Source organism: Saccopteryx bilineata, chromosome 2 (genome assembly GCF_036850765.1).
Source record: "Saccopteryx bilineata isolate mSacBil1 chromosome 2, mSacBil1_pri_phased_curated, whole genome shotgun sequence".
Classification (NCBI taxonomy): Eukaryota; Metazoa; Chordata; class Mammalia; order Chiroptera; family Emballonuridae; genus Saccopteryx; species Saccopteryx bilineata.
The window spans coordinates 305,232,219-305,374,841 of NC_089491.1; the positions used below are offsets into that span (position 1 = coordinate 305,232,219).

General features: G+C 42.9%; 4 protein-coding genes across 8 annotated transcripts in view; 3 read left to right on the plus strand and 1 right to left on the minus strand.

Annotated features, from left to right (window-relative positions):
* The first annotated feature begins 15,807 nt into the window (after window positions 1-15,807).
* On the plus strand, window positions 15,808-80,624 carry DSTYK (dual serine/threonine and tyrosine protein kinase). Of its 3 annotated transcripts, none has more exons than XM_066261573.1 (13): window positions 15,815-16,341; window positions 37,538-37,926; window positions 51,007-51,676; window positions 58,474-58,706; window positions 59,941-60,024; window positions 60,874-61,050; window positions 62,049-62,178; window positions 62,501-62,657; window positions 63,074-63,206; window positions 65,721-65,834; window positions 72,395-72,509; window positions 75,784-75,918; window positions 76,269-80,624. In XM_066261573.1, the coding sequence occupies exons 1-13, from the start codon at window positions 16,077-16,079 to the stop codon at window positions 76,454-76,456; spliced, it is 2,790 nt and encodes a 929-aa protein (XP_066117670.1). In that variant the 5' UTR covers window positions 15,815-16,076; the 3' UTR covers window positions 76,457-80,624. The 3 variants fall into 3 exon arrangements, with proteins under 3 accessions (XP_066117673.1, XP_066117670.1, XP_066117671.1); XM_066261574.1 differs by lacking the exon at window positions 15,815-16,341 and adding an exon at window positions 34,738-34,774; XM_066261576.1 differs by lacking the exons at window positions 72,395-72,509; window positions 75,784-75,918; window positions 76,269-80,624 and adding an exon at window positions 67,601-67,785 and having other exon boundaries at window positions 15,808-16,341.
* Window positions 80,625-98,700: 18,076 nt separating this feature from the next.
* RBBP5 (RB binding protein 5, histone lysine methyltransferase complex subunit) lies at window positions 98,701-128,447 on the plus strand. 3 transcript variants are annotated; one of them, XM_066261578.1, is made up of 14 exons: window positions 98,701-98,872; window positions 106,528-106,553; window positions 107,576-107,748; window positions 110,303-110,443; window positions 111,194-111,356; window positions 112,918-113,027; window positions 114,219-114,338; window positions 114,427-114,580; window positions 114,683-114,754; window positions 115,887-116,004; window positions 117,665-117,734; window positions 118,146-118,375; window positions 120,204-120,395; window positions 127,134-128,447. In XM_066261578.1, exons 1-14 carry the CDS (start codon window positions 98,854-98,856, stop codon window positions 127,160-127,162), a joined length of 1,617 nt encoding a protein of 538 aa, XP_066117675.1. In that variant the 5' UTR covers window positions 98,701-98,853; the 3' UTR covers window positions 127,163-128,447. The 3 variants fall into 3 exon arrangements, with proteins under 3 accessions (XP_066117675.1, XP_066117676.1, XP_066117674.1); XM_066261579.1 differs by having other exon boundaries at window positions 120,204-120,281; XM_066261577.1 differs by lacking the exon at window positions 127,134-128,447 and having other exon boundaries at window positions 120,204-120,472.
* Window positions 128,448-128,590: 143 nt separating this feature from the next.
* Window positions 128,591-132,417, plus strand: TMEM81 (transmembrane protein 81). Its single transcript, XM_066261580.1, has one exon. It carries the CDS (start codon window positions 131,182-131,184, stop codon window positions 132,019-132,021), a length of 840 nt encoding a protein of 279 aa, XP_066117677.1. The 5' UTR covers window positions 128,591-131,181; the 3' UTR covers window positions 132,022-132,417.
* A 4,194-nt stretch (window positions 132,418-136,611) lies between these two features.
* CNTN2 (contactin 2) overlaps window positions 136,612-142,623 on the minus strand; it is a 32,913-nt gene continuing 26,901 nt past the window's right edge. Inside the window, exons 20-23 of the mRNA XM_066261581.1 lie at window positions 142,113-142,299; window positions 141,701-141,813; window positions 141,049-141,217; window positions 136,612-140,630 (exon numbers count right to left, since the gene is read on the minus strand). Of these exons, the coding sequence (XP_066117678.1) occupies window positions 140,521-140,630; window positions 141,049-141,217; window positions 141,701-141,813; window positions 142,113-142,299 (579 nt within the window). The 3' untranslated portion in view covers window positions 136,612-140,520. The remainder of the gene's footprint in view (window positions 140,631-141,048; window positions 141,218-141,700; window positions 141,814-142,112; window positions 142,300-142,623) is intronic.

Below are 142,623 nucleotides of genomic sequence, written 5' to 3' on the forward strand. Positions count from 1 at the left end.
AGGGCTCAGTAGGGATGCTTTTCCCCACTGCTTTTTTCACTCTACCTTTGCACACTGTATTATGTACATCCCTTCATTAAGGAAGACCCTGATCCCCTCCAGGAAACTTGGTCTGAAACACAAACCTATAGCTACATTTAGCGCTGCCAATGAAAGGGGTGTTCTGCCCCATCATCCTTTTCCCCACTTTAACTCCATGATTCTTAGTCATTATACTCAGGAATGACCAAGTATTTCATATCTGAACACAATAATGAGTGTGACAGTTCCTTGCAAACTGTAAAGCAGCTTTTAAATAAGAAAGGATATGAATGGCAGAAGGTTGGGACTTACAGGAGAGAAAGAAAGGAATGCAATCTCTTTTTCCCATAAATCTCAGCCAAACTGTGCTGAATAACCTGAAGGCAAAAGAGAGCAAATATTGGTGTAACCAAGATATGGAGGCTAGTAAGAAGGTCCCTGCATGCCTATTGTATGCTTACTGTGGATAGGATTTTTTTGCCCATCCAGCAGCTTAGACCAATGGTTCTCAAAGTATGATTCTGGGACCAGCAGCATCGCATTACCTGAAAAATTAATAGAAATGCAAATTATTGGACACCAGCCAAACCTACTGAATCAGAAATAGTGGGCCCAGAAATCTGTTTTAACAAGTCCTCCAGGTAATTCTGATGCAAGCTAACATTTGAGAACCATTGGCCTAGGTAAGGGGATAGAGTCTGTAGGTCACAGTAATGATCTCTACTGCATTTTACAGTTTAACAATCTTTATTACACCCATCATGCTATTCTAGCCTCATTTCAGTCCTACTAGTCTATCAGTTTCTTGATTCTATTCTGTCTTCTTCCCATTCTAACCACTCATTTTAATGTTTATCCTAGAAAAGCCTAAGTTGTTAAGAATTTACTTTCTAAATTAGGCAACTCAGTTTTTAGAAGATGGGAACTTAGGATGGGCTGAGAATGTAGAACCATCCCCACATCCACCCCACAGTATCAGGCACAATGTAGAAACACAAGATACAAGCCATTAGCATTTTCAGTGGGGAGGGAGAGGCGGAATGCCATGAAGACCTAAGCAGATCTAGACAGAACTAGTGAGTGTAGATTCGGAGGGTGCATACATCCGGCAGAGAAGTCCACTGCCTGACCTCTGTCTGACTGGTCCCAGAGAAGTGCAGGGGCCCCAGATCCTGGGCCAGCTTTGGGTGGCAAGCAATGACCAGCAAATGATGAACACATGTGGACACATGTTTATGACCTGACTTAAAGCTGAAGGAAAGTGGAATGTAAAGCTTTAAGGAAGCTGACACCTTTATCATTTTGACATAGGCCTTATTTCTATACTATTGAATAGTTTGAAGTAGCCTTAAGTTTGATTTTTATACGATCATACACATAGCCAAATTTCCTATTTGTGGCCATATTTAGCAAGGTGTGATGCAGGTCAACAAAACGTCTGTAGTGTTTTTCATGAAATCAACTAATACTTTACATTTCATTTTAGAAAGGCAGGTTAACTCTTATAGTAGTTAAGAGCTCAAACTCTGTAACCAGACTGCTTAGGGACAAATCCTGGCTCTGCATTCCACTGAGCATGCAATTGGAGGCAAGCTCTCTAACTTCTTTATGCCAAGATTCCTCATAGGGAAGAAGGGATACTGACAGTACCTACCGTAGCGGATGTTGGGTAACGGGGTGGATAAAAGTAGGTTTACAGTTGTTCAAGTAGAAAAAGACATCAAGTTATGATTATTATCTCGACTGTCACTACTGTAAACCTACTTCTGCCTACCCATATATATATAAAGCACTTAGACATTGCCTGGCACAAAGTGAGGCAATATCTATAGTCAGAGATGTCATTCAGTTTCAAAAGTGTTGCACATTCCACTCCAACAGTTCTATCCTTGGAAGTTCATTTAAATGTGTCTCACCCATTTCTGAATTTCACTGAGTATCATAGTATAGAACAAATATGCTACTGCCAAGGAAGTTTGAGTGGGAAGTCTGTGTAGAGAGTTGTGTGACCTACAACTGCCAGTTTGAAGCTGGTGGCAAATTTTCATTAGCCATAGTAAATTCTTGAGTACCTAAAATAAGTAGAATCTGAAGCATTTTGATGGAAATTTTGTTTAAAGGATTGGCTCATTCTATTTTTCTAGGCTTCTTTGAGAAAATATAGGCAAATATTACGTTTTGATAATTAAGATAAGACAAAAATGTGCAGATTTACAGTGCAAGAAATTATATTTGGTATGCAGGAGTAGCACTTCCCCTTTCTACATTGGCACCACCAGTTAATTACAAATAAACAATGTGGTGTAGTGGGAAGAGCATTGGTCTTGGTGTTAGAAAATACATGTAAAAATTATGGTTCTGTTACTTCTTGTGTGTTCTTGGGCAACCAAATCACTCAACTTCTTTCACTCTTGTATTTCTCATCTATAAACAGGAGCTAATAATATCTATCCTCACATGGTTATTGTAAGGGTTAAACTAGTTAATGGATGTGAAAATGCCTGACATATAGTATAGCATGTGCTCAGTAAACCTGAGGGAAAATAATAATCACATGTCCAAGCCCCCTGTCTGCCACATAAGAGAGGCAGAATTGTCCCACAAAGCTTAATTCTTTTTGTGAAAGGAAATCTCGGTTAGGCTAATGAAAGGGTGTTCTCCTGGTGGTGTCAAATTTGTTAAACCAGTAAGTTGTATAACAAAGAGGATAAAGATCAGGGCTGTGGAACCCTGTTCCCTTGTCAACAGCCAGTTCATTTAGCTTGATAAGCTGATGAAGTTTTAATTACAGGACATAAATTGCTGAGATCAACATGTAAGCGTACATACAGTAGGGTTGTGGGTTTGTGTGTGTGTATGTGTGTGTGTGCATGTGTGTACATGTGTGTTTGTAAAATCAATTAAGTCTGAGAAATAAAAGGCTTCTTTGTGCCAATAGCAAGAGGCTTGTAGATTAACCAAGAAAATTGTTTCCTATTATGTAGGAATTATTTTTTTTTATTTTTTTTATTAAGATGATTTTATTTTTAAAAGTTGAATTTTATTAAAAAACATTTTAAACATCACATGTGTAGGTAGTTTTCAGAGAGCTATTTCAAACATACTAAGTAGAATGCTTTGCCTACAAGGTCAAAGTATTCTCTAGAGAGACTAGATATAATAATTTTAGTCGCTGTATTTTGATACAAAATTCATTACAAATATTCCTTTGTTAATGTAATTTTCTTCTCTTTCTTTTTGAGTTATCCACTTCCCCTTAATGCTCTCCTTAAAACACATTGGGTTCTGTTGGATTAGGAGGAGGAAACTATGCAAATGATCGTCAGGAAGATTGGCTAAATTGTTGATTACATCACCATCCCACCACCTAAAAACAGGCTTCTTATTGGCTATTGCAAAAGAGCAGCCAGGACCAGGAAGGCTCTGTTTCACTCCAGAGTTGGAGAAGGCTCTGGTCTAAACAAATTTTACCCAGTTTTTTTACTTAAAATGTACTCAGAAGCATTTTCCATGTTATTATTATTTTTCCTTGTTCTTTAATATGCCTTCAGACATATTTTAAGTAAACATTTTACCTGACTGCTTACCATTCATCAAGTGAATAACAGATCATGGTTTATTTAACCACTATCCGCCTTATTCTTAGAGAATTATTTCAATGTTTTGCCTTCAGAAATAAAACTGTAATTACTATTCTTATTCAAAAATTGTATATATTATTTCTCCATAACATAAAATCTCTAATACCTGTCAATGTTTAAAGACTGAACAGAGAAAACCAGTTGTCCCTCTTGTGACAATTTCCCTCCCAGCATCCCTAGACCTGCATGGGAGACCTCAGGCTCTGGCTGGTTGCTGGATCGCTGAATTTCCTATCTGTAGTACAGAAAACTGGAAGTTTCTGTTTCTCATTTCAGGTAGGATATATATTCCTTGTTCTGGGTGCTTGTTCCTCCTCAGTAATGGGAGAAAACTCACAATGATCATGGCCATGAACAGAGGAGTTTTGTGAGGCATAAACTTAAACCCCGATTGTATTGCTGTGTGTGAACGCCGGGGACTGGTAAAATGGCTGCTTTGTGTCCTTTCCCATCTCTATAGGGAAACCATACAAACTTCTGGACAATCTGTTACTTAAAGCTGAAAATGCTAAACCTTAAAAAATAAGAAAGAAAATATCAGCCTTGCTCAGAGAGAATCAATTGTTTATTGTTTTACTTCTGAAAATAAATATCTATGTCAGTTCTATCTATGATATTATGTGGTACTTTTAGATATAGTAAGAGCAAGCAGCTACCATGTATAGAGAATCACAGGTGGTTAAGCATTGGGCTAGGAACCTTGTGAACTCTCTCTTACTTAATCCCCACAAGAACTCCACAAAGGCAAGTGTTATTTCCACACTACCAAAGAGGAGGCAGGCTCAGAGAGAGGATAGCACTTTCATGGGTCTGGGATCTGCACTGGGCTCTGCCTGACCTGAACCTTAAAGCCTAATAGCTCACCCTTTCATGACTGTAATTCTGAGACACTCCTGTGGCAAAATGTATCACTAAGTATTAGTCTACAGTTAAATATTCCAACATTTATTTGAATATATTTATGAACACATATGTACAAAAGCTCTACAAGATGCCTGTGGAAGGTCGAGAACAAAAGAAGTCATTTTTACCTTTGGTCTTAAAAAAGTCCATTTGGGCCTGACCTGTGGTGGCACAGTGGATAAAGTATTAACTTGGAAAAGCTGAGATCTCCAGTTCAAAACTCTGGGCTTGCCTGGTCAAGGCACACAGGGGAGTTGATGCTTCCTGCTCCTTCTCCCTTCTCTCTAAAATGAATAAATAAAGTCTTAAAAAAAAGTCTGGTTGGGGAAATGAGTCACAAATGAAATATAAAACAACAACACGAGACTGAAATAGCAATGTCTGTCAACATTCAGAGGGGGAGATAATTAAGTACCACAGTCCAGAGGAGGAGAGAGAGTTCTCTGTGACAGATTAAGAGGACTTCAAGGAAGAAGTGTTTACAAACATCCATATCATTGGTGTCACAAGAATAGAATGTTGCTTCAGGATTATTCAGAAGCCTTTTGTAGGTAAGAACTATATAAATCATTCTTGAATATATATATACTCATTCAGTATTAGGATCTCATTAACATCTGCATGTTACAGAATTTTGATGGCATATTAGTGATGGGAAAAATATTTTTTCTTAGCCCTGGCTGGTTGGCTCAGTGGTAGAGCATCAGCCCAGCATGTGGACATCCCAGGTTTGATTCCTGTCCAGGGCACACAGGAGAAGTAACCCTCTGCTTCTCTTCTCCTCCCCCTCTCCTTTCTCTCTCTATCTCTCTCTTCTCCTCCCACAGCCATGGCTTGCTTGGAGCAAGTTGGCCCAAGTAGCTTGGTTGCTGAACAATGAAGCAACGGCACCAAATGGGCAGAGCATCACCCCATAAGGGGCTTGCTGGGTGGCTCCTGGTCGGGTTGCATGTGGGAGTCTCTCTGCCTCCCTACTTTCACTTAAGAAAATAAATAAATAAATAAAAAACCACAAATCACCTTGGAATTTATATATACACGTTGATTCCCAGACCCCACCCCAAACTGATAGAAACAGAATTCCTGGGAGTGGAATCTGAAAATTTGCACTTGAAACAAGTATCCTAGGTGATTCTTATGCACACTGAAATTTGAGAAACACTAATATAGCAGAAGACATATATTTGTAGATTTGTGAGTTAATATCTATTCATTAAGCACTTATTGTATGCCTAGCACATGCATACGTTTAGGATGTAAAATAAACTTAGTAGGTAAGTATTATAACCTCCATTTTACAGTTGAAGAAACTGAGGCTCAAAGAAAATTAACACTTGCCTGAGCTCACCTGGTTGGAAAGAGCTAGCCAAACCAGTTCCACCTCCCTTCAATGTCTATAATTTCCCCACAAGGCCTACCCACACTGTTGCTGAGGGGTTGAGTGCCTATTATGTGCCATATAATTTCAACCATAACTTTTCAATGCCCTCAAATAGTACTCTTGCCATGTAAGATAACTAAGATTTAGAGATGTTAATATATAGTCTCAAAATTACCTCCCACCAGTTAGAACAGAGCTTTCTTATTCCAGTACGGCTTTTTCTCACTTTTACTTCTTGCTGACAATTCCTAAAATCTTTTCCAGTTCTGCTGCCAGGGCATCCTTTCCTTAATACAGTTTATCCCGACCATTTTGCACCTAGTTTGCAAAGGCAAATCTTGAGCTCAAGTCTAGGTTTCCTTCTAACAGCTACCACACCTTTTCTGAACAGAAATGAAAGCTACAGTCTGAATCAAAAGGGAAATGTCAGTTGCTTGAAAAATCTTCTGTTGATCACCTGACCTGCAGTGGTGCAGTGGATAGAGCGTCGACCTGTAATGCTGAGGTCGCTAGTTCAAAATCCTGGGCTTGCCTGGCCAAGGCACATATGGGAGTTGATGCTTCCTGCTCCTCCCTCCTTCTCTCTCTCTTTCTCTCTAAAATGAATAGAGTCTTTAAAAAAAAAAAAAAAAAGCCTGACCTGTGGTGGCTCAGTGGATAAAACGTCGACCTGGTTAAGGCACATATGGGAAGCAACTACTTAGAAGTTGATGCTTCTAGCTTCTCCTCTCTCTCTCTTTCTCTCTCTCTCCCTCTGCACTCTCTCTAAAAATCAAAAAATAAAATAATAATAAAAAAAAACCTTCTGCTGATCTTGTGACTACAAAGAAAAAGACAACTTAATCAAGGAAGACTCTTCTGGGAAGGGGAATCACACTATCCCATGTGAGATCTCACTATGAAGTATGAATACTTATAAATAATTTTCAGGGAATCTTATATGGCTTGGGGCATACCCAAGTGGATAAAGAGACAAAGGGCTGTTTTCATTGATGAAGCCACCCAGGCTTGCCTTGTACTTCTCACAGGGTGCTGGCAACAGAAGAGAGTACTCTCTTTAAAGAAGCATGACAGTACGATTCAGTAATATATATAGCTAAAGCCATATAAATGTCTGTACCCTGTTCACCAAGTAACACCCTCCTGGGCATTATCCTAGGAAATAATTTAAAAGAAAACAAGCACTGGGACAACAACAGTAACAAAAATGTTATAATAATGAAAAACCTGAAACAAACTCAATGCTCAAGAATAGGGAGTGTATGAGAAAGAGGGCATAACAATACAATGGAATGTTATGTCGCTATTCAGAGAAATATATTTGGGGCCCTGGCTGGGTAGTTCAGTTGGTTAAAGCATTGTCCCCAGTATGCCAAGGTTGTGGGTTTAATCCCTAGTCAGGACACATACAATCTCCTTTCAGAGCAAGATTCATGAGAAAGGGGGTAGGCTGGAGGATGACATGAAAGAAATGCTTTCTTTCAGCAGAAATACACTATACTTTGTTTCAAGCATTATGGTCAACACATACAGATAAATACATACTAAGCCAGCTGGAATATGTTTTAGAATCTTCCAGAAAACCTCTACCAAGATAACTTTGATATAGAAAAGGATATTGGCAAGTTGTCACCTCTTCATCTCCCTCCACTTAGAATCAGCCCACGAATATAAAAATAAACACAACCTGTTGCCAGGTTTTATGCTGGGCAGGTAAAAAAAATTAACTAAAATTGAGTCCCACTAAAGTGTCAGGCAACATAGTAGAGAAAGAATCAAAATCACTTAGACTTGGAAAAGCAATATCAATATTACCGATGAGAAATGAATTGTGGCAAAACTACATTCAGGACTTCCGGAGAACTTTGGGTCAGTTACTCCAAAATATTTCTAGAGACTTTGTTCTTCTACTTGGCAATGAAACAAAAGTTATCTCTGTTTGGGGTTGCACCAAATTCCTTTTAATTGATTGGTTTTCCTTGCCATGCCAGGGATGCCACTGATGAAATATTCAGCATTGGGGATGATACTTGATGTATAATTAAATAGAATGCATTTAGCAGTTCAGTTGTATAGACCTTTAATCTCCAGGGAAGAAAACATTTATTAAGCACTCTTATGTGCCAGGCAAGGTACTAACTGCTTTATACATGATATCATTAAATCTTCACAACCCTGTGAGTTAGGTATGACTAGCTCTACTATACAGATGCGGTGGTAACTGAGGCTCCAAGAAGCTAAGTCATTTGCTTAAGTTCACAAAGTAAGTAGTAGCACACCAGCTCTGGAACTTGGTTCAGATTCTGTCTGACTTGCATACTTTTCCCTAAGTTCTACAAAATTTAATTTCCAAAGCACTTTCATTTACTATGCCTCATCCCTACAACAGATTGATACTGATCACAATCGCAGGATTCTCCCTTTTAACAGAAGTCATAGAGCCAGGATTAGAACCTAAATTTAGCCTGTCCAGGCGGTGGCGCAGTGGACAGAGCATCGGACTGGGATGTGGAAGACACGGGTTCGAGACCCGAGGTCTCCAGCTTGAGAGCAAGTTCATCTGATTTGAGCAAAGCTCACCAGCTTGGATCCAAGGTCGCTGGCTTGAGCAAGGGATTACTCGGTCTGCTGTAGCCCCACAGTCAAGGCACATATGAGAAAGCAATCAATGAACAACTTAGGTGTTGCAACAAAAAACTAATGATTGATGTTTCTCATCTCTCTCTGTTCCTGTCTGCTCCTATCTATTCCTCTCTCTGACTCTTTCTCTGTCTCTGTAAAAAAATTTAAAAAAGAACCTAAATTTACAGCAATCACCATAATCTTGTAGTTACCTTTTATTGAGTACCTTCTAATTGCTAGGCTCTGTATTGAGCGTATTTTAAAAAATACTTTTCCTGCCAGCATGTGCAAGTCCCAGGTTCGATTTTCAGCCACAGCACATAGGAGAAGTGCCCATCTGCTTCTCCACTCTTCTCTCTCTCTTCTCTCTCTGTCTCTCTCTCTTTCCTTTCAGCAGCCAAGGCTCCATTGGAGCAAAGTTGGCCCGGGCGCTGAGGATGGCTCCATGGCCTCCCCCTCAGGCACTAAAATGGCCCCAGTTGCAAATGGAGCAACAGCTCAAATGTGCAGAGCATCATCCCCTAATGAGCATACTGGGTGGATCCCTATTGGGCATATGCAGGAGTCTGTCTCTCTGCCTCCCCATTTCTCACTTTAGAAAAATACAAAAACAAGAATAACAGACTTTTCCTTTCATTTAATCCTCAATAACCTTATAAGGTGGGTACTATTATTATTCCATTTGATGAATGAGAAAACCGAGATTCAGAGGGGCCAAGAATTTTCTCAAGATAATAAAGTAGCAAGTCAGGACTTGAATTTAGGTTTGTCATAATTTTAACAGAATTGATTAAAGCAGCAGCCATTTATTGACTGCTTTTTTAAAACTTTGACATAATTTGAGATTAACAATCAGCATTGCTTTTTTAATACAGTAACCCTATAAAGAAGGTAGTAAGATTTAGAGAAAATAAGTAATGTTTCCAACGGCATACAAATGAGAAGGGATAGAGCTAGGATTTGAATGCAGGTCTCTTTGATTCTAAGACCTTTTTTTTTTTAATTTTTTATTTTTTTATTTATTCATTTTAGAAAGGAGAGGGGGAGGGAGAGAGAAGGTGGGGAGGAGCAGGAAGCATCAACTCCCATATGTGCTTTGACCAGGCAAGCCCAGGGTTTCGAACCGGCAACTTCAGCATTTCCAGGTCGACGCTTTATCCACTGCACCACCACAGGTCAGGCCTCTAAGATCTTTTTTATCAACCCTGAGGCTTTGCTGACTGCAGGCTCCATATGCCCTTGCTTCCCAAACTGTGGTCCACAGACCAGCTGCATTGACATCACCTGGGAGCTTGTTATAAATGTGGAATCCAAGTGCCACCCCAGACCTACGAAATCAGAAGTGTATTTTAACAGGATGACCACATGATTCTTGTGCACATTGAAGTTTGAGAAACACTGAATTGCAATACTGTCAGCAATATACAGACTAAGCAGAGAAGAGAGCAAGATTGTCTAACAGAGATTCTCAAACATGTTTTTCTTTATCAATTTTGAGCCAAAAGAAGGTCTGTTCTGCTACTAAACTTGATAATGGTGAACATTTTTCCTAAATGAGAGAAAGAACTGGTTAACCAATTGTTATTATCATTCCCCCCCCCCCATAAGCTATCCTCTCTTTGGAGCTGAGTTTCACATGCCTGTTAATGATAACTTAAGAAGATGACAACAATTGAACGGTAGTAAAATATCTATGGAAAACTTAGAAGTGTTTAATTGTAATTTTTTCTCTTTAAAAATTGTATTTTTTCTTTTTTGTGGATTTCTTAATTCTTGGATTTGTGATTTTGATTTTATTTTTCATAATGGAATAGTCATACTAGTAAACTTGTCTCTGATTCACACAGAATTAAATATTAATGTCTTTTGGTGTCCCACAAAAAAACACCTGAATCCCACTTACATGAACATGAGGACCAAGGCTTCAGAATCTCTCTAGAAATCATTCTAACTCAAAGAAACTTGTAGAAAAATAAAGTCAGAAAGGCTAATATATTTCTCATCTATCCCCTTTCCTCCGATGAGGACCAATATCAATAAATACAAATGTAACCTACTGATTTTTTCTGGAGAGTAGAAACATCGGTGGTCTTTATTTTCTCCCTTGTGCTTTCCTGAATATTCAAAAATGCTACACTGAACATTCATTCATTCAACAAATATATAATGAACACCTACTAAGGGACAGGTACTGTTCAGTTGCTGGAGATACAACAGTGAACAAGCCAGAAAAAAACCTCTTGTTCTGATGTCAGGATCTTTCTTTGGGCTTTTTCTCTTGGGCTGGGTAAATCTCTTGCAGAAGACACTTCAAGTTTCCTCTCTGAAGGGGAAGCATCTGGGAGCCAGAGATCTGGGAACTGAGTGGAGGAAGAGGGCTGAGGATCTTAGCATCTAATATCCATAAATTCACTTAATCTCCCTGTTTATAAAAAGAACTCCTATTTAACTGTCTCTGGAGAATAAAAACAACAGTTTTCTTTTGGGAGGAGAGGAAACAGTTAAAGAAGGACTGGGGGACAGTTAAGAAGCAGATCTAACTGCTCTTAAACAGCTTACTGAATCCTTTAATCCCTGCCCAGTGAACACCCTGCACGTGGCAGTCCTGGTGTCCTCTCCTCCACAGCAGGCAGTGGTGGGACCTGCTGCCACTAATTACTGAGATTTGAAGGATTCTGCAGTATTAACCAGGTTGGGTCTCAGCTGCTTTTTTTTAAAAAATTAATTTTCACAAGCAGAAGGAAGACACACGGGCTCTCAGCTTTTTCCTTTTATAATTTTTAAAAAATTATTTTAAGCCTGACCTGTGGTGGCGCAGTGGATAAAGCGTCGACCCGGAAATGCTGAGGTCGCAGGTTCGAAACCCTGGGCTTGCCTGGTCAAGGCACATATGAGACTTGATGCTTCCAGCTCCTCCCCACCTTCTCTCTCTGTCTCTCCTCTCTCTCTCCCTCTCTGTCTCTCTCTCTCCCTTTCTCTCTCCTCTCTAAAATGAATTAAAAAAATTTTAAAAATGGATTGTAATACATAAGAATGTTTTAAAAATATTTTAAAAAAGATTTTATTTATTCATTTTAGAGAGGGGGGGAGAGAGAGAGAGAGAAAGAGAGAGAGAGAGAGAGAGAGAGAAGGGGGAGGAGCAGGAAGCATCAACTCCCATACGTGCCTAGACCAGGCAAGCCCCGGGTTTAGAACTGCCTAACCTCAGCATTCCAGGTCAACACTTTACCCACTGCGCCACCACGGGACAGGCTCCTTTTATAATTTTTATTTTTTAATTAAAAAAAATATTGGGTTTAGAAAGAGGAAGGGAGAGAGAGGGAGAGACAGGAACATCTGTTTCTGTATGTGCCTTGCCCAGGGATCAAACTAGCAATCTCTGCGCATCTGGACAAATACTCAAAACAACTGAGCTATTGGGCTAGAGCAGCTTTCTCCTTAAAAAAAATATTTTTTAATTTATTGATTTTAAAGAGAGAGAGAAGCATCAACTTGTTTTTCCACTTATCTATGCATTCATTAGTTGATTCTTTGTGTGTGTGTGTGTGTGTGTATGTGTGTGTATTTTTCTGAAGTTGGAAACAGGGAGGCAGTCAGACAGACTCCCGCATGCGCCCGACCAATCCACTGGGCATGCCCACCAGGGGGCGATGCTCTGCCCATCTCGGGCGCTGCTCTGCTGCAACCAGAGCCATTTTAGTGCCTGAGGCAGAGGCCATAGAGCCATCCTCAGCACCCGGGCCAACTTTGCTCCAATGGAGCCTTGGCTGCAGAGCGGAAGAGAGAGACAGAGAGGAAGGAGAGGGGGAGGGGTGGAGAAGCAGATGGGCGCTTCTCCTGTGTGCCCTGGCTGGGAATAGAACCCAGACTCCTGCACACCAGGCTGATGCTCTACCACTGAGCCAACCGGCCAGGGCCCATTAGTTGATTCTTGTATCTATCCTGACTGAGGATCAAACCCAAAACCTTAGGGTATCAGGATGACACTCTAAGCAACTAAGCTACCTGGCCAGGGCTTCTCAGCTTTTTTCTACTTTGGGTTTAGGATTCAGGTTTCTCCAGGTTCATAACTTAGTTAAAACTTGTCCATTTGCTTTCTAGCTTCTACTTTAAAAAATACTTTTTAATTTATTAATTTTAGAGAGAGAGGAAGGGAGAGAGAGAGAAACATCAATCTGTTCCTGTATGTGCCCTGACTGGAGTTCGAACCCACAACCTTTGTGTATCAGGATGATGCCCTAACCAACTGAGCTATCTGGCCAGGGCCCAGCTTCTACTTTTTTTGTTTTTGTTGTAGTACTGGTTCCTCTTGTTGTTATGGGGTTATGTTTTTAAAAATCCACTTTCTGTCATTTTATTGGTGTTCTAGGAGAGAACAAAAGTAGATCATTTTCATTAATTGTTTTATGCTCATCATTTTCTGGAAACACTTTACTATAGTAACTTATTTTTATTTATTTATTTATTCATTTTAGAGAGGAGAGACAGAGAGAGAGACACACACACACACACACACATACACAGAGAGAGAGAGAGAGAGAGAGAGAGAGAATGGGGGAGGAGCAGGAAGCATCAACTCCCATATGTGGCTTGACCAGGCAAGCTCAGAGTTTTGAACCGGTGACTTTAGCATTCCAGGTCAGTGCTTTATCCACTGCGCCACCACAGGTTAGGCCCCTGTACTAACTTAAATCCTCTCTTGTTATCATTTAAAGCCCTATTCTCCCCTATTTGCCCTTACAATTGGATATCTGAATACAATATGTATTTTTACCTGTAGGTGATTTAGAAACTATTCATTGTCCTTCACATCCTTTAAGATTTTAATGGCCCTGGCCGGTTGGCTCAGTGGTAGAGTGTCAGCCTGGCGTGCAGGAGTCCCCGGTTTGATTCCCGGCCAGGGCACACAGGAGAAGCGCCCATCTGCTTCTCCACCCCTTCCCCTCTCCTTCCTCTCTGTCTCTCTCTTCCCCTCCTGCAGCCAAGGCTCCATTGGAGCAAAAGTTTGCCCTGGCGCTGAGGATGGCTCTGTGGCCTCTGCCTCAGGCACAAGAATGGCTCTGATTGTGGCAAAGTGATGCCCCAGAGGGGTAGAGCATCGCCCCCTGGTGGGCATGCTGGGTGGATCCCAGTCAGGCACATGCGAGAGTCTGTCTGACTGCCTCCCCATTTCGAACTTCAGAAAAATACCAAAAAAAAAAAAAAAAAGATTTTAAGCAACAGGAAACAAATGATCACTTTCCTCAGCAGATCAAAAATGGAGATGAGACATAGTCATACATATTAAAAATTATGTATGTAGGGTAGTTACTGCAGCATTATTTGTAACACTAAAAGGCTGCAAAAACACCTAATGGTCTATCAATAGAGGTCTTGTTAAATAAACATCCCAATTCGTATGGTAGTATATCATACAGTTAAAAAGAATAAGGCAGGCCTAACCAGGCGGTGGCACAGTGGCTAGAGCATCTGACTGGGATGCAGAGGACCCAGGTTCGAAAACTCCAAGGTCGCCAGCTTGAGCGTGGGCTCATCTGGTTTGAGCAAGGCTCACCAGCTTGAGCCCAAGGTCACTGGCTTGAGCAAGGGTTCACTCAGTCTGCTGTAGCCCCCCAGTCAAGGCACATATGAGAAAGCAATTAATGAACAACTAAGGCACTGTAATAAAGAATTGATGCTTCTCATCTCTCTCTCTTCCTGTCTGTCCCTATCTATCCCTCTCTCTGACTCCCTCTCTGTCTCTGTCAAAAAAAAAAAAAAGTAAATATAAAGTACTAATGAATAGTTTTTAAAAGGATGAGCTCTATGTCCTTTACCTGACACAATGTCCTCCCTCATTACTCCCGTCAATCCAAATTTTCTTGTGTCTTTAAGATAGATATTAATTCCTTGTTCCTTTTCTGGACAATTTCAGTCCTAGTATTCTCTCATCTGATCTCCTTTGTTAGAAATTACTGTGTGTGGCAAGTCATCACACATTGCTTTGTTACATGTTTCTTCTTCATTTAAAAAAATTGTATCAACTCCATTTGTATTAAACTTTCCACTTTGTATTTTCGTTTCTGTTTTACTGAGTCTTTTATGGGTTGCATGGGGGTCTTGCAAAGATGAGGAATGGCCAGTGAAGAATATATGAGCAAGTAAAAGAGAATACATGAGAAAGAGCCTGAGGCTCTCTCTTGACCAGGAGACTTCAAAGGCTTTTACCAAGTCGAGATTCATGTGAACCAGTGACTCCTTTTTATAACATGCTAAAGGTGAAACCCTTCACATTTTACATCGAATTAATCCAATGATCATGACAGTACTTACCTAGGAGCACTTGCACTGAAAGGATGAGATGTTGGGAGACAAAAGTGAAGGCTTTGAATCAAGATTCAAAATTGTAGAGCCCTTTAAGATCAATTATATAGTTGAAACCCTTACTTCATAGGTCCCAAGGCAAGGCATTGCGGAGTTCAGACTCAAACTCAAGTCTCCCCTTAAGTTCAGTTGAGGAACTAAATTATTTAGCCTGTTAGAGAAATATGGCTTGGGTGAATTATGGGGTTTTTCTACACCAAGAAAGACAAAGACAGGAGGGCTCTGTCGGGAGAAGAGGGGAGAGAAAGCAGGAGGCGAAAAAGAGGTGGTTATCAGGTTTTATCTCCTCCGTCATTGTGTTCAGGGTTCCTTGACAGTCTGTGTGAATGTAAGTGTTCTACTTATATACTAGAATAAGTCAAGTTAAAATCCTCAGAACCTGTTTGAAAGGCTACAAACCTCAACTTCCCCTTAACCGGCTTGGTCTGTCTACTTCAGGAAACCCAAATGAACTTCAGTTTAAAGCTCTTGAACGACCCGTTCACACCTCTCCCCCCCTTTCCCACACCTGGAGAAGGAAAGTCAGAAAAGAAGGACGCAATACAAACATGAAGGATTTCCCTAATTCCAGGGTATTTTTAGCCAGTTCCACAGTATCTACTGTATGCGGAAATTCAGAGCCATTAGGGTAGCCACGGAGATATTACTGGCCTCCGCCTTGTTTCCTTCCTCTCCTTAGCTATTAAAATCTTTTGCTCTGGTTTCTGTAATGGATCCCACTTCTGCTGGCGTCCGGGTCCATAAGCTCCTTTCTCTGCTCAGAGACACTTATGTAGGGAATAGGAACAAATTTTTAAACGAGGAGAGAGTGTAAGCACAGGAATCGTGAGGTTTATACCAACGGGTGATGAATCCAAGTCACAGTCTCCTGGTTTGGACTACAAGTCCCAGGAGACACCGCATCCACGGCGCGTTTCAGCGATCCTTCCCTCACTCTTTTGGATCTTGGAGATAAAGGTTCCGTTCGCGGCGCACTGCAGGATGGTCTGTTTTTAACTGCGGTGACGGAGTTGGGAGCCCGGGCGATTGCAGGCGGAGGCGTTAGGAGGCGGATTCCTCCTCCCTCAAGCACTAGAGGGGCGGGAGGAGGGAAGCCAGGCCAGTGGGCCGGGGACCGAGCCCCGAAAACCGAGCGGGCTGAGGAGATGGAGGGCGAGGGGGTGCGATGGGGCAGTGAGCCGGTATCGGGTCCTGGCCCGGGAGGCGGCGGAATGATCCGGGATCTGTGCCGGAGCTTCGGCCGCTACCGCCGCTACCTGGAACGGCTGCGGCAGAACCTGAGCGAAACTCAGAAGTTCTTCCGCGACATCAAGGGCTCCCACGACCACAGTTGTCCGTCCTCCCCTCCAGGCAGCGGTGGGGCCCAGCGCGCCCCTGCCGGCGATGTCGCCGAGGCCGGGCTGCAGGCGGGTAAGGAGGACAGGAGAGAGGGCCGGAGAGGCAAGCTGGAGCGTGGCCGCACCCCTGCCTGCAGAACAAGCCCGGGGAGAGCTGGAAAGGAGAGAAGGGCCGTGTGGTCGGGCCCGTGGGCCTGCGCCGGCCGAATCCGAGATGCCTTGGGAGGGCGTCCCTCTGGGTTGTGGGAGAGGCGAAGGGTGGCGGGGGCTCACTCTGGGGATCCTGGGGGCAAGGGGCGCACAGATGCGGGAGTTCCTGGAGCAGGATCCGGGGGATCGGGCTGTGCGCGGGCGGGGGCAAGGGGCCGGTGTTTGGGGAGGGCAGGGGTTAACTCGAAGAGTGGGGAAAAGTTGGGGGCTGGGCGGTTTTGGATCTGAGTCGCAGTTTAAGGATAGAGAGATGGAAGAGGGGCAGGAGGCAGAGTGCCCGAGGAGCCTGAAGAGGCCAGGGAACTGTAATGGGTTGAGCGTGTGTGTTGTGTTTGTTTATGTGTGTAAAATGCTTTTACACCAATCTTGAGGCGACTCTGAAGAAGTAGGGACTGGAGTCGCGATGGGTCTGGGGTCGCTAAAGGAAATGATAGCTGATGTGTGCAGGGAACTGCCAGAGATGTTGCTTGTGCTTATGGTGAAGAAGTTAGAGAGGGAAGGGATTGACTTCTTGATTTGATTCTCTCTGGGATGTGTAGCCCTGCAGCACTTAGAATCGTTCAGGAGGGTCTTTGATCTTTCCTAGTTTCTTGCTTCCTCTTAAACTCGTGTTATTGGTGAGAACTGGAGGGTTTGGTTTGTTAACTACTATGTCTAATTAGGTAATAACCTAGGTTGGAAGGGATCGCATATAGACAGATACCTTGGGGACAACATAGCAAAGAAGTCAGTGGGTTTCATTTAGTGATCCTCAGACTTAAGTATGGATTAAAATCAAATTAAAATAAAAAGTGTTGCAGGCTCTATTCCACACATTGATTGAGTAGTGGGTGGGTCCTAAGAATCTAAACATAAAAACATCTTGGGATTCTGATGCAAGTGGTCTGCAAACACGCTTTCAGAAACACTAATCAAGAGGCTGACAGCAAATTTAAACAGAGGCTGAGAATGGAACAAATTGTTAAACTCATCATGATTTATGTTTAGTAGCCTAAATTTGAGAGTCCATAAATATTGATAAGGTAAAATAGTAGGATTCTGATAAGGTCCTAAATGATACTCTTACAAAATTTAGTTGGCCTAGATGTAAATAAAAAAACTCATGGGATTTTACCTCATGGGATAAATATGAGGAGAATCACTAGTGTCAGAGAGAGGGAGAATCCCCCCCGCCTTCTTTAGTTCTTACGTGGTAAGATCATAAAACGAGGCTCAAAGAAATGATCAAACCAGGCACTTATTTTACTTTTTAGACAAACAAATTTGTGACAAATTAACAGAAGAAGAAAGTTATTGCTTATTAGAAAGGAATCTATGCAAGGTTTGGGTATTTGTTAGTGAGGAATTTAAGCAAAATTTGGACTTGAGTAGTAAGTAAGGTGAAGGCATTAGAAGACTTGTTTATACAAGCTTTGACTGGATTCTTTTAACTCTTGGGTTAAGGTTGTCTCAGCCCTCTGGAGCTGGGAGGCCACCTATCACATGGGAGATTTAAAAAGGGGCCAGAGATGCCTGGCCTGTGGTGGCACAGTGGATAGAGCGTCCACCTGGAATGTTGAGATCGCCATTTCGAAACCCTGGGCTTGCCGGGTCAAGGCATGCATGACAAGCAATCAATGAACAACTAACTAAAGTGAAGCAACTATGAGTTGATACTTATGATCCCCCCCTTCTGTAAAATCAATACATAAAATCTTTAAAATAAATGAATAAATAAATAAAGGGGGACAGAGAGGTCAGGGTTTTTTCCTTAGACATGCCATTTTTAAAGTAACTTTAATTCAAAATACTTAACATGCCATTGTGGAATATCTTGGGGTGGCCCATCCTGGGCCCCTGATATTAGCTATTCTGAAATTGTAGTTTTGACATCTTATGCCCAGAGATTTGCTGTTCTGAAAATGAGCTATAGAGGGGACTGATTTCTTTTTTTTTAATTTTTTTTATTTTTATTTATTTATTTTATTTTATTTATTCATTTTAGAAAGGAGAGAGAGAGATAGAGAGAGAGAGGAGAGAGAGAGAGAAGGGGGGAGGAGCAGGAAGTATCAACTCCCATATGTGCCTTGACCAGGCAAGCCCAGGGTTTCGAACCGGCAACCTCAGCATTTCCAGGTCAACACTTTATCCACTGCACCACCACAGGTCAGGCCTAGAGGGGACTGATTTCTGTGATACTGTCAGAAAACAGCCGGTGAGAAGGGCTAGTGTGTTTAGAAATGAACCCCAGAATGTGTACTTGCACCCTCCCCCTTTCGTAGTGCTTTCTGCTGGCTTTCTTTGCTCACAGGGTTTTTTTATAGCTTATCTGAAAAAAGTCAAAAACCTCCGTTGCTGCTTTTTTTTTTTTTTTTTTTTTTTTTTTTTTTACAGAGACAGAGAGAGATAGACAGACAGACAGGAATGGAGAGATGAGAAGCATCAATCATTAGTTTTTCATTGCGCATTGCAACACCTTAATTGTTTATTGATTGCTTTCTCATACGTGCCTTGACTGCGGGCCTTCAGCAGACCAAGTAACCCCTTGCTTGAGCCAGCGACCTTGGGTCCAAGCTGGTGAGCTTTGCTCAAACCAGATGAGCCCTCGCTCAAGCTGGCAACCTTGGGGTCTCGAACCTGGGTCTTCCGCATCCCATTCTGATGCTCTAGCCACTGCTCCACCGCCCGGTCAGGCTGAATTACTATTGAGAAAAAAATCAGGAGAGTAGATTCAGCTCAGAGAGGTGGTGCTTTTCAAGGTTGGACCTTGTGTTTATTCTTTAAAAGCCAACTTAAGAATACAAGTGCACCTTTGTAGTTTGCCTCATTGGCTTTTCTAGCTGACTGCATTTTAAAAATCTTAGCGTTTTTAAACTCTCTTCATCCTCTGTCCACCAGAAATAAAAACTGAGAAAGGGTCCAGATGACAGCACTGGGAGCAGTTTGATTTTCTTCCCTAAAATACTTCCATTCCTTTCAACATGGAGGGTTTTATCTTTGGAGGGAAAAATTAGTGAGGTGTCACTTATAAATGTATATTTTGGGAATGCTCTTTTCCCAGTGTAATTGCCCCCTGTGTAATTGTTTAGATAATTGTTTTAGAACGTAGAAACCACTCCTTAAAAGACAACTAGATCTTGTTTTTTCTTACAGGCCATCTTTGCAAGGTCATGTTCATTCAGAGACTGTCTCAACTTTCTTTTGTGAATGTTGGTTTCTAGTTAGTAGGAACTTGGAATGTTAAGAGAAGGGATACTCAGTTTTTAACCCAACAACCTTTAGAAGGTTTTAAGCATATCAGGATGGGCTGTGCTTCTGGTGTGAATGTAGATTTGAACAACTGAAGATCATGGATTTACTGTTTTTATTATTTTACTTTTAACCACAAATTAGATGGGAAAGACCCCCCCCAATTATGCTTTCTTCTTACTTTTGACAGTTTTGTGTTCACTGGGGACTGTGTAGAGCAGGGGTCCCCAAACTACAGCCCGCGGGCCGCATGCGGCCCCCTGAGGCCATTTATCCGGCCCCCACCGCACTTCCGGAAGGGGCACCTCTTTCATTGGTGGTCAGTGAGAGGAGCACATTGACCATATCATTAGCCAAAAGCAGGCCCATAGTTCCCATTGAAATACTGGTCAGTTTGTTGATTTAAATTTACTTGTTCTTTATTTTAAATATTGTATTTATTCCCGTGTTTGTTTGTTTTTTTTACTTTAAGATATGTGCAGTGTGCATAGGGATTTGTTCATAGTTTTTTTTATAGTCCGGCCCTCGAACGGTCTGAGGGACAGTGAACTGGCCCCCTGTGTAAAAAGTTTGGGGACCCCTGGTGTAGAGAGTGCAGGGCAGGGCAAATGTAGGTTTACAGTTGTTCGTATAGAAAATAACAATAATAATAATACAAGAATAAACTGTTTTACATACAGCTGTAAATCTACTTTTGCCACACCCTGTATATAATGCACATGATGTTTTAAAAGTTAAAAAGTAAACGGAATAGAACTCTAAAATGAGAATAGCTAGCCCTGGTGGGATCACTTGGTTGGCTAAAGTGTCATCCCAATCAGCAAAGGTTGCTGGTTTGATTCCCAGTCAGGGCACATACAGAAACAGATCAATGTTTCTTTCTCTTCCCCTTTCTCTCTAAAGTCAATAAAGAAATTAAAAAATAAATAAAATGAGAGCAGGTTGGCCTCTAACAAAGAAAACTGGATTATAAGTGAAATTTCCTTGAATGAGTTTCCTTGCTGCCTTCTTTTCAGTTAACTATGGGGCTTGAGAGCCCTCTGTCAATTTTCCTGTCAGAGGGTTCATAAATTTGAGAGCTTTTGAAGAAAGAATGGACTATTGGGTTAGTTGAAATCAGTCTTTCCCTTTTATACTTTCCTCCTAAGAAAGAAAAATATATATATTACCAATATTATGTGTATCTATTTGTTTATGTTGGATGAGGGATGAAAAGGACCTAGAAGACCTGAACTTGGTCCTCTAGAAAAGTATAATCTAATCTCAACCATGTACATAGTTAAGGCATGAAGCAGAAAAATGGCAGAAAGCTGAAGTATTGCCAGATTATAGGCATTTTATGTGAATTATACATCTTAGGTTTTAAGAGCTCTTTGCCTTTGGCTAGCCAACAGCCTGATTCTCCCACATTCTTCACCCTCTTTATGTCGCACTTAGTGTAAACAGGTTGCCAGAATGAAAAAGAAGAGGAAGAACACTAGTATCCTAATTTAAAGTAGACATTTTTCTTGGACTCCCTAGAAGTTTGTATGGATAATAAAGTTGAAGTGGCTGAGTGACATCTAGGGAAGGGACAGAAAGTTGGGAGAGAGAAATTCTTGTCAGCCTGGTGTCATAGGGCTGCCATCTTCATGGAGCCGAGGATGGGGAGCAGTTGAGGTTGTGGGATGAAACAAAAAGAGACGGGGTGGTTGTGTTTTCTAGTAGTTTGCCATGGTCTGTTTAGAGGAGCTGCCTCAGCACTTCAGTATAAGCTCAGCAGATATTTATATTACCTTAGACAAATAAAACCCCATTTCCCCAAGTACATCAAAATTTTCACTGTCTCTCAATTTTCTTCCTGCTTGGAAGCAGCAGATAGTGCTTCAAAGCAAGCACAAGCATTTGCATCAGACCTGGGTTCCGGTTTTGTTCAGCCTATTATTAACTGTGTGTGTGACTTGTGGCAAGTTACTTAGCCTGTTTGAGTCTTGGTTTCTTCATATGTAAAATGGGAGTGATACAGAATGCCACATATTTATAATTTCATCTATATGAAATGTCCAAAATAGGCAAATTGGTAAGAGAGAGAAAAGTAGATTAGTGATTGCCAGGAGATGGAGATGGAGGAAAACGAGGAGTGACTGCTAATGGGTGTGGGATTTCTTTGTGGGAAATAAAAGTGTTCTGGAATTAGATAATAGGGATGGTTGCATAATTTAGTGATGCGTGAATTATCTAAATAAAAACAATGGAAGTGATAATGTCTGCCTCACAAAGCTGTTGTGATCTTTAAAGATAATATATCATACATCATAGCACTTAATACAGTGGTAGTCAACCTGGTCCCTACCGCCCACAAGTGGGCGTTCCAGCTTTCATGGTGGGTGGTAGCAGAGCAACCAAAGTATAAATAAAAAGATTTAACTATAGTAAGTTTTATAAAGATTTATTCTGCCAAACATAGCGAAAATTCAACATAAAGTACTTGGTAAGTCATTATTATATGCTTTAACTTGCTGTAAGTCTGCTTTATAAATTATATAAAGTAAAGTTACTTCCCTACTTTATAAATCACCATTACTGTGGAACCAGTGGGCAGTTAGAAAATTTTACTACTAATAGAGATACAAAAGTGGGTGGAAGGTATAAAAAGGTTAACTACCCCTGACTTAATACAAGCATGTAGTTAGTGCTAAGCATATGTCGCTGTCTGAGCATGCACACACTGTGTGTGTGTGTGTGGTTGGTGAACTAGAAAGTTGAACCTGATGGGTTAGGGGAGAAATAAGAGAAGCAGAAAGATAGAATGTGGGACACGACAATTTTTAAAAGATACTTATTGATTTGTTGCTCCATTTACTTATGCATTCATTGGCTGATTGTGTTACATTCCAGGAGACAGACCACAGCAAACCCAAATTGAATTTTATAAGTTTTATTGCAGACCTGCACAGAGACTGCAGGCAACCCACGCAAGGGAGCACTGCAGCCCGAGCTTCTAAAATGGCTCCTTTTTATAGGGTGGCTATCTAGGCTGAGCAAGCATTATACAGAAGCAGATGTGGCAGTTAGCTATTCACTAGGGAGGTCGCGCGCAGCATAGCAACGGGGGGGGGGGGGGTATAGCTCAGTGGAGAATTTCAAACATAAACTTCTGATAAGGGTCCCTGACTCATAGAATGCAGGATGTTGGGTCTACATTTCTAACGGTTGTTTATCTTTTTTTTTTCCTCTAGCCATGTACTGGATGTACTCAGTTTTCATGGCTGATGGCCTGCACCACTTGTCCTAAGATGTCACAGGTTGCAGTTAAGTTGATGAGCAAGAAGATGAAAAGGGGCCCAGTAGTCACAAAATAGATGATCAGCTTGCATTGACTCTGCACATATATTGAGGGATAAACTTAAAAACCTTGAGACCAGACTATGTTTTTTTTTATTTTTTTTTATTTTTTTTTTATTTTATTTATTTATTTATTTTTTTACAGAGACAGAGAGTCAGAGAGAGGGATAGACAGGGACAGATAGACAGGAACAGAGAGATGAGAAGCATCAATCATTAGTTTTCTGTTGTGCATTGCAACACCTTAGTTGTTCATTGATTGCTTTCTCATATGTGCCTTGACCGCGGGCCCTCAGCAGACTGAGTAACCCCTTGCTTGAGCCAGTGACCTTGGGTCCAAGCTGGTGAGCTTTTGCTCAAACCAGATGAGCCTGCGCTCAAGCTGGTGACCTCGGGGTCTTGAACCTGGGTCCTTGGCATCTCAGTCCCACGCTCTATCCACTGCGCCACCTCCTGGTCAGGCAACTTTTTTAAATTTCTTAAAATTGATTTTAGAGAAGGGGAAGAGAGAGAGAGAGAGACATTAAATTGCTGTTCCCCGTATCCATGTGTTCATTATTGATTGTTATATGTGCCCTGACCGGGGATTGAACCCACAGCCTTGGCATATTGGGACAATGCCCCAACCAGCTGAGCTACCTAGAGCTAGGACAGAACAGTTTTGAACAGGAACCGGATTTAAGCCCAGGTCTCTAAGCTCCCAGTCTAGTTCTGTTTCTGTGACTCTTCCTTTGTTCTTTTCTGACCTATGGGAATATAAAATGTACCCCGGCAGCAAAGAGATTTTATTACAAATGCATCATAACCCAGGTTCCATAGCTTGCCATGGAACTATAATTTACTTCAGTGGGAGACTTTATCTGATTGAGTATAATGTGACACTACCTACCCAAGCCTTTTATTCTCATATCCAGTCCCTGCCGTTTAGGGTACCAGGCCCCTCTTTGCTGATCTTTGCTACCTCCATGTCCCCAGGAAGATATGGCCTCCCCAAACACAAATACTCTTCGCACCCTTTCCCTTCCTAATGTTCCTCTCCTTGGATAATCTGTTTCCCATGGCACAGAGAAGTCCAAAAAGGTTGGGATGGCCCTGGCTGGAAAGCTCAGTTGGTGAGAGCATAGTCTTGATAGGCCAAGGTTGTGAGTTTGATCTCGGGTCAGGGCACATACAAGAATCAACCAATGAATGCATAAATAAGTGGAACAACAAATAAATGTTTCTCTTCCCTTTCCTTGCTCTTTCTTTCTTTCTTTCTTTTCTTTCTTTCTCTCCCCCTCTCTCTCAAATCAATCAGTAAATTAAAAAGGTTGAGATAATTTTGTCTGCTCCTAAAAGACATTATAGCCTTAAGATTATTATTATTTGCAATGTTTAGGTTAGTCTTAAAAGTCATTACTGATTTCAGTATGGTTAATTCTTCAGACTTGAAAGTAGTTTTAATGCAAGCATGGATTTAAATAAAAATTCACTCTGGTATTTAAATTTTGTTTTGCTCTGTCCACTTCCTCAGTATCTTCTTTATTTCTTCATACTTCTGTTGCCTGTCTCACTAGGTTAAGGGAACAGTCTTTCTGCAATTAATGTACTTCACAAAAACACCTTTTGAAAATAAAATGTTGCCCTGGCCAGAGAGCTCAGTTGGTTAGAGCATCATCCTGAAGTGCAGAAGTTGCTAGTTTGATCCCTGGCCAGGGCACGTACAGGAACAACTCGATGTTCCTGTCTTTCTCTCTCTCCCCCCTTATTTTCTTGCTGAAATAATTTTAGAAAGAAAGAAAGAAGAAAGAAAGAAAAGAAAACCTCAAAAATATGTTATTGAAGTTAAGGGGAATATGAATTTTACCTTATACCTATTGCTCAAATCCTATAGGCTCTGGACATATAGATCATGCTTTTATTTAGTTACTTATGTTCATGATAGCTGTGGATGTATATATCTTATTCTGCTTACGAGATTTTGAACACGTAAGGATAAAGACTTGTACTCATCTTTGTATCTCCTTCAAATCCTGCCAGAGTACTTTGTACGTAACATGCAAGTATCTGTTCAGTTATTTCCATGGCTAGTAGATTTTGGAATGATGTCATGTCATTTCTATTTCAGAACTGCATTTTCCCCCTAAAACATAAGGCTTTTTGTAGATTTGCCCCATTTTACTCTTTCTATCCCTAAAAAAGAATAATGATGTGCATTTGATAGATGACTGATTAGGCTTGAGTTGCATTCTTTGCCAGTATCCCAGAGAATGATTTTTATGTCTCAAAGAATGAGTTGTGTGCAGATGCTCAGTACACCAGAGCTTCACCATGATATGAGAAGTAAATCCTTAATATTCATTTACCCAGCAAACCTTTATTAATGCCTGACTGTACTGGGCACGGGACACACAATGGTGAACCACTGTCCAGGTAATTGATATTTTTAATTCCAAGTTGATGTAATGAAAGAAGGAGTCATGTTTCATCATGTTCCTTTTACTGGATTTTCTACAGATTGGTTAACTGCTTAATTAACCATTGGCTATCTTGGAGGGAGAGGGGATAAGGCATATGGGAAGTTGTAAGATTAAATGGCATCGATAAAATAGGAGTTGAGATGCTTTACTAATTTTCTGAAAGAATTCCGGAAAGTTAGCCCCAAACCGTCTTTGATGGAGTAGTTATAATTGTCTTGTTTATCTGGCTCAAAAGCAGAATGCCTTCATGAAGATTATTTGACTGTTTGTCATCTTTATATCTTTCTCAGAGGTTACTCAGAAGGAAGCCAGTATGAAGAATATAAGGTTTGTAGGTAAATGTGGTTTGTGGTTTTTTCCTAACAGTTTTAAGACTTAAGGCGAAATTTGTTTCTTCTTGTAGAAAAATAGTTCACCTCTAGGAATGATGGGTTTTGCTTCCTACATGGTCCAGGGATCCAAATAGTGTCATTTATAACAAGGATGTGTCTATGGGGAAGATACAGTTTTTGTTATTGATCTTCAAAGGTCTGACTAGAGACCTTGTGGGATCTCCATCTAAGTCAGGGGTCCCCAAACTTTTTACACAGGGGGCCAGTTCACTGTCCCTCAGACCGTCAGAGGGCTGGACTATAAAAAAAAACTATGAACAAATCCCTATGTGCAGTGTGCATATCTTATTTTAAAGTAAAAAAACAAAACGGGAACAAATACAATATTTAAAATAAAGAACAAGTAAATTTAAATCAACAAACTAACCAGTATTTCAATGGGAACTATGGGCCTGCTTTTGGCTAATGAGATGGTCAATGTCCGGTTCCATATTTGTCACTGCTAGCCGTAACAAGTGATATGACGCGCTTCCGAAGCCGTGACGTGTGTGTCCCGTGTCACTGGAAGTAGTACTGTACATAAGTGCCGCCGCCACGCTTTGCGGCGCCGCCAAATCTTGTGCTCCTCTCACCGACCACCAATGAAAGAGGTGCCCCTTCTGGAAGTGCGGTGGGGGCCGGATAAATGGCCTCAGGGGGCCGCAGTTTGGGGACCTGTGATCTAAGTAATAGTCCACCTCATGCTTAAAAATTGATTCTTTGCCAAACAGGGAATCTGGTAATCTTGGGAATCCTGGAACTTGACACCTTAATAAAAGAGATGTAGCAGTGGCTGAGATATGTGTTGCTTGGTTAAAGCTGTACATCAGCCACATGTAATATTCTTCCAAAGTGCAATCCAAAATTCTGGAGAAAAGTTGATCAGCTCGTGAGGACCCATCAGTATCCCCTATGGACCCACAGTGAAATGCCTTCACATCACCGTGCAGTAGCCTTTTCCTGTCTTTTGTAGCAAGCAGTGCGAGTGGTTTGGAAGCATTCCTCAGCCTTGTGTCCTGTGGCTGTGGGAACCTTTGGACTACAATTCTCTTTGCAGTTGGACTCTATGATATGCTTCCGTTTCCTGGGGTGGTGTTTTTTGGGCAGGAAGATGAGAAGTAGGACTTGAGGGTTGTTTTTCTTTTCACTTGTCTAGCTAATCATGTATCAAAACTACCCAAAGATTTATGTTAAGTCATATAGTCATAAAGGCTTTGATTTTAAAATAAAAGCCTCACACTTAAAAAAATAAAAACTTTTATCCCTTTGACTCAGATGTAAAATAGGTCTAACTGTGGCTTCATCAGATTGAGCTTCAGTGCCTTATTTATGCCAGACAGGTTTTAGCTTCGTGTATTTACATTTCCCAGGAATTAAAAATTTTTTTTTAAAAATTTAAAAAGTGGCCTGACCTGTGGTGGCGCAGTGGATAAAGCGTCAACCTGGAAATGCTGAGGTCGCCTGTTCGAAACCCTGGGCTTGCCTGGTCAAGGCACATATGGGAGTTGATGCTTCCAGCTCCTCCCCCTTCTCTCTCACTGTCTCTCTCTCCTCTCTCTCTCTCTTTCTCCTCTCTAAAAATGAATAAATAAATAAATAATAAATAAAAAAAAATAAAGTTGAAGAAACTTTAAAAAAAAAAAATTTAAAAAGTGGTTATTTTATTGACTTGAGAGAACAGAAGGGAGAGAGCAAGAACGAGACGGAACATCTGTTCCTGTGTGTGCCCTGACCGGGATCGAACCTGTAACCTCTGCGCTTCGGACCGATGCTCTAACCCAGTGGTACCCAACCCCCGGGCCGTGGACCGGTACCGGTCCGTGGGCCATTTGGCACCGGTCCGCAGAGAAAGAATAAATAACTTACATTATTTCCGTTTTATTTATATTTAAGTCTGAATGATGTTTTATTTTTAAAAAATGACCAGATTCCCTCTGTTACATCCGTCTAAGACTCACTCTTGATGCTTGTCTCGGTCACGTGATACATTTATCCGTTTCACCCTAAAGGCCAGTCTGTGAAAATATTTTCTGACATTAAACTGTTCTGTGGCCCAAAAAAGGTTGGGGACCAACTGAGCTGTCTGCCCAAGGCGATTTTTTTTTAATCAAGACAAACTTTTCAGAGCAAAGACTAAGGCCCTGTCATAAATGTAGCTAGATTACAAAGTTATTTGAATAAAAGCTCTCTATTTAAATTAGAAGTGACTGAACTAATATGATGTTTTACTATTTAGAAATACTCTGTACAATTACTCTAGCCTTAACTGTTACTATTGTGGAGATATATAAGGATATGAAAAGAATGTGGAGGAAACAGCTAGTAGGAGTAAAGTCATTCTTACTCTTTTCTTATAGAAGAACCCCACTGGCAAAACCCATTTTGGTTTCTTCTGATTGAGCAATTGCCTGCTTTGCTGGCCCTCATTCCGTGTGGTGAAATGGAGTCATTCTACTGCTCCAGCTTGGCAGAGGGGTTTGTTAGTGTAGGCTGGAAGTAATCTGTTAGTACATGATAGACAGGAGGCCTGAGCTCCAGAAGAGGTGGAGGGAGGTCTGTTCCCTACTTCTGAGTAATTGGAATGGGCCACTGTATTTGGCGCAGGGCTTGCTGCTTCTGGTGATTTCTTGGCTGGTGAAAGGTAACTTTATCGAAGTGTCCTAATCTGGAGCATGATGTTTGTCTACACTGCTTAGCTTTCAGGAGTTGGGTACTACCTCTTATTCTGAACTACGTACTCAGATGAGTGCCTTGAACTCCCCAGACTCGGAACTGGCAGCAGTAAACTGTCACAGGAAGAGTGAGGAGGCAGAAAGAGACACACGTGGACAAAGAGCAGACTGTGAAGAAACTTATCTAAGTCTATTATTACTGTATTTAATGTATTTTTACCTGCCCCCCCCCTTTTTTTTTGCTCTGTTTTGTCAAGTAAAATTCTATCTCTTGATTTCTTTCTCCTCTGAGATCTGGAACTGGATCACTTTGCTAGGGATCTATTTGGCTCGTTTTTAAAAGATTATTTTGAAATAAGTTCAAGCTAATGTAAATGTTGCCAGATCAGTACAAAGAGCTCTCATACCTACTTCATGCAGATTCCCCAGTTGTTAACATTTTATTGCATTTGCTCCATCACCCAATATCTTTCTGTTGTGTCTGCTCACTTCTGAACAGTTTGAAAGCAAGCTCTGGATAAGTTGTCTTAACTCCTGTAAACACTCCAGGTTACATTTTCCCCATATACATGCTTCCACATACCAGCATACAACTCAGAATATTAGCATACAACATTGAGTCAACACAGTCATCCAGTCCAAAATTCCCATATATTGCCAACTGTCTCAGTAGTGCCTCTTTTTCTTTATGATCCTGGGTCCTATCCAGGAATACATGCTGCATTTAGTTGTCCTGTCTCTTCAGGCTCCCTTAATGTGCAACAGTTCCTCTGCCTTCCCCAGGCATTTACTGCATCTTTAACAGGGTTCAAGAGCAGGCTTTGCATTCTGTAGGATGACCCTCAACCAGGATCTATCTGTTGTTTCCTTGTGACTGGACTTGGCTCATAACCTTTTAGCAGGATTAGGCACAGAAATGACATGGTGTGTATCACATGAGGGTTACATGATGTCAACCCACCCCACTCATGGAGATGTTAAGCTAGATCATTGGACATGTTACTGTCCTCTAGGTTCTTCACCTTAAAGTCACCATTTTCCCTTTGCAATTGATTAGTCCTTTGTGGGGAGGTGTTCTAAGATTCCACTGATAATCCTGTTCCTGAAATACCACCAGATGTAGCATCTACTTGATCTTAGTCTTTTTTTTTCTTTTTTTAATTTTAGTGAGGGAGACAGAGGGACAGACAGGCAGGAAGGGAGAGAGATGAGAAGCATCAATTCTTCATTGCAGCATCTTAGTTGTTCATTGATTGCTTGCTTTCTCATATGTACCTTGACTGGCAGGGGGCTCCAGCAGAGCGAGTGACCCCTTGCTCTAGCCAGCAACTTTGGGCTCAAGCCAGCAACCCTGTGCTCAAGCTGGTAAACCCATGTTTAAGCCAGATGAGCCTATGCTCAAGCCAGCAACCTCGGGGTTTCAAACCTGGGTCCTCTTGCTCCCAGGCCGACACTCTATCCACTGCACCACTGCCTGGTCAGGCTACGTGATCTTAGTCTTGGTCTACTTGAAAACTCCAACCTGCCTCAGTGGTGGTTTTTATAGCTATCATTTCTTCTGTATTTCTTAGTTGGTATTCTGTGTTAAGGAAGAGCTCTTCTTTTCCTTTGTTTGTTGATCTATTTATATCAGCATGCACTTGAGAAATTTTTCAATGGATTATAATCTATTATCATTTTAAAAAAGTTTTTTTAAGCTTACATTATTCTGATTTGTATAGCGAGCCTCCACTTAGAGCTGGCTCCTGTGGCCTTTTGACACATCCCACCACTCAATCATTCTTAATGGTTACTTAGTTGTGAGAAGCTGCTTTCCAAATGACAGAAATGAAGCCCTCGGTGAAGCATGGGTTGGCTGCCCTCTAGGAACTGCTTCCATCTCTGCATCCCATAAAGCACAGCCTCAGCCGCCAGCTGCCTTTCTGTTCTCCCCGCAGCCAGCCTCAGGAGCAGTGTCACCCAGAAAGGAACTTGTCAGCAGGCTGCTGAGTGCCTTCATTTCACATGGCTTCTAAAGGGCATAAACCTGGGCAGGGCAGAGGTTATCTCTTCCCAGATGCCAGGACGATCCATTTCTTTAAAACTGTTGTAGATCTTAGGATGGCTATCAGGTAGGATAACTTTTAGGGACATTCCTGCCAGCTTGATATTTCAGCCTTCAGTAAGAGTTTTGGCTACTTGAATACATTTCATTCTCCATCTCCAAAAACCGTCCTCCTCAACCAAAATATCTTGTACTGCTTGGTCTTGAAATTTCTGAAACCCAGACTACCTGAGCATGTTTTCCTTAGATGGGGGTGCCTCGTAGAATTCAGAATCCTTTAAATTTAGCTGAAGGTCAGAGAGCTTGTTTGGCAAGGATAAATGTTTCTTAGCAGAATTATTTTTCTCTCAGCTCCTAGGATTTTTATAGCTCAATACTTTGAAGCTTATAGGAGAATTGATTGTAGTAGAAAGACTGTATGTAACATTCATTTCTCAACTTGTGATTTGTTCTTTATTCTAGGCACATGTAGTTAGTAAGAAATAAAACATCACTGCTTATTTGTGGAAATGAATATTTGTGTCACTGTTTACTTAAGTGAATTATGAAATCCTTTGTCTTTTCATTCACTTTCAGACAGGACTGTAAATTTAATGTTAAAAGTGAGGTAAAAACACTTGACCGAAGGAGGAAATCCTTGGGTACCGGGAACAATGATTGCAGTGGTAATTCTGTCGGGAACTGAATGAACTCTGAAGCCCCATGAGTTCAGTAGTATGACAAGGCAAAGAGTTCCATATCATTCATTCCATTTAGTGCCTTCCTTTCTTGGTCAAGGGCTGCACCTTACCTTGCTTGGAACTTGACTCACCTCTCAAATGTATTACTGATTGGGACGGAAACCTGGCAATTAGGTGAATGTAGTAATATAACTCCATTGACATTACAACAAACATTTTAAATTGAGTGTCTGTCCTAATGGGTCAGTAGACATATAAAAAGGTCATCAGCACCCAGGCTGGGTAGTACAGTGGTTGGAGTGTTGTCCCTGTGCACCAGGGTTGCACGTTTGATCCCCAGTTGGCACACTTACAGGAATCAACCAGTAAGTGCATGGGTAGACGGAACAATAAATTGATTTTTCTCTTTGTATCTCTCTCTCTCTCTCCTTGCCTCTCTCTCTAAATCAATAATTTTAAAAAAAATGTCATTAGCATTCCCTCTCTTCAGTTCTCCCTTTTTTTGGTAAACACCTTTTTTATTGATTTTAGAGAGGAAAGAGGGAGAGCGAGAGAGAGGATGGGGGAGGAGCAGGAAGCATCAGCTCCCATATGTGCCTTGACCAGGCAAGCCCAGGGTTTCGAACCGGCGACCTCAGTGTTCCAGGTTGATGCTGTATCCACTGTGCCACCACAGGTCAGATTTTTGGTTTTTTTATTTAACTTTTTAAAAAATATTTATTTTAGAGAGGACAGAGAGAGAGAAGGTGGACAGTTCTTCCTTTTTACAATAGTCTTAACCTTAAACCCAAAGGGTAATAATACACGTTGAACAATAAGAGGAGCATTAAATATTTTTCTGAAAAGTACCTACAGTTTCTTATAGAAAAGGGACGCTAGAGATTTTTGAATAAAAGCCTGACCAGGCTGTGGAGCAGTGGCTAGAACGTTGGCCTGGGATGCTGAGGACCCAGGTTTTAAACCCTGAGATCTCCAGCTTGAGCCCAAAGGTACCGCTTGAAGCCCAAGGTCATTGGCTTGAGTCTGAGGCCACTGGGCTGCAATTAAGAATTGATGCTTCTCAGCCCTGACCAGTTGGCTCAGTGGTAGAGCGTCGGCCTGGCGTGCAGGAGTCCCGGGTTCGATTCCTGGCCAGGGCACACAGGAGAAGTACCCATCTGCTTCTCTACCCCTCCCCCTCCCCTTCCTCTCTGTCTCTTCCCCTGCCACAGTCAAGGCTCCATTGGAGCAAAGATGGCCTGGTCAGTCACTGAGGATGGCTCCATGACCTCTGCCTCAGGCGCTAGAATGGCTCTGTTCACAACAGAGCGATGCCCCAGATGGGCAGAGCATCACCCCCTGGTGGGCATGCCGGGTGGATCCCGGTCGGGCGCATGCAGGAGTCTGTCTGACTGCCTCCCCGTTTCCAACTTCAGAAAAAAGAAAAAAAAAAAAGAATTGATGCTTCTCATCTCTCTCCCTTCCTGTCTATCCCCCCCTTGCTAAAAAAAAAAAAAAAAAGAAAGAAAAAGAAAAAGCAAGCACAGTAAATGTTGTTGTGGGGAGGAAAAGTAATTTTTCCTCTACCCTTTCAGGTTCTTGGCTGAGATTCTCCCCCCCCCCCAATAAAATGACATTAACAGGAGAAAAACAAACAAATATAATAATACACATACCTCCTGCGTACATGGAAGATACACAGGAAAACGGAATATCTCTGAAATGGCCCAAGTTATTACTCTAAATATCTCCAGCTAAAGACAGATGTGGGAGTGGGGGTGGGGAGGTAGCAATGGGAGGTTACCAGGAAAAACACAGTGAGGTTGTTATGCAGATTTGTCTTTCCCTTCTGCATGGATAAGAATTTCTAGAGATTTAGAGTCATCATCTTCCTGGTATTGAGCGGGAGCCCTCTGATTTCTCTTGTTTCTTACAAAAGGGTAATCTCTGCTCAGATTTCAGAGCTTCACCTGTGTCTGTTGTTTCTGAAAAATAACCAGCTTAAAATAATATGCCAGAGGCATATGTTGGAGTGGTATATTTTGCTCCTCTTCATTATCTAAAACAAAATTGGTTGCTACTTTAGTTGCTCTGCTCCTTCTAGTTTGAAACTTTTGTTCAGAAATACAGTTGACCCTTGAATGACATGGGTTTAAACTGCATGGGTCCACTTATATGTGATATTTTTCAGTTGACCGGTGCAGGCCAATTGACCTGCGTAGATCAAACACACATTGTTCAAAGGTCCACTGGCAGGTGGGAATCTGCACAAGCAGAGGACTGACTTAAATTATACGGGGATTTTCTACTGTGCAGGTTGCTGGAGCCCCTAACCCTGATATTGTTCAAGGGTCAGCTCTACTTGCAATCAAGATCATCTGTATTTAAGAACCATCGAGACAAAGAAAAGCCTCGGCTTGCACTTCAAACGATCTGAGCTGACTTTTCCTGCAGCCAGGGTTGGCAGGGTTAAAGTGTTCCAGCTGAGAAGCCCTGCTGTTACCTTCTGGCCGTCCATATGCAGATGCTGTTATATTAATTACAAAAGAAAACCCGATTAACTCGGAAGTCCTTTAACTGTCAGTGGGGCAGCTGCTCCAGCTCAAAGTAGGTTTTCTTCCTTCCTCCTCTTGTCGGTTACAGTTTTTCATCTTTCTCGAGAACTGCTAAAACCGCACTGTAGGTCCTTGAGCCCCTGGCTAGTTCAGTTACCTCTTTGATCTGCAGTTACAGTAGCCCAGGGAGAGCGTGCATAATTAAATTCACATATAACTTAAGATAAAAGCAACCAGACTAGCCACCCATCCCCTCAATTATTTTTCCTTCGACAGTTAAAACCTGATGGAATCCTGGAATTTAGACCGGGAAAAGATGTTGAAAATGATCTAATCCAAGTCCCTTAGTTCAGAAATGAGAAACCCAAGGCTGAGGAAAATCCATTGAACTGCCAAAGTCACAGAGCTGATCAGCGGTGAGGCCTGGGGTCAGGGTATCCCTCCCTCTAGCGCTGTCTCCACTCTGATGCGGCGCTCCTCCCTCGCCGGCCTGTGAACCATGCTGAGAGAAGCGCGGAGTCAAACAGTCTGTTTCACCTTCATTTCTCTCCCTGCCCTTGTTCAAATCTGTAGACATGTTTGAGATCAATAAAAAGGCTGAAGAATTGTGGGAGAAGCAAAGGGCATGAATAATGAGGTCTGGAAAAACCGATGGTGACATCCATACAGAAAGAAGGGCTTTCTTTCGTGTGACTGGTTGCACATAGACCCTCACAGTGGATGGAAACAAACAGCAAATCTGGGCTCGGTGTCGCTCCCCTTTCACATTGCACTGGTCTGTGGTTGTTTGACACTAGTGGCTTTATTTGTAGTGACTGTTTTTGTCTCTACAGAGATGGGGGGGTGTGCGATCATTTGGGTCAGATGAATAATTGGGTGTGTCTGCTGTGGTTTTTGGCTCATGCAGAGCATGTTTTACTGGCTTCCCTATAGTTGACATTGTCTCAGAGATGCTGACAGCTCTCCCTCTGGTCCTGAAAAATGGTTAGTTGGTTTTCATTATTTATTATCCACTCTCCTAGCTGCAGCAGTAAAAAAGCTCATTTAGGTTTTGTGTTTTTATTATGTACTAACTTTTGTTTTAGGAGTTATGAAGTTTGTCAGAATGAACTAGTGCCTATGTAAGGAACTTGGGAGGACTGGGAAAAAGGAAGGTAGGAAGTGCAGATGAGAGAGAATCGAGTTGCACTGCTCACTGCTCCGGCTGAGAGAACAGTGGTTAAGTTCTGCAAGGTGATCGGGGAGGTCCTCTTCTGTTGTCCGCATCTGCTGTCCATGTTGAGATGAGGGAGGTTTTTAGGATGATGGTTGCTCCTAAATGATTCATCATTATACTGGACTTTTCTGAGTCTTTAGTGGAACCGCTTACAGCTTTCCATAGACCCTTCTCCACAAATAAATGGATTCTTACACAGAGCAAGCACACGTGTAACATGAAGAATTTACTGTGTTTTAGTCATTGTGTTGGGTGTTTTGATAATTATAAATACATAACTATAATAGACTATGATAAGGGTTTAGTTGTGTACAAGATATGAGGGGACTTGGGATAAACCCATTGCTAAGTGATCACATGAGAAATTGGCTATGTCCCATTGCTTTTGATTAGAGGTCAAAGTTAGACCAGTGGTCTGGTGTTTCACTCTTGTGCTTAGTAAATACCCTACACAGAATTAGGCACTCAGTTAATGCTCCTTGCTTTTTCAAAGGAACTCATCTCTTCCTCAGGAGAGTAGGTGTCCTTGTTTCAGTGTCTGATGTGCGTGTGTGGGCCAGTTGATGTGCTTATAGACCGGCCTGAAAGGAAGGGCTCCGTGAAATGCATAGAGGGGCTGGGTGAAAGCAGACCACTGCAAACCTCTCTCTTGGTGGAGCTGTTTGTGGAAGAGAAGGAGGTTTGAGGAAATAGTAAGTTTGTGGTATGTACAGTAGGTATAGTCTTTTTTTTTTTAAGTTTATTTATTTTAGAGAGAGGAGACAGAGAGAGAGAGATTGAGAAAAGGAGGAGCAGGAAGCATCAACTCCCATATGGGCCTTGACCAGCAAGCCCGGGATTTCGAACCGGTGACCTCAGCATTCCAGGTCGATGGTTTACCCACTGCACCACCGCAGGTCAGGCAGTCTTTTTTTTTTTTTTTTTAATGTTAATTTTATTGATTTTAGAGAGAGGAAGGGAGAGAGCAGGAGAGAGACAGGAACAACTGTTCCTGTATATGCCCTGACCTGGGATTGAACCAACAACCTCTGCGCTTTAGGACAATGCTCTAACTAACCAAGCTATCTGGCCAGGGCAGGTAGGAACAGTCTAAAGTAGCATAACTTCTCAAATGAGTCTGGGCTCTCGTACTTCATTTCTAGGAACAAAATAAGCAGTGTATGGATGATTTAATGCAGCTCATGGTTAAGTGACTAAAGCTAATACCGTTTGAGTAGGTGCCACCCCAAATTTCAGTTAAGATATATGTAAGATTGGCCTTCTTACAGGCTAAGAACCGTGTCTTTGCCTTTCTGAACAAACGCAAGGGTTGCCTGAGTCACAGATATAGGCAGGCACTGGCACTGAACAGGTAGGGGAATGATTGAGTTCAGAATCTGAGTTTCAGTTAACTAATTTCTGGTCCCCTTTCCCAGAGGTTTTCATACTTTAGGAAGCCTTTGGTTCTCTCTTGAATACTATTTGACTTGTCTGTGGAAGCATGATTGTCCTGAAATAAGGGTTTTGAGATAGATCACATCTCTTCCTAGATTTGCCTGGAATTTATCCTAACAGGCAGTTCTTTCCCTCTGTCTTACTCAGGATCTTGCCATCCATAAACTGAAAGAAGGAATGTGATTTGGTTAGGAGATATTGATCTTAATTGAGTACCTAGTGCTTTAAGAAAACAGATGACTTGGCAGCTGGGGTGCTGTTGCCAGCTATCAGGGAGATGAACCAGAAAAGATTCTAGAGCTTATATAAATCTGAATAACTTTTTATTTCAGTTTGTGTGTATTTAGAGATTAGCTTATACATTTATTTATAAAATATGGCATAAAAGAGGAAAATAATAAGCTAAAACTTCATATGGTAGCGACATTTAAAAAGGCTCAGTGGCCCTGGCCATATAGCTCAGTTGGTTAGAGTGTTGTCCTGATTTGCAAAGGTTACCAGTTCAATCCCCAGTCAGGGCGCATACAGAAACTGGTTGATGTTTCGGTCTCTCTCTCTCCTTCCTCTCTCTCTAAAATCAATAAATTTTTTTTAAAAAACTGACAACCCGTTTTAATCAGTAAGTGGTTTAGCAATAAACAAATAAAGAGGAAAAGGCCGAATGTGGTCCAAGTATTAGGTCTCTGTCATAGGAAGGTTTTCATTTTGACACATTCAGGTATAGTTTCTCCTTGGGCTCACATCCCAGATAGTGTAATCTTTTCTGGCTTTGTTGATTTAGTGACCTTGTGATTGTGATTGATTCCTTGTAAATTCCTTAGTCTGTCCCTCCACTGGATGAAAAAGGAGGGGGAAGGCAGGTCAGGTCACTGCACCTTTCTGGGGATGAGCCAGGGAGGGGAATTCGGTTTGCTATTGAGGAGTCTTTTCTGACTGGGGTGTTTTCTTGACATCTCCTTCAACCGAGAGCTTCCTGGAAATTTCTCTTCTAGAACCTTGGCATCCTAATGGGGTCTCTGTATGAGTCTCTCTCTACCCCTTCTCACTCTTCTCTCTGTCCTCCTTTCTCCTTCTCCACCCTGCCCTTCCCCAACCAGGCCAGCTGAGCTGCATTTCTTTCCCACCTAAGGAAGAGAAGTACCTGCAGCAGATTGTGGACTGCCTGCCCTGCATCTTGATCCTCGGCCAGGATTGTAATGTCAAGTGCCAGCTATTGAACCTGCTATTGGGGGTGCAGGTGCTTCCTACCGTCAAGCTGGGCAGTGAGGAGAGCTGTAAGCTTCGGCGCCTCCGCTTCACCTATGGGACTCAGACCCGGGTCAGCCTGGCGCTTCCCGGTCAGTATGAACTAGTCCACACTCTGGTCGCTCACCAGGGTACCTGGGAGACCATCCCTGAGGAGGACCTGGAGGTCCAAGAGGACAGTGAGGATGCTGCCCATGTTTTAGCCGAACTGGAGGTGACGATGCACCATGCTCTCTTACAGGTACCAGTCTCATACTTATATAATTATATACACATATACCAGCTTTACTTGTATTTGCGCTTTATCAGAAAGTAATTTGGCAATATGTGTTCCAGGCTCTGAGCATCAGCTGGCGGAGGCATGGGGATGTCGTGTGGGAAGTTGAAAGCAGACCAGGTTGTAGCAGCGCCCGTCGCTGCCTCTGCACCGTGCTGCCAGGCCCTGGGCAACTGGCTTGTCTCCTTGCCTCCTGTCTCCCTTTCTCAGATAGAAGGAATGGGATACTTGCATCTCAACATGCTTTTATAGAATAATTATGATTAATTAGAAATCCTTTTTCTTTCTTAGCAGGAAGGTGTTGCTAGGATTCTCTCTAGCTATTCCTTTCTGAAAGGAATAATAAGATGATGGATAATTAATATTCTCGTTAGAGTTGAGATGACTGAAGAATTTTGTATTTTCTTAGGCTTATTCCATTACTTGCTGGTGGGACATCATGTTTCCTACTTAATTTTTTTTTTTTTTAATTTATGGATTGATTTTAGAGAGAGGAAGGGAGAGAAACATGATTTGTTGTTCCACCCAACAATATACAGGTTGATTCCTGTATGTGCCCTGACCGGGGAAAGGACCCTCAATCCTAGAGTATCCAGACAACAATCTAACCACCTGAGCTACCTGGTCAGGGCATCATGTTTCCTACTTTCTAAGGAACTTGGGAATGTGAAGACAGGTCTGCCTCAATGTTACGAGAGCTGAGCTGAAGATCTCAGCACCTGAAGAGTATCAATCGCTTCTCTTTTGAAGTAAACTCCCAAAGAGAGCACCCACCAGTCCTATGACATATCCTAAGAGATCATATTGCCTGTCTAGTATTCCTGTCTCCACTTAGGAAGGACTCGTCTCTTATGCCAGCCTTCCTTTCCTGCTGTATAGTTGGGACTGGGCTATTTTATTAGACCCGTGGATCTTAATCAGCAGTCTGTAGACCAGCAGAAGATTTCTGGTGGACTGGCAGTGGTCCATGGACCACAGTTGAAAACCACTGGATTAGACTGAATGGGTATCAGCAAAGGATGTGACTATGCCAGGGGTCAGGAGTAGATAGGAATACAAGCATGCAGACACTCAGAATGGAGAGTTTATCACCTTGGTTAGCTGTGCCACGAAGGAAGAGCTAATTTCACAGAACTAGGAGAGTGGTTTCTTTTTTCATATAATCTCTTCACTTACCCTTGTTCGAAAAGGCTTTATCTTCCAGTCAATGAAGGAATCCTTTGGTTGTGGCCGTGGTCTGTAACCTCCTAGAAGTAGAAACTGTCAATTCCTTCCAGAGTCCAGATTTATATTATCTTGATAGAAGCTAAAGGGGTTCCTATGGAGGAAAGGCAGCATTTGCTCGCAGGCCCGGTTCAGCGGAGCCATTCCTATTTTCCGACCTAGAGCTTGCACTTCGTAGCTCAGGGACTCAGTGAGAGCTCTTGGAGGACCCCGAGAGTAACCCTTATATATTGACCGAGGCTCCTCAGGTGCCCCGTGAGCTCCTTCACAGTCAGGAGTGTTGATCCACACACAACGTCTGTAGTGTGCTGCCCTGGTCTGCTCCTTCCAGTTTCCGGTAGTGCAGTGTTTTCATACTTTTTCAGACTTTAAATCACTGTAAGAAATAACACTTTATAACAGGACCCAGTACATATCTACACAGATATGTTTGAAATAAAGTTCCATGGAACAGTACTTTTACTTCTTGCAAAACATGTCTATACACGTCTATATTCTTTTCTATTCTGTTTGACTTAATTTTGAAAAAGTGATTGTAGCAACCACTACATTGATGCTGTGACCTAGTACATTGTGACCTGCAGCTTGAAAAACGCTGTTAAATAGGTGAAATGACTGCTCTAGGTTGGGTAGTATTTTTTCCTGTTCTTGTCTTTTACAAACAATCTTAGAAAGTGAGCAGTGCCATTGCAGGAGAGGCAAATTATCTGATTGATTTCTCTATGCCCCTTCATTTTGTTGGTTTCAGTTTTTTTAATGTTTATTTATTTATTTTTTTTACAGAGACAGAGTGAGTCAGAGAGAGGGATAGACAGGGACAGACAGACAGGAACGGAGAGAGATGAGAAGCATCAATCATTAGTTTTTCATTGCGCATTGCAACACCTTAGTTGTTCATTGATTGCTTTCTCATACGTGCCCTGACCACGGGCCTTCAGCAGACCAAGCAACCCCTCGCTGGAGCCAGCAACCTTGGGTTCAAGCTGGTGGGCTTTTGCTCAAATCAGATGAACCCGCGCTCAAACTGGCGACCTCGGGGTCTCGAACCTGGGTCCTCTGCATCCCAGTCCAACGCTCCATCCACTGCACCACCACCTGGTCAGGCTAATGTTTATTTATTTGTTTATTTTGTTGGTTTTTGTTTTTAATACTCGCTTTTATTGAAGGTGAGAGCCTCACCTGAGGTGCACATCTGAGCACATATCTTAACCTGGAGAGCGCCCAGTCCCTGCTCCTGATGTGTGCTAAACACTCCCACCAAAGTGACCGTGTGCAGTCCCTGACCCTGATGTGTGCTAAACACTGCAACCGAGGTGACTACTGAGGAGGCTGCCTGTTGGGGAGGCTGAGGTACCAAGTCAGCTTTCTATCCACACAGTTGAAATATATATTCTTTCTTGAGGAATATTCTTCTCTTTTTTGAGGACTTCACTAGCCTCTGTTTCTGTTTCATGTGGTTTCTGAGGCTTCCTTAGCCAACATTTCTCCAGATCTGCTTTATTCTCTAATGGCTTTGATGTAGAAATCCTAACGGACCCAACGGTTCAAAGTTTAGAACCTTTGATGCTGAGCCGCAGAGAGGCCTGAGCAGCTTGCGCAGCGCAGGCCCTGCTCTGTCCCCACAGTCAGGCTCCTGTCTCCACCGAGCACATCGGCCACGCTTGTTCACTGCTGGGAGCATTCCACAGCTACCTTGAAGATTTTTCATGGCAGTGAGAAAGATCTTTTTGTTTAGCACCCTCTGTGTTTAGGACCAGTGAGTTAGCTCTGAACAGCCCTTTCATTTGGTGTGTACAAGGGGCGGTAGAAAAAGGAAACATTTAGCTAAAGGAAACCAAGATTGAATAAGGGGAAATGGATATTCATTTTCAACTGTGGCATTATCAAAGCAGAATTTTTCCCTACGCTCTTATACAATGGTCATTCTTCTAATGCGTTACTTTGAAGTCCTCATAAATTAGCTGTTTTTAGTTTTTCCAAAATAGGCCAACTTATACAAACCCATAATTCTTGGTGTTCCCAGCTTTTTAGTTCTGGGTTCTCTGAGATTCTTGGTTCATAATTCATTAGCAGAGGAACACTGTCAAACCATTAGTTTCTGAAACCTTGTTTTAATGTTCAATTTAAAACATAGTCATTTTCCAATTGGCAACGCATTTCACCATTCACCATATGTGCCAGTTCTGTCTTCATATACAGACATACTTCCCCTTCCGCAGCCTCACCCCTTTCTGCACACACATCTACCCACGTCCTTTTCTCTTTCTTTCCCTCTTGTGAGTCCACTGGAACACAGTTGTCTGCCTCAGAGTTGTCTCAGTCTGATGTGTGTGGTGACATGTGTGTATTTTTTCCCTATGAACACTTGTGAGAAAGGAATAAAAAGAAGCAGAGGTGATAAAACTTCCTCAGCTCCTGCAGCCCAGCGATGGCATTTTATTTACTGTGGCAGTTCCGAAGCTCTCGGTTGTTCTGCTCTTATCAACAGCCTGTTTGTCCCCACCGCATGTTTGCTGGCCCTTTGGACAAATGTACATGCCATCTGGTTGCCTGACTGCCAGCTGCTGACATGGTTTTTGGCTCATGGTGATGTCTGGTAGGGTATATATTTCAGGGAACTGTGATAAATTGATGTTTCCAGGAGAAGTGTAATAAATTGCAAACAAACTTATTTTGTAACTATTTTTAACTTCAACCATTTAGAGCAGTAAACTTTTCTCTTTATAACCCTCAATCAGTAGCTGTCAATGGATAGTAAATGTTATAGATGTAGTTTTAATTTCTCAATAGTTAACACTTTCACAAACCATAATCTTTATTTATTTTATTTATTTATTCATTTTAGAGAAGAGAGACAGAGAGAGAGAGAGAGAGAGAGAGAGAGAAAGGGGGGGGCAGGAAGCATCAACTCTCATATGGGCTTTGACCAGGCTAGCCCAGGGTTTTGGACTGGTGACCTCAGCATTACAGGTCGATGCTTCATCCGCTGCGCCACCGCAGGTCAGGCAAACCATAATCCAGGGGTCCCCAAACTACGGCCCGCGGGCTGCATGCGGCCCCCTAAGGCCATTTTTCCGGCCCCTGCCACACTTCCGGAAGGGGCACCTCTTTCATTGGTGGTCAGTGAGAGGAGCACAGGATAAGGATGCATCCTACATCCGGTGACATGGGACGCACGCATCACGGCTCTGGAAGCACATCATATCAGTTGTTACGGCTAGCAGTGACAAATATGGAACTGGACATTGACCATCTCATTAGCCAAAAGCAGGCCCATAGTTCCCATTGAAATACTGGTCAGTTTGTTGATTTAAATTTACTTGTTCTTTATTTTAAATATTGTATTTGTTCCTGTTTTGTTTTTTTACTTTAAAATAAGATATGTGCAGTGTGCATAGGGATTTGTTCATAGGTTTTTTTTTATAGTCTGGCCCTCCAACGGTCTGAGGGACAGTGAACTGGCCCCCTGTGTAAAAAGTTTGGGGATCCCTGCCATAATCTTTATAAAGGATCTTACCTCAAATGACAAAAGTTTATGCAAAATTTTAACTCCAAAATTTCTCTACATTGTTGCTTGAATGTTAGCATCTTTCAATTTTTGTCTAGTTACTGGCATTTACTATGGCTTCTTATAGAACCAAATTTATTGTGTGTTGCTTAGTTAGATACCATATCTTCTTTGCATGTATCTAAATTGAAAGGTAATGATTAATAAAAAAAAAAAATGAAAGAGCCTGACCAGGCGGTGGCGCAGTGGATAGAGCGTCGGGATGCAGAGGACCCAGGTTCGAGACCCTGAGGTCACCAGCTTGAGCACAGGCTCATCTGGCTTGAGCAAAAGCTCACCAGCTTGGACCCAAGGTCACTGGCTCGAGCAAGGGGTTACTCGGTCTGGTGAAGGCCCACGGTCAAGGCACATATGAGAAAGCAATCAATGAACAACAAAGGTGTTGCAATGCACAGTGAAAAACTAATGATTGATGCTTCTCATCTCTCCGTTCCTGTCTGTCTGTCCCTGTCTATCCTCCGCCCCCTCTCTGTCTCAAAAAAAAAGAAAGAAAGATAGATAATGGTTGATTAGAATAAAGTAGGGAAGAAAGCTGTGTAAAGGGTCCTCCTCAGGGCAAGAAGATATACTGCTCACAAAAATTAGGGTATATTTTGTCACTTCATATTCATTTTGAAATATTCCCTAATTTTTGTGAGCAGTATACTTTTGGGAGGAGAGAGTGTTTGGGATTAGGCCCAAAATGGCTATTCTAAGACAGAAGAAATGAAGTTCGGGTAATATGGATAAGACAGAGAAATAATGATATTCAAGAGATATTAAAATAGAGAAGCCATCATTTTGTGGGCCATTAAGAAAGGGGAACTAAAGTGATCTGTTAAAAAAAGGGATATAGGAGGTTCAGGCAAATGCTAAATTATAGATTCCTTGTAGGCAGTAATACTGTATTTGAATTTGACATCTCTCTTGCTCTGCCTCTAACAAACACTAATGAAATGTAACCATCCTGCATACAGTTTTTTGCCAAGAAACGTGGAAATATTTATTAAGGTTAACTTACCTATTAAGGATATGTGTGGTTTAGAGGCAAAATTAAAAAAAAAAAATCCTGAGCTCATGAGAGAAGCCATGGTATGTCTTAACAATAGCTTGAAGCTGAGGCTGTATTTTCTCAGTTCACCATCAGGCATTCATTTTTGGCCCACAAGGTTAGCTCTTGGGGAGAAAATCTGGCTGAGTCTTACTCTTCTTCCTCTTTTGTCTTCTCCCTTTTCTAAGATCCTGCCTCTTCTCTGCACCAGATGGCTTCCCTCTCTGTTTTCATGGCCTCAGAGATGTGCTGGTGTTTTCCCTTTCAGTAGAGAGGATGGTGAGGGTAGGGGATTTCCCCAATTTGGAGACTCAGAGTTTGAACGTGCTGCCAACAGAAGGAAACCATTGTTGGGACTATAGAAAATACTTGCTTTCACTTCTTCTGTGATATCTCACACAGTCCTTGTGGGGCTGTTTCATAGCAGGGCCTTTACTATGCAACCAGCATATACTGCTCAACACAGAACACAAGGATTGTCAGGACCCCTGAAATCATCTTTTCCAAACTCTATTCTTCTTTCAGAACTTCCCAAACAGGTATTTCCTGACATACAGTGGACATGGTCTTTATGGGCAAGGCCTGGATTTACATCCTGGTTTTGTTAGTTAACTGACTGAGTCACTCTGGTGCTCAGTTCCCTCATGGGTAAGATGTGGGTAGTTAAAAATTTTTTAGGGCTGGGGTGGGGCTTAAATGAGAGAGTATATGTAAAGCACCTAGCACCCTGTTTGGTACATAGTAAGCCCGTTCCCTCCTCCCTTTGTATAAATTAATCAGTGTCCTTGACTAGAGGGTTTCCTGCGCTCTCTATCACCCATCCCTTCCCTGAGAACCATCCACATTGGGACTCCTTCCTTTTCTCAAACCTGAGCCCTGGTTCCACTTTACTTATAGTTATTATTCTTCTCTAATTAGAGACAAAGTTCATAATTGATTATGAAGTACTTTTGTAATAAAATGAAGGAAATGTTATAAAAAGGTAAGTAATACAAAAGTTAAAATCATAAAGTTAAAAGGTAAAGTGTTCCCTTATACCTTCTTTCCTCTTCATTCCACTATTTTATTTCTCTCTCTCTCTCAGTGAATCTAGTAAGAGGTAAGAGAGTAAAGCTTCAGATTCCTACTTTTATCTGTATCTCTGGGTGTTTGAATATCCACAGGTAGAATGCACAGCATGTATTTCAGTACATTCTTGTCAACTTGTCTTTACCTGATTCATTGAAGTATGAAATATAGAGAAGATAGTTCCGAGCCTTAAGGGCTTCATGCTCATCAGTTGAGATGCAGAGCCCTTGTTTTGGGGTGTTCGGGATTGTAAATATATTCCCACTTTGAGCATGATACTTTTTGTAGCTAGCTTAGGGCTTTGGTTGGAATTGTGGTTTTTTTCCCAAGTTTTGTTTCTGGCATCTGAGTTACCACACTGATATTTTTACTAGGTAGGTAGATGAGCTTGTATACATTCCATGCTGACTGCTGGATGAAGCTCTGGGTTGGCTTCATATTAGTCCCAGTTGATTATTACATTATAGGCAGTCATATTATTGCCCAGAAACTCGTTCAGTTGCAGCTCGCCTTTGAAAGTGTACCAACAAGAGTCAAGGTATTTTCTACAATGTAATGAGAACAGAGAGGTATTTTTCTTAATATGTAAATAACATTTAAGAGTGACAGTGAGTTCAGAGAGCTACATTAAAAAAATGAAAACGAATTAACCCTTTATGAAAACAAACAGGAAAAACCTCTCAAGTGCCCTGTGAGAATGGCATGAGAGGAAAATGGACAGTAAAAGGAGGGAGAATATGGGGGCAAGGATGAGGCTGAGGCTGTGTCCATCGCTGAGCCAGGGCACGACAGTTATATAATTGTGTACTTCTCTCCATGTGACGTAAACCTGAGGTTTCAGGACTGTAGAGAAAGCAAACAGCTGTGACGTACTTGAGTATGTGGCTGTCTTCTGTCTGAACCATTCGTTAATATAGTCATCCTTAGCTATAACAATTCTGGCAATGTGCCTTGAGCATAGAATAAGGAGTTCTCCTCAGTGGGAGCCAGTATTCTTAGGAAGTGGTCAGGCTTCTTCAGTGACTGAGTGATTTCTTTTTTGCATTTAAGATAGTGTCGGCCCTGGCTGGTTGGCTCAGTGGTAGAGCGTCGGCCTGGTGTGCAGGAGTCCGGGTTAGATTCCCGGCCAGGGCACACAGGAGAGGTGCCCATCTGCTTCTCCACCCCTCCCCCTCTCCTTCCTCTCTGTCTCTCTCTTCCCCTCCCGCAGCCAAGGCTCCATTGGAGCAAAGTTGGCCCAGGCGCTGGGGATGGCTCTAGGGCCTCTGTCTCAGGCTCTAGAATGGCTCTGGCAGAGCATCGCCCCCTGGTGGGCATGCCGGGTGGATCCCGGTCGGTGCATGTGGGAGTCTGTCTGACTGCCTCCTCATTTCCAACTTCAAAAAAATACAAAAAAAAAGATAGTGTTATTTACATCAAGAACAAAACCAAGGAGGTGAATTCTGGTGTCTGCAAAGTAGCAATCTCTTTTCTGTTACATGCTCATGCTTTTAATCTTGCCAGGAAAATTGATGGTAACATCAATTTCTCTAGATTCCATAGATTTATGCAGAATGCATTCCACAAAAGAAATCTCTTTAGGAATTTACTGTGACTTAAAATGGAATTATGGGATACTCTCATGCTTCCCTGAGATTCTTGTTCCTTGGTTGAGTTAGGAGCAAAATGCTTCCTCACTCTTCATTCTTGGAGTAGAGGCAAACAGCAGTTCCAGATAAGTGTGTGGGGTGTGGATTGAAAGATAGAAAATTTTACTTATGGTTATTGGAAGTGGTTTTGAGCAAGTGTTAAAGGCATCATTTATTTATCCATTTATTTCACATGTTTATTGAATGCTTACTAAGTGCCAGGCACTGTTCTAGGAGGTGGGAAGAAAGATAGCCTTCCATGGAACAGACAGTCTAAGGTCAGACTTCCCTTGCAGGTGGTCATAACAGGGCCCAGAACAGGTCTGGCTTGTCCTCTATCAGTTGTTATTTTTCAATTATTATTTTTTTACTCCCTGTCTCCAGGAGACAGTGCTAGCTTCCTTTTGTTTATAACTGTCAGGCATGAGTAATCCCTTTACTGTGAGTACTGCAGAATCACATATCACATTCCAGTCTAATTTATACTGCTTCCAGGGGCCCAGCCAGCAGCTCTTACTAACTGTCTTCTAGAAGTTATGCTAGTCAGAACAGTGAGACCAACTGCACAAGTTAAGTAACTGAGGAACGGAGAAGAGAGAGCTTGATACTTGTTTTCTACCCATTTTTGTTTAGTACAAAATCCATTTAGGAGTGGGCAACTTCTTTCTGGTGCCAATATATCAGGCAGTACCTACCATTAGAAAATCTTGAATCCATTTAAAAAAATGAATTTGCACTTCTGAGCAAATAAAGTAGCTGTGTTTTAGAAAAGATATTTGTTCTGCAAATGGACCTGGCAGCTTTGGCCAATGGTTCTATTGCACACACAAGATGGTCCTTTGAGGAAAACCTGGAAATTTTAGAATTTTAAGAAAATTCATCAAATATAAACAAGCAAACAAAAATTCTTTCTGAAAATTTTCTTTTCCTTTCTTTTAAGTGAGAGGCAGGGAGGCAGAGATAGACTCCTGCATGCACCCCAACCGGGATCCACCCAGCAAGCCCCCTACTGGGTGATGTTCTACCCATCTGGAGCTGCTACTTCATTGGCTTGGCAACCAAGCTATTTAGTGCACCAGGTGAGGCCATGGAGCCATCCTCAGCACTCAGAGCCAACTTTTCTCCAATCATTTGAGCCATGACTGCAGGAGAAGGAGGGGGAAAGGGAAGGGGAGAGAGAGACAGAGAACAGAGAGACAGAGAGAGAGAAGGTGTAGGGATGGAGAAGCAGATGGTCACTTTTCCTGTGTGTCCTGACCAGGAATCGAACCCAGGACTTCCACATGCCAAGTCGACACTCTACTGCTGAGCTAACCGACCAGGGCAAAAATTTTTCTAAAGAACACTTACTTTGGATTTGAATATTTAGACTTTATTTCTAGAATACTTTTATAATAAGTTTGATTAACATATCTTTTAAAATTTATATATTTAAGACAACTATGCAATTTTAAAATAAATCTTTTTGCGAATATTTTTACTTATAATTCTCTAACATATTATACCTTTTCATTTCTTGGGATTTTCTTCTAGTCTTTTTCTAATTATTATATGAAATTATAATGTTGGCATTTAGGTAGTTGTATGTTTTACTCTAAACCTTAGAAGTTCTTACCTGCCTTTTGAATATGCCTCATGAAGTAATTCATACTCTAGCAGTGGGACTCAGGGAAGTGAAAGATGGTTTGTTTTGAACAGTATGGTGAATGTCAGACTAATCTTTCAATCAGAGAATATTCCATGCAATTTGAGGAACAGATGAATCAGCAAATATCTTTTTGGCCATGGGTTGGATGGAAAATAAGTGGATTTATGCGGTGGTTGCTCAAATATAAATTATGAGATCCTAAAAGCACTTTTAACTTTAGGGAAAGAAGATATATTGTATATCTTTTAGATTTCAAATAAAGTAAAATTTCAATATATTAAGGACACAGCCTTGGGCAGAATTGTGTTGAGTTCTTTTATAACTGTAACATGTGCTAGAGTTCAGTGGAGGTTTGATTTTTGAGTTGGTAGACCCCTGAAGACGTCGGGAGTTGGTGTGCCTATGAATCTCCAGGTCAACCATAAGGTCTGGAATACCAGGCACAGTAGACAATTTCAGAGATAGAGAGGAGCAGCATATGCAGCATGTGGAAATACATATATGATCCAAAGAGCTTCAGGATCCTCAGGAAAGAAGTGAAGCACAAAGCAGAAACTGTCGGTTAGGAAAAGAATCTTAAAATCTTCTTGAAATTCACTTTAGGAACTTGGGTGCATTAGTTGTGATTGGGTTCAATCATATGTAAAAGACAATCAGAAAGCAGGGGCTTGTTTAAATAAGACACAGGTTAATTTTCTTTTTTCTTCACATTAAAGAAGTCTGGAGCTAGGCAATTTAGGGCTTGCATGGCAGGTAGGCGGCCATCAGGTTTCCAGGCTCCCTATTTCTCTTGGTTTTATCACCCTTAACTCTGGCTTCCACACTGAGGTTTGCCTTACAGCTGCAAGACAATGTATGTGTGACCACCGCTGCTCTAGATGTCATATCTCTGCTCCAGGCAAGAAGGGCAAGGCCAATGGGCATACTTGGTAAAATCAAATCCACTTTGAAGAGCTTTCCTGGAAGCCCCATATACTTAATTGGCCACCCAATCTATCTGTAGAGCAGGGGTCGGGAACCTGTGGCTCGTGAGCCAAATGTGGCTCTTTTGATGGCTGCATCTGGCTTGCAGACAAATGTTTAATAAAAAAAAAAAAAAATTAAAAATATAAAACATGGCCCTGGCCAGTTGGCTCAGTGGTGGAGCGTCGGCCTGGCGTGTGGGAGTCCCGGGTTCGATTCCCGGCCAGGGCACACAGGAGAAGCGCCCATCTGCTTTTCCACCCCTCCCCCTCTCCTTCCTCTCTGTCTCTCTCTTCCCCTCGCGCAGCCAGGGCTCCACTGGAGCAAGGTTTGCCCGGGCGCAGGGGATGGCTCTGTGTGGCCTCTGCCTCAGGCGCTAGAATGGCTCTGATTGCCGCAGAGCATCGCCCCCTGGTGGGCATGCCAGGTGGATCCCGGTCTGGCGCATGCGGAAGTCTGTCTGACTGCCTCCCTGTTTACAACTTCAGAAAAATACAAAAACAAAACAAAACAACATTCTCATGTATTACAATCCATTCATTTCCTACTGCTCATGTTCATGGTTGTGGGTGGCTGGAGCCAATCACAGCTGTCCTCCGGGACAAAACCAAATTTTTATTGGATAATGCCTAATGTACACGGGTCATTGCATGGCTCTCATGGAATTACATTTTTAAATATGTGGCATTCATGGCTGTCTCAGCCAAAAAGTTTCCCGACCCCTGCTGTAGAGGATATTGCCTTCCCAAATAATGCAGAGGCTAAATACTGAAGAGGCAAACCTTGGTCTCTGTTATACCAAACGATCATGAAAATAAAGGTATTTCCAAAACTTAGGTGGATGAGACTTTGAGATACCTAAAGACTCTTAGAGTAGGACAGTAATAATGTGTGGCAAACCTGGCTTTTAGTTGCTTGAATGATTCAACAATATTGAGGACTTAGAATGTGCTAGACATCAGAATTATAATCGTGAACATGATAGACAATTTCTTCCTTCAAAGAGTTTACTGGCTATTGGGGAGAAATGTGTTTTAAATCAATAAACTATAAATGGGTTGAATATTAAGAAAAGGAGAGGCAGAGAGTGCTTGGGATTATGTAATAGGAAAGACCCTGTAAGGCAGTGGTCCCCAACCTTTTTTGGGCCAGGGACCGGTTTAATGTCAGAAAATATTTTCACGGACTGGCCTTTAGGGTGGGACGGATAAATGTATCACGTGACCAAGACAAGTGTCAAGAGTGAGTCTTAGATGGATGTAACAGAGGGAATCTGGTCATTTTTTAAAAATAAAACATCGTTCAAACTTAAATATAAATAAAACGGAAATAATGTAAGTTATTTATTCTTTCTTTGTGGACCGGTATCAAATGACCCACGGACTAGTACCAGTCTGCGGCCCGGGGGTTGGGGACCACTGCTGTAAGGGTAATATGACATACACATCAAAATTTAAAGGATGCTTGGGAGTTAGCCAAGTTAAAAATGTGGGGACAGAGGTGTGAGAGGAGTGCACAAGGGGATGAATGTTCCAGACATACTCTCAGTCTGATCATTTCTATAGTACGTAGTTCTTTCTTCCATTATTTGTCTCATTTCTTTAGCAGAGAATCAGTGAGTTTCCAAGCAACAGAGAAAGGCAGGATTAAATAGTATTCTTTTTGTCTGAAATGGCTTCAGGGACTGCCATCCTTTTTACTTACTTGTTTTTTCACTCTCTCTAGATGAGTGCCTGCCTGCCTGGGCTGCACCAGGGAGTGTTGGTAACTGAGGAAGGAGGTGGACAGATGATTGGGGCATACCAAAGTCCATTTGCCCCATTATAGATCTGGATTTTGGTCTCAGTGTGGGACTTTTGGGGAGGCAAGGATTGGTTGACCCTGAAGTGCTGATATGACCCCGTTGCCCTTCCAGGAAGTGGACGTTGTGGTAGCACCGTGCCAAGGCCTCCGGCCCACAGTGGATGTTCTGGGTGACTTAGTGAATGATTTCTTGCCTGTTATAACCTATGCACTCCACAAAGATGAACTCTCCAAGAGGGATGAGCAAGAGCTTCAGGAAATTCGAAAGTATTTCTCTTCTCCTATCTTCTTTTTCAAAGTACCAAAGCTGGGCTCAGAGATAATTGACTCCTCCACCAAAAAAATGGAGAATGAAAGGTCACCACTGCATCGCCAGCTAATTGACCTGGGCTATCTGAGCATCAGTCACTGTAACTGTGGGGTCCTTGGCCAGGATGCCAAAGCCCAGAGCATGTTGGTGGAACAAAGTGATAAGCTGAGACACTTGAGCACATTTGCTCACCAGATGCTACAGGCTCGCCTGGTGGATGCAGCCAAGGCCCTGAACCTAGTGCACTGCTGCTGCCTTGACATCTTTATTAACCAGGCCTTTGACATGCAGCGGGACCTGCAGATTACTCCCAAACGCCTGGAATATACACGAAAAATGGAGAATGAGTTGTATGAATCACTGATGAATATTGCCAACCGGAAGCAGGAGGAAATGAAGGACATGATTGTTGAGACACTTAACACCATGAAGGAGGAACTTCTGGATGATGCTGCCAACATGGAGTTTAAAGGTAGGTCCCAGAGAGCTTGGTGGGGTGCCAGGACTACAGGACCTCTACCCTTTCCAGCTGCTGTCATCAGCAGGAGCCCACCATAAGTCATTTAGCCAAGGTGGCCTCTTGTTCTCAGAGACCTTCCTGGAAAATACCACTGTCATTCTTTCCCAGGACTTTAGCCCAACTTTTGGGAAATTTATACTAATAGTGCTTTTTTTTTTCTTTTTTGGAGCAAGAGATGATGAGAAGCATCAGCTTTTAGTTGCATAACTTTAGTTGTTTATTGATTCCTTCTCATACGTGCCTTGACTGGGGGGCTCAATTCAGTGACCTTGGACTCAACCCAGTGACCTTTGGGCTCAAGCCAGCGACCCCACGCTCAAGCTGGTGATCCTGCACTCAAGCCAGATGAGCCTACAGTTAAACCAGCAACCTCAGGGTCTCGAACCTGGGACCTCAGTTGTCTCAAGCTGACACTCTATCCACTGTGCCACTACCGGTCAGCCATCCTAATAGTGCTTTTTAATCTACAGTTTATAATTTCGATTTCCTTGATCTTATTTGAGCTGGAGAAGAGCTGCTTGAAGAATGTAACTAATTCATGCTTTAACTTTGGCTCCTTTGGCATAGCCCATTCTTTATTGGTCCTTTTTGTGTATGAGTCATGGTCTCCATTCTCTTTTCAGGCTGTTCTTGAAACCCAACTTAGGAGGATTTCCCACAGTAGTGTTTTTAGCTTTTCTGGTGATTCCATTCTTACAAATGGCTATTAACAAAATTGGGCCAGAGTGGTTAGTCAGGTCATTTGGTGTCTGAAGTTTTAGATGCTTCTGACTTTGTATACTGACAGTTGTTTAAACCTCCCTGCATAAAATTAGCTCTCCCCCTTCTAAAGTGATGTTGTTTGCAAGTTATGCTTTAGGTTCTCAATCATAACCAAATCACCTGGCAGGCTTTTGGAAAATACAGATGTGCTTGAGCTGTGGTGGCGCAGTGGATAAAGCATCGACCTGGGACACTGAGGTCGCCGGTTCATAACCCCATGCTTGCTTGGTCAAGGCACATATGGGAGTTGATGCTTCCTGCTCCTCCCCTTCTCTCTCTCTTTCTCTCTCTCTATCTCTATCTCTATTTCTATCTCTATCTCTTCCCCCTACCTCTCTAAAATGAATAAATAAAATTAAAAAAAAGATACAGATACTCAAGACTACTAATTCATCAGAATTTCTGACATGGGACCTAGCCTCATTTCCCCCCATACCCCAAAAACAACTTCCCTGGGAGGATTCTACTTATCGCCATTTTCTAGATGAGGGAACTGAGGCATGAACAGGTTAAGTAATTTGCTCAAAGTCATACAACTCCTAAATAGTAGAGGCAGAATTTGAATCAATATGGTCTGATTCGTGAGCCCATACTTTCTTTGTTATGCTTTACTGCTTCATAATCTGTTCCCAGCTACTTAATGCCACCATCTTCCTGGTACCCAACTTCAAAACCTCAGCATGGTCTTTAACTGTTTAGTTAAAGTATATGTGTCATGATGCTAAGCGGGTGTGCATTATCAGGTGTCCCCAAACTACAGGCCCACGGGCCGCATGCGGCCCCGAGGCCATTTATCTGCCCCCCCCCCCCCCCCCCGCACTTCCAGAAGAGGTACCTCTTTCATTGGTGGTCAGTGGTGAGAGGAGCACTGTATGTGGCGGCCCTCCAATGGTCTGAGGGATGTGAACTGGCCCCCTGTGTAAAATGTTTGGGGATCCCTGCTTGGCAACTCCTGATGAGTATCCTTCCATGTTTTTTATCTACCTTTGCTTTTCTATTCCCTCTTCTTTAGTCTAACTATTGTTATCTGATTGATCTCACTGACATCTTTCCTTTCTCCAGTTCATCTTTATTGGCTCCCTATTTCTACAGATTAAGTTAGACTAAGACTCCTTCACCTAGTATTAAAGATTTTCCAAAGCCTAGGCCTTACCAACTTTTCCAATCTTACTTCCACTATGCACTGTCTGTAATTTCTGTTCCAGTTGCTCTCAGCCACTTGCTGTCTTCTATATTCTTCTTTGACTTTTTCTTTGCTCGTGCCTTGCTCTAAACCTGAAATGTCTTTTATTGTCTGTGAATGCTACCTACCTTTCAAGGCCTCTTCCAAGTAACATTTCTTATGAAGTTGTCTTTAATTTTATTAGCTAATAACCACTGTGGTCATCTGACCTCCCAAAGCATTTCATTTTTAATTGGAATTGCTGGCGTATTACTTTCTGTCTTTTATTAGTATTATTGACAGTTATATTCTTCTGTTTTCTAAAGTCCTAAAGGTGAAGAAGAATAGAATTTGGGTCTTATTATTATATCCCTTGCAGCAAATAATACAGAGTATGTCACAGTACATATTTGGAGAACAAATGAGTATGTGAATAATAGTGTATGGCTTTAAACTTATAGATAGAAAGGGAATACAGTTGGCTTTAGTTGAGTTCCTATAGTCGGGAGGAGCTGTAAGCAGTGCTCACTTGCAGTGGAAATCCTAGGAAGTCTTCTGAGTCATTGAAGACACTGGAGCAGCAGTGCCTGCGTCAGAGTGCATGTAGGGCAGCGAGGTTGGGTAGACAGTGAAACACCTGTTTGTCTTTTCTGTGCCAGGAATACGATATTTAGTGTCTGGCTCACAGGGGTTAGTCCACAGATGTGGAAGTAACTGGGAACAAGTAGATCAAATGTCTGTCTCTGTTAAGTACATTATGTATTTTGTGAATCTATGTACCTGGTTGGCTGTATATTAGACACAACTTTCATGTCTGTTTCATATCTTGTTCCTAAGTCCTTTCTGGGTAGTCTTTCATTTTTTTATGATTTTATTTATAGATTATAGAGAGAAGAGAGAGAGAAAAAAGGGAGAGTGGAGAGGAAGGAAGCATCAACTCAGTAGTTGCTTCTCTTATGTGCCTTGGCTGGGCAAGCCCAAGGTTTTGAACTGGCAATCTCAGCATTCCAGGTCAAAGCTTTAACCACTGTGCCACTGCAGGTCAGACATTTTTGTGGGTAATCTTGAGGCAACAGCAAATAGGTTTAGAAGCGATCTACCACGTGTTCTGTGGAGCCAGATTTCTATGACTGGTTTTCGTTTTTTTTTAAATAAAGGAAATGCATTCATACTTAGTATCATGACATATATATTTTATAAAAGATAATATGTATATACATGGTACTTAAAGATATGGAGATACTGTCCCTGGTCATCCAATTTTCCTCATTATCTTCTGCCCCTTGCTTTTTCATTTAATTCATATCTTAGGGATCTTTCCATAAATGTACATACAAATTTGTCTTCTAATGCATGCACTTTAATTTGTTACTACTCCCCTAATAATTTCTAGAAGCAGAGTAGTAGTTAGGTCAAAGGGCTGATTAATGAATATTAATTTAGTATTCTGATAATTGGGTTTTATTTTTTGTTGGTGATGGTTGGTTAGTTTAGAATTTTGGTAGATATTGCCAGATTTTCTCCAAAGGGGTGATGCTGACTTTCCACCAGTAGACCAAGAAGGCCTTTTTCGGAGTGGAGTTTTTATAGGCAATGTATCTTCTCTTGGTTTTTTTTTTGTTGTTGTTGTTTTTTGCATTTTTCTGAAGCTGGAAACAGGGAGAGACAGTCAGACAGACTCCCGCATGCACCCGACCGGGACCCACCCGGCACGCCCACCATGGGGCGATGCTCTGCCCATCCTGGGCGTCGCCATGTTGCGACCAGAGCCACTCTAGGGCCTGGGGCAGAGGCTACAGAGCCATCCCCAGCGCCCGGGCCATCTTTGCTCCAATGGAGCCTTGGCTGCGGGAGGGGAAGAGAGAGACAGAGAGGAAAGCGCGGCAGAGGGGTGGAGAAGCAAATGGGCGCTTCTCCTGTGTGCCCTGGCTGGGAATCGAACCCGGGTCCTCTGCACGCTAGGCCGACGCTCTACCGCTGAGCCAACCGGCCAGGGCCCAATGTATCTTCTCTTACCTTAGTCTGTCCTCTGGTTTGCAAAACAGTTTCTAATCCTGAGCAGTAGTGGCATGGTGGAGACAATTGATGTTCTAGTTTTACTTTTTATTTATCTAGTAATTGATTAGAGTTGAATTCAGGACCCTGGGATTGTTCTCAATATGCCAGGGAGTGTGAAATATTACAAAGATCAGAGGCTTTTGGAATTCATGAGTTTTGGATTCAGATGCTGGCTGTAGTACTTCCTAACTGTACCATCCTTCTCCCAGTGCCCTTTGTCCTCTCTTTGAGGCTGTTTCTTGACCTATAAAATATAACCAGTAATACTCACCTGAGAAAGCAATTGTGAAGATTAAATTAGACTATAGTGCTTTCAAAGAGTCTGCACTCAGTAAATGTTCTTCCCTTCTTATAAATGTGACCAAAAAACTAACAAAGTCAACAGGTTTATCCTAGACCTAGTTGTTCCTTATCGGGATTTTTATCTTCCTTAAGTAGAGGATTACATGACCTCATATCATCCTGGGGGGCAGTTCAACAGCTGACCATTTGTTTTGCTGCTGTTGTCATGGTAGCTCCTTGGCTTTGGAGATGCCTTTATTCAGTGTGCCTGCCCCTTCCCCCCACAGCCAACTAGTTTATTTCCTTTTTTTTTTTTTTTTATGGTTTTGGGTCTTACATTTAAATCCTTAATGCATTTTGAGTTTATTCTTATATATGGAGTAAGAAGGTGGTCAGGTTTCATTTTATTGCGTGTGCCTGTCCAGTTTTCTCATCATTTATTTAATAGACTGTCTTTACCCCATTGTACATTCTTGACTCATTTTTCATAGCTTAATTGATCATATAGGTATGGGTCTACTTCTTGGCTCTCTGTTCTGTTCCTTTGTTCTATGTGTCTACTTTTATGCCAGTACCATGCCATCTTGATTACTATAGCCTTGTAGAATAGCATGATATCAGGTAGGATGATAACTTCAACTTTGTTCTTTTTTCCTCAAGATTGCTGTGCCTATTCAGGGCCTTTTGTAGTTCCATATAAATTTTAGAATAATTTGTTCCAGTTCTGTGAAAAATGCCATTGGTATTATGATAAGGATTTCACTAAATCTATATATTGCTTTGGGTCGTCTGGACATTTTAACAGTGTTAATTCTTCATATCCATGAGATTGATTTATGCTTCCATTTATCTGTATCTTCTTAAGATACAAATCTTCTGCATCTTTCTTCAGTGTCTTGTAATTTCCCAAATACAAGTTCTTTACCTTCTTGGTTAACTTTATTCTTAGGTTTTTTGGGGGGAGAAGGTTTGGTGCAGTTGTAATTTGGATTTATTTCTAAATGTGGTTTGTTATTAAACTGATAGTTTGTTATTGATGTATAAAAATGTAACTGTTTAAAGAATATTAATTTTGTATTCTGATAATTTACTGAATTCTTTTAGTAGTTCCAAGTTTCTTTCGTGTTAATTTTTGGAGTTCTCTCTATATAGTGTCATGTCATCTGCAAATAATGTTTCGTATCTAGAAGCATTTTATTTCTTCTTGTCTGATTGTTGTGACTAGGACTTTCAATACAATGTTGAAAAAAGTGGTGAAAGTGAACAATTTTGTCTTGTTCCTGATGTTCAGGATAACACTTTTAGCTTTTCCCTGTTGAGTATGATGTTAGCGTGGGTTTGTCAAATATGGCCTTTATTATGTTGAGGTATGCTTCCTTTATTCCCCTTTGCTGGAAGTTTTTATCATAAATGGAGGCAGGATTTTGTCAAATTCTTTTTCTGCATCTATTGATATGATCATATGATTCTTTTATTTTGTTAATGTGGTGCATCATGTTAGTTGATTTGTGGATATTGAACCAACCTTGCATCACAGAACTATATCCCACATGATCATGGTATATGATCTTTTGAATGTACTGCTGAATTCAGTTTGCTAGCATTTTGGTGAGGATATTTTACATCCAGGTTCATTGGAAATATTAGCCTATATATATATATTTTTGTAATATTGTCATCTGGTTTTAGAATCGGGGTAATGCTGATCTCCTAAAATGATCTTGGAGCCTTCCTTCCTCTTGAAATTTTTTTTTTTGTATTTTTCTGAAGTTGGAAACAGGGAGGCAGTCAGACAGACTCCCGCATGCACCCGACCGGGATCCACTCGGCAAGCCCACCAGGGGGCGTTGCTCTGCCCATCTGGGGCATTGCTCTGTTGCAACTAGAGCCATTCTAACGCCTGAGGCAGAGGCCACAGAGCCATCCTCAGCGCCCGGGCCAACTTTGCTCCAGTGGAGCCTTGGCTGTGGGAGGGGAAGAGAGAGACAGAGAGGAAGGAGAGGGGGAGGGGTAGAGAAGCAGATGGGTGCCTCTCCTGTGTGCCCTGGCCGGGAATTGAACCCAGGACTCCCGCACACCAGGCCGACGCTCTACTACTGAGCCAACCCGCCAGGGCCCTCTTGAATTTTTTGAAATAGTATAAGGATAGGTGTTAATTCTTTGAATGTTTGGTAAAATTCACCTGTGATAGCATTTGGTCCAGGACTTTTATTTGTTGGAAGGTTTTGATTACTGATATGATATCCTTAGTAGTCAGTGTGTTCAGATTTTTTACTTCTTCTTGGTTCAGTTGGAAGTTTGTATGTATGTCCTAGGAATTTCTCCATTTCTTCCAGATTGTCTAATTTGTTGGCATATTATTGTGCGTAGTATTTTCTTATAATCCTCTGTATTTCTGTGGTGTCAGTTGTCCTTTCTCTTTCATTTCTGATTTATTTTACCTCTTCTCCTTACAGCAAACTAACTCATTTCTCTGCCTTCACAGATGTCATTGTCCCTGAGAATGGGGAACCAGTGGGCACCAGAGAGATCAAATGCTGCATTCGACAGATCCAGGAACTCATCATTTCTCGGCTGAATCAGGCAGTGGCGAATAAGCTGATCAGCTCTGTGGATTACCTACGTGAGAGCTTTGTCGGAACCCTGGAACGGTGTCTGCAGAGCCTGGAGAAGTCTCAGGATGTCTCAGTTCACATAACCAGTAATAATCTCAAACAGGTACTGAAAGAATGTTTAAGACCCCATGTCATAGATAACATATGAACCAGTATCCACACATAAGCCCAACTTAAGTTAGCCAACAATTTCCCTTTTAACTTTTTGCTGATCTAGTTAGAATTTTGTGTTCCTATCGTATGACCACTACCTGTGGCAGGTGCTTGTGAATGTACAATTGCCGTTAAGTTAATGAGCAAGAAGATGGAAAGGGGCCCAAATAGTCACAAAATAGATGATCAGCTTGTGTTAACTCTGCACACATACTGAGGAATAAATCTGAGAACCTTGAGACCAGACTTTTTTATTTTTAAAAATTGATTTTAGAGAGAGAAGAAGAGAGAGAAACATCAAATTGCTTTTCCACCTATCCATGCATTTATTATTGATTGTTATATGTGCCCTGATGGGGACCAAACCCGCAACTTTGGTGTATCAGGATGACACTCTAACCAACTGAACTGCCTGGCCAACGTCCGACTATGTTCTTGAAGTAAATATCATTTATTGCAATTTTTAAAAAGCCATTCAGGCCTGACCAGGCAGTGGCGCAGAGGATAGAGCGTCAGACTGGGACACAGAGGATCCAGTTGCAAAACCCTGAGGTCACCAGCTTGAGCGCAGGCTCATCTGGCTTGAGCAGGGGCTTACCACTTGAGCATGGGGTCACTGACTTCAGCCCAAAGGTCGCTGGCTTGAACAAGGGGTCACTCACTCTGCTGTAGCCCCCTGGTCAAGGCACATATGAGAAAGCAATCAATGAACAACTAAGGAAACTAAGGAATTGCAACAAAGAATTGATGCTTTTCATCTCTCTCCCTTCCTGCCTGTCTGTCCCTTTCTCTGTCTCTGTCACTAAAAAAAAAAAAGCCACTTAGACCTGACTGGTGGTGGCATAGTGGATAGTGCGTCAACCTGGGACGCTGAGGTCCCAGGTTTGAAACTTCAAGGTCACTGGGTTGAGCGCAGGCTCATCAGCTTGAGTGTGGGGTCACTGGCTTGAGCATGGGGTCACTGGCTTGAGCATGGGATCATAGACATGACCTCATATCACTGGCTTGAGCCTAAGGTTACTTGCTTGAGCAAGGGGTCACTGGCTTGGCTGGAGCAATCAATGAACAACTAAGTGACACAGCAAAGAGTTGGTGCTTCTCATCTCCATCCCTTCCTCTCTTTCTCTTTCTAAAAAAAAAGCCACCGAGGACATACTTATTTTCTTTTGTGTGTTCTCTTTCAGATCTTAAATGCCGCCTATCATGTTGAAGTCACATTTCACTCAGGGTCCTCAGTTACAAGGATGCTATGGGAGCAAATCAAACAGGTAGAAGTTGCTTAGAAAAGAATTTTCAGCCCTTGGTTGGTTTAAATAAATCTTAGTCACTCTGGTAGAGAATGCGTATCTAGGATCTTCTATTAGTGTTGAGGTGACTGTGTGTTCTAGTTTGTCTGCCTGGGAGAATCTGGTTCGTGCTCACTCTGATATAATTGTTAAAATTGCCACCTTTGCCTGACCTGTGGTGGCGCAGTGGATAAAGCGTCTACCTGGAAATGCTGAGGTCGCCGGTTCGAAACCCTGGGCTTGCCTGGTCAAGGCACATATGGGAGTTGATGCTTCCAGCTCCTCCCCCTTTCTCTCTCTCTGTCTCTCCCTCTCCTCTCTAAAAATGAATTAAAAAAAAAAAATTTAAAAAAAAAATAAAAATAAAAAAATAAAATTGCCACCTTTAACTCTGAAAAGTGGTGTGTTTAAATAATATTTTATGAAGCCACAAGACTGCTTCAATAGCTTTTTCATATTTCTTTGTCCCAGCCTAAGTGTTTTCTAAGAACCAGCCTTTATTGCCCAAGGCCATGAGTGTGGTTCCTTTTCTGGAATTTGATCTGACTCTTATGTGGAGTTATTTACTGACTTCACGAAGGGACTTATCAGTCCGTCTCTGGCACTGGATATGTGTTGAGAGTTTGTGAGCACGTAGACTAGGCCTAGTGTTCTTTAATGCTTTCCTTTGGGCTGAGCCCTGATTTTGTGGTAGTTGAAATTGGAGAGGAATTTTAGACTTCATATGGCTCATCTTTTAAGAATGCATAACCCAGAGAGGGAAGGGTATTGGTTCTTTCTGGTGGCTCTGTCTCCCATTCCTCAGTGTTCTCACTATTCTTGTCCTGGCAGATCATCCAGCGTATCACGTGGGTGAGCCCACCTACCATCACACTAGAATGGAAGAGGAAGGTGGCCCAGGAAGCCATTGAAAGTCTCAGTGCCTCCAAACTGGCCAAAAGCATTTGTAGCCAATTCCGGACCCGGCTTAATAGTTCTCATGAGGCTTTTGCAGCCTCCTTGAGGCAGGTGGGTATGTAGGAAAGGAGGTATAGTTGGATCAAGCAGAGATGAACGTCATCCATTGGGGAATATTTTACTCTCTGCTCTCCACGTGATTTTTTTAAAAGTCATCAGTATATTTTCTTTCTATCTGTTAAAGGATAAGATGTCACAGGAAGTTTCATCAACAAAATTTTCATGGCCCTGGCCGGTTGGCTCAGTGGTAGAGCGTCGGCCTGGCGTGCAGAAGTCCCGGGTTCGATTCCCGGCCAGGGCACATAGGAGAAGCGCCCATCTGCTTCTCCACCCATCCCCCTCTCCTTCCTCTCTGTCTCTCTCTTCCCCTCCCGCAGCCAAGGCTCCATTGGAGCAAGGATGGCCCGGGCGCTGGGGATGGCTCCGTGGCCTCTGCCTCAGGCGCTGGAATGGCTCTGGTCGCGACAGAGCGACGCCCCGGATGGGCAGAGCATCGCCCCCTGGTGGGTGTGCCGGGTGGATCCCGGTCGGGCGTGTGCGGGAGTCAGTCTGACTGTCTCCCCGTTTCCAGCTTCAGAAAAGTACAAAAAGAAAAAAAAAAATTCATGTGGATATTTTTCTATTCTAACTCTAGGAAAAATGTAGGGAGACAGTTAATTTCTCCCCATTTCATTGAGTAAGGAATGAAAATCCAGGGGCAGAAATTTTATGTAATTTTATAGTATTTTAGGAATGACTGACAGAGAGGGATGACTTTCCAGCTTTCATGCTAGTTTTCAAATTATGTAACATCTGCTTGTCTCGTGTGTGTGTGTGTGTGTGTGTGTGTGTGTGTGTGTGTGTATGCATTGTGGGAGGGTGCATCCAAGAGGAAAAATTACTTGTTGAGAGCCCCATATGACTAATCTCTGAACTAAATATGTTACATACATCTTATTTAATTCCATAGTTATCCTATTGGACAGATATTTTATTATCCCTGTATAACAGAGTAGGAAGCCAGAACTAGGAACTTAATAGGTCAGGTCCTTTTTTCTGTGTCCTCCTAGCTGGAAGCTGGCCACTCAGGCCGGTTGGAGAAAACTGAGGATCTGTGGCTGAAGGTTCGGAAAGATCACGCTCCCCGCCTGGCCCGCCTTTCTCTGGAGAGCCGTTCTTTACAGGATGTCTTGCTGCATCGTGAGTCCTTGTTTTTTCTCCAGAACATGGGTTCTCATGTTCAGCCTTGGAGAATCCCAGTGTCTAGCACTCCCTGATGTGTTTTTGAATTCTTAAAGTATGCCTGGTCTGACTCTCTATATAGTTCAGATAACATGCCCAAAGTTTATTTAAATCAAACCAGTTAGGTTACTTTCTGCTGGTTTAGAATGACATCAGCATTTCTTTCCCTGGCCTAATTATGACTTCTTGCCTCTAGGCAGGTCCACGGCTAGGAATCTTAGGGAGGTTGTCCAGCAGGTTCCCATCCCTCCTGCCTTACCTCTGTCTCTGTACTTTGCAGGTAAACCTAAACTGGGCCAGGAACTGGGCCGGGGCCAGTATGGTGTGGTATACCTGTGTGACAACTGGGGGGGACACTTCCCTTGTGCCCTCAAGTCAGTTGTTCCTCCAGATGAGAAGCACTGGAACGACCTGGCCTTGGAGTTTCACTACATGAGGTGGGTAGGGTCTCATTCACTATGGGAAAAGCTCCAGAGAAGAAGCTACAAGCCTGGCATAAATTTTGTACCAAGAGCTACAGCATGCTCTGTCTCCACACCTATGTCTCAAGATGTTGTATTTCTGTGTCAGGCCCAGAACTGCTCTCTTCAGGCCCTTGATTGTTTTTGCCTGCCCTTTCGCAACATCCTAATTTTTCTGACTCATCTTTCCATTTGACTTTATTCCTTAGTTCTTAGTACCTATCAATATTCAGATTCCTAATTCTTTGTCCTTGTTCGAGAGGCTATTCTCTTGCCCTGTCTGTGTTGATGGCCATTACCTGGGGCCTGGACTAAGCGTGGTCTCAAGGTTATTCCCTCCCGCGGGGTTGCATACTGTGCAGTGTAGCCCAGACCTCTCTCCTTCCCACCAGGTCTCTGCCAAAGCATGAGCGATTGGTGGACCTCCACGGGTCTGTCATCGACTACAGCTACGGGGGCGGCTCCAGCATTGCCGTGCTGCTCATCATGGAGCGGCTGCACCGGGACCTCTACACGGGGCTGAAGGTGAGGCGCCGCAGGGGGCAGCGAGAGCAGCTGGCGCAGATCCGCAGGTTCCCATCTGGCCTGTCATCCTGTCTTGTTTGTTCAGAGCTTCTAGCTTTTATAAGACATTGTTGGAGTAATCAAGCCTTACTACCCTTCTTTCTAAAATAACCTTAAAATATTTTCAGAGTCTATTTTTTTTTTTTTTTACAGAGACAGAGAGAGAGTCAGAGAGAGGGATAGACAGATAGGAACTGAGAGATGAGAAGCGTCAATCATTAGTTTTTCGTTGCGCGTTGCGACTTCTTAGTTGTTCATTGATTGCTTTCTCATATGTGCCTTGACCGCGGGCCTTCAGCAGACCGAGTAACCCCTTGCTGGAGCCAGCGCCCCTGGGTCCAAGCTGGTGAGCTTTTGCTCAAGCCAGATGAGCCCGTGCTCAAGCTTGCAACCTCGGGGTCTCGAACCTGGGTCCTTCCACATCCCAGTCCAACGCTCTATCCACTGCGCCACCGCCTGGTCGGGCCAGAGTCTATTTTTTGGTCCAGATCCTATCACTGGACCTTACCATTTTTACCTCCAGTGATGGTGGGAAAATATCTAGACTACCCAGAGCACAGAAAGTGCCAGTAACTCTGCTGTTCTCTTTGTTGCTGTCAATGTATAAAGCCAGTTTTCATTGTTTAGTCAACACATAAATTTATTAGTGACTGACTATTTTGTACAAGGCCCTGTATTAAGCACTTTAGAGGGATGTCAAAAAAGTATAATTGCTAGGAGCTTTTGAATTATAGTCAATGAATATTCCATGAAGATGGGGTATTTGAATTTGATAAATAAATACACATTGATGGTGAAAATTTGGGCAGTTGGAAACAGGCCGTATCAGGGGGAGGAAATAGCATAATGCCAAAGCACTGGAAGGCCAGTAAGGATGCTCGTCAATGTCGGAGCAGCTGGTTCAGTTTGGGAATTATTGGCGGGTGGATAATGTGCCAAAGATATGTTGGGAGCAAATTATAGAGGACTGAAAATGTTAAGTTTCCATAGAATTCAAATTTAGTTACAGACAACAAGAAGCTATCAAAAGGTTTTATTTGAATGAAAGTGAAATACCTTCAGTTGGATGCTGCATTTCCCTCATCTAAAATAACCACCAAAGTCCTGGCCCGATGGCTCGGTTGGTTATAGCATCGTCTGGAAGCACAGAGGTTGCCAGTTCGATCCCTGGTCAGGGCTCATGCAGGAACAGATTGATGTTCCTGTCTGTCTGTCTCTCTCCCTTCCTCTCTCACTAAAATCAACAAATAAAAATTTTTTTAATAAAATAAAATGACCAATAAAAAGGAAGTAGAGAGGTCTCTTTTGTCTACTCACCGGAGCTGAGCAGCACAGGGGAAAAGCTAACCCTGCAGTCTCTGGGTAGGTCCCTTCTCACAGATTTCTCCTGTACCAGTTTATTTGGAAGCTTCCTGAAGTAGGACAAAACAATCCTTAGAAATGCTTGCAGGAGCCATGAGAAATCAGTATGATGAGTGACTCTCCAAGTGGTTTTCCTTCTTCACTGTCGAGAAGCTGAGCTCAGCACTATCTAATGCTCCTCCACAAGTGGTCTAGAGCAGTGGTCCCCCAACTCCGTGGGCCATTTGGTACCGGTCCGCAGAGAAAGAATAAATAACATTATTTCCATTTTATTTACATTTAAGTCTAAACGATGTTTTATTTTTAAAAATGACCAGATTCCCTCTGTTACATCCGTCTAAGACTCACTCTTGACGCTTGTTTCGGTCACGTGATACATTTATCCGTCCCACCCTAAAGGCCAGTCTGTGAAAATATTTTCTGACATTAAACTGTCCGTGGCCCAAAAAAGGTTGGGGACCACTGGTCTAGAGAACCATATTTGAGGCTTGGTAGAAGTAAGATGAGTGAATTTGGTATTGGAATAAATAAAACCCAACCTAGCCTAGCTAGGCCTGCAAAGCAGTGGATGTAAATCTGCCTGAAGGACCTAGGAGTAATTACTGTGAGCCTCAAGGGCAGTTCCAAAGTTTGTTTAGGGGTTAGAATAAGCTCATACCTTCAGTCATTTGGTTGCACCTCTCCAAATCGCATTTGGGGATTATGCAGCTGGCTTAAGTGCAGTGTCTGAGGGTTTGTGTCTGGTCTATGTAGCTTACTCCTCATTGCTTCTTCTACTTCCTTCTCCTAACTGCTTTCCTCTCCCCTTTTCCTCGTCTCCTCTTCTGTTTTTATATACCCAGTGTGGTCAGACTTTCAGACCACACAGAAGGAACTCTTAGTTGGTATAAGCATGCTAAATTGATGAGTTATCTTTTTTTGTTTTTTAATTTTATTGATTTTAGAGAGAGAAAGGGAGAGTGCAAGAGAGAGACAGTTCCTGTAGTGCCCTGACCAGGGATCAAACCAGCAACCTCTGTGCTTTAGGACCATGATGCTCTAACCAACCAAGCTATCCAGCCAGGGCAACGAGTTGTCTTGTTAGTGACAAATAATCTCTTTTGTTTCCCCAAGGCTGGACTGACCCTGGAGACACGTTTGCAGATAGCACTAGATGTGGTGGAAGGCATCCGCTTCCTGCACAGCCAGGGACTTGTCCACCGGGATATCAAACTGAAAAACGTGCTGGTAAGAGCTGTTTCTCCAGTGTACCATGCTGCCTCTGGGCTAAGTGATCTTTCTAGAGTACACTGCAGTGTAAGTTTGGTCACAGGAAAAGATGGAGGGATAGTAGTCAAGTTAACAGCAGAACAAATAGATAGTATCTTGGACTTAAAGCTTAGACACATCTTGGACTTGCATCATAGACACAGCTCATATTGCTTAAGGGTTTTTTCCCCAACGCTATTGAAAAAAATTTCAGTTTACAGAAGTTAAAAGAGTGGTAAAACAGATTCGTGTTTTCCCTTTTTTTTTAATGTGGTTTCTGTCTCTCTGTACACACATGTGTACATGCGCGTGCGCACACACATCATTCCTAAAAATAGGCATACCTTGTTTTATTGTGCTTTGCTTAATGTACTTCACAGATACTGTGTTTTTTACAAATTTATGAATTGTGGCAAACCTGCCTTGAACAATTCTGCCAGAGCCTTTTTTCCAACAGCATTTGCTCACTTCATGTCTCTGTGTCACATTTTGATCAGTCTCGCTTTTAGATCTTTTCATTATTATGTTTGTCATGGTGATCTGTGATCAGTGACCTTTGATGTTGCTATTATAATTGTCTTGGGCACCACCAACCACACCCATATAAGAGGGCAAACTTAAGACAAATGCATGTGACTTGACCAGGTGGTAGCGCGGTGGAAAGAGCGTCGACCTGGGATGCTGAGGACCCAAGTTCAAAACCCCAAGGTTGTCAGCTTAAGCACAGGTTCATTAGCTTCAGTGCGGCAGGGTTGCCGGCTTGAGCTTGAAATCATAGACATGACCCCGTGGTCGCTGACCGGAGCCCAAAGGTCTTTGGCTTTAGCAAGAGGTCACTGGCTCAGCTGGAGCCTCCCCTCCCTGGTCGGCATATATGAGAAACAATGAACAACTAAGGTGCCACAATGACGAGTTGATGCTTCTTATCTCTCTCCCTTTCTGTATGTCTCTCTCAAAAAAATAGACAAATGCAAGAGTTCTAACTGTTCCACTGATTCCCTGAGACACAACAATATTGAAATTAGGCCAGTTAACCTCACAATGGCTTCAGAATGCTCAAGTGAAAGGAAGAGTCATACATCTCACTTTAAATCAAAAGCTAAAAATGATTAAGCTCAGTGAGGAAGGCATGTCAAAAGTCAAGATAGGCCAAAAGCTAGGCCTCTTGTGCTAGTTAGCCAAGTTATGAATGCAAAGGAGTTCTTGAAAGAAATTCAAAGTGTTACTCCAGTGAACACACGAATGATAAGAAAGCAGAACAGCCTTACTACTGATATGCAGAAAATTTAAGATCAAACCAGCCACAACATACCCTTAAGACAAAGCCTAAACAAGAACAGGCCCTAACTCTCTTCAATTCTGTGAAGGCTGAGAGAAGTGAGAAAGGTGCCGAGGAAAGGTTTGAAGCCAGCGGAGGTTGGTTCATGAGATTTAAGGAAAGAAGGCATCTCCATAACATAAAAGTATAAGTTGAAACAGCAAGTGCTGGTGTAGAAGCTGCAGCAAGCTATCCAGAAGCTCTAGTCAAGATAATTAATGAAGATGGCTACACTAGATGACAGATTTTCAATGTAGATGACTGCCTTATATTGGGGGAAGATGCCATCTGAGTTTCACAGCTAGAGAGAAGTCAGTACCTGGCTTCAGAGTTTCAAAGGACAGGCTGTCCTTTGTCATGTAAGACACTAATGCAGCTAGTGACTTAAAGTTGAACTCATTGTTCATTTATCATTCTGAAATCCTAGAGCCCTTAAGAAGTACACTAAATCAGCCTGACCTGTGGTGGCACAGTGAATAGAGCATCGACCTGGATGGAATGCTAAGGTCACCAGTTCAAAACCCCAGGCTTGCCTGGTCAAGGCACACACGAGAAGCAACTACTATGAAGCAACCACTCCTCCCCCCTTTCTCTCTCTCTCTCCTCTCTCTAAAAATCAATGAATAAAGGTCTTAAAAAAAAAAGGCCCTGGCCTGTAAGCTCAGTGAATAGAGTTTCGGCCCAGCATGCAGATGTTCTGGGTTTGATCCTGGGTCAGGGAAGAGCAAGCATCTGTTTCTTTTCCCCTCCCTCTCCCCTTCTCTCTCTCTTCCCCTCTCACAGCCAGTGGCTCAGTTGGTTCGAGCATCAGTCCTGGGCTCTGTGGATAGCTTGCCTGGTCTGAGCGTTGGCCTCAGGTGCTGAGGATAGCTCGGTTGATTCGAGCATTGGCCCCAGATGGTGGTTGCCAGGTGGATCCCAGTCGGGACACATGTAGGAATTTGTCTTTCTATCTCCCCTCTTCTCACTTAAAAAAAAGGGGGGAAAAATTATTACACTAAATCTGCCCTGGCCAGATGGCTTAATGGATAAAGCATCAACCCAGCACACCAGAGGTGGCGGATTCTACCCCTAGTGAGGGCACATATGAGAAGCAATTCAATGAGTACACAACTAAGTGAAACAAGTTCATGCTTCTCTCTCTCCCTCTCTTTCTCTCCCTCTTCCCTTCCCCCAAATCAATGAGGAAAAAAAAATTTTTTTAAACATTATAAAAGCCTGACCAGGCAGTGACGCAGTAGATAGCACGTCAGACTGGGATGCGAGGTTTGAAACCCTGAGGTCGCAGGCTTGAGTGTGGGCTCATCTGGTTTGAGCAAGGAGCCACTTGCTCTGCTGTAGCCTCCCGCTCAAGGTACACATGAGAAAGCAATCACTGAACGACTAAGGAGCTGCAATGAAGAATTGATGCTTCTCATCTCTCTCCCTTCCTATCTGTCTGTCCCTATCTGTCTCTCTCTGTCTCTGTCACACACACACACAAAAAAAAAAGGGAAGAAAAAAAGAATTATGCTAAATCTGCTCTGCCTTTGCTGTACAAATGGAAAACAAAGCCTGGATGACAGCACATCTGTTGACAGCATGTTTACTGAATATTTTAAGCCCGTTGCTAAAGCCTACTGCTCAGAGAAAAATATTCCTTTCAAAATATGCTGCTCATTGATGATGTTCCTGGTCACCAAAGATCTCTGATAAAGATGTACAGTAAGATTAATGTTGTTTTCATGCCTGCTAACACAAAGTCCATTCTGTAGCCCATGGACCAAAGAGGAATTTTGACTTTTAAGTCTTACTAAGAAATACATTTTGTGGCCCTGGCCAGTTTGCTCAGTGCATAGAGCATAGTGCAGATGTCCCGAGTTCTGTTCCTGGTCAGAGTACACATGAGAAGTGACCATCTGCTCTTTTCACCCTCCCTCTCCCCCTTCTTTCTCTATTCCTCTTCACAGCCAGTGGCTCGATCAGTTCGAGCATTGGCTCTGGGCACTGAAGATAGCTCAGTTGATTTAAGCATTGGCCCCAGAAGGGGGTTGTCAGGTGGATCCCAGTTGGAGCACATGCAGAAGGCTGTCTATCTCCCCTTTTCTCACTTAAAAAAAATTTTTTTTTGTAAGGCTGTAGCTCTGTAGATAGTGATTCCTCTGATGGATCGGGGCAAAGTAAATTGAAAACCTAGAAAATATTCACCATTCTAGATGCCATTAAGAGCATTCATGATTTGTGGGAAAAGGTAAAAATATCAGCATTAATGGGTTTTGAAGAAATTGGTTCCAGTGATCATGGATGACTTTGAGGGGTTCAGAGTTTCAGCGGCAAAATTAGAAGTAGAGCCTGAAGATGTGACTGAATTGCTGCAATGTCATGATAAAACATTAATGGCTGAGGAGTTGCTTCTTATGTTTGAGCAAAGTGAGTTGTTGAAATGACAACCAAGGATATAGACTATGACATGAACTCAGTTTATAAAGCAGCAGCAGGGTTGGAGAGTTCCACTGTGGGTAAAATGCTATCAAACAGCATCTCATGCTACAGACACATCATTTGTGGAAGAAGAGTCAATCGATGTGGCAAACTTCATTGTTGTCTTATTTTAAGAACTTGCCACCGCCACCCCAACCTTCAGCGACCTCCACCTTGATCAGTCAGCAGCCGTCAACCTTGCGGCAAGAGCCTCCATCAGCAAGAAGATACAGCTCATTGAAGGCTCAGATGATGGTAGCATTTTTTGGGTTCACATCTCTTTAACGAGAGCAGAGGCTCCTGTGTATGTCACTGTGGGCTGAGCTCGCATAGTCCTGCAGACACAGCCCCTCTCCTCAGGACTCCAGCCCTTTCAGGCAGATTCTGGGAGGTCAGGGAGAGGCCAAGGAGAATTCAAGGAGTTGGGAGCAGGGCTGTTTCTAGTGGGCAAGGAACTCACCCAACCTCCCACTACTGCTTAGGAGATGTCTCCTTCACTGGAAGCCAGCCCCACGGAAGAAACTTGGGGTATGGGAGCTAGGAGCAGTGTGCAAGGGGAGCAGTCCCCCAGATCTGGCTGGGTGACACTAGCCCTGGCCTCCTTGACTGACTCACCCTCACTGGAGGTGGGATGAGGGCAGAGCTTGATACCCAAGTCACCATTTATGTGGTGATGTGGCAGGCGGGGACGGTGGGGACAGCGCGCACCCTTGCCCCAGGCTTACCCTCCTGATGAGGGGGAGCTCTCCGGTGGGAGGAGACACCTTCCACATTTGTTCCCTCCCAGTGGGCAGGGCAGCTAGAAGTGGAGGAGCAGTGGGCACATTTCCTGGAAGCAGTCAAGGGCTAGCCTGGGACCTCCAGTGTAAGGAGGCGATGAGCCACATCCTCAGAGGTTGGGGGTTTGAAGGTCTGAGGAGGCAAAGGTCAAGCAGTGATCAGAAGGAACTGGGCCCACCCCATGGCTTGCACCCATCTTTTTTTTTTTTTAACTGATTTTTTTTTCTTTTTCATTTTTCCGAAGCTGGAAATGTGGAGGCAGTCAGACAGACTCCCGCATGCACCCGACCGGGATCCACACGGCATGCCTACCAGAGGGCAACGCTCTGCCTCTCTGGGGCTTTGCTCTGTTGCATCCAGAACCATTCTAGCGCCTGAGGCAGAGGCCACAGAGCCATCCCCAGCGCCTGGGCCATCTTTGCTCCAATGGAGCCTTGGCTGCAGGAGGGGAAGAGAGAGACAGAGAGCAAGGAGAGGGGGAGGGGTGGAAAAGCAGATGGGTGCCTCTCCTGTGTGCCCTGGCCAGGAATCAAACCCGGGACTCCTGCACGCCAGGCCGACACTCTACTGCTGAGCCAACTGGCCAGGGCCTGGCTTGCACCCATCTTGATGGTTAACATTTTTTAGCAATAAAGCATTTTTAAATTAATGTACGTACCTTGTTGTTTTTTTAAGATATAATGCTGTTGTATACTTAATAGACTATAATATAGTATAAAAATAACTTTTATATACATTGCAAAACCAAAAAAATCATGTAACTCACTTTATTGCTCTATTCTATTGACTTTATAACAGAGTTCTGGGTCTGGATCTGTATTGTAGTATCTCTGAGGTACACCTGTACTTCAGCTTGTACCTCCTAAAAAGGGACCATCTTCTATGTAATTAAAATGCCATCATCACACCCAAGAAATTTAACATTGATACACTACTATTAGTTAATGTACTGCTTTGTATTAACATTTTCCATTGTCCCAAATATGTCCAATTATTCTAAATATGTGGTCTCTTTGATCCTAGACCCAGCCCCAGGGTCATACATTGCATCTTGCCATGTTTCTTTAGCCTCCGTTAGTGTAGAATAGTTCTGACTTTTCTTCTTTTGTGACATTGATATTTTTAAGGATTCCTTAGGGTTTGGTCAGAAATACTGGATGAGGGTTGAGATGGGTAAATGCACCTTAAAAGGTCATGAACCCATCCAGCCTGTTACCTGAATTACAAAGAGTTTTTTACATACTTCTCATGAAAATATTTTAGATTATTATTGAGTTGTCTCTGGCATCACTTTAAATAACGTATAAAGATAGAACAATTTGGGGGGGAAGGAAAGATCTTTCTAAAATTATAGATGCTTATTATCCAATGAGACACACATTTATTCTCTTAGACCTTTAAGCAAGGAAACTAGAGGGAATTCCAGAAACTCTAGCTGACCAGAGGACCTCAATGTTCTTAACAGCTTTTTGCCCTGGGGTCTGGAGGTCAGAGGAGATTAATCAGAAACTAAAATATGCCCTGGCTGGATGGCTCGCTTGGCTGGAGCATTGTCTTGCAATGCAGAGGTGGCTGGTTCAGTCCTTGGCTGGGGCACATACAGAAACAGATTGATGCTTCTGTCTCCCCCTTACTCCCCTTCCTCTCTCTGGATTCAATAAAAATAGAAGATTAAGAAAATAGAAAAAAATAAAGACAGAACAAAAAAAAGAAACAAATACTTTTCTCAGTGTTCTTCACTTATTCATTTTTCCAAGAAGTTTTAAGCTCCTGATAATGCCAGGCACTGTGCTAAATCCCCACCATTAGGTTGCTTACAGTCTGTCTGGGGAGAAGACAGTAATGGGAATGAACCTGGAGGCAGGATTAATTAAGTACTGCTATGAGGTAGACACCTGCTATTGAGTTTGGGGAGGCAACTGAGCTGAGTGCTGTGTGTAGGATCAGACACAGGGTGACTCTGACCCCGCTTTGTTGGCAGCTGGACAAGCAGAACCGAGCCAAAATCACTGACTTAGGATTCTGCAAACCAGAGGCCATGATGTCAGGCAGCATTGTGGGGACGCCAATCCATATGGCCCCTGAACTTTTCACAGGTAAGCTGGAGGGCAGGGAGTGGGTTGGGCGGGGCTTCGCACAGTAACCGCTTGAGCTAAGAGTAGTGTCCTCAAGTAGTCCTGGGCAGGTCCAGCAGGCAGGGGAGAAAACACCAGAAAAAAACTAAGACAAGTAGAGGGAAATGTAAAGAGTTGTAAAGGGGTCAGAAAGAAGAGTGCTAATGGGAGTCACCAACTGTTCTTCTGGATGTCTCTCAAGGCCATAATTTCCATAATCTATTATTTTATCATAAAGTATTGATCAAATAACTTCTACAGCCCTGGCCGGTTGGCTCAGCGGTAGAGCGTCGGCCTAGCGTGCGGAGGACCCGGGTTCGATTCCCGGCCAGGGCACACGGGAGAAGCGCCCATTTGCTTCTCCACCCCTCTGCCGCGCTTTCCTCTCTGTCTCTCTTGTCCCCTCCCGCAGCCGGGGCTCCATTGGAGTGGGGATGGCCCGGGTGCTGGGGATGGCTCTGTGGCCTCTGCCCCAGGCGCTAGAGTGGCTCTGGTCGCAACATGGCGACGCCCGGGATGGGCAGAGCATCGCCCCCTGGTGGGCAGAGCGTTGCCCCTGGTGGGCGTGCCGGGTGGGTCCCGGTTCAGCGCATGCGGGAGTCTGTCTGACTGTCTCTCCCTGTTTCCAGCTTCAGAAAAATGAAAAAAAAAAAAAATAAAAAAATAACTTCTACAGTATATTAGGAGTTGTCCCCTATCATTAAAGAACTTATAGATGACATATATTAATAGAGGTAAAATAATTAATAGGGCAGTATAAGACAGCGTGATAAAGTGCTAAATTAAATGCTACGTAGTGTAATTTGATGTTCAAAGAAAGGATAAATTAAGGTTGAAATGTTTGTTGATTTTGTAGTAGACGGAAGATTTTTAGGTAGAACTTGAATCAGATCTGGAAAAATTGGCAGGTGAGAAGGGAATTCATATTTATTAAGAATATTCTTTGAGCTAAGCAGTGTCAGTTTTTCATATATTTTATTCCATTTAATCCTCACTAGAACTTGTGTGGTGATGTTAATACATTTTTATTTTCATGTCATGGATAAAGTTAAGTCAAGGCCAGGCTACTGAAAAAACCCACCCCAGAACACTGAGGTAGAAGTCATGGAGTAAGGAATGGAATCTAGGTGTTTGTCTCTAGTGTCTAACCATGTATGAAAAGAGGAGGAAAATTCTGGAGGCTAGGCAATGGGAAATATGAGGAAAATTGTAGAACAGAAATAAGCATGACAAAAGAAATCGACTTGGGAAATAATAGCAAACCAGGTTGGAGATAAAATGCAACGGGCTTGAAAATTCACTCAGAGGAGTGGAGGTTTCATGTGGAAGAAATAAGGTCCTGTTGCCCTTTTGAGCTGTAAAGAATGAAACATGTTTGTGGGAGATTAGCTCAGCAGCAGTAAGGAGAGGGAAACTGGTGGCAAGAAACAAGGTGGGGAAACCGTGGCTGTCTTCTTGATTAGGTTGGTGGTAGTGCTAAAGCAAACAAAACCAGTGACAGATTTGGCCCTGGCCGGTTGGCTCAGTGATAGAGCGTCGGCCTGGTGTGCAGGAGTCCTGGGTTCAATTCCTGGCCAGGGCACACAGGAGAAGTGCCCATCTGCTTCTCCACCCCTCCCCCTCTCCTTCCTCTCTATCTCTCTCTTCCCCTCCCGCAGTCAAGGCTCCATTGGAGCAAAGTTTGCCTGGGCGCTGAGAATGGCTCTATGGCCTCTGCCCCAGGCGCTAGAATGGCTCTGGTTGTAACAGAGCAACGCCCTAGATGGGCAGAGCATCGCCCCCTGGTGGGCATGCCGGGTGGATCCCGGTTGGGCGCATGTGGGAGTCTGTCTGACTGCCTCCCCGTTTCCAACTTCAGAAAAATACAAAAACAAAATAAAACAAAACAAAACAAAAACCAGTGACAGATTTAAGATGAGTCAGAAGAAGAATGAGCAGGTTTGTTTTTGTTTTTGTTTTAAGTTGATATGAGTGATGTACAGCAAAGAATGACTAAACAATGACTCCAAGGTTTTGAACCTGAGTAGATGAGGAGAGGTTGTATGTTTGTTGAGGAAGATGGAAAGGTAATCACAGGTTGCCCATTAGTATTGGTAAGAATTAAATTAGCAACATATTTTAATTTCTCTCATTAGCCTCATACACAGGTCAGCTTTTCACTGAGTGATCCACGCTAAATTAGGAGTTAGCTGGGGAACTGTAGTCCTACCCACATTGGAATGAATATGTAGTCATCATTTTTCTTTCTATAGATTTACTTTTTAAAAAAATTAAATTTCTATTTCCCCTGCTTGCTTGTTTCTGTTTTGTTTTGTTTTTGGCTACTTCATATTTAAATTCCTTTGGTTGGTTCTACTGCAATCCATTCTAGTGCTATAAGAATAATCTTTCTAAAATATTTTTCTTCGCCTGAACTGTGGTGGTGCAGTGGATAAAGCCTTGACCTGGAATGCTGAGGTCACCGGTTTGAAACCGTGGGCTTGCCTGGTCAAGGCACATGTGGGAATTGATGGTTCCCCCCTTCTACCCTCCCCTCTCTCTTTCTCTCTCTTTTGTTTTCTCTCCCTCTCTAAAGTAAATAAAAAATAATAAAAACTTTTCTTCATGTCACCTCCTGCTCTAGAACATAAATGACTTCTGCTGTCCACTGAATCCTGACTCTTCTGTCTGACTTTAAAAATCTTTGTATTCTGATTCCAACTTGCCCAGCTACCTGTATTTCCCAACTTTATTTCCCTAATACAATCTTTCAGATTTAATCATTTTGACTATCCCATTAAAATAAAAGTCTTGCCCTAGCCGGTTTCTCAATGGATAAAACATCAATGCAGCGCACCAGAGTTTGCGGGTTTGACCCCTGGTGAGGGCACATATGAGAAGCAACCAATAAGTATACAACTAAGTGGAACTAAGTAAAACAATGAGTTGAGCCTTCTTTCTCTGTCTCTTCCTTTCTCTCCCGTCCTCTCTCAAATCAATGGAGAAATAAATTTTTTTTTTAAAAGGCCTGTTTTTCTTCTCCTTTGCCAAGTTCTAGTCGAAGCTCTGTTAATATCTAGTTTTGGCCTGTGGTGCTGCTGTAATTCTTTTATTATAAAATGGGCATTATGAACGAGTCCTGCCTAACGGTTGTTATGCAAGATAATGGAGGTTAAAAGCTTTAGGAAAAAGTGTAGCAATCTCTGCAGGTGAAGTTAGTGGTGATGCTATAGATTTCTCTCCCTGGCTCACTGCTTGTCACCCCTTCTTGCTCTAGGGAAGTATGATAATTCTGTGGATGTCTACGCTTTTGGCATTCTGTTCTGGTATATCTGCTCAGGCTCCATCAAGCTCCCTGAGGCATTTGAAAGGTGTGCCAGCAAAGACCATCTCTGGAACAATGTGCGGAGAGGTAAGAGCTGCAAGCCCTACTTTGTCCAAACTCCCCTGTTGAGAGCAGAACAAAACCAGGCACAGTAGCAGGGGCCTCTCATCAAACTTCTCATTCCAAGCATCATTGTCCTGAACTGTCTGAAAGAGGCTTTTTTCTTTAAAATTTCCAGTTTAACTTCATATGCCAGTGTGTTCCAGTTTCTCATCACTGTTAATATTAGATTCTAACCTAGATGTCTGTAGTTGAAGCTAAAGCTTATTGCATTCTTAGCCCAACTGGGTTATCAGCCAAGGAGCTAATCATGCCGATTGGTTGAATCGGTAGCCTTCTCACTGATTCTGGTCTTATTTCCGTGCTCCTTTCTCTAGGGGCCCGCCCAGAACGGCTTCCGGTGTTTGATGAGGAGTGCTGGCAGCTGATGGAAGCCTGTTGGGATGGCGACCCCTCGCAGAGACCTCTCTTGGGCATTGTCCAGCCCATGCTCCAGGGCATCATGGACAGGCTATGCAAATTAAATTCTGACCAGCCAAACAGAGGACTGGATGATTCTACTTGAAAGCAAAGACCTTTTTATCTTTCTCTGTTTCTTTCCTTCCCCTCATCTTTTGGCCATGGGAAGAATTTGACAGTTGTTCGTTGCAGACAGCTTCCAGGGGAACTGATGCTTGCTGGGCAGCTTGAGGCCCCTGGCGGAGATGTCTCCTGGATAGTGCTGTTGATGGCTGAGCGTACTCAGCAGTTCACTGATGCCCCAAGCTATTTCTTTAGCAAAGGATTGTCTAGGACATGGGTAGAAGGCTGAAGAAAGCAAGTTCTGACCTCAGAACTGAAAATGAGGTAAATGTTACCATTGTCTGTTCACTGTATGTTTCTATGACAAGTGAGACACTGCAGTGGCAATAGTATTAAAAACTACAGTTTTCATAGTTTTGGCTCTAGCTATGAACAGTTTGGTTTTACCTAGTCGTAAGGACCCTTAGAAAATTAAAGCTTAGTTCTGAAATTGTAAAAACATACTAGCAAAACCATAACTTGTGGGTACCTGGTTCCTGCTCTGTAACCAGAGATCTCAGGTTGCAGCAGCCACAGGCCCCACTGGAGATGCCAGAAGCAAAGCTGTCTCTTCCTCACAGTACCTGTGTGTTACCCATTACAGGCCCACACGGCCTAATGTATGGGAGAGGGTTTCAGTTACATCACCAGAAGCCACTAACAGAAAAAATGCGTGTGCAAGCATCCGTGTGAGTGTGTGTTGGATTTTGAGTTACTGCTACTCCTAGAACAGAATTCTATGCTTGGGTCTTTATTCTTTTTTCCCCTCTTTTTGGTCTCAAGATGAGGAAGCTGCAGTTCACATAGTACTTAGGGGTAAGTCTCAGTAAAATTGGCCTAGTGTGAAGTATTTGGTGAACTGAGAAGTGCACAGTGATCTGAAGGCCATGGGCCTCCATACAAACCCACTGAAAGGATACCAGCTTGTTTCTTAAAACTTAAAAATATCAGAAACTCTTCTTTTTGGGTTTGAATCTAACACACTGATGTTTTTAAACTTGATCAGTGAGCTCTTTAACCAAGGTTTTCTTCTGCAACTTGTTCCTTCTTTGTACCTTATTTTAAATTTAATGTGGAAGAAAAGAACCAGGTGAAAGAGAAGAACTCTCTGTAGTTCTGTGTGTGCCCCTCCCCCCTGTATGTTAGTGGCTGGGAAGGGTCCCCCTAGACTTTGTTACTAAGTGTACATAAGAGAAAGTCTTAGGCCAGTCAAAAGAAAGGGAAACAATTTAAACTCTGGCACATCTCAGATCTTGACTTCAAGCCTCCCTCAACCAAAGTGGTCTATTAGATTTACAAAAGCATGTAGGTGAAGGAATGGACAGTGAAGGAGAGGAACTTCCTCCATCTGCGTAATAATCCCCAAGCACTGTGGTCTGTCCCCTGTGCCTAGTCCCAAACTGATTGAAACAGGTCCCTGAGCAGGTGTATAAGATAATGGGCAGGTTTGCTGCTAGAATTTTCTAGAATTGTTTGTGACAGATGACCATCTCTTAAAAATTAACAGGGTATAAATGGAGTCTACAAATTTTTTTTCATATAATTTTTAAAGTTTAGTTTTTAACTCTAGCTATCCTGGGCTCTGCTTATGCTATGTATGAGTGTAGCAGCCCCTGAGCACTTGTAGCCCTCAGGAACTCCATATAGTGCTGAAAATCTTTTTATTTGCAAATGATAAGTTGACCTGACCCAGTGTCTTTGCGTTCTGTAGGCTCCAGCCTTGTTTTGGTGGAATGTTCAGTGTATCTCTTAAAATTTTAACACTTAACAGGTTTACTTCAAAGCACTCTCGTCATCAGCATTAACTGGTTGCCCTTCTGGGGACTATGATGGGCCTTCCAGGAAGCCATGTTTCAAGTTAAAAAAAATAGAGGCAGGTAATCTCTACTTGATGAAAAAGCATTGTAAGTCTTGTTCTGTGTGAAATTTCAAGAAAGCTTTTATATATTCCCTTTTCCAGACTGTCCTTTAACTCTGGCTGTATCGGGAGTCTGTGCTGCCAGTGTGCAGACCACGCTCCTTACGTTCTATACCCCATTCACACATGGGAGGTTAGGCTTTTCTCTGAAAGGGCCAGAGCCCCTTTTCAGCTTACCCCTGTGACTTAGTTTGCTCTCAGACATCAGTTTTTTAGCAGTTCCCCCACATTTGTTTGCCAGAGTGGGAAGGGAGGGGCTAATGGGTGAGTAGCTTATTTTAAAAAAAAAGTATTCTGAGAAAAAGTGCCGAATATTCCTGAAAGTCTCTGGGCCAGCCAAAGCCCACATTTAGACATTGGGAGGTATTATTTAAACACTCAGCAGGCTGAGTGCAAAATGCATATGAATAGCACGTGTATACTTTGCTTTTGTTTTACAACATTGTCAGCAAATTTTGGATTCTTTGTTCCTTGGCAACCATTATTTTTAAAGTGATGGAATGCCATGAAATGTACTGTATTGTCTGTTACTTGGGAAGATACTAGGTATTAAGGAAATTTGGTGGCACTTGGGCTGTCAAGGGCTGGCAAGACCAAAGTCTGAAGATTTTACCTCCTAACTTTGGCAGTATTTGCTACCAAGTGGTGAAGTGAGACTGTGGCTGGGGGAGGAAGAAGAAGGATGGGGTGAAAGAATTACACTGTGTCCTATCCTTCTAATCATTTTAATTAGGGCAATTTACTCCCACCCAAAATTAATCACCTGGCAATTTTTCATGCACTTGAAGTCTGATCACTTACGTTGCTTTAGAACTGAGTGGGGGACCTTCCTGCAGAGCAATCAGAAGAAATGGTGGAGTCTGGAGCCAGGAGTGGCTGACCCTGTGCCTGCGGAGCCAGAAGCAAGGTCAGCCATGGGTGGAGGAATGCTCGTTTGTGTGAGGTTTCCAAAGGCATGCCTGAATTCCCATGATCCTCTGTGGAGAGTAGCTCATTGATTGAACAAGCCTTTCACTTCTCTGGAAAGGAGGACTATGCTGGTTCTTCCTGGACCAGAGAATCACTTGTGACTCCCTCAGTTTCAGGGGAATAGAGCCTAGGTGGCAGCTTCTAATTTTTAACACTAAAAGTCAAGGAAACATTGAAGGAAAGGATATAGTACTACCACAGATAGAAATAGGGGAATGATAGAACTCTCAACCAGCACCTGTCAGCTCTCCAATGCAATTTTGTTTTTGTTTTTCGGGGGTTTTTTGTTTGTTTGTTTGTTTGGGGTTTTTTACACATCTTTCTTGAGCTGCAAAGGTATTAGAAAAGTTTTTTTTATTGTTGTTACCGAAGAAGTGGTTTGGGCTGCAACATGGTAACTGCACTGAACAACACTTTATTTTTTGGTTTTTATTCAGGACTGACAAGCAAAGGGGGGTTGGTAGTTACAGCAGCACTTCGGTGAATCGAGACTCTCCCTAGCCTTGCTTGGCGAGAAGGCATGGTTAGTGTTCCATCTGGCTAATCAGAACCTCCTAACTCCGCATTATCTGAGCAGGCAGGCTAAGAGTCCATTGCCAAAAGAGGATTTTTTTTCTTTGAAATTTCAAAGCTTGATTTTGGAATTTTCTGGATCAAATAACTCACTTTGTCATTAAAAGAAAAAATAAGAGGGTTTATCTTTCTAAATATGGAGGTGGAGTAGGGCCGATATTAATAGGTAAGGAGGGAGTAACCTTGAGACACTTGTATTGCAAACTTCCTTGGGGGTTTCAAGTAGCGTTACTGTTCTTTCAAGGGTTTGATTTTTAACTTCATCTGCTTTGGTAACATCCAGTCCAATTGAGCACCTGGTACTGGGTAGGCCTTCTTCCCCAGAGGGTTGAAAAGAAAATTGGTCTGGGCAGCTTGTTGTCTTTTGTTTTCATGTAATGTTTTTGTTTGTTTTAAAGCACTAATGTTTATTACAGTGTTAAATAAAAATGTAACATACTAAGTGTGTAGAATAAAAGTGCAATAACAAGAGAAATTATTTTGGCACAAACATCAGTCCTTACACTCTCTCCTTTCTTGTGCTACCTGCCTCTTTCCACATTGTTACAGCAGGACCGTGTTAATTGTATTTTTAAGAAACACAATTAAGGGATAAGTCTTCTCTTAGTGTAATTTTGAAGGGTTTCGTTTGGTTTTATAGAGTATTCTGTATACTTGTTGGAATGCACAAATACCAGATGTGCTATGTAATAAAGATCACATTAACGTTTTAGGTTCATGTGTGTTTGGCTTTTGTTTCCCCTGTGTTAACAGGGCACTCTATTCTGTTCCATTTCCACTGGGACCTCTGCAGTCAGATGTCTTACAGTTTGCCTTAGAGGTTGATGGAACATGCTACTCCCCCATAGCGTGCTCTTGGTGTCCAGGTCCTTGACATTGCCACTACCAGAAAGTGGGGCACAGGAAGGTGGGACAGCGGAGAAGAGAAGGCAAGGTGTGGTGATAGCAATTTATTTTTCAGAGACTTTCCTGGGTTCACATACTTTCTCCAGCTTCTTTTCAGCACGAACGTGCAATATTCTGAGCTCATGCACAAACCTGTTCCTTATTACACTGTGAGAGAACCTGGCGGTGGAATCTACAGTGTGTCCGTAAAGTCATGGTGCACTTTTGACCAGTCACAGGAAAGCAACAAAAGACGATAGAAATGTGAAATCTGAACCAAATAAAAGGAAAACTCTCCCAGTTTCATACCTATTCAGTGCAGTTCGATGTGGGCTCACGCACAGATTTTTTAGGGCTCCTTAGGTAGCCATCCCGTGTAGCCTCTACAGACTCGTCACTGACTGATGGCCTACCAGAACAGGGTTTCTCCACCAAACTGCCGGTTTCCTTCAACTGCTTATCCCAAGTAATGCTATTCCTATGTGGTGGCGCTTCGTTATAAACGCGCCGATATTCACATTGCACTTTGGTCACGGATTCGAAGTTAGCGAGCCACAGAACACACTGAACTTCCCTCTGTACCGTCCACATCTCAACTGGCATGGCCGTGGGCTGCTCCTCTGTATACACGGTGTTATGTCATCATCTGCGCATGTGCACATGCTGCCACATCATCCTACAGAAACTGGGAGGGTTTTCCTTTTATTTGATGCAGATTTTACATTTCTATCGTCTTGTTGCTTTCCTGTGACCAGTCAAAAGTGCACCATGACTTTATGGATACACTGTATATACTGACCAAGCTGTGTTTGGAATATTTGAATTTTCTATTTAGGGTCATCCCACCTTCAGATCTGCTTGTGAAGCATTGCCCGACAGGCACCATCATAGGCCACTGCCAGCAGAGTAGCACTATCCATAGTCACAAGGGAATGTTAGCAGGCAGCATGCCGCCTTTTCCTGTGCAGCGTGTTTGTTTTGTTCTGAGTTACTATATCATGTTTGTATGGCTGCATCACTTTAGCTGTAACTGCTTGTGATATGACTGCAACACAAGTTTCACCAGGAGATGGCAGCATACCTTGAACAGTTGATGTATTTTTGAGTAAGTCTTAAAGAAATAGCTAACAGTGAATCTCAGTGGTTCTCTGCTTACTCCTACACAAAAGTCATTTAATACAGCTGAGCCTCTTACACTTGTGAAAGTCTCCACTAATTCTAGGTGCCCTTCACAGCCAGGTATATCCTGTCTTACATGCATAGCCCTATATTCTAGTATAAAGCTCAATATGAGTTTTATTAAGTTCTCTAGGCATTACTACTTCAGAGAAAACAGCTTGTAGTATGTATATTTTAGATGGGGTATGCCTTTCCAAGGACACAGCCCTCAACAGACTTGTCCCTTCAGTAGGCAACTGGAGTCGCCTTCCTAGTCCTATGATTGGGAGGGGTTCAGTGGGGAGAGTCCACCAAGTTTCTGAACATTGTTAAATTCAACTTAGAAATTTCTACCTTTATAGGATCCCAAGGTGTCCATAAAGTGTTAGTTGATTATTCTTTCGTGTATAGTTTTCATGGGGGGCCATAAACTGGTTAAGGTCTCTTGGGGCCCTCCTAGGGATGGCCCGTTCTTTGGTATATTCTAAAGGTAGCATTTCAAATCACTGGGAAAATAGACTTTTACTAAACTGATTATTCACTGGAGAAAATATATACTCAATCATGAAAAAAAAGGTATACTAAAGATCTAAATATAAAAATAAAACTATATTAAAGAAAAAGTTTTAAAGACTATAAAGGAACTAGGTAATAGCACACACAGTGAGTACTATATACTAGACACTCTTCTAAATGCTTTACATATATTAACTCACTTAACCTTCACCAGAACCCCATTTTACTGATGAGAAAATTAAATACCAGGATCATGCAACTGATAAATGCCAGAATTGGGATTTGAACCTAAGAAGTCCAGCTCCGGAACCTTTCGTTCTACAACTAACCACTGTACCATTCTGCCTCGGGAAAAAATGCACGTAAGTGTGTTCATTTATAGTTTGGGGGAAGGGAGAACATTTTTTAGTGTGATCAAGAATCCAGAAGCCACAGAAAAAAATGATAGAAATTATAAAGAACAGCCTGACCTGTGATGGTGCAGTAGATAGAGTGTTGACCTGGAAAGCTGAGGTCCCTGGTTCGAAATTCCGAGTTTGCCTGGTCAAGGCACATACAAAAAGCAATCAATGAACTACTAAAGTGAAGCAAGTACAATCCTACTCCCCAACCCCAAATCAATAAATAAAATCTTTAAAAAATGAAAACATATATACATCCAAAGACATCAAAAGCAAAATTAAGATATCACTAATTTGGCCTGATCATGGTAACGCAGTTCATAAACCATTCACCTAGAATGCTGGGGTCACTGGTTCAAAACCCTGTGGTTGCCCTGGCTGGTTGGCTCAGTGGTAGAGCATCGGCCTGGCGTGCAGGAGTCCCAGGTTTGATTCCTGGCCAGGGCACACAGGAGAAGCACCCATCTGCTTCTCCACCCCTCCCCCTCTCCTTTCTCTCTGTCTCTCTCTTCCCTTCCTGCAGCCAAGGCTCCATTGGAGCAAAGTTGGCCCGGGTGCTGAGGATGGCTCTGTGGCCTCTGCCTCAGGCACTAGAATGGCTCTGGTTGCAACAGAGCGGTGCCCCAGGTGGGCAGAGCATCGCCCCCTGGTGGGCATGCCGGGTGGATCCCGGTCGGGCACATGCGGGAGTCTGTCTGACTACCTCCCCGTTTCCAACTTCAGAAAAATACAAAAAAAACCCAACAAACCCTGAGGTTGCTGGCTCTGAGCACAGGCTTGTCAGTGTGGGGTCGCCAGCTAGAGTCAGGGGTGGTCCACACGATCCCAAAGCTCACCAGCTTGAGCATAAGCTGGCATGAAAAGCCCAGGGTCACTGGCTTGAGCAAGGGGACACTGGCACGGCCTCCAGTCAAGGCACATATGAGAAGCTCAATGTATGGCTAAAGTGAAAGCAACTACAAGTTGATGCTTCTCACCCTCTCTCTACCTTCTTGTCTTTCACTCTCAAAAAAAACAAGACCATTAATTTGGAGAGAATAATCACAGTATACTATATATATACTTGATAAAAGAGTCATTTCCTAATTTATGAAGAGACCAACAAAAAGTTTTAGAACAAATTGACTTAATACATATTTGAAAAAGATGTCTATTCTCACTAATAATCAGGAAAAATTGCATATAAAAACCAAAAAGAGCCTGACCTGTGGTGGTGCAGTGGATAAAGCATCAACCTGGAAACACTGAGGTTGCCAGTTCGAAACCCTGGGCTTGCCTGGTCAAGGCACATATGAGAGTTGATGCTACCTGCTCCTCCCCACTTCTCTCTCTCTCTCTCTCTCTCTCTCCCCTCTCTATAATGAATAAATAAAGTCTTAAAAAAAAAAACCAAAAAGATATTTCCATCTGTCAAATTCTTGAAAATAAATATTAAAAACCTATTTATAAGCATGAGTGATGAGCATGTCCCTATGTTGGGAAGTAGATACAGCACAAAAGGGCAATTTGGTAGTACCTAATGTAAACATTTTAAACCTATATATCCTTTGCTCCAGAAATGATTTTTAGGCAGTCCCCTATCTACAGAAATATTTGCACAGATGTGCAAAGCTATATACGTATGAGTGTTTATTGAATCCTTACTTTTTTTTTCATTTTCTACTAAAAACATGAATGAATACATTTATTTTTCAAATCCTGTCCTAAGGATTTATTAACCCCTTCATTTTATAATAGTAAAGTAGCTAATTAATTAAATTATTTGCAAATTAACATTTTTTATTGAATTTATTGAGTTAATATTGGTTTATAAAATTATATGTTTCAGGTGTACAATTCTGTAACACATCATCTGTATATTGCATTGTGTGTTCACCACCTCAAGTCAAGTCTTCTTCCATTGCTGTTGATCCCCCCCATACCTCTTCCACCTCCCCCACACCCCTTGCACCATTTTTTATAATACTAAAAAGATGGAGGTACCTGACCTGTGGTGGCGCAGTAGATAAAGCGTCGACCTGGAAATGCTGAGGTAGCCGGTTCGAAACCCTGGGCTTGCCTGGTCAAGGCACATATGGGAGTTGATGCTTTCAGCTCCTCCCCCCTTCTCTCTCTCTCTGTCTCTCTCCTCTCTCTCTCTCTCTCTGTCTCTCCGTCTCCTCGCTAAAATGAATAAATAAATAAAAATTAAAAAAAAAAGATGGAGGTAATGTTAATGTCTGACAAGGGAAGATTAAATTATGGAGCTCATACCATGGAATACTATGCAGCTAATAAAAGGAATGACATATCTGTACGTACTGACAAGGAAAGATGTTTATACTATATTATTGGATTAAAAAATAATTTATGTAAGAGTATATTTATTAGGACTTTTTTTTTTTGTAAAAATCCCTTCCATTCCCCATAATCCTATATTCTCTAGAGATCTGGTCCATCTCTCTATTTAAATGCATAGAAAAAAGTTCGTAAGGATATATATATACATCAAACCGGTAACAGTGGTATTCCTAGGGAGAGAACTTTCAACTTTTACTTATCGAATTTCTGTTATTGTATTGTTCATTTGCTATGAACATCTATCTTTTTCATTTTTTAAGAAAATGAGGCCCTGGGCATTTGGCTCAGTATTAGAGTGTCGGCCCCGGTGTATGTATGTCCTGGTTTTGATTCCCTGTCAGGGCACACAGGAGAAGTGCCTATCTGCTCCTCCTCCTCTTCCTCTCTCACTTCTCTCTCTTTCTTCTTCTCCCCTCCTGCAGCTATGGCTTGATTAGAGCGAGTTGACCCCGGCTCTGGGGATGACTCCATGGCCTCTGCCTCAGGTGCTAAAATATGGCTCTAGTTGCAACAGAGCAAGGGCCCCAGATGGGCAGAACATCGCCCCCTGGTGAGCTTGCCAGATGGATCCCAGTTGGGGTTCATGCGGGATTCTGTCTCTGCCTCTCCAACTTTCACTAAAAAAAAAAAAAATTGTTTCTAAAAAGAAAAATGAGTGAAATGGCTAATTTAGGAGAAAGAACGTATGTTTTGGAAAGATATTAGGGGTCCAAAAAAATCAACAGGAGACTGGAAAATCAGGTTCACAGAATCAATGGGTAGGAACCAGGGTAGATATGCAGGCTACTGCAAAGGCCTCACTATGGCTATGAAGAACCATCTTCCCTCATAAATCAGCAGCCAGGGAGAATTTTCTCGACTGGCCCAGCATGGGCCCCAGCTCATCTCCTAAAAGCATTGGTTCAGAACTGAAAGGCTCTATCCAACTCCAGGTACCATGGTGAAAGGTAGGTTTTCCTGCTCAATAAAACTATATTCAATGGAGGAGATATAATTCCTAAAAGGGGATCAAAAGAAGTGTTAAAAAAGGGAGCTAGATTCAGAACAGGCCCTAGGTGACAGATGTCCATTACAGTTCACTGCTTGGGCTGCTTGACATCACATCTACCCCTCTGGCTCTCTTGGGAGGCAAGGTCATGAAGATTTATAGACTGGAGCCAGTGCATGGAGGATTCATAACTGGGTCTCTTGGGAGGACCTTTAAAATCTCTAGAGTTTATTTCATTGAAAGAAGACCCCTTGGCTTCTATTTCCTTTCTTCTCCCTTCCCCCCCCCCCCAACATGGCTTCCCAATGGAATTAATCATAAAGACACTTGGCCCTGGCCGGTTGGCTCAGTGGTAGAGCATCGGCCTGGCGTGCGGGAGACCCGGGTTCGATTCCCGGCCAGGGCACATAGGAGAAGCGCCCATTTGCTTCTCCACCCCCCCCCCCCTTCTTCCTCTCTGTCTCTCTCTTTCCCTCCTGCAGCCAAGGCTCCATTGGAGCAAAGATGGCCCGGGCACTGGGGATGGCTTCTTGGCTGCTGCCCCAGGCGCTAGAGTGGCTCTGGTCGCTCGCGGCAGAACGACGCCCCGGAGGGGCAGAGCATCGCCCCCTGGTGGGCAGAGCGTCGCCCCTGGTGGGCGTGCCGGGTGGATCCCGGTCGGGCGCATGCGGGAGTCTGTCTGACTGTCTCTCCCCATTTCCAGCTTCAGAAAAGAAAAAAAAAAAATTAAAAAAAATAAATAAATAAAGACACTCAAGGCCCTGGCCAGTTGGCTCAGTGGTAGAGCGTTGGCCTGGCGTGCAGGAGTCCCGGGTTCGATTCCCGACCAGGGCACACAGGAGAAGTGCCCATCTGCTTCTCCACCCCTCCCCCTCTCCTTCCTCTCTGTCTCTCTCTTCCTCTCCTGCAGCCAAGGCTCCATTGGAGCAAAGTTGGCCCCGGGTGCTGGGGGTGGCTCTGTGGCCTCTGCTTCAGGCTCCGGAATGGCTCTGGTTGCAGCAGAGCGGATGGCCCAGATGGGCGGAGCATCGCCCCCTGGTGGGCAGAGCGTCGCCCCTGGTGGGCATGCCGGGTGGATCCCGGTCGGGCGCATGCGGGAGTCTGTCTGACTGCCTCCCCGTTTCCAACTTCAGAAAGAAAAAAAAAAAAAAAGACACTCAAGCATCTAACACAATATGTTAAATCAGAGGCTTTCTATGTGTGGAATCCAGGAGTTGAAAAAGCCAAAGGATGGAGAAACGCCTGGCCCAATGTGAAGCCACCGGCTCTGAAAATAAGGGAAGCGCCCCACGTTCCAAGCTGGGAATGTGGAGAAACAATGCAAAGCCCCCTGAAACATTTTACAGAGCAGGATATGCTTACAATTTTAAAAAGCTATTATTTACTGTTTGATGCTTGTTAAAAAAAAAAAAAGCATGTGTCATTCTTGTAATTATGAAACTTTTAAGAACTGTGAACTCTCCATGTAATTTGTGGAACAGAACATTACCATAATTTGAAAGCCCCTGTGTGCTCTTTCCAGATGCCAATCCTCTGCCTTTCCTACCCCAAGATTACTATTGTGCTTGATGTTCTCATGATTTAAAAAAAAGATTTCCCAAATATACATGTACCCTAAACAGTATATAGTTTGGTTATGCATGTTCTTGAACTTTATAAAAATGGTATGACCTGTATGTAGTGTTCTATAACATTTTCTTTTTAATTGTTGTGTGTCTGACTTTTCTCCAAGTAGTTTATAGTCGCTGTACACTTGTTTTCACTGCAGTATATTACTTTAATGTGTGAATGTACTGCAATTTAGCCATTCTCTATTTTTCTCAGGGAACCAACTTTTGGTTCAGTTTCTCTCATAGGACCTCTGTTTCCTATTTTATGATTTTTTTTGTCTTAATTATCTTCATTGTTCACCTTTTTAGAGCTATTCCATTGTTCATTGCTTCCTCCTATCTTAAGTTGGATGCTTAGCTCATGAATTTTCAACTTTTCTTTTCCAACATAAATATTAAAGTTCAGAATTTTTCTTTAAATACTATTGCTGGCCTGACAGGTGGTGGCACAGTGGATAGCGCATCAACCTAAGACACTGAAGTTTGAGGTTCAAAACCCCAGTCACTGGCTTGAGCGCAGGGTCACTAGCTTGAGTGTGGGGTCGCTGGCTTGAGCGTGGGATCATAGACATGAACCCATGGTTGCTGGCTTGAAGCCCAAGGTCACTGGCTTGAGCCCAAGGTCATTGGCTTGAGCCCAAGGTCACTGGCTTGAACAAGGGGTCACTGGCTCAGATAGAGCTTCCTGGTCAAGGCATGTGTGAGAAGCCACCAATGAACAACTAAAGTGACACAACCACAAGTTGATACTTCTCATCTCTCTCCCTTCTTGTTGTCTGTCTCTCTTGCAAAAAAAAAAAATCTGTTGGGACTTGTTTTAATGGACTAGCTAATGGTGGAGAAGCAAATGGGCGCTTCTCCTATGTGCCCTGGCCGGGAATTGAACCCGGGTCCCCCGCACGCCAGGCCGACGCTCTACCGCTGAGCCAACCGGCAGGGCCTACAGTTTTCTCTTTTGAGTATGCCATCTTTATCCTACCAGGACCATGACTGGTACAGCAGGATAATGAATATTTGTTCAACAAGTTTTGTGAAAACACGCACAAATTTGCATAGAGCAAGAGAAGAACTTGGTTTCTGGGGAACTGATGAAGAGTAGAGGCAAGGGGCCCCAAAGAGACATGAGAATAGAAAGATTGGCAGGTGCCAGATCATGAAGGACCCTGTAGGACATGTGTCATCTTCCTACAGCTCGAGCTCTCTGAGAGATATTAATATACAGAAAGTTTACTGGGGAGACCTCTAGACCTCAGGACCAACACCTTAGGTAGGTAGAGGAAGCATGAATGAGCAGAGGACAATTTGAAGTGCAATGAAGTTGCAAAGTAGGCCTCAGCCAATCCCATGGGGTTCTGTGGGCCTGAGATAATTTCAAAATTTTCCCACTTTGAGGCTGCATGGAAGAAGTCCAAGGTCTCTGCTATTTTATTTATTTATTTATTTATTTATTTATTTATGTATTTAAAGTAACAGCAGTTTTTATTTATTTATTTAGTTAGCTAGTTATTTAAATTTTTTACAGAGACAGAGAGTCAGAGAGAGGGATGGATAGGGACAGACAGGAACGAAGAGAGATGAGAAGCATCAATCATCAGTTTTTCGTTGTGACACCTTAGTTGTTCATTGATTGCTTTCTCATATGTGCCTAGACTGTGGGCCTTCAGCAGACTGAGTAACCCCTTGCTCGAGCCAGTGATCTTGGGTCCAAGCTGGTGAACTTCTAGCTCAAGCCAGATGAGCCCGTGCTCAAGCTGTCGACCTCGGGGTCTCGAACCTGGGATCTTTGCATCCCAGTCCGACACTCTATCCATCGCGCCACCACCTGCTCAGGCAGGTCTCTGCCATTTTAAATGTTGCACAACATTCAGGAGATAGCACAGCTCATGTCTTCGGCCCAAGACTGTAGCCAAAGCTGGCAGATCTTAGAGCCTGTGTTCTTCAGCTCCAGAGTCACACTTTCCCCTCCAACTTTCAGAGCCATAACCCAACTCAGCATGCTTCATCATCTGGCATCATTAAGACCTAGTAAGCAGAATAAGAAGTGAGGACAAAGACACCCACTGTTTCCTCTGCTCTCAGAGACGGGTGATCCCTGGGCAGCAGCTCAGGAGGCTGTCAGAGACAGAACTGTGGGTGGAAATACCTTTGAAAGCATTCCGTTTAAGTTTGTCTCCCCCAATAGAAGACACTGAGCTCCAGAGAGGAAAGGTTTTCTCACAGCTAGCTGGAGGCAAGGACAAGATTAACTCCCATGTCCCCTGATTCCTTTCTTAATTATGGCTCCCAATGGCCCTATGGGTTGAAGAGGAGGCTGGCGAATGGGCGGGCTCCTTTGTCTCTCTTCCAGCCATGGGGTCTTAGCAGAACCTCTGTATGGGAATCCCATCCAAATCAGGTCCCATGGAGGAGTCTGACAGCCAATCTCATTAACCAAATGTCCCTGGGATTGAAGAATAGCTTTGGAAGAGCTTGCTGAACCAGAAGTTAGGGTGAGGGCTGCAGGCCAGGGTAGGGGAAGGGGCAGGCAGCCTGAGGATCCTGCCAATTGCTCCCAAGAGGTGGGGGAAGACCAGCTGGGCCCAGGGTTTCTCTGAGATGTACTTTGATAATTTGCTGCATTTCAATGACTATATCCAAGGAGGGCTTGGCTCCAAGAAGCAGAAGTCACTGTGATAGTGGAAGAAAATAACTCAATGACAGTTTGTTTTATTTAGCAAGATGCTGGGGGGGGGGTTACCAACAGGGACAGACAGGAATGGAGAGAGATGAGAAGCATCAACTCATAGTTGTGGCACCTTAGTTCATTGATTGCTTCTCATAAGTGCCTTGACTGGGGAGCTCCAGCCGAACTAGTGACCTATGCTCAAGCCAGCGACATTGGGCTCAAGTTGGTGACCCTACACTCAAGGCGGTGATGTTGGGGTTTCAAACCTGGGTCCTCAGCGTCACAGGCTGATGCTTTATCCACTGTGCCACCACTTGGTCAGGCAACAGTTGTTAAAAATGGACCATCATGATGAGTATTAAGACCACTGCAATGAGATTTTTTTTATAGCTGGGAGAGAGATAGAGCTCAACTCTAAATACAGTTTGGGCAATTTATATCCAAGGAGGATGGTGAGGGGCAGTGGATGGAAAATTACTAAGAAGAAACAAGGGGGTAACAAAGATTCTGCTAAACCAACTTAACAGGATTCCTGGTGAAGACCAGCCAGGTGATCAGACATCACCAGGGTGGTGGTGGGGGGTGGAGGAACCTGATCAGATATTGAAGAGGGGGAGAGTTCTGACTTAGTGGGGTTCTTGATAAAACTAGATTTTACAAGGAAATGTGCAGATGGGTCTGGGAGAAGTTTCAAGAAACTGACTATAATTTGCTCAAGCAAAGAAATCTTTATCAAGCCCCCTCGTGGTGGATTTGAGGACGTTGTATCTGTTGGGGATGGCAGGTTCCCTAGGGAGGCCTCTGTCCCTCACTCTGTGGGCTGCGGTCACCACTGAGTTCTGGAGGCTGAAGAGAAGTCCCCCATGAGGAGGAAATGGAACCCCCTCCTCAACTGCCCCACCTTAGGTGTGAGTTTATTTAAAGAGAACATGGACATCAATGGAAAAGGTGAGGCAGGGCTGCCGGAAGCCAGGGAGGGCAGCAGGACAGTGAGGCGGGGACAGAGGGCAGTACGGAGAGGAAAGGGGCCATGCTGCCCCTGGACCCTGAGTGGAGACCCTGCAGAAGTCCTCTCACTTCCAGGTAAGTGAAGGGGCACTGGAACTGCAGAGAGAGCTGGAAAGGGCCTGCAGGCTAGAGCAGCTACAGCAGCTCAAAGGCAATGTGACGAGGCGAGGGAGTCTCAGAGCCAGGTGCAGCACTGGACATTGACTGGACATTGCAAGCTAGAAGCTTTGTTCAAAAGTGTGTCTGTGACACCTTTCAACATTTGTACCCACATTGGGCTCATTTGTAATTTAGAGTCTTTTCCACTCATTTATTTATGTGTTGTAGCTTAAAATTTTCTTTTGGCTTAACATCATCTTACTAACAGATTTACAGGTTTCTACAGCCTCCCTCCCTCCCTCCCTCTCTCCTTTCCTCGCTTCATTTTTCCTCCAATATTAGCGAGTTACTACTACATTCCAGGCCTTGTTCTTGATGCTGAGGATCTTTTTTCTTTTTTTTTTTTTTTTTTGTATTTTTCTGAAATTGGAAACAGGGAGGCAGTCAGACAGACTCCCGCATGTGCCCAACCAGGATCCACCCGGCATGCCCACCAGGGGGCGATGCTCTGCCCATCTGGGGCATCACTCTGTTGTGACCAGAGCCATTCTAGCGCCTGAGGCAGAGGCCATGGAGCCATCCTCAGATGCTGAGGACCTTATTCTTGGAGAATCTGAAAGTCCTTCTTGGAACTTATCTTTCAACAGCAGTTTCTATAAAATAACATATAAATATATCAGAGAATAAGAATAATTTCAGAAAGAGATAAATGCATGGAAGACAATAAAACAAGAGATGGCATTCTAAATTAGGTATTAAGAAAATGACTCTATGAAGAGCTGATATTTGAGCTGAAAATGAATAATAAAACTTAATAAGCTATACAAAGTTGGAGGGCTGGAGAGGGCAGAGGAAATTGGATGTTCTACGTAGGAGGAGCAATAAAAACCTTATATGAGAATCAACTTCGCATGTTTATGAAGCAAAAAAGTCAAGGTGACTGCAGCCCAAAGAGCAAGAGAGAAAGAGAGAGTAGTTTGAGGGTGAGATAGGACAGGAAGGTATCAGTTTATAATTGTGACAGGCAGGGTAAAGATTTGAGTTTTTATTTTTAGTGCAGTGAAAAACCACTGGAACAGAGAAATGCTATATCTAATTTATATCTTTAAAAGCTCACTGCATTCTGGGTAGGGAATGGGTCATAAAGGAGCCATAGAAGAAGCAGAAAAGGGGTAAAGGATGGTGGTGATACTAGGAGAACTGGAACAGAATGGATGGAACCTGATACATTTTGGAGCCAATACAATTTGCTTTTAATTTGGATATAGGGGTGCTGAGAGAAGAAAGCATTTGGGCCTCGAGAAGTGCTTTTTACTGGGATGAGAAAGTCTAGAAAGGAACATGTTTGAAAATGAACTTGGCCTGGCCTGTGGTGGCACAGTGAATAAAGTGTCGAATGTTGAGGTTGCCAATTAGAAACCCTGGGCTTGCCTGGTCAAGGTACATGTGGGAGTTGATACTTCTTGCTCTTCTTCCCCTTCTCTCTCTCTAAAATGAATAATAAAAAAAAATGAACTCAAGACTTCTGGCTCCAGTTTGGCATGTAAGAGAGCTTAGAAGTCACCACTTTATCATAACAATAGGTAAAACATAGAACAAACTGAAAAAGCAATACAATATACAGGAGGTATATATTTGATTAAACTTTTGTTTGATTTTCTCCTGCTAATCTGTCTCATGTCTATTAGACCTATAAGGTTAGAGGAAAATTTTTCTTCCTTAATACCTCTATGTTTTTTCATGGCTTGATAGCTTCTATTTTATTTTTTTTTTAGCACTAAATAATATTCCATACTCTGGATTTACAAGACTTATTCATTCACTTATAAAAGACATCTTGGGTCCTTCCAAATCTTGGCAATTATGAATAAAACTATTATAAACATCCAAGTGCTAATTTTTGTGTGGACATAGTTTTCAATTACTTTGGCTAAATACCAAGGAACATAATTACTGGTTTGTAAAAGAATACGTTTAGTTTTGTAAGAAACCACCAAACTGTCTTCCAAAGTGACTGTACCTCTTGCATTCCCACCAGCAATGAATGGGAGTTCCTGTTGCTCTACGTTTCATCAGCATTTGGTGGTGACAGTCTTCTGGTTTTGATGGTAGCTCTTGTTGTTTTGATTTACATTTCCCTGATGACATATGATATGGAGCATCCTTCCCTATCTTTATTTGCCATTTGTATAATTTCTTTGGTGAAGTGTCTTCAGATATTTTGCCCATTTTTAAAACAGGCTGTTTGTTTCCTTATTGTTGAATTTTAAAAATTCTTTGTCTATTTTGGATAACAGGCCTTTATCAGATATCTTTTGGAAATATTTCCTCTCAGTCTGTAGCTTATTTTTCGCCATTCTCTTGACAGTGTCTCTTATAGAGCAGAAAATTTAAATTTTGATGAAGTCAAGTTTATCAATTCTTTCTTTCAGGGATTATGCCTTTGGTATTTATTTATTTATTTATTTATTTATTTATTTATTTATTTATTTATTTATTTATTTATTTTAGGTGAGAGGAGGGGAGATGGTGAGACAGACTCCCACGTGCACCCCGACCAGGATCCACTCAGCAACCCCCATCTGGGTAGATGCTCAAGTACCAAGCTATTTTTAGTGCCTGAGACTGATGTGCTTGGGCCAACTGAGTCATCCTCAGAGCATGGTCTAATGCTCTAATCCATCGAGCCACTAGCTGCAGGAGAGAAAGAGGGAGAGAAGGGGGAGGGCAAGAGAAGAAGATGTGCCCTGATCCAGAATTGAACCTGGGATGTCCATATACCAGGCTGACACTCTATTCACTGAGCCACTAGCCAGGGTCATAATTTTTTTCTTGGTAGTTGGACATGATGTACTGGGTAAAGAAACTGCAGTAAATGGGCCTTTGTAATCTGGTGGTAAGGTGTCAGGGGAGGGGAAGCATTCTATAGTCCTATGATTAGAACTTAGTCTTTTGGTGAACCTGTGCCTCCAGACTGTGAACTTCACAAGTCAAGTGCATCTTTCCCTGCCCTTCCCCTTACACCTTGTGACAAGATGGATAAAATCGGCTCAAGTTGGATATTTCCCTTCTCCTACATGGAAAGCTAGAATGAGTTGGAGTTGAGAATTTCCCTTCTCCTAGGTTGGTTAGGCTCTAAAAAAACCCCCCAATAGCTTAGGCTCTGGTAAAAATAATTTCTTTTGAGGGCAAGCTTTGTTAAGAAGAACAGAATGCTCTGGCATATTTCACAGTGGTTCCTCTTCCTCTCTTCCTGGTGGAAGCCCAAAGGGATTTTTCTCCCATATTCACTGTAAGAATTGGTCTAGCCTGACTAGGCGGTGGCGCAGTGGATGGAATGTTGGACTGGGATGCAGAGGACCCAGGTTCAAGACCTCGAGGTCACCAGCTTGAGCGTGGGCTCATCTGGTTTCAGCAGGGCTCACCAGCTTGGACCCAAGGTCGCTGGCTCAAGCAAGGGGTTACTCGTCTGCTGTAGCCCCATGGTCAAGGCACATATGAGAAAGCAATCAATGAACAACTAAGATGTCACAACTAAAAACTAATGATTGATGCTTCTCATCTCTCTCCGTTCCTGTCTGTTTGTCCCTATCTATCCCTATCTCTGACTCTCTCTCTGTCTCTGTAAAGGAAAGAAAAGAAAAAAAATGAATTGGTCTAGGTTCTAGAGGTAAAATTCACAAAAATGTACTGCCCTCCCCCATGACTGGGTTCCCCGGGAGTTTTTAACACTCAGACTTGTCTGTGCTTAGCCTCCAGCAGGTCATCCATTATGGTTCAGGTTCTCATACCCTGACACTGATTCCTGCAGAGGTTTCTGCTCAGGGGCTTCTGCTCTGATAAGTCATGATTCTCTTTATTGGCCTGTCTGTCTCTTTAATTTGGGGGCAATGGTTTGCCCTGTGACATCACTCCTCTGATGAATCTACAGTCATGCACTGTATAATGATGTTTTGCTCAACAACGGACTCCAAATATAAATACAATGGTAGTCCCATAAGATTATAATAAATTAGAAACAAAAATTTGTTAGCAATGTTGAAAGAAAAGGGTAGACCCAGCTACCTGATTTTTACTTAGAGAAGAGGTAAGAACAAACTGCTCTAATTTAGGGAGAATTTGTAAAATACTTTAATGAGATAAAAGTTCAGCTTAGCTAAGAAACAAGTTCTGTTTCACATAGAGTCTGAAATAACAGGTACAAGTTACTTCAGACCAAGAAGGAAAAGAATATTAAATTTCCTTTTCTCCCCTTCAACATACAAATCTTGGTACCTTCTTTTGCAGTTGGTAATATTAACTGTTTGAGTAGTGAGGGTTTTTTTATGCTTGCTGACCTTCAGGAGTGAGTTTTTTTCAAAAAATGAAATTAGTTCCAGTTCCAGTTTTATTAACTTAAAATCATGTTTGTTTGATAACCAATTTATGGAAACAAGAAGAACATACATTTGCCTTTTTAAAATTTTGTCTTATACATATTTAAAATAAATCAATCATACTCTGGATGTTCAGGAGGCACGAAGACATACGTGAACATTTAGGATTAATAAGCTCCAACTAACACGTGTAAAGCAAAGTCCACCAATTTTACTGTTTTCATCAAATAAAAGATAACACACAGTTATCTTATGTAGCACTAAGAAAGAAAAAACACTGCTAAACAATTATAGAATATAATCAAATGTAAGATATATCCCTATTTCAGAGAGTTTATTAATTTTTTTAGAGAGAGAGACAGAGACAGACAAGAAGGGAGATTAGAAGCATCAACTCGTAGTTGCTTCACTTTAGTTGTTTTATTGATTGCTTCTTATACATGCCTTGACTGGGGGGGTGGTGGAGCTCAAGCTGAGCCAGTAAGTTCTTACTCAAGCCAGTGACCTTGGGATCAAGCCAGCAACCTTTGGGCTCAAGCAAGTGACTTTGGGATCATGTTGATGATCCCACACTCAAGCCGATGACCCTGGCTCAAACTGACAAGCCTGTGTTTAAGTTGAGGAGCCCATGCTCTAGTTGGAAACCTCAGGATTTTGACCTTCAGTGTCTCTGTCAATGCTCAATCCACTGTGCCACCACCAGTCAGGCTATTTCAGAGATTTTAAAATGTGAGAAATGTGCATGTTGGAACTGATAAAATACAGTAGCCTGGATCTCTTCTTTGAACTCCACGTCTCTCTGGTCACTTGAATTTCTCAAAGCTGCTTAAACCTAATGTGTCCCAATCTGGACTCTTGATCTACCTTGCTAAAAAGCGCTTCCTTTTCCTGTATTTCCTGTCCTAAAAAATGGAGCCTACCTACACTAGAAACATGTTAGTTTTGCCAGACTACTGACACATTCATTATCAGTTCTGTCCCACATATCTCTCTTGGAAGCATTGCCTTCTCTCTTTTCCTCTATTGTGGCTTTGAGTCAGGTCTTCCTCATCTGTTCACAATATTACATCAGTAATCTCTGAAGTGCTCTCCATTCCTCTAATGAGTCCCTACTCTACACTGTCCTTGTTTTCTTTCTTTAGCATCAATCTGATATTATTCCTTGCTTTAATATCCTACAAGATGAAGACTCTATCCAAAAAACAGGCAAAGAACATGAAGGGGCTATCTCACAGAAGAGAAAAATATTCATTTACACATGGGAAAAGTTGTTCATTTTCATTATAAAATAAATGCAATAATGACATTTTTTTCACCTATTCAGTTGGCAGTTGGTGAGAACTGATAATAACAAATGGTTACAAGAGTCTTAAGAAATACTCCTATATATCATTGGTAGTACAATATCTTGGATGGCATTTTTGCAATGTTTTGGATATGTGAAGGAACACAACCTGCCTATTATCTCTGAGCCTCAATTACTGTATTTGGTCAAACCACGCTGAAATCTACCCTAATGGCCTTTAGGAAATGAGATAATCTAGGAGAAAGTTATTTGTAAATACGAGTAGTTAACATTCATGGGCACTTATTGTTTTAAGGACTTCAGATGTGTCTCCTTATTTAACCCTCACAATAATCCTGTACGTACTATGATTATCACCCCCATTTTACATATAAGAAAATTGAGGCACAGAGAATAAAATATTGCCCAAAGAGTAGAGGTGGGATTACTGGAGTTAAATCTACATAGAAAAATCTAGTTTTTCTTTGTAGCTACCTACAACACTTTTTTTTTTAATTAAAAAATTTTTTTTTATTTTATTTATTCATTTTTAGAGAGGAAAGAGAGAGGGAGAGAGAGAGACAAAGAGGGAGAGAGGAGAGAGAGACAGAGAGAGAGAGAAGGGGGGAGGAGCTGGAAGCATCGACTCCCATATGTGCCTTGACCAGGCAAGCCCAGGGTTTGAATCAGAGACCTGAGTGTTCCAGGTTGACGCTTTATCCATTGTGCCACCAGAGATCATGCTACGACACGTTTTTTGTTTATTTTTATTATTATTTTGTGTGTGTGTGATAGCCCACAGAATTCACAGTTGAAATTTCTTTGCACATAATTTTCTCCTTGGTTAGTTACCATAAACTGGCCTTCTCTAATTGTTTTGCATATCTCATCATAGTCCTGTTTGAGCTTCTGGGAACTCAGCCCATCTCTCACTCCAATTCATTTTCAGTGCCCTGGTCAACACTGGGTACATGGTAAAGCCCTAACAAACTGCAATCGTACATTTCTGTGGAATCGATGGCGCATCTTTGCAATATGAAGTAATTTTCACTTAATTCAGACAGATACATGGTAACTAGGTGAGTACGCTCCTGACGACGACAGCTCCGCCCCACACCTCAGCAGAGGGGGCTGACCTTTCCGGATTTCCAGTGTCAATAGCATCTTCCCGGAACCATTCCTGCGGATTCTGATGCAGCCGGCCGGGACAGCGCCGCTGAACACAAAACAGAGCAAGTACTAGTAGTCTAGGTAAATGCCTGAAATTTCTAGCTCATTTACATGACTCGGGAGAAAACATCCTCAAGTTTTTGCATTTTTAAAAGTATTAAGTGACAAACACATTTTTATCCCTTCACAAATATTATAATCAAATTGCTTCGAGAGAGTTTGTTCTTCTTTTTGGTTAGGCAGATGTATGGACAGCATACTTAGAACGAACATGGAAGGCGGGGGAAGAAAGCGGAAGCCGCAGGGTCTTCTAAACCAGAAAGTCTCCCGAGGTAGCGCTAGCCTGTTTGCGGCGCTCCAGTTGCAGACGCCGTCTGAGAAGCAAGTGGGGGAACGGCGTCGTCGCTGGAGTTGAGACCAGGCGGCCAGAGTTCTCAGGGATGAACCTCGAGTTGCTGGGTAAGGACGGCATGTTTGAGTCTTCGAGAACCCTTTGGTCCTGGAAAAGAGGGAACCCAGGCGGGAGGGGATTCAGGCTGCAACCTTAAGTACTTAGTTCTGCTAGGTATCACTGGGCGCTCCTGATATGCAGCAGGAGCAGCAGGAGAGGAAAACCCAACTTCTGCCCAAGCGGAATGCATTGATTTTCTCGAGGCTACTTTCTGACCAGTTTTGGAGTGGTAGGGACAGTTTGTGACTTAGTCTTGATGACAAGGTTCACAGGTGCTGAAGTAGCTCAGAACAGGCAGGACCAGAGTTACTAGAGAAGGAATCTGAGGAAGTGAGGCTTAAGGTGAAGCTCTGAAGACTTGTCAGGGATTTGGGCGTCCAACTGATTAAGTCTTTTTGTAGAAATACAGGATGCTTAAGAAGGGGAACTTCTAGTTGAAGCCCCTCATGGAATAGATGAAAAAAAGGCTCAGAGGGTAGTGACTTGAAGGCACTGAACAAGTAAATGGCATGTTTGGCACTGTAATCCAGTTATCTTGACTTCCTATTTAAGCTCCGTAACTACCAGGGACGGTGTGGACTACAGAGGCACCTGCTTTTTGTCAACTTCTTGAGTCATTTCCTCCTTACCCCTTTTGTTTAAAAACTGTAGGTTCCTTGTACTTAGCTTTCATTAGGTGTTTGGCGTGGTAGCCTAGGGATGTCTGAGGTTTTCCAGGACTCCTAAATGACTTCCCGTGTTTAATGGTTTTGTTTCCCGTAAAAAAAAAAAAAAAAAGCCTGAACGTGTTTTTGGCTGTACAAAGGGGCTGCAAAGATATTTAAGAAATGGTCTTTACCTTTAAGGAGCTTTTTGTTACGTAGAAGGTTAAGATGGTTATGTAAATAGCCGTAACTATTGCAGAATAGAGGAAGGCTTTTAAGAGTCATTACAAAGTGCTAAGAACATTTAGATGAAGGAATGTCTTTGGAGCAGGGGAAGAAAGGTAATCAGGAACAAAAAGCCTGTGGAGGAGTTGAAGTTTGGAGAGGACGTTTAAGATTGGTAAAATATTGACTGATTGTATAGAATGTGGGGAGAAGTGCTTATTAGGAATATGTTGATTTAAGACATCAGTGTGAGAAGACTTAAAAAATTTACCTGCTTGGCAAGGTTGTGGGTACTGTGAATAAAGAGGATATCAAGAGATAGGGCTGGTGCCATCATTTTTGTGGAGGTTCTTTTTTTTTTTGTATTTTTTTGTATTTTTCTGAAGTTGGAAATGGGAAGGCAGTCAGACTCCCGCATGCGCCGACTGGGATCCACCCGGCATGCCCACCAGGGGGCGATGCTCTGCCCACCAGGGGGCGTCGCTCTGTTGCATCCAGAGCCATTCTAGCGCCTGAGGCAGAGGTTATAGAGCCATCCTCAGCGCTGGGGCCATCTTTGCTCCAATGGAGCCTCGGCTACAGGAGGGGAAGAGAGAGACAGAGAGGAAGGAGAGGGGGAGGGGTGGAGAAGCAGATGGGCGCTTCTCCTGTGTGCCCTGGCTGGAAATCGAACCTTGGACTCCTGCGTGCCAGGCCGACGCTCTACCACCGAGCCAACTGGCCAGGACCTGGAGGTTCTTGACTATACCCAGCTTGGAAAGTTTGAACTTTTTAAGGAAGGTACCGCTGATCTGTTGAAGGATTTTGACCTGGTAAGTAACTCTTATCAGAGCTATTAATTTCTTAAGGATTTATTTGACAACATTGTTTAGTTGAGTCTTGGAGGGTGTGAATTAACCAGTTTGTAAGGCTCGAGTAGATGAGTGATATGGAAGGCCTCAGCTAGGAAATAGAAAAGACAAGGAGGTAGAGTTGACAGAATTCGAGAATTGATTGCATGTGGTGGTGGTGGTGGTGGTGGTGGTGCTGGATGAAAGGAAGAGAGAAGTGAAAAATGATGGAGCCGATAGTGGTATTACTGATAAACATTTAAGGATATTGATAAAAGACAGCGTTGGTTATGTTGAGTGTGGATCTGGGGTTCAGGAGATAGGCTTGGATTTATAAAAGAGATTTGTAATCCTACAGGTGGGCTAATTGAAACCTGGTAAATACATGAGACCAAGGGAGAAAGTGGGAGGGGCAGAAAAGAAAACGGCTGAGGACAGAATTTTGGACAAGTACTTATATTTAGCAGATAAGAGGAAGAATAAATGACGATAATAAGTTAACTAACAGTTACTTACTGTGAGCTAGGCATATATTTGTCTATGTAGAAGAAGAGAATACCATATTTCCCCATGTATAAGACGCACCTCAAATTTGGGCCCCAAATTTGGGGAAAAAATGTGTTACATAAAGTTATTGAACTCAAGTTTTATTCATCATAAAATTCATACAACTCCTCATCACTGTCAAAACTCCCATCTATTAGCTTGTCCTCATCTGTATCTGATGACGGATCCCTGTCTTCAACATTGAGCACAAAAACGAGCACTAAAAAGCGGAAATGCAAGTAAAAAAACCCCTACAACTGCTGTAGAAGACGCACCCAATTTTTAGACCGCAAATTTTTTGAAAAAGGATGCGTCCTTTTATATGGTTGGTGTGGTGTCTTCCATAGAAGCCAGTTGTAGAGCGTTTGAGGCTGAGAGCTGAGAAAGGGCTGCTCTGGTTAGTTCTTAGGCAGCTTGGGGACCTCTCAGCAGCTTGAGCAGATGTGAAATGATGTAGTATAACGAAACTAATTTACCATGGGCTAATTGCTGTGATCAGGTTCCTACAGCATCTCATCAATGTTACAGTGCAGGTACCTACAAGAAGGGCACATAGCTGAAGGCGAACAACTGAGGGTCGTAGAGGCTTTTAAGAATAGTGTCAGGAAATCTAATGTGATTGAAGGCCAAGACTGTAAGAATTGAGGCAACATGATGTGGGATGTGAAGAGTCAAGTTTTCTGCTTGGTTGGGCTGGATGGTGTAATTCCAAAATTATTTATTCAACACTGCCGTGGGCTCCATAGGCAAAGGAGAAGTGGAATGCTTAACTTCTTTTTTTTTTTTTTGCCTTCTCTGGGGAAAAGGATGATTTATTTATTTATTTATTTATTTATTTTTGAACAAATAAAGTGAACATTGATTGTTGCCCAAAAACCCTCAAACGGTAGATTTTAGGTGGGTCAGCTAGTCAGTGGTCCTCAACCCCCGGGTTGCAGACAGGTACCGGTCCACAGAGAAAGAATAAATAACTTACATTATTTCCGTTTTATTTATATTTAAGCCTGAATGATGTTTTATTTTTAAAAAATGTCCAGATTCCCTCTGTTACATCCGTCTAAGACTCACGACGCTTGTCTCGGTCACGTGATACATTTATCTGTCCCACCCTAAAGGCCGGTCTGTGAAAATATTTTCTGACATTAAACCGGTCTGTGGCCCAAAACAGGTTCGGGACCACTGAGCTAGCTCACTTCTCTTGATTGAATTACACTCGTTGTCCCAGAGGGAGCTTGCACAGGAAGTAACTGTTGGTGATCTTTGAGATTTGGGGAGAGAAAAGAAGACATGCTGGAAAAAAAAGATATAGGAGAATTTTGACACTCAGTAGAGGACAGGTGTGTTTTGCAAATCATAGACTGATAGCCGATAGCCTTGAGGTCAAATTTGGGTTGTATGATTTCTGGGTCAGGTCCCAGCTTTGCCAGTTTTTTTTGTTTTTTTGTTTTGTTTTTTTTTTTTTTACAGAGGCAGAGATAGACAGGGACAGACAGACAGGAACAGAGAGAGAGATGAGAAGCATCAATCATCAGTTTCTTGTTGCGTGTTGCGACTTCTTAGTTGTTCATTGATTGCTTTCTCACATGTGCCTTGACTGTGGGCCTTCAGCAGACCGAGTAACCCCCTGCTGGAGCCAGCGACCTTGGGTCCAAGCTGGTGAGCTCTTTGCTCAAGCCAGATGAGCCCGCGCTCAAGCTGGCGACCTCGGGGTCTCGAACCTGGGTGCTTCCGCATCCCAGTCCGACGCTCTATCCACTGTGCCACCACCTGGTCAGGTACTTTGCCAGTTTTTAACTGTGAACTTGGGAATTGACTTAACCTGAAGCCTAACTTTCTTCATCTATGAAATGGAAGATAATAGTACTACTACTCACTTAATAGTGAATTGAGAAGAAGGAGTGAGAGCATGTGAAGAAGGCCTTAGTACAGAGTCTGATGCATGAGCATTCAGTGAGTGGGAGCTGCTAATGGTCAATGCAGCCTGAACACTTCAAAGAAATGATGAGCCAGTGGCGTGTAAGTCTAGAAAGCTCATGTAAGTTCTTTAATTTCATACTTTTCAAATTAATAAATATAGTCATATTTATCACAACAGTGAAAACTATAAATATGGGTACAGGGAAAATTATATTTCTCTCCTTCAAATGGTAACTCTCTAGAGTTTATTCTGTTATTTTTATTAATTGATTTTAGAGAGAGAGAGGAACATTGAAACATTGATTTGTTGTTCCAGTTAGTTGTCCATTTATTAGTTGCTTTTTATATGTGCCCTGAATGGGGATCAAACCTGCATAGCAGACTTATGCTCTAACCAACTGAGCCACCAGGCCAGGGCTATAACCTCTTTCTTGCTCATATAAACACATTTAAACAGATGTCTAAGGGCTTTGTTTTTGCTTTTTACAGATATAGAACCTTTTTATCTACATTATTTGCAACTTACTTTCCTTACTTAACACTATAAAGATACTATTCCCCCACATTAGGAGACAGTGATCTAATGATTTTTTGCATTCATATAGATACTCATGATGTATAATTTTAATTGAATGCTTTAAGTGTTTTTTTCTTGCCTCCTTTTTGTTGATAATCCCATGTATATCCTTTCATATTTTTCTTTATCTCTATATTTGACTGTGTATATTAACAAAAAAATGAGTTATATTCACTGTGTTGCTCTTTCATTCACTTAGTAACACTAATGAAAATTTTTCTAAGTGAATTAGTATAATTTATCCATACTTGAATATTTTTTTTCTTCTCAAATAGTTTGAATAACATAGTAATTATCTGCTGCTTGAGATTTAAGAGAAATTGCTCACAAAATCATTTGAGCCTGCTGCCCTGTTTGGTTTTTTTGTTTTGAATAGTAGGTTTTTAACAGTCTGTCAGTGTGTTGTTTATCCCCTGATCCAGTCAAGGATTTTTCTTCTGTAACCAGTTTTGGAAATGTGTGTTTTGCTATGAAAGTCATTCATGTTTTTTGAATTGTCTAGTATATTATGAAGTTAAATCTCAGACCCGGGTTTATATCTCTTTGGCATTCACATCTTTAGGCATCTCACACCCCCCCCCCCCTTAATTGTCTTTAAAGCCAAGCCTAAGTAACCTAATTGTAACACAACATGGTAGATGGAGGAGGATGGAGAATATAAACGTGTAGAGCATTCCGAGGAAATGGCCTCGTGCCGCCTCAACCCTGCAGTGTTCTTCTTCAGACCCTTCACCAAAGTGTCCCAGACTAGCTTTGTCTTTTATATATGTCACTTTCTCTTTGTGCTCCTTTAAACTCCTTGTTGGAATCCTATTAACTAGGATGACCCTCAAAAAATATTCACCCAAAGCCTAAAACAAAAATACAAAAGTAGAGGTAATCTGTGTGGAGGGGTAATCATGCACTAAAGTGGTCATAGGATTCTGGATTCTCTCCGAATCCTATGAGTGGCTTTCCCTTCTTCCAACACAGCACAGGTCACATTGTGCTCCTTCCTGGGTATTTTATATTTTTAGGTTGTGTTTTTCTAATTTGTTTTTAATTTTTAAATAAGTACTTTTTGTTTATTTCTCAACCATGTAAATATAGATCTGTATTAATGATTTGGAAAGATGTATATATTTTTTATTTTTGAGAGAGAGCACTAGAGAGACAGACAGCCAGGAAAGGAGAGAGATGAGAAGCATCAACTTGTAATTGTGTCACCGTAGTTGTTCATTGATTGCTTTCTCATACATACCTTGACGGGGAAAGGGGGTGCTGCAGACAAGCCAGTGATCCCTTGCTCAAGCCAATGACCATGGGGTCATGTCTGTGATCTCACACTCAAGCCTGGGACCTCGGGGTTTTGAACCTGCATCCTCAGCATCCCAGGCTGATGCTCTATCCACTGCACTTCCTCTTGGTAAGGCAGAATGTATTGTTAAAGAAGCAAGTCATATGATATGTGCAGTATGTGAATCTGGTTTCAGTATTTCATTTCATTCTTTTCTTTTGAATGCAGTCAGCCACCATAAGTCTGGTGGTACACATTAGATAAATCAAGATAATTACCCTTTTTGGCAATTGTATTTAATTTGAGTTTCATCATTCTTAACTATAGGGTCTGTGTGTTTTTGGTGTTTTAATTCTTCAGTTTTCTATTAATTTTTTTATAGACAAAATATAAAAAGGTGGTTTTCAATTTTTTTTTTGAAGGAGATGACTTTATTTTATAAATTTTATTTATTGATTTTAGAGAAAGGGTAGAGAGAAAGGGGGCATGAGGAGCAGGAAGCATGAACTCTTAGTAGTTGCTTCTCATGTGTGCTTGGACCAGGTAAGCCTGGGATTTTGAATCAGCAGCCTGCACATTCCGGGTCAGTGGAATGACCTGCGCCACCAGGTCAGGCAAATGACTTCTTTTTTAAATGAAATCTTATTTGAATGCCCTGTATGTAAAACATCTTTCTTGTACATGTAGTTCTCAGAGTGTAGTTTAAAAACCATTGTTGTCTGACCTGTGGTGATGCATGGAGTGGAGGGGATGTCAGCCTGGAGCGCTGAGGTTGCTGGTTCCAGGCCTGGGGTTTGCCTGGTCAAGGCACATAGGAGAAGCAGCTCTGAGTTGGTGCTTCCCACTCCACCCCTTCTCTCTCTCTCTCTCTCTCAAATCAATAAACTCTTTTAAAATATATATATAATAAAAACCATTATAATAAAATCTTTAGTTAATTATGTAAATACTGACAAAATTGGTGCTGCTGCTGAAATTAAACTTCTGACAAGCAGGCAGTATCATATTTGTAGCTTAAAAGGTTTATTACTACCAATGTATAAATGCCAAGTTTAATATAGGAAAAGCATACAGGGGTTTTTGTACCAAAGTGCTGTTTGCTTAGGAAGTAGAGACTTGTGTGTAACCAACTGCCAGGTTGTTACAACCTGAATGCTATTATTAATAAGGGGAGTGATCGCCGCTGGCTGGCTGGCTGGCTGGCTGGCTGGCTGGCTGGCTGGCTGCTGTTTATAAAGGTTTTACAGAGTAGTTGGGACTTAAGATAATTTGACTGATTTTATTTTTAGAAGTTTCTTATTTAAAAATAACCATAACATCATTACATTTACATAAATACTATTTTTATGAAAAATAACTTTTCTAAAACAAAAAAATATGAGTAGATAGGCATTGGTATATGTTTTTACAAATCTCTGTAATGTTTGCCTAAATAGAAGTTGGCAGAATTCTTACATCTGCTTCTGCATTCACTCTGTTGCAAGATCATAGGTCATAGAGCCTCAGGAGAACTCATCTATCATATAAACTTACAAGATGAGAGACAAGTCCCCATCCAGCTGCAGATCATTGCTCTACCATTCATGAGCTGTAGTTCCCTGGTATGTTGCTCATGTTCTTTTAACTTTCTTCCTTTGCTTTTTTGCAGAGTCCTTTGGGCAGAATTATCCAGAGGTAAGAGTATAGTGTTGTGATCTTAGGAACATAATAACTCACTAGTTTTTGTGTTTGAGTGGAAAATGCATTTTGGTCCTTTTTTTTTGTTGAAAACAGAAGCATTATATGTGCTGATATATCTTTTGCTGTAATAAGGAACTAAATGTTTAGTTTTAAGTGGGGGGGCCTGATAGGCAAATCTTACCATAATGTAAAATTTATAGTTCATTTCCCTTTAAATAAAAAAACCCAAACTTTGATTAAAGGATCACAAACAGCACTATCACCTGTATACAGATTTTTTCAATTTTTTATCAGTGCTTTTACATAGTATTAAATAAATATGTATGCTAAAATTATAGTGTGCTTTGCATTTTTTAATATAAAAATATTTTGTAATACTTGGACTGTTTCAGTGTAGTCATTATGATTATTTTAAATGGCTTGATATTAATATAAAATAACTTATTTGGCTTTTCTAATGTTACACATTTAGGCTTTTCTAGGATTTTAAAATTATTTTTCTTGTGATAAATTCCAAAAAATAATGATTACTGGGTTAATAGAATGACTCTCCCCCCTTTTTTTATTATAATTTATTGATTTTAGAGAGAGGGTGAGGGAGAGAGACAAAGAGACAAGACCATGACTCTGCTCCTGTGTGTGCCCTGACCAGGCATCAAACCAGCAGCCTCTGGGCTTCAGGGTGATGCTCTAACCAGCGGATCTATCTGGCCGGGGCAATAGGATGACTCCTAATTAATCTTATTATATTTGGACTAATTACCCTCTAGAGTATGTGTACAAAATTATAGTGGTAATGTAGGGGATTAATCACATCTGTTTCCAAAATTTCTGTTTTGTTTTTTTAAAATATTTCTTCATTTTGACTAGTTTAATAGGTATGAGAACATACATAGAGATTATTTTGATATATATCGTGATTTAAATTCAAGAGAAGTGTCATAGTGAACCTTTAAAAAATAATTTGGATATCTGGGTATTGTTATCTCTATTTTTGTGTTTGTTTTAATTTTTAGGAAGCTGATGGAACTTTGGATTGTATCAGCATGGCCCTGACTTGTACCTTTAATAGATGGGGCACGCTGCTTGCAGTAGGCTGTAATGATGGCCGAATTGTCATCTGGGATTTTTTGACAAGAGGCATTGCTAAAATAATTAGTGCACACATCCATCCCGTCTGTTCTTTATGGTAAGGAATTTTAAATTTAATATTTTTAATATGAGTTAAAGTAGGGGAATGAATGGTGACTGTGTAGTTGGCAATCTTATTGTCGATATTATTTTTATACTATGAAATGTCCAGCTATTAGTAATAAATTGCTCATAGCTTATGTAAACCTGGAACCCATGCTGTCCTTGGTGCTCCTTTGTGATGAAAAAGTCAGTGTAATATATGGATCTATATCAAACTTGTCTGAGAACATTTCAGTACTGAAAAGAGATATTTACTGATTGTAGCTCTAGTAAGATTAGTGATAATGACATTTTATTTAGAATAAATTTTGGTTAGGAGAGAAGCTTGGAAGTCATCAAGGCTGGCCTTGTCTGGGTTCTTAAATTCCAGCAATTTTAGTGATCACAGGCATGTCCATTTCTTCATTGACCTATATAGTTATTAAGGCTTTCTATCAAATATTTGAGTTGGACTCTGGTTTAATATAAATTCCCACTGGCCCTGGCTGGTTGGCTCAGCGGTAGAGCGTCCGCCTGGCGTGCAGGAGTCCCGGGTTTGATTCCCAGCCAGGGCACACAGGAGAAGTGCCCATCTGTTTCTCCACCCTTCCCTCTCTCTTTCCTCTCTGTCTCTCTCTTCCCCTCCCGCAGCCAAGGCTCCATTGGAGCAAAGATGGTCCGGGCGCTGAGGATGACTCTGTGGCCTCTGCCTCAGGCGCTAGAATGGCTCTGGATGCAACAGAGCATCGCCCCCTGGTGGGCATGCCGGGTGGATCCTGGTTGGGCTCATGCGGGAGTCTGTCTGACTGCCTCCCTGTTTCCAGCTTCGGAAAAATGAAAAAAAAAAAAAAATTCCCACTGATTTTTTTTCTTATTCTTTGAGACCACTATTTACTTCATAAAATTTCATTTTGGGGCAGCACATCTTTTAAATGAACTTGGGACCAAAAAAAAGCACCTAATCAAATCTAGATTTACTAAACTGTAACATGTTTACTTTTGTCTAAATAGAAGCAGCAGAAATATATTGTAAAGCACCCACCAGTAAAGAGCTGGTGGTTTTGGCCAAAACTTTTCTGTAGTCCAGATGATCTCTCAGGTCCCTTCCAGCTCCTTTACATTTCATGTCCTTTTTATTGTTGTGTATTTTGTTTTCATTTTTATTTTATTTTATGTTTTATTTGAATTTATTGGGGTGACACTGATTAACATAATTATATAGGTTTCAGGTAACCAGTTCTACAACACATCTCTGTACACTGTAATGTGTGTTCACCCCCATTGTTGTGTTTTTACAGTAAGATTCAGATACCTATTTTATTATAAACAAGTATATGATAATTTATAAAGTTATGGAAAATATGGCAAAAAATAGAAAGAATTCATATTTCCCATAGTTCTTTTTTTTGTGTGTGTATATTTCTGAAGCTGGAAATAGGGAGAGACAGTCAGACAGACTCCCGCATGCGCCCGACCGGGATCCACCCGGTACGCCCACCAGGGGGCGATGCTCTGCCCCTCCGGGGCGTCGCTCTGTTGCAACCAGAGCCACTCCAGCGCCTGGGGCAGAGGCCAAGGAACCATCCCCAGCGCACGGGCCATCTTTGCTCCAGTGGAGCCTCGCTGCGGGAGGGGAAGAGAGAGACAGAGAGGAAGGAGAGGGGGAGGGGTGGAGAAGCAGATGGGCGCTTCTCCTGTGTGCCCTGGCCAGGAATCAAACCCGGCACTTCCACATGCCAGGCCGACGCTCTACCACTGAGCCAACCGGCCAGGGCCTTCCCATAGTTCTATCACACAGATGTTACTATAGTGAAATTTTTTTTTTTTTTATAATTTTTTAATGGGTGTACAACTGTGAACTGGGTTTTTTTTTAAATTTTTTATTCATTTTAGAGAGGAGAGGGAGAGACAGAGAGAGAGAGACAGAGAGAGAGAGAGGGAGAGGAGAGACAGAGAAAGAGAAGGGGGGGAGGAGCTGGAAGCATCAACTCCCATATGTGCCTTGACCAAGCAAGCCCAGGGCTTTGAACCGGCGACCTCAGCATTTCCAGGTCGACACTTTATCCACTGCGCCACCACAGGTCAGGCATGGTGAAATTTTTTGATTGGTTTCTATATGTGGTTTTAAAAAGTAGAGTTTGTCATTGTACTTCAGTTTTTATTATTTTGTTTATTCTCTGGAATTGCTACTTTAAGGACAGTCTCAAAGCTCAGAACTTCCTCCCTGCCTAAAAGAAAAAAAAGCCTATTTTTTGTTATAGCAGCACTAAGGGCTCTCTGATTGTGATATTTGCCTATGTTCTTTCACAGAGCCACTTGGAGTGTTATTTTGAACTATTAAGAGCTTCTGTTACTAGATAGGAAAATGTTGTGAGAACATTCTAATATATTGCTCAGTTGTAACTGCTTATTGTGGATTTGAGTATATGTTAAAAAAAAAAAAGAATGCTATTGACCCATGCACCCATGAAATTAGGGCAATATGTGTGACTCATGCATTGTTGTCCGTAAGAGTGGTGATATACTTTACCTTCAAGTATGTGCTAAAGCTACTCTTTTTTTCTTCTCAGCTGGAGTCGAGATGGTCATAAGCTCGTGAGTGCTTCCACTGATAACATAGTGTCACAGTGGGATGTTCTTTCAGGCGACTGTGACCAGAGGTTTCGATTCCCTTCACCCATCTTGAAAGTCCAGTATCATCCACGAGATCAGTATGTTGAATCTAAGCTGTTCTTTCCTGGGGTGGGGTCTAATTCTGTATGGATTAGCACCAGGCTCTGACAGTTTCAGTTTAAGGTTTTAGGAGGCAAATGCTCATATCTCTTTAAACCTTGCACATAAAAAGTCTTTCTAAGTTGGCTCTACTGAATACGTATATCTTAAGAAGAGTATTATACTATATAATTAAAAGCCTGCCAAAATTAGGATTTTGGAAACAGGCAAAGGTACGAATAAGTATAATAACTAGTTCTTGATCTTCTCCTCTGCCTCCATTGTTTGAATTTCTTTAGTGGGGGAGAACGTTCAGTATTAAAACTGCATTTAAGAAAGAGTTACACGTCATTCTGTTACCCAGATATAACTGACTGCATTTCTCTGAATTCTCCTTTCTCTTTACATATAAAGGTTGGTACATAATGCTTTATATAGCATTATGTATTTTTTGCATGGTTTTGATCAGCATTTTGCTCTTCTACTTTATTTTATACATATTTTACTGATTTTCGCTACATTTTTATTTTTAGTGATTACATTTTATTTTGTCAAGGTAGGGTCCCATAACTTGACTCAGTCATTTCTCTATTATTAGACATTTAGATGTTAGTCTTTTTCACCATAATAAATTTGCTTGGGCTGGAAGAATTGGTGAGGGTAATGTATAGGAATCAAGGAAAACAGCAAGGGAATCAGCCTTCTGATACCAAAGCAACGGCCAATGTACTATTCATATTTTTAAACAGGAACAAGGTTCTCGTGTGTCCCATGAAATCTGCTCCTGTCATGTTGACCCTTTCAGATTCCAAACATGTTGTTCTGCCGGTAGACGATGACTCTGACTTGAACGTGGTAGCATCTTTTGATAGGCGAGGGGAATATATCTATACAGGAAACGCAAAAGGCAAGGTAAGCCTAGAAGCCAGTGAAACACGCCTTAGTTGTCCTGTGCTTGGGATCACTTTATGTGTACTTGTCTACTTTCTTTGAAATTTCTTTTATGCTCACACTAAGCATGCCTCCTGCCTATGGCGATTGTAGCCTGTTTTTCTCTTATGCTTAATAATTTGTTCCTTGGATTGAGAGTAGCCAATGGTTATGCAGCCTAGAAAAAGATGGAAGGACCTTTACTGGATGCTACTAATGAAGGGCGATTACTAAATTATAAAATTTAAAAGTCATATTATAAAATGGAATACTGTTGATGAAAATATCTACTTCTGGCCTGACCAGTGGTGGCTCAGTGGATAGAATGTGGACCTGGGACACTGAGGTCCCAGGTTTGAAACCAGAAGGTCACCAGCTTGAGCATGGCCTCATCTGCCTTGAGCTTAGGCTCACCAGCTTGAGCGCAGGGATGCTGGTTTGAGGATGGGATCATAGACGTGACCGCATGGTCGCTGGCTTGAGCCCAAAGGTTGCTGGCTTGAGCAAGGTGTCACTGGCTCAGCTGGAGCACACAGAAGCACCCATCTACTTCTCCACCCCTCCCTCTCTCGCTTCTCTCTCTCTTTCTTTCTCCCTCCCTCCCTCCCTCCCTCCCTCCCTCTCTCTCCCCCTCTCCCCCTCTCCCCCTCTCCCCTTTTCCTTTTCCCTCCCCCTCTCCCTCTCCCTCTCCCTCTCCCTCTCTCCCCCCTTTCTACCCCCCCTCCCCTTCTGCAGCCATGGCTCAATTGGACCAAGGTGTTCTAGGCACTGAGGATGGCTCCATAGCCTCCTCGTCAGGCGCTAAATAATGGCTCCAGTTGCAACTGAGCAAGTGCCCCAGATGGGCAGAGCATCACCCCCTAGTGGGCTTGCCTGGTGGATCCCAGTCAGGGTTCATGTAGGAGTCTGTCTCTTCCTCCCTATCCTGTCACTAAATTAAAAAAAAAAATACACACACACACATATGTATGTATGAACATAAAATTTACTGTGTATAGTTGTCAGTAAGTATACTCACACTGTTGTGCTTCCATCAACACCGTCCCTCACTAGAACTCTTCATCTTGCGAAACATTAACTCCTTATTCCTTGCCTGCCCCACCTCCCACCCCCAGCCCCTGGCAACTATCATTCTACTTTCTGTCTCTGAATTTGGCAACTCCTGGCTTTTTCATTTAGCATAATGTCCTTAAGATTTATTCTTGCTCAGTGTGTGCCAGAATTTCCCTCCTTTTCAAAGCTGAATAATATTCCATTGTATGTACAATATATACTACATTTTGTTTTTTCATTCATCTTAATGAGTACTCTGGTCGCTTCCACTTTTTGATTAGTGTGAATAACACTGAACATTATATTTTAAGGCATTATCCTTTATTTAAAGAGGTAAAAGGCAATACCAGTTATTAATTAGGCTGAATGCATGGGAATAAAGATGTTGATATTTTTACCCCAGTCTCTGCCCAGTTTTAGAAACAGAAGCCAGATCTAACTACTGTAAGTTAACAGAAGACTTACTTTTTACTTTTTTTTTTAACTTTAGATTTTGGTCCTAAAAACAGATTCTCAGGATCTTGTTGCTTCCTTCAGAGTGACTACTGGAACAAGCAATACCACAGCCATTAAGTCAATAGAGTTTGCCCGGAAGGGGAGGTAAGACCTCGTCTTGGTAGGAACAGTGTTAAAGTTGAGGGGAATGCAAAAATACTTTAAGATTCACAGTGTTTGTGTATATTATACTTAAATTTTTTTTATAGTTTACTTTGAAAAGTTATCAGTATCTAGTTCTTAAGTTCATAAAATTTACTGCATTGAACTGGCATTCACATCTTCTTTATCTGGAGGTTAGCAAGCAGTTCCTCCACAGTAAGAACATGGAGTGATATGTGCTTAGAACCAAAATGCCTGGCACGTAGTTGGTACTGGGTAATGATTAGCTATTATTACAATCAGAATTGATTTCAGAGAATTCACATAGTAACTGAACATGTAGTTGACTCATGGAAAGCCTATTTACAATCCCTTTAATTACAGGTGTTTTTATGGTAAGTTTGGTTACCCAGCTAGGAGTAGGTGTACCAACAGAAACAAGAAGGAATATGTTGTCAGTAAAAGAGGTGACACCCTGTTTCATATAGGAGCACCCATACGTCTTTAGGGTACATTCATGTTCAAAATTCTCTTAAATTAAAAAAAGGTTAGTGAAGTCTGGAAGAAGGTGTAAAATAACATAATTTAGACAGATTTCTGATGTCATTACAGTAAAAAAAAAGGAATATTTTAAATTGAAATAGTTTATGAATTTATTAAGATTAATATAGAGCCTGGCTCAGTTGGTTGGAGTGTCATCCTGATATGCCAAGGTTGTGGGTTCGATTCCTGGTCAGGGCACATACAGAATCTACCAGTGAATGTTTAAATAAGTAGAACAACAAATCACTGTTTCTCTTGTTCTCACTAAAATCAAATAAAAAATTTTAAGCCTTAAAAAAAAAAAGAATGTATTGTGTATAAAACAGGCCAGAGAAATGCAGTATTTATATACATTTAACTGTATCCTTGTGAATTCAACAAGCTGGTTTCAATTTAGTTGTTAGTTTGCACATACAGGGTTCAAGGATGTACAGGAAATACATGACAAATTCTCATATCAAATTAAATTTTGGTTTGCAAAGTGACAAGTAGACACAGAAGTATTCAAGTTCATTACTTAGATCTTGGCTCAGTCTCTCCCCAGTTTATTACTTGTTTTATGATACTGTTCTAAGTAACAGGTTTTAATAGAAAGTGGTAATGGAAACCGATTCATGACCTCCAGTGTTGACATTTTTCTCCTTTCTGCAGTTGCTTTTTAATTAACACAGCAGATCGAATAATCAGAGTTTATGATGGCAGAGAAATCTTAACCTGTGGAAGAGATGGAGAGCCTGAACCTATGCAAAAATTACAGGACTTGGTGAATAGGTATGTATCGCAACGTAGGAGAATATGTGATCATTCAGGACCTGGGCCTAGGTGCTAGGTCTCCTTGGGTACCTTCTTTGTCTTTTAGGACCCCGTGGAAGAAATGTTGTTTCTCTGGGGATGGGGAGTACATAGTGGCAGGCTCAGCCCGGCAGCATGCCCTGTACATCTGGGAGAAGAGCATAGGCAACCTGGTGAAGATTCTCCATGGGACGAGAGGGGAACTCCTGTTGGATGTTGCTGTGAGTAGAATAGAGAGGTTGTTGTTGTTACTTATGTGTAATACAGAAAAATTCTGGATTCATTCTTAGAACTGATTTTTTTTTTCCTTTCGTTAAATTTAGTGGCATCCTGTTCGACCCATCATAGCATCCATTTCTAGTGGAGTAGTATCTATCTGGGCACAAAATCAAGTAGTAAGTATTTTTCTGGTTTAATTACTTTGAAACTAGAAACACTTTCTTTTAGTCAAAGAATTTTACAAATAGTAAGCTAAAAATTACCTTATTTAGTTCTTTGCATGTGGTTCTTTTAACCTAATTAAATAGGTTCAGTACGTCTAGCTTTGCTTTATTTTGATGGAAAGGTCTTGGGCCATAGCCGATTTACTGGTTGTTTTCAGTGAGAAAGTCTAGTGGACTTTCTGATACATTTTTCTATTTCTTATCTGTGAGATTTTTCTTTTGCTTTTCTTATTTTCATCTTAGTTAGTTTTTTATCTTAGTTTTATTTTGAATACCTTTAATTATATTTTTTATCAGTGTATTCCTAATAAGTCTTAACATATGAAAGATTTGAAGATGTAGTATGTATTCTAGAATTTCTTTGATTTACTGCACTTTTTGGATTATAAAGCAGTATTTGTTGACACTTTGGAGAATGGTTAATTAGCCTGGAAAATGTGTAGAACTTTGATTTTTTTGCCCTTTGGGGCAGCACTGAGAAAGTAAGGAGAGGAGGTCTGGGTTTTGGATTATTGCTTCAATGAGGGAGTGGGAGTTGGGTTTACCTCAGAATTACATCTTAAAAAGATTAAAGATGGCAGTTTTTTATGAAAGAACTGTGGTTAATAACTTAGAATGTTTAAGATAGAAAGTATCTTAATATAGTAAAACCTACAGATGCTTAATTTTTGTTACTCATTAAATTTGATCCCAGAATTCTAAATTGCTTTCTTGGTCAGTTCTTTCATCTACATCAGTGGTCCCCAACCCCCGAGCCACGGACTGGTACCGGTCCGCAGAGAAAGAACAAATAACTTACATTATTTCCGTTTTATTTATATTTAAGTCTGAATGATGTTTTATTTTTTAAAAATGACCAGAGTCCCTCTGTTACATCCGTCTAAGACTCACTCTTGACGCTTGTCTCGGTCGCGTGATACATTTATCCGTCCTACCCTAAAGGCCGGTCCGTGAAAATATTTTCTGACATTAAACTGGTCCATGACCCAAAAAAGGTTGGGGACCACTGATCTATATCATTAATATCTAGATTTTATAGACTGTTGCTTTCTCAGTTATGTAATATATTTTGTTTGTGGCCTAGGAAAATTGGAGTGCCTTTGCACCAGACTTCAAAGAGTTGGATGAAAATGTAGAATATGAGGAAAGAGAATCAGAGTTTGATATTGAAGATGAAGATAAGAGTGAGCCAGAGCAGACAGGTAATACTTCTCAATTACAGATTGTATTTCCCAAGCTTTATTCAGAATTCATTCTTAATTTGTGTTGAAAATGTATTTCATCGCTTAGTCTAAGATGTCACTTTTTTAAAATTGACTAAGGGCTTACATGGGCATTGTTACTATGGTTCAACATTTCGTTTTGTATTTCCTGATTAATTACAGATGATCAAATGAGGATTTGCCTGCAGCACTTAGCAAAGCTGCCACCGTGCTGGGTACTCAGCTGTGATATGTTGTCACCATTTTGTCAGTAAGGTGAAGGTAAAGAGCATAGGCTCTGGCGTCTTGCAGACTTGAGAAACACACTTATTCTTTAAATCTGAATGTCCTCATTTGTATAATAGTGTCAATAATAGAAGCTGCCTTTTAGTATTGTGGAGAATAAATGAGATACTTCACCTGAAGTACTCAGTATAATGCCTAAGTGTGATGGGCATTTAGATGTTAATTTCTATTAGGATCATAATCATTGATTTTTTTGAAAGATGAAAGCAGACAGACAGGAAAGGAGAGAGATAAGAAGCATCAGCTCTTAGTTGTGGTACTTTAGTTGTTCATTGATTGCTTCTCATACATGCCTTGACCCGAGCTCCAGCTGAGCCAGTGACCCGTTGCTCAAGCCAGCAACCTTGGGATCATGTTGGTGATCCCATGCTCAAACCTGCAACCCTGCACTTAATCTGGCAAGCCAGCACTCAGGTTGGCAATTTGGATCTGGAACTTCAGTGTCCCAGGTCGACACTATCCACTGCACCACCTCCGGGCAAGTATGACCATTGACATTTTTATGTCTGTCTTCTGAACTTCTAGGTAGGAAACTAATTGAGAGTAAGGATTTGAATTATTGATTGATTGATGAGAGAAAGAGAAACATTGATCTGTTTTACTTATTTATGCATTGACTGGTTGACTCTTGTATGTCCCCTGACTGGGGATTGAACCTGCAATCTTGACATACTGGGGACAGTGCTCTAGCCAACTGAACTACCTAGGGAAGATTTGACTTTTTATCCCCGTGGTGTCTAACACAGGGCTTTATTATATCTAGTAGGGGTTTGAGTGTGTGGATGCTTTGTCTGCCCTGTGGCATTGTCAGTGAATAATTAATGCCACAGATAACCATCACTTGATTTTAGCCAAAAGGCCGAGAAGCGATTATTCCAGATTACCTTGATGGTGCTGGGAATTAGGTCCGCATTTTGTAATACATAACACACCTTGTGTTTTAGGAGAACCACCAGGAATACAGCACGTGCTGGACTGTATTGGTATTATTGGCTTATGTTCTGAGAAGCCTTCCCAAACTTTCACACAAGGTGTTCCTCCTCATGTACTTAGCACATTGAACACACCCTTACTGTAGCACTTCCTGTGTTGAATTGAAATGATCCATTAATGTCTGCCTTCCCAATTAGACTGTGAAACTTATGGAAGAGCTGTTCCCAACCCTCTTGAGTGTCACTGTAGTCCCAGAGCCTAGCACATGGTAGAAATTCATCACCTATTTGTTGAATGATTAAGTAAAATGAATTGTTTGGTTTTCCTTTGTTTCTCCTGAATTTTAGTTTATTAAAATCTTGAGCTATAGTAGAAAGCAGTTTTGCACTTTTCAAACCTCTGCTGTGTTTCTGTCCTGCAGGGGCTGATGCTGCTGAGGATGAGGAAGTGGATGTCACCAGTGTTGACCCTATTGCTGCTTTCTGTAGCAGGTGAGCCACCGTGGGAGCTGGGCCTCAGGCCGTCCCTCCCCCCTTCCCTCTCCCCTCCCCCTCCCCCTCACTCCACCTCGTCTCTGGTGTTGTACTTCTCATTTCCCTCTCACTGGCCCTTCAGTCCCATTTGCTTATTAGCTCAAAAGATAGTGTACAAGAAATCCCTTCCTTTCTCCCCTGATAGAAAATCTTAAACTGAAATAATTCATTCATACCATTTAATTTTGTACTGATTTTTTAAATCATGTTATCTGATTTCCTTTCATTCATGTTGGCTTGCTTAAAGTTCTAGATCAATACCTGTTGCATATGGTTAATAGAGGTGATTCTGTCCTAAAGGAAGGGTTATTGGTTTAAGCAACTGTCTCCTCTTTTTTCCAATCCCTTGTCTGATCTTGTTCCAAATAGTGATGAAGAGCTGGAGGATTCAAAGGCTCTATTATATTTACCCATTGCCCCTGAGGTAGAAGACCCAGAAGAAAATCCTTATGGACCCCCACCCGATGCAGTCCAAACTTCCTTGATGGACGAAGGGGTTAGCTCAGAGAAGAAGAGGCAGTCTTCAACAGATGGGTCCCAGCCACCTAAGAAGAAACCCAAAACAACCAATATAGAGCTTCAAGGAGTACCAAATGATGGTAAGAGCCACATCTTCTCTCTGTTGCCAGGAGACACCACTGTTTACTCTCTAGCACAAGCTGGTAACTTCCTGTTTTGGTGATTCTACCTTTAAGCAATTTTCCCATGAGTCTGTTTTATAGCGCTCTACAACTTGTGATAGTTTCATGTGCTTTCACTTCTCTTTCAAAATGGGGAGATGGCCCTGGCCGGTTGGCTCAGTGGTAGAGCATTGGCTTGGCTTGTGGAAGTTCCGGGTACGATCTCTCTCTCTCTCTCTCTCTCTCTCTCTCTCTCTATCTCTCCTCTTCCTGCAGCCATGGCTCGACTGGAATGAGTTGGCCCCGGGCTCTGAGGATGGGTCCGTGGCCTCCATCTTAGGCGCTAAGAAGAGTTTGGTTGCTGAGCAATGGAGCAATGCCCCAGACAGGCAGCCCCCCCCCCCCCAGAAGGCTTGCTAGGTGGATCCCAGTCAGGGCGCATGTGGGAGTATGTCTTTCTGTCTCCTCTTCTCTCGGTGAATAAGAAAATTTAAAAGAAATGAAACAAAACAGGGAGATGACACACTTTTAACTCTTTTGACATCTGACTCAGAGTTTGTTTCATTATGCCACCATTCCCATCCTTCCCCACTCACCCAAGATTTTATTAGGTGGTAAAGTACTAGTCAGACTTGAACAGTCTTTCCTTCTGCCTACTTTATGTGTGTGTGTGTTTTTCTGAAGTGAGAAGTGGGGAAGCAGAGAGACAGACTCCGCATGTGCCCAACCGGGATTGACCCTGCAAGCCCACTAGGGGGTGATGCTCTGCTTATCTGGGGTGTTGCAACTGGAGCCATTCTAGCACCTGAGGCAGAGGCCATGGAGCCATCCTCAGCGCCTGGGCCAGCTTTGCTCCAATGGAGCCTTGGCTGCGCGAGGGGAAGAGAGAGACAGAAAGAAAGGAGAAGGGGAAGGATGGAGAAATAGATAGGCGCTTCTCCTGTGTGCCCTGGCCAGGAATTGAACCCAGGACTTCCACATGCTGGGCTGATGCTCTACCACTGAGCCAACTGACCAAGGCCTCCTACATACTTTTTTTTTCCCCTTAATTTAAGTGAGAAGAGGGGAGATAGACTCCCACTTGTGCCCTGACCGGGATCCACCCAACAACCCCCATCTGGGGCCGATGCTCTGCCCATCTGGGGCTGATGTTCAAGTATCGACCTATTTTTAGCACCTGGAAATGGAGACATCCTCAGTGCCCAGGGCCAACTCACTTGAATCAATCAGCCATGGCTGCAGGAGAAGAAGAGAGAGGGAGAAAAGGAGGAGGGGAAGGGTGGAGAAGCAAATGGTCACTTCTCCCATGTGCCCTGACCAGGAATCAAACCTGGGACTTCCACATGCTGATTGATGCTTTACCACTAAGCCAACTGGCCAGGGCTGCTCCTGCCTACCTTTTACAGTCTGACTCTGGAAGCCTTTGTAATCATGTGGTTGAGTCAGGATTCTTACCCTGGTCTCTATAGTTCCAAAGCCCATTTCCTTTCTGTTCTCATATGACACTGTGGGTGTGTGTAGTATCAGTATGTTCCTAGCTACTTTTTCAATGTAGAGCTGCTGTGGCTCAGTGCAAATCATGTAGGCTGTGTGTGCCTTTTGGCTAAGCAGCCTTTTTTCAATTAATGGCCATTCTTTCTATAGTTTTATAAATAATAAACAAAGCAAAATTTTCTCCTTGTATTAGTGGATCTAGGACACAAAGGCAACACTCTGCTCGTGGAGAGGTGGTGTGTCATGTGCTTAGTCGGGGTGATGGGACTGGTGGTGTGTGGATGTCTTTCCATGCCTATTCGTCCTTTTACAGAAGTACATCCACTACTGGGTGTGAAGGGGGATGGCAAATCCAAGAAGAAGCAAGCAGGCCGGCCTAAAGGATCAAAAGGTAAAGAGAAAGATTCTCCATTTAAACCGAAACTCTACAAAGGGGACAGAGGTTTACCTCTGGAAGGATCAGCGAAGGGTAAAGTGCAGGCGGAACTCAGCCAGCCCTTGACAGGTAAGGACACATTGGGAGCACTGTCTGGCTTGCTTTGTGGCCTTGCTTTGTACAGCCCCTGACTCCATTTACCTGCAGCATTTTTTCCTTCCTTCCCTCCTTTTTCTAAGTGGAAGATACTCTCCAAGTTTTAAGCTGCCAAGAAGGGCAGGCTGAACCAGATTTGGCTTAATTCAGTGGCTCTTAATCTTGGGTCCCTAAATAGGTTGCAAGGAATCTACATTCCCTTGATACTATATGCAGACTATTGTGTGAGTATTTTTGTGGAGAAGATCTCCATACCTTTAGGTAGAGTCCTGTCAGAATCCATGACAGGACTCTAAAGGGGTTGCTCCAACCAGCAACCCCTGGTTTAATTAATTCCTTCATCTGTATATGCTCCTAGATGTTTTGTTTGGCCTCAAATGAAAGAGCGATACAGATAACCAGAACCATAGCTTGCTTTACACAACCCCTGACTAACTGTAGCATCTTTTTTCTGCTTCCCTCCCTCCCTCCCTCTTTCTTTCCTCAAATTGTTCAAATCCCAGCTTTTTCTCTCTCTCAGTCCAGAGACAAAAATGTTGTTGGTAGTATCATCATGATTAAAAAGAAGAAGAGGTGTGTTATTTTTTCAGATTACCAAAAAGACAGATACTGCAGTATCTGTGTAGCTTCTTAACACCTAAGCCTTTCAAAATTTACTGAGTTTTCTTTTATGTGACTGAGGGATTTTTATTGGGGGATGGGAGAACAGTTTCAATTTTCTATCACATATTTATGAATCTAGGCTAAATGGTCTCTTGTTTGGAAACCAGTAATCAAATTAAGAGTTCATTTCTATTCAAACATTGTTGGGTTTTGGAAACTTTATGTACAAGCTTAAAATTACAAGTTTAACTACTTGAGTTAATTCAGTACTCTAAATTTTCTGCAGCTAGGTCAGTAGGCTCAGAGGCCGGGGTGTCCCTCCCCCCACCCTGCTTTACAATATTAATGTAAATGCGTTATTAATGTAAACGCATTCATCCACCTGTGCTGATATGATGCACTGGATGTGAGGCAGAGTTCCTGTTCACACCCGGTCACTGAGTCATTGTGCACACGAGTCCTCTTCTGCAGAGAAGCTGAAGCACTCAAGTACTCGCTGTTTTGAATATTCTGCCTCAGATTAGCTAGACTGTGGTTTTTTTCAGCTAATCATCACACCACTGAGCACCACCATTTCTTTCTGACAGTATTTACGGTGCTTCACTGTGATCGGTTTCTACCTCCACATTCAGTCCACTTAAGGCTCTCTGGATAGATTTTAAAATAGTCTGGAAGAGTTATATAAATTTTGTTAGCAAAGATTGCAGATTAATTGACTTATTAAATAAAAACAATTGTTTCATAACTCACTTCTTGCACAAGCTGATACCACTACAGAAGAAACAATTTAAAGTTTAAATAGATTTTCCTGGCCCAAAGAGCTGAAATGCTTTAGGGTAATTTAAAATGTGGCCAAACATATTGATTTAATTGAAATATTGTAGGACATAGCCTCCTAGCTTCTTGGAAACCCATCTGTAAATAATTATTTGCTTTGTTGTAAATAAATGGTAAATAAACCATTTAAAGTTTTAAAATCTCACATTTTTTTCTCTCTATAATACAATGATTTCAGCTTTTAATTTTAGTTGATGTGGTCACTAACAACTAAAACATCTTTGGCATTGGCTAAAGTGGGTTTGTGTCACAGGCCCTGTGAAGCGCTGTTAGTGTTCCAGCCGAGTATGATGGCAGTGGTGCTTCTCAGCTGCGTTTCAGCATGTCTACAAGGGTCCGAATCAGCATGTTGAAAGAAAATGTTTACTCAGTCTTAAAGGAATGGGTCTTTTTAGTCACTAAAATTCTCAAAATACTGAATATAGTTTTTGTTTTCTAAGCAAGAGAGAGACAGAGAGAGGGACAGATAGGGACAGACAGGAAGGGAGAGAGATGAGAAGCATCAATTCTTCATTGCGGCAATTTAGTTCATTGATTGCTTTCTCATATGTCCCTTGACCAGCCGAGCCAGTGACATTGGGGTCATGTCTATGATCCCATACTCAAGCCGGAGATCTGTACTCAAGCCAGTGAGTGACCTTGGGGTTTCGAAACTGGGTTCTCTGCATCCCAGGGCGATGCTCTACCCGCTGTGCCACTGCCTAATATGTAGACTACATATTTTAGTATTGGACAAATCAGCATTTCAGAGCTGCTTCTAGTAACAATAGATTCCTTTAAACAAGGGCCTATTAGAAATTTGTTCTCACTCACTTTGCTGACAAAGTTAATGAGGCACCCACCTCATGAAAGGCTGGAATCTATATGTTGGAACAACAGTTCTTCAAACTGGATTCTTCTACATTATTTTTATTAGGCACTTAAGTGGTCAACGTTAAGTAGAGGCAACTATTTTAACAGCTTCATTCTTTAAGAGAACTGGAGGAGACTTTCACACAACAGAGCCAGGGTGATGGTACATTTTCTGGCAACACACAGACAAAACAACTGCAGAGACTATTGCAAACATTTCTCCAGTCTCACATGATTGCGTGCATGTGTACTTGCCCACGTGAGCTAGGCTTCCTCTGCCTGTTTTCTCCTTTCTTCTCTGACCTTGATGCCTTGATCTTTTACTGAATTGAAATCTCAAAACCGAACCCGCCAGATTAAACTCCAGAGTTTGCTGAGGGGCAGGGTCATTAAAAAAACCTCATAGGGGCATTGTGGTTTGTTCCAAGACTTTTCTCCAAAGGGCTGTATCCAGCTTTATCAACTGGCTACAGTGTGATTTGGATCTCTGTACTGGGTGGAAATCTGGGGGAGAGTGGTGAAACTGGGAATTACAGACAGCTCCATCAGAAGTCTCAGTTTCAGGACAACCCGTCTTGTCTTTTATGTGGGGTTTTCAGACAACAGTATGGCATCATCCAGTACCACGGTCAGCTTGGAGGGCCCAGAGCAAGCACAGGCTGGCTGGCACCTGCTGTTGATTTTCACATGGCACCAAGTCCACAGTGTTAAAAACTGGCATTTGAGTCCCATGTTTCTCCACACCTTGGACATTGTCAATAAAAGCAGCATACTGTCATTGTAGATTTCCAGGTGTTAAGAAATGAAATCTGATCTAGAATGCCTGAGGCTGAACCATCTTCAAAAAATCAGTTCAGGTGCTTGCTTCAGTGGCACCAATACTATACTAAAATTGGAATGATGGAGAGATTAGCATGGCCCTTGTGCCAGAATCACACACACACACCCACAGTCAGTTCAGTGTGAGGAATACATTTGTAGATTCGAAGTTTTGTGGATCGCCCCTCCTCAAAATGCCCTAGTTTTGCATTAGAGCTAAATTGTTTGGAGGCAGAATTAATCAGCCGTGTTACTGCTCAGGTTAGATTAAAAACACAACTGTTGGCCTTGGCTGGTTGAGTCAGTTATAGAGTGTTGGCCCGGTGTATGGAAGTCCTGTGTTCAACTCCCATTCAGGGCACACAGGAGACGTGACCATCTGCTTCTCTGCCCCTCCCCCTTCTCTCTCTTTCTCTCTATCCCTCCTGCAGACATGGCTCAATTGGCTTGAGTAAGTTGGCCTCGGATGCTGAAGATAGATAGCTCCATGGCCTCTGCCTCAGGCACTAAAAAAATGACTCCGTTTGCAGTGGAGCAGTGCCCCAGAGCATCACCCCCAGTGGACTTGCTGGGTGGATCCTGGTAAGGGCACATGCAGGAGTCTGTCTCTCTGCCTCCCCTCCTCTCAATAAAAATAACAACAAAAAAAAGCCCCAACTGTTAAAATATGCAATTGAGCAGTTAAGGAAGAAACTTCAGTAAGCCCTGATTAGCCCTGACAAAGCTGCTGTAGTGTATTCTGTATTACAGCAGGACAGTCTGCATTTCAGGGGAAGATTGGAAGACAGACCACTGTAGAAATAATCTGGCTGTCTGGAATCTAGGGCTCAGAAAATTCTTCCCTATCAAACAGTTCATCAGAATTGGATAGCACCAGTGGACCAATATCCATGAAGACACACTTTCTGTGATGAGGGAGGAACCATCAATGAAGTGTGGTGAGGGTGACCTTGAGCTTGGGACTTTTTGGAAACGCTAGATCAACATGGCACCTATCAGGTTCCCCACAATTACCTCATTAGACACTCTCCAGAGGACATTCCTCAGGTCAGAAGCTTGAGATGTGAGCAGAACAACTCGTGTCCCTGCTGCCCTGTGATTGCTCGAGGATTGCCCAGGAACTGGGGCTGCTTGGTAGTAAACATCACAGTAGCGAGTGTGACAGTGTTGTGGGCTGTCAACATATGTGGTCTAAAGGCCTCCTGAGATGGTGGGTCTGAAGGGATTGGTGTCCACTTGAGTCTAATGGGGGTGGCAAAGACCAAAATGAGCAGAGGCACCGCTGCTTGGGTGGACAGGCACCGGGAAGAATGCCCTGCATTTGTCCTCCACTGGCCTGCTGATACCGGCCCCCCTCTCAGGCCTCCAAACCACTTCCCAGATCTCTGTTTTGAGTGCTTGGTAGTGAGTGAAGGTTGTTATTCCCCTCTTCTTCCTTTTTTTTTTTTTTTTTATGGAGACAGAGAGAGAGTCAGAGTGAGGGATAGACAGGGACAGACAGGAATGGAGAGATGAGAAGCATCAATCATTAGTTTTTCGTTGCGCATTGCGACACCTTAGTTGTTCATTGATTGCTTTCTCATATGTGCCTTGACCATGGGCCTTCAGCAGACTGAGTAACCCTTTGCCTGAGCCAGCGACCTTGGGTCCAAGCTGGTGAGCTTTTGCTCAAATTAGATGAGCCCGCGCTCAAGCTGGCGACCTCGGGGGTCTCAAACCTGGGTCTTCCGCGTCCCAGTCCAATGCTCTATCCACTGCGTCACCGCCTGGTGAGGCTCTTCTTCCCTTTTAAAAAAAGGATCAATCACTCAAAAACTAATTTATGAATTTCTGCTAAAATTAGATGATTATTTGGATATTCTTTCTCATTCTTGGTGATTTTATTAGCTGACTCCGGTAATGTTTAAAAATCAATATCCAGTATTTTCTTAAGCCACCTGGCTTGGGCCACTATTGGAAGGTACCAGTAGCAGCTGTTCATCATGAGCTGAATTTTATATTATTGTAGATTGTCTTTATGTTGCAACTAGGTAATATGTGCTTGTTCATAGTATGAGTGTTCTGGTTTTGGTTTGTTCTGGTTTTTCTGTCATGATTTAAGCTTAATGTCAATGTTGTATTCATTTTAAAACTATATTAGTTAGGTTACCTGGGGGGACAGTCAGCAAAACTAACCTTAAAGGCCTGATAGTCCTGTGGCATAGATTCTTGTCAAGACTTTTTATTTTTTTTAAATTTATTTATTTATTTTTAATTCATTTTTAGAGAGGAGAGAGAGGGGGAGAGAGGAGAGAGAGACAGAGAGAGAGAAGGAGGGAGGAGCTGGAAGCATCAACTCCCATATGTGCCTTGACCAGGCAAGCCCAGGGTTTTGAACCGGCGACCTCAGCATTTCCAGGTCGACGCTTTATCCACTGCGCCACCACAGGTCAGGCTCTTGTCAAGAATTTTTAAAAAATCAAGCCTTGGCCAGATCGCTCGGTTGGAGTGTCGTCCCACAGCGTGGAGTCTGCTGGTGGGATTCCCCGGTCAGGGCACATCCAGGAGTAGCTTGGTGTTACTGTCTCTCTCCCTGCCTCTCAAAATAAATAAATAAACTCAAGAGATTAATTGTTATGTTTTTTGCTGTTGTTGAAAGAGATCTGCATAACTGGTGCTTAATAAACTTTATATTACTGAGCTATATAAAGTTTAAATTTGATTTTTGACATTATAGCATTCAGGAGAGTTTGTAATTTTATTCTTAGGCAAATGGGAATGTAGTTTTATTGCCAGTTTTCATTTGTGCTTTAATTTTTACTTTAAAAGTCAGGTTAAAAGCAAAGTTTATAAATGGGTACTTTTCTTTTATAACTTGGGCAATTATTTTTAACCGTTTTCCCTTGAAGTGGCATATGCTTCCCCATTCCCAGTGGCTTCTGGGAGGATTTTCTTCACCTTGTTCTCTTTTTACACTCCTAGTTAATATTTCACAGCAGCCCATTTAAGGATGTCCCTCAGAGGTTGAACAGCTTCTATGGAATAATCAGGAAAGTGTTCATTTGATTTTACTCTTGAGGATTTTATTTGCTGATCAGTTGTTGGCACACAGAAATGCCAGCAGTAGCTTTCATTAACATTTCATCATATTTGGAATTCTAAGGTGATGAGAAAGTCACTTAAGGAATGGGGGTGCTTGGAAAAGGGTTTGTTGCTCACTATTAATCACTTAGTGACTAATCAGTCTAATATATGAAAGATTTGAAGATGTGTCCTAGAATTTCCTTTACTTTTTGGATTAAAAAGTAGTTTTTGTTAACACCTTGGATAATGGTTAATTAGCAGCCTAGAAAATGTATAAAACTCTGATTGTTTTGCTTTTGTTTGCCCTTTGGGCCAGTACTGAGAAAGTAGGGGATGGAAGTTTGGGTTTTTGGATTATTGCTTCAATGAGGAAGAGTTCAAGTGGGATTGGGAGTTAGAGTTGGTTTTAACTTAAAGGGGAAATTTTTTAGCCCATGTGTGCTTGTCATGCATCATCCAGCATCCCTTGGTCTTTCTGTTGTAACTAACTGGTCTAAATGATACTAAAAGAAACCTTTTTGTGTCTAATCTCTTTAGCAGGGGGAGCAATCTCTGAACTGTTATGAAGATCCATGAAGTACTCCGTTCTTACCCACTTTTCCATCATGTGGCCTCTGGACACTGTTCAGTAATTTGAAATTGACTTTTAATTTAAAAAGAATGCCTCTACTTCACCCAGGAGGTGGAAGGAGTGAATTTTATGTTTGAAGACGTGAATTATGAAAGAAAAGTATACGCCCCATCCCTTTCAAGCATAAGTCCAAATAGTCTCTCAGGAATGAGGATTTGTGAAGACATCAAATGGGAGTTTAACTCATTTAAATTTTAATACTGAGTTATGTTGCTGGAGAAAAGATACCTGTTCTACTCATCTCAGTTTATTGTACCCAGCATCATTTTGACCTGTTGTTTCCTGTCTCCTTCTATCCTCATGCATGTCCTTTTTTTTTAAGATTTTTTGGTTTTGTTTTGTATTTTTCCGAAGTGAGAAGCGGGGAGGCAGTCAGACAGACTCCCGCATGCGCCTGACCGGGATCCTCCCGGCATGCCCACCAGGGGGGCAGTGCTCTGCCCATCTGGGGTGTTGCTTCGTTGTAGCCGGAGCCATTCTAGCACCTGAGGTGGAGGCCATAGAGCCATCCTCAGTGCCCGGGCCAGCTTTGCTCCAATGGAGCCTTGGCTGCGGGAGGGGAAGAGAGAGATAGAGAGGAAGGAGAGGGGGAAGGGTAGAGAAGCAGATGAGCGCTTCTCCTGTGTGCCCTGGCCGGGAATCGAACCCGGGACTTCCACATGCTGGGCCAACGCTCTACCACTGAGCCAACCAGCCAGGGCTCAGTGCATGTCCTTGAGTGACTGGTTCTTATCTGAACTTCTGCTACCAGTATCCTTGACAAACTTCTGTTGCATATTTCATTTTGAAACTTACCCTCTCATCAGATAGCTCCTATATTTCCATATTGTGTACAGAGGATGGTCAAAAAGAAAGTGCTCGAAACATTTGAAATTAGAAAGGTAAGAAAGATGAGAAAGACCACCTCTTCCTAACATAGCCCATTTTGCTCAAGCTGGGCTATAAGAGAGGTTTTTCCTTTACTGCATATTTTCCTCCATTATTGGTTCATCCTCTTTAATCATGGCTTTTTTGAAGATAGCTAGTTTCATTCGTCTCCAGCAAAGAATCATCTGTAGTTTATATTGCTTTACTTATGCTGGCTTCCAGAGATGGAAACAAACGGAGGTGTCTTCAAGCTACTTTTTTATTGGGGTGAGGGAATCTATGCAAAGACTAAAGTAAAGCCGTCCAAAATCAAAGCAGCAACAACAGTTCAAATCACAAATGAAGGAACAAAATTTTTTTTTACCATTGCTTGTGGACATCTAACCCTTCCATCCGTCACTGCGTTTCCCCTTCTCGAATCCAAGCTCCTTTTCCTTACGATGTTTCAGTCACTTCCTTTCTGTGAAAGGTTGCTTAGCTTTTAACTTTTTTTTTTTTTAACATTTTGCTTTTGCTGTTCTTTTATATAAAAAGTAGCGGATTGGATGGATATGTACATTCGGTGTTTGAAATCCTCTGAAAATCCAGAGTGAAGAAACCAGGTGTGTGGGAGCTCTAGTTCTCTGCGTAGAGCAGTAGCTGACCAGAAGTGTTTAACCTGGTACATCATTTTCACAGTATTTTCAAAGGAGAGTTTAAACACTGCTTATTGTGAAATCTCTTGTCAGCTGGTGGGTGCTCCTATAGGTAGCCAAACAAGCTGATTAGCTTTTGGATTTTAGGATAGAAATTAAAGTAGAACACATCAGTAAGAGGCTCTTCTATTCCATCTTTTAAAACCAAAATATTCAGTAGTTGAAGAGCTCTCATTGAGTCAGTTTCAACATGTCTGTATTTTTAGATGCCACTGCTTTTTCTTCACATGCTCGCTCTGTGGACTTCATTTGCTGTTTCATCCCAGGGCAGCAGTTGAGATTAATAGGTGGCTCGCTCACAGCTTTTCGTTTACAGGCATCACTTTGTTCCCTGACTCGGCTGTACACTGTGATGGTGTGCAGACGGTGATGCAAAGGTTTCTGGCAGCAGCTCCTAATGATTATTTTTACTTTGGGGATATTTTTCAGCTCCTAAAATTTCTATTTCAGTTTGATTTTCCCAATTGTACAGTTTAAGCATTTCTCTCCATCCCTTTTGTCATGCTCCTCTCCCCCTTTTGTTTTTTAATGTTCTGTAGTTTTGTACAAGATGAGACTTAGCCTTGGGTACTTCTTGCTGAAGCTTTAATGCTTTGTAAATAAAATCGGATGTTTATTAAAGAACAGGTGTAGGTGCTTGTTTGTAGGCACTGATCCGTTCTGAAATGCACTGCCGCTGAGCTTGGTGTGGCAGAGGCAGCTCAGTGCACTGGCGTTCGATCTTTCTCTGGAGGTACAGAGCTGGGAGGTTGGGGACGTCTGGGCAGTCCAGGTGTCTGCCTCTGGACAAGATCGGAAATAATTCATTCAAAAGGTGTTAAGTCAAAAGACTTTCTGGGAGTGATCTGTCTCCAAATTTTTAAATTCAGCAAAGTGTGTGTGACTACTGTGTAGAGGCCCCAGTGCTAGGAGGTATTCTGGAGGCTGTAAATTGCATGCCAGGAGCGGCCTGCCTTCCAGGGAGCTTTTTCTTATTGTGTAAGTACAGTTAAGTTTCTCTAGACTAGCCTTTCCCCCCAAGATTAAATAACTTTAGAACCATTGAACACTCAATGTCTCCTTAACAATAAGATGTTTCATGCCTGACCAGGCGGTGGCGCAGTGGATAGAACGTCAGACTGGGACACAGAGAACCCAGGTTCAAAACCCTGGGGTCACTGGCTGGAAGCCCAAGGTTGCTGGCTTGAGCAAAAGGCCACTCGCTCTGCTGCAGCCCCCTGGTCAAGGCACATATGAGAAAGCAATCAATGAACAACTAAGTTGCCACAATGAAGACTTGATGCTTCTCATCTCCTGTCTGTCCCTATCTGTCCTCTCTCTGTCACACACAAAAAAAAGTTTCATAAAGTCTGTTTAAGTCTTTGATTTTAATAATCAAACCTGAGTGTTTACTTACTAGTCTTTTCTGTTATGTGACTGAGAATCTGTCTTTGACATCATAGCTGTTTCATAGCAACGCTGGTTCAAGTGAAAGATGAACTCCTCTGGTCTGTAGAGTGAGGTGAGCAGGCTGAGAGGTGGGGAGAAGTGTGCATCCTCTCCTCCAGATACTATCTTCGGTGCCCTTGGGAAAGAGAAGTGCCTGGAAGGTGGTGAGGAGCTGCGTTTAAATCGCTTACCTTGCTGATTGATGAACGTTTGGATTCTTAAAGAGCTCTTGGCCTTGTCTTGATAACTCATTTCTGTTTAAAAGTCCTTACATATGGACAGTGTTTTATGATTTCAACGTATTTTCTTGTATACTTTATCATTTCATGCTCAAAATGACCTTCTCTAAGTGGGCAAGAAGGTTTTAGTTTACAAAGGAGGAATTAGAAATTCAGGAAGGATAAGTCACTTGCCTCCCAGCCCAGAGTTCTTACTCCTTTCTATAGAAGGATTAGGAGTATTGAGAGTCAACAATTTAATTCAAATTAATCCTTTTTTTTTTAGATTTGTCATTTGATTTCTTATTTGGTTAGATTTAACTGGGGTTTTGAAAACCTTTAAGTTAGATCCCACAGTTTGGCTGGGAGGGGAAAGAGAAGTCTAGCTTCAGTGCATGTGAGGTTATTTGGAAACCCACTTCTGAAATCTTCATATTTGTCTTCCCAAGAGGTGGATTTAAATTCATTAAAAGGATGTGGAGAAAATGAAGACTAAGGTGGTCAGGAAGAAGCAGAGATTATGATGAAGCAACATTGTGACTTTTTTCCCTGCCTTGTGGCCTCGCTTGTTAATAAGGACTGGACTTTGGTTTATTAAGTGGCAGTGTTTTATTGACAGTGCATGCATCATATCTTTTGACTGTGAAGGATATCTCATGTCGAAGGAATTGAGTTACAATATCATAGAGGAGTCAACTGGAGTACCTTGGGGTGCTGGCTGAGGGTGGTGAAATGTCTATTGAGACATGAAGGCTTTGCCCACTAGTTTTATCATTGGAAGCCTGGTATTGGCCTTGTGTCTGCCTCTGGTGGCGACTTTACCTAAAACACTGGCTATCCCTGAGAAGCTGCGAGAAGCTGTGGGGAAAGTTATTGTCAATGCCACAGCCTGTACTGTCACCTGTGGCCTTGGCTATAAGGAAGAGACCGTCTGTGAGGTGGGCCCTGATGGAGTGAGAAGGAAGTGTACATCTCAGCGTTTGGAATGTCTGACCAACTGGATCTGTGGGATGCTCCACTTCACCATCCTTATAGGGAAGGAATTTGAGCTGGACTGTCTCAGTTCAGACATCCTGGAGATTGGGCAGGAAGCTTTCCGGTTCACCTGGAGACTTGCTCGGGGCATCATCTCAACTGAAGATGAAGTCTTCAAGCCCTTCCGAGCCCGTTCCCACTCTGTGAAGTTTGCATCTGCTCAGGAATATGACTCTGGGACCTACCGATGTGATGTGCAGCTGTTAAGAAACTTGAGACTCGTCAAGAGGCTCTATTTTGGACTGAGGGTCCTTCCTCCTACCTTGGTGAACCTGAATTTTCACCATTCCCTCACCGAGAATCAGAAGTTGGTAGATGCGGGCCTGGAAGTGAATCTGGATAACTATTCCAGGCCTCACCATCCACCATGGAAGAAGACAGTAGCAATAACCTTGGGAATAGGAATTGCTAGCGGAGTGATTGGCGGCGTGTTGGTGAGCATTGTCTTGTGCTATGGGCTGAGGCTGGTCTTCAGCAGTGCCAACCCTCAGGACCTAACAGGCCTTGCTCCTGAAGGGCTGGCTGCCCAGGAAGCTATACTTGGCAGCTAGCTCAGGAAGCCAATTTTCAGCGGAGTGTTCTAGCTGCCTGATTTTTGATTAGCTAAGAGGGAGGGCTTTCCTGGAAAGTGCCCAAAGAGAGGGATGTGGGGAAGGGACAACATTGTGGTAGCAATGGGCAATCATCTCTAACGTCTTGTGCCACGTAGGGATCTCTTTCTGAGCTTCCCTGGCCATTAGGCACCCAGTAACCTGACTGCAGGCATCCCCCTACTGCTAGGAAGATTTCTGTCTTCCAAACTTGCATTTATTTTCTATTCTTTACAACTTGTATGCGTCCTCAACTCTTCGACCTCCTCCTTCCTTTTGAGCAGCATAATCACATAGAAGGATATATTAGTAATAGCTTTTCTAGTGAAAACATTTTTTTCCTCTTCAATAAAAATAATTGACTCTAGCTGTATGGAGTCCTAGTCTTTTCTGTCTTCAGTTAAAATTTTCTTGCATTTGTTTAAATCAATGATAGTCAACCTGGTCCCTACCGCCCATGAGTGGGCATTCCAGCTTTCATGGTGGGCAGTAGTGGAGCAACCAAAGTATAAATATAAAGATAGATTTAACTATAGTAAGTTGTTTTATAAAGATTTATACTGTCAAACAGCGAAAATCCGACATAAAGTACTTGGTAAGTAATTATTATTATATGCTTTAACTTGCTGTAACTCTGCTTTATAGATTTTATAAAGTAAAGTTACTTACCTACTTTATAAATCACCATTACTGTGGAACCGGTGGGCGGTTAGAAAATTTTACTACTAACAGAGATACAAAAGTGGGCAGTAGGTATAAAAAGGTTGACTACTCCTGGTTTAAATTGTCCCATGATCGGTCTGGCTTTCGTTTACCTCGATTTTCTTAGAATAGACATTGAATACTCTGGTTTCTCTTCAGATCGCATAAATCTTTCGCCTTTTACTAGAATAGACATTGAACAAATTGTCTTGTAGTCGGGTATAGGCCCATGTACACCAGAGCCGAGGTTAGTAATGACATCTGACTCCATATGTAATAGACCATCACTAAATGTTAATAATTTATCTGTCCCTCCCCATACTCCCTGGTGAACCCTCTGTTCAGTGTTACATTGACTTCTGGCAAAACACTGGAGTCTTCATCTGATAGGTTTCCCCTGAAAAAGTTCCTTGACTTGCTCCCTACTTTTCTCCTAACTCAGTATCCTGAAGTTTCTGTTCCTGGAAAGGTCAAATGTATTGGTTTCTTACAGCAGCCAAGGCCCCTTAAGGAAGGACTAGTACCTTCCTTCGTGGGAAATCCAACCTGAATACCCCTGAGCCATTCAGACTGGATCATAATTGGCTTGTTGAACCAGCAGGGAAAAGGCTGTTGGCCACCAGCCAGGATAGCTCTCAGAGAATTCAAGCATTTCTTCCCCTCTGTTCTCTGGCTACAGAGGAGATAGTAGAAATCAAGGTTGGACTGGTGATTCTCTGCCCAAGCAGTATCTGAACCACTTGGATGAGCTTTTGAAAAAAATTCCTGAGCCCCAACCCTGAGGATGCTAGTCCAGTTTTAATTATGGCCAGTGGATATCTATGGTTTCCTCTACTTTTAATTTAAAAAAATGATGCCTGACCTGTGGTGGCGCAATGGATAAAGTGTTAACCTGGAATGCTGAGGTCTCTGATTCGGAACCCCAGGCTTGCCTGGTCAAAGCACATACAAGAGCCAACTACTATAAGTTGACGCTTCCTGCTCCTCAACCCCCCACTTCTCTCCTTTCTCTAAATCTGTAAGTAAAATCTTAAAAAGTAATAATTTTTAAAAATGTCAAACCTGTATGAAAGTTGAAAGAAAGGTTTGGTGTCTCTTTACCTAGATTGAACTGAACATTTTGATATAATTACATTTCTAAATAATACTGACTTCACTGAACCACTTGAAAGCTAGTCACATTGTCACCCTTTAATCTTAAAGCATGTATGCATCTCCAAATAACGGCATTCCCCTTTATAGCCACAATATTTTCATCACATCTAAGAAGATGAACCACTCTAATCTGACATAGATTTTTTTCCCCCCTAAAATCTTAGAGCTTTTTAATTTTATTTTTGATCCAGGTTCAAATGAAGGTTAATATATTACATTTGGTTATTTCTCTTACATCTTATTTTATGATCCATTTTTCATGACATTGATTTGGTTGAATAGTCTGGACCAGTTGTCTTGGATAGTGTCACACAATCTGGATTTGTTATTTTGTAACTATGTTCTGAGGAATGAATCTTAAATATTTTGACAAGAACCCCCTGTAAATTATGGAACGTACTTACTGTATCGCCTCCAGAGGCGCATGATGTCAGGTTGACCTGCTGTAGATGACAGATATCTCCAAAGGGATATTCGGGGTGGGCAAGTAAGTTTATAGTTGAGAATAGGCAAAACAGAGTTTCCTTTTATTTATTTATTATTGTATTTATTTGTATTACAACAATCAACCTACTTTTGCCCACCCCTGTATATGTCTTCCTTTTGTAATTTTCCTTTTGTAACTAATCTGTGAGATGATATTTTGTAATTACCTGGTTTTCTAAAAAATGTTCACAAGTGTTTTGGAATTCATTTGTGATCCTTGCCTTATTACTGCATGTTGGGCATTACAAAGTGATGATTCTTTAAATTCATCATTTCTATATTTTTACTAGCCTGCAGTTTTCTGTAAAGAAGAGCTGCTTGTTTTACACCTTATTTTTGAAGTCTCAGTGGATTCTCTAATTCAGTGAACTGTATATAACCCACTACTGTTGTCTTGTTTTTGTTGTTCAGATTGTCCTGTTTTGGCCAGTAGAGGACTTCCTTCCAGCCAGTTCTTTTGTCCTTGTGATGTGACCCCGTTTGACTTCGAGTGTGTCCTTGCTTTCTAGTACAGGATATCTCAGATGCACATTTGGATTTTCCTTGCTCCCAGCCTGAATCTCCTTTTCTCCAGGGAGCTCTGGTTCCTTTTAGTGTGAGGAGTAGTCCTTAGAAACCAAGGTCTGGGCGCTGGGTGTGCTTATGGTCACCGGGGAGTCACTGCTTTTAGGCCTTTTCAGTGTCCTAGATATCTGTAAACCGTGTGTTCAAGGCATCTCTGTTTTGTAGACGTTTTACAGGTAATCCTGATTTATGGTGAAGATTGAGAACCACTGGTCTAGGCCCGTGCACAGGGAGTCTTTACTATTGCTCTTATTGAGAAAAGATCGTACATTTCCCACACACTCTCCCCTTTACCTCAGAGGGGACAGATTTCAGAAGACCTAGGTTCTGCTCCTGTTTCTGCTAGCGACTGATAATGGAGCAAGCTGGCTGACCTCTGTAGTCCTCATCTTTGAAATGGGTGATCGTAAAGATCAAATGAGATCCTGTGAGTAAAACTGAAGGACTGGACACAAGTTAGGCAGAGTCATTACTGATGCATATTAATTAAGTACTGGACAATTTGCTGGAGCAGTCAGGAGAGAGCTTGCTATATTGAAAAGAACATAACATCTTTGTAGGTGACTCAGTGTTACTTTACCCAGGAGGGAGGAGGACGGGGCACAGCTGCACGTTTTCCAGGTAGAGAGTAAGACCCAGGAGGAGCTAAGTCACTTCTCCAGCCAGCCAGTGATCAAGCATAGATGGAATGTTGGACAGCTCTAGCTTTATAGCCCTCTGTGCTCTGGACTCTTGAGTTTTGACTCTGACTTTGCAAAGGGATTGAACAGGGAAGAAAATGAAAGACCCTCAGCTGTGTTAGTAAAGACCCAAAGCCAGTTCAGCTTATTGAAATACTGTGCATGTAATCTGCTTCAGGAGGGTCAAGGAGATGCTGCTGCATTAACACTTGCTTTCTAGAGTGTACAGGGTTCCAGCAGCCCCTTTGGGTGCAAAGTGGACGGGGTGAGCCTTTTGTATCATATTGCTATTCATGCTGGCCCCCTTTGGGGCTTGCTGTCAGCCTGGACTGCTGCTGAGCAGGCCCTGGCACCTAGCCGAGCAGCAAGTAGGGGCCTCTGCCTGCCTTGGTCTCCCTGTTCCCTGAAAGAGGCTGTGGGCACTGTCAGCATGGAGTCCTGCCTGCTTTGCCCTGAACAAATGCAACTCTTAAAAGGGCTGCACAAGTCTCAGATGGAACAGACGTTTGATTGTTATTTGCTGAATGTGTGACACTGTTGCAGCTGGAAACTGACTAGGAGCTCAAACTCCATTGGCTGCTGTGAACAGACCCTAGAGGCACTTTTCTCTAGGTGGGGTCACTACATCTGCAGGGAGAAGACTTCTCTTGGGTACAGCTGAGTCAGTACCTCCAGTGTCTTAAACATCAGGGCACCTTGAAAGAGTCCCATCCCACGAGCACTGTTTCCGGCCCCTTGTGTTAGTGAAAGCCAGCCCAGTCTCACAGAAGGCCTGCCTTCGAGTCTTTCCTGCTGACTCGCTCCCTTCGGGGACCGAATGGAAGCAACACGGACTGTGTGCTGTGACTTCTTAGAGTTGACTGGTGAAGCAGGAAGGCACTGATAAAGCCTAGGGTTAGGGAACGGGATGAGGAGGTGTGCTTTAGCCTGATAGAAACACCATAGCTGGCGCCAGCTGCCTCCGCAGGTTGAGAAACTGTCTTTATTTAAGAACTGCCCGCTACCAGAGTCAATAACTACCATTACAAGAAGTACAAGAGACAACAGGCCAGTGGCAGTGGTTCCATTTGAACAAAAACCAAGTCAAGTCAGTGGTTCGATGAAGCCCATGCCTTGCTGAGTCGGAGGCTTCTCTAAGCTTTGCTGGCCCTGGGGAGAGTGGGTAAGTGGGAGTCTGGGGGCAAAGGCAGGGTGCAGCCCAAGTAAGGGTACTAGGCTTCCTGGGGCCCTAGGCACGGCTACCTGACCCATCTGTTCCTCTCTAGCTCCTCTCTATTCTACCTTCCCAAAGCCTACAACCATATGTATACACGGCTACCAAGCACCTCTTTCCACAGAGTGCTTTGAAGCCCCCGCAAAGGGCCTCCCTGATCCCTCACACCACTCCAGGAGCCTCTGGCAGCCCCGTTAATCCCCAGGACAAAGCCCAGGTTAGGCCAGCCCAGGGAAGCAGGGCACCACACCTGGGCCTCAAGCGCCAGTCTGAGGATACTATCCCTGTGACAGGAGCCCAGGTGGCAGTCCTGTTCTGAGACCAGGAAGAGTCCTAGCTGAGAAGGGATGCAGGGAGTAAAGCATCCGCCAGCTTGTGCTCTTGTCCGGTGCACAGAGGTGGTTCCCAGGATTGCCAGGGGCAGGGCAGTGTGTGCTGGGGACAGACTGCGGGGTGGGGGCCTCCCTTAGTGACTGTGCTGCAGGGGCCACAGCAGGTCGGAAGGTGCTCTGACACTTCCTGTGCTGAGCACCTTCTGACTCAGAATCTGAGCACCGAAGGACACCCCACAGCACCTGCCCCCCCTCCAGTCCTCGCCTAACCTAGCCTCAAGGGCACTAGCTGTCAAAACTCCTCACAGCTTTAACAAGGGTGCTTCCTGCCATCCCAGAGTCTCCTTGCAGAGGTTCTCCTGTTTAGTCTCCGTCTCTATTTGATCTAAAGAAAAAGCTCTCCTCACTGGCCCTTGAATTCCCTGGCACCATCTGTATAATCTGATGAAAGTTGATGCCTGACCTTGCCCCCTAGACTCCATCCAGAGAGAGCTGCCCTCCCTGGGGGCGAGGTATGTGTGGAGCCTGTCAGCGCCTCAGGACCAGGTAGCCAAGGCCGTGGGAAGGGCCCTGCAGGCTGAGCCCAGGTGTACACAGAACAGACAAGCTGCTCCCTAGGCCCTGAAATAGTGTCTGCAGGCTGCCTCTGTCCGTCATCCTCAAGGTACTTACTGGCCACTAAACTGTGGGGTAAGGTACTTGTTTTTGGCTGGCCCCCTTGCTGGCTCCCTAGAGCTGGGAATGAGAGAAGACACTCAGAATTGGGTCATGACCATAGCAGGAGTAGCCCCCTCATCTGCCCCAGCCCTTCCAAGCAGAGGAGGCCCCTTTGGGAAGGAAGGGATCTGAGAGACCATTTAATCTGCCTCCACGCAAGTTCCTGCAGACACCCCAACAAGAAGCAAGCACATCTCACAAGGGTGCATGTCCGCAGGTCACTGTCTGGCTTATTAAACCTGAGCTCACTCTACCTGAAGTCTCAGGTGGCCAGAACACTCCAGTTAGTTCTGCGTCCCCTGAACAAGCCCAGCCTGCACCATGGTCAGGTTTTCCTGGGGCTGACTTACCTAGGTAAGAAATCCTCAGCTTCCCGGCAAGCCTGCCTTCCCTCCCTTTTGCTAATGGGCCTCCTTAGAATTAAGACACTTGGTGTGAGTGTCTTTTGACTCAAGCAAGCATGGGGACTGTGGCCCCCAGCTCCCCTGGTGAAGAACTGTGCCAAACCAGCTCGTCCTCAGCCCAGCGTGGAGACCTGCGCCTGCTTCCCCTGCCGCAGCCCCAGGCAGGGAGAACAGAATCAGCTAACCCTGGGAAGCAGGTTTCTTACTTTGAGCATCCCCTTTCTGGTGGAGCTGGGTGTGGATAAACCACAGCCACAGAGGTCAGCATGGAAGCTAGGCCAAGTTTGAGGCCCCTGTAATGGGAGGCTGTCTCAAAGCTGAGCCCACAGCACCTCGCATGGGGGTGGATGGGAGCCGGGGAGGAGGGTGTGACCTGAGGTCTCCTGGGAGGCAGTCCTGGGCAGGGGTGGGGTGTGGATGCAGAGGTGCTGTGAAGAGATGTGAGCTTACGTTATTTAAAAAGTTGTAGTGGGTAAAAACATCAACATAAACCTGCCCAGGAAAATAGAGCAGGACTTAAACGTTTTAAAAATTATACCAAAATAGACTCTTAACTGTAAACTACAGAAATCAGGCTTAGGGGGCCTGTCCCCTACAAGACCCCTGTCCTGCTGCTCCTGGATGTCAAGGGCCACTTGCCAAGAGCACAGGTTGTGCCAACACTGCTACCTGGGTTTGGGCAGTCTCTGCCCTTGCTTTGGCCTCTTCTAGGAGCAAGGGTAAGGGAAACGGGCTGCAGGCCAGCACTGCATATTGAGGCCCTCGCAGAAGCTAGGCAAAGATTGATGTCTCATAGAATCTGCACCTTGGGTTGGGACCCAGCCATGATCACCCACCAGAACCTCTTGAAGTAGAACTTTCATAGCCCATTGTCCTTCTCCACCACCACCTTAACTAGACCATAGCCATTCAGCACTGCCCTCTTCCTCTGGACAAGGAGACTGGAGTTCCTATCTGAGCCCCGTCACTGCCACGCTGTATGACCTTGGGAAGTCCCTGACCCTTTCAATCTGTTTCCTTATCTGTTAAATGAGGGGCTTGGTCAAGTTGAGCTCTAAAGCCTCTTCCAGCTCCGATGTTCTGTGACTGGTAATATACCCAGAGCAGAAGATAGAATGTCCCATTTATTAACCCCTTTTCTTCTGGAAATATGCAAAAGAGCAGTCCGAGGCAGCCCGGGGGGTGGGTCTTGCCAGGTGATCCCAGGAATTTCTGGGAGTAGGCAGGGCCACATTTGTCCTCTGTCCTCAGGAGGCTCCCGACTCTAAGATGCCCAGAATCAATGCTATTAATCTCCTAGCCTCAAATGGGCCAAGCTAGAGGAAGAGGGCGGGCACACGACCCCTGTCTCTGATGTCCCTGGAGGGTCAGGGCAGGATGGGTTTTGGTGGGGTAGGGGACCTCCCCAAGATAAGCCCTTGAGTCACCCAGCTACCTGTAGTGGCTTCTGTTACTCTGGGTTGGCAGTGTTGGCTAAGAGGGCAAAATCAGGCCAGTCTGGTGCCCCTCTCCACCAGGTGTCCCAGCCTCTCAGCTCTTGTTAGCCCCCACCCCCAGCAGTCTGGGGTGTCACCCCCCCAGAGCTGCAGGGGCTCAGGCTGCTTGGCCTCAGACTTCAGGGCATGGGTGCTCAGACACCTGGTCAGTTGTCAGGGGCCTCCAGGGTGTCATTGAGGGTAATGTCAGGGTCCGGCTGTGTCACCCCTTGGGAAAGTCGGAGAGTCCTTGGTCCCAGAGTTGACTCTCTCCTTGGACTGAGGGATGTTTATGTTTATGCTTCGTCCCACTTCAGCCGAGTCACATCCAGCGCTCCACCGGGTCCAGGACTCTGCTCTCAGGGGACAGAGTGCCATCTGGGACAGGTGCCATCTCCACAGACATGTGGATAGATGTCTCAGACCCCTTTCTTCCCATAAGCCTGTTCCTTCCATCTCGGCACCCTAGAGGCCCTGGGCATAGTGTCCAGTATCATGGAAATTACTGCCTGGTGCCTCTTAATTTAAAACAAAAATCCTCATGTGGGTTCTATCCTGTGGCAGAATATGAAATATCCTGCCTCCTACAAAAAAGGGCACTGTCTAAAGTAGATATTTAAAACCAGCCATTCTCAGGCACAGTGTTGGGCCACGTGGCTTTGGGAAGGGACGGGGCCCCTGGCTGTGTCCGTCAGAGGCAGCTGTCTGACTGGTGGAGACGGGGTGCTGAGGTCAGAGCTCCAGGTAGCCCACGAGGATCAGCATTGCCAGGGCGTGGGAGACGGAGGTGCCGGACTGTGGGGCTGGACGGACTGCTGAGTTCTCCACCATCATGCTTGTGCCTGCAAGGGGCAGGCGGATGTGCGAGGTGGGAGGGCTGGGCCCTGCCCCACCCCGCCCGCCCCAGTCTCGGGATGGGATCCAGATCTTTCTATGGGGACTCAGAGGGCAGGCTTCAGGACTGGGAGGTGTTCTCAGCCCCACTCCTATAGCATTTTGTAGGACCTCGGCTTTGCTGGTCCTGGGCCTCCCCCTGTGCCCCCTGAAAAGAGCACACTCACCCCTGAAGCCCTCGGGGTTGGGGTTGGGGAGAGGGGAGCAAAGGCAGTTGCAGGACTACTTTGCACTTGGCTCCTGCCTGCCTTACCCGTTGCCCTTGGGGTCTGTCTGGATCGGGTTGGCTTGGGTGGGAGATTCCCTCACCAGGCATCTGAGTGGACCCTGTTACTCCCGGGGGGGGTGGGCGGGGAGAGGCAGCACCTCCGTTCCTCACGATGTAGACTTCTGCCGGGGTTCCGTCCCCTCCAGGCCCCGTGGTCCGGATCTGCACCAGAGCATGGCCGATGTCTTCAGACACGGGAATTTCTATCCAGTTCTTGTTGGTGAGGTGGAGCTTGGGAGTTAGGTGTAAGTCATTCTGGTACAGCATCTGTGGGAGCGTTAGCCAGGTGCAGTTCCTTACACCTTGGCTGATTCTCTTCTCCCCCAGCTTGAGGCCCTGGGAGGAGCCCATGTAGTTCTGGGCCCGAGAGAGCCTGCCTCCTCATCCCTCCTGTTCCCAGTTGACCCGGACCAGGCGCTTGAATAAGTGCCTCATTGGTGGGAGAAAAGCTTGCAAGCAGCTGAACTGTTTTTGCAGACCCCTTAGGCTAAAAGGACCCCCCTCTTCATCCAGTCCATCACTGCCCCATGAACCCTGCCTTTCTGCAGCCATACCACCTGCCCCCTTTCTCATGGTCTCTATGACAAGTTACCTGGAGGACATTCATGGATTCCATGCCTGTCACAATCACAAACGCTTTGCTTACATCTAACTCAGTTCCTTCCTGCTACAAACTGCAGCCCTCCTGTGTTCCCTGGAAATAGACGAGCAGCTCCTCACCAGCCAGGGCTTGGCTGACCCCTCCCTTACCTTATAGCCAGTGACTGCAGACTCATTGCGGAGAGCGACCACAGGGTCCCACTTAATGCTCAGAATGGAGCCCGATAAAGTCCAGGAGACGTTGCCAGGCGGTCGCTGCGGAGCTGTCAGAGGAGGGAGGAAGTTGGGGCGTCTTCAGAATGTTCCCTCACCACCAACCCCCTTGCCTTTTCCTAAATGTCTGTCATAGCTGCCTAAGAAACCCCACAAAAATTCAAAGGTTGGCGAAGAAGAGCGGTGCTTCAGAAGCCATGAACTCTACTCTCTTTTTCCATTAGGCTTGCTGCCTTGTTTCTGTCCAGCCCAGGGCTTGTGGCCTTGCGTGGGGGGGGGGGGGTGATCCTAGAGCCACCGCCCCACCACACACCCACACCCCTCCCCCATTCCAGGGTGAGAGACTCACGGGGCTTCATGGTTGTGGCATTGGCAGAAGGGCTGGCAGGCCCGGTGCCCGCCCGGTTGTAGGCCCGAACGGTCACATGGTACTTGGTGTTGGGGTGCAGGTCAGTGACTCGGGCACTAGTGTCCATCCCTGCTGACCTCACTCGGTCAGCAGCTGCTTCTTTGTCCCCAGCTTTCCAGTAGCGGATCTGAAGGGGGCCGGGATGTCCTAGGGTCAGCAGTCAAGTTCAGGACCTCAGAGCGCCCCTGATCCTGGCCCTGGTCACCTATATTCTGTTCCTCTCCTGCTCACTCTGGGCCTTGTGACTCGGTCGTGAGTCTTAGAAGCTGGACACTAGATCATGAACTTCAAGAGAGCAGGGACTAGTCGGGGAGGGTCAGTCCCTGCTCCCTCCTCACTGCCTCACAGGGAGCTGGTGAGTGGCTGGTGGCCGTCGGGGACGGGCACATCCTCAGCCTGGAGCCCAATCCTATTTCATTATGTCCAGGAATTCTGTGAGGACTCTGCTAAA

Bases quoted from the DNA above. Each gene is read 5' to 3' on its own strand.
- DSTYK (XM_066261573.1), top strand. From the start codon at position 16,077: ATGGAGGGCGAGGGGGTGCGATGGGGCAGTGAGCCGGTATCGGGTCCT. The intron at 61,051-62,048 runs GTGGGTATGTAG...GTGTCCTCCTAG, and splicing joins TTGCAGCCTCCTTGAGGCAG to CTGGAAGCTGGCCACTCAGG. The intron at 65,835-72,394 runs GTAAGAGCTGTT...CTTTGTTGGCAG, and splicing joins TCAAACTGAAAAACGTGCTG to CTGGACAAGCAGAACCGAGC.
- RBBP5 (XM_066261577.1), top strand. The intron at 106,554-107,575 runs GTAAGAGTATAG...TTTAATTTTTAG, and splicing joins TTGGGCAGAATTATCCAGAG to GAAGCTGATGGAACTTTGGA. The intron at 113,028-114,218 runs GTAAGACCTCGT...TCCTTTCTGCAG, and splicing joins GAGTTTGCCCGGAAGGGGAG to TTGCTTTTTAATTAACACAG.
- TMEM81 (XM_066261580.1), top strand. From the start codon at position 131,182: ATGAAGGCTTTGCCCACTAGTTTTATCATTGGAAGCCTGGTATTGGCC.